We start from the raw sequence: 144,179 nt of genomic DNA on the forward strand, positions 1-144,179 counted from the left end.
AAAGTATAGGACGGCCCTAGCAGTGTGAGGCAAGACGTTGTATCATCACATAACTCATAGTGATGGTTGTCGGTTAGAGAAACTCCCACAGAGATATTTTGTATTCTTATATACACAGAGTTATATTGTATTTTTATATACAAATTGAGTTTTTATTGTATTTTTTTCAATACATTGAGTTACTTTCTACTGTTTTAAAAGCTTTCCATATATTGCATCTTTTATTGTTACTTTATATTGAGTTGAGTATCCAGAGTCGAGTATCTTATTATTGAGTTGAGCCTTCTTTCACTGCGTTGATATCTTATCATTTAGTTGAGCCCTATTTTTCTTTGAGTTGAGTTGAGTGAGTTGAGAAGAGGTAAGAATGTTTATTTTCCACCAGTTCAAGCTTATGTTATGCTTTAAAATTCCCCTTACATGCTCATATATTCCATGTACTGAGCCATTTGGCCTGCATCGTTTCATGAAGCAGATACAGGTAGTCAGGATCATCAACAGGCGCTTCGTTGATACCACATGCTGTCCGAGTTAGCTATGATGAGCCTCCTTGCTTCCAGAGGATGTCATTACTTTTTCTGTTTTGTCAGAATGTCGTGTGTATTGTCCCGACTTCCGTCTTTGTCATTTAGAGACTTCATAGATAGACAGTAGAGTTTGAGAAGTCTGTTTCATTTATTTTGTTAAATGATTTAAAGACTTGAATTGCCTATTTTTGGCTAGTTGAATATTCTATTTATATTCAGAGAAAATCATTTGAGTTAAAATTTGTATTTGAGTTTCATGAATTTCATTCAGTTTTAAGCTTTTGTATGCTTGAGTTAGTCTTCCGCTTGTAGTCAGCCAGGATGAGGTTCGCTTGGGGACCAACAATGGTTCTCGAGTGCCGATCACGTCCAAGGTGTAGGCTTGGGTCGTGACAATATTAAAAATTACTGTTCAACAATAGTTGTCCAGTTTGGAAAATCAAGAGATAATTTTCTTTTTTGTGTCTATTTTATCCTTGCTATTAAATACTATTCAATATCTAATACATTTTCCAAAGAATTGAATTTAATATATTCAAAGGGTAATGTAGTAGTATTAGCCCTATTATTTATTGTTTCTTAAGGTGTGTGTAAGTCAATAGTGGACAACTATTGTTGGACAAATGGAGTAATAGGGGTAAAATAATAAACTCATTATATCAATTATTATTTTCTTAATAGGTGTGCAGAGTCAAAATTTGACAAGTAATTCTGATAAAAAAAAGTACTAGCAAAGGTCATTAATTGTCAATTTTTGTTATGTATTACTCCCTCCGTCCCTTTTTACTTGTCAAATTTTGACTTGAAACACCTGTTAAGAAAACAATGATTGATATATTGAATTTACTATTTTACCCCTATTAATTGATAGAATCTTAAACATATTTACTCACTACATTTTTCAAAGACATTAACTCAATGTTAATAAATTGAGGGTAAAATAGGAAGAATTTTTTTTATCCTTCCTTGATTTGTCAAAAATAATAAATAAAACAGAAAATCAAATTAGAAAATATTTAACAAATAAATAGGAGCGGAGGAAATATAATTGGGTATGAAGATTCCCTAGCAAAGTTGTCCCTCATAAAATACAAAGATTTTTACCTTCTATAGAGCCTAAAAATTATAATCAAAATTAGCCCATATTTTCATACATTATCCTATTTAGTTTATTTTTATATGTAATATGAAATACTAAGTGAAATAAATAATTTCTTAATTTGTGATTATGATTTCATTTTTTTTATGTTAAGAAACTGATTGAAAGTGTAATATTAAATGTTTATCATCATAAATTTAACACATCATTGATTGAATTAAAGTAAAAGATTGAATTGTTTTAAAAAGCTTGAAAACTTAGAGGCGAGCTTTGTGATTTATTTAACTTTTTGACAATTTAAGGATTGAAGTTCGTTGATAATGTCATTTATGAAGTTGTGGTTAAAATGAGAAGTTATTCTATGAAGTTTTGAGCTATTTAGTAATGTTTTTGATCCATTTGAATGAAGTGTTGAAATTTGTAGGAGACGAATTTGTAATTTTTGTATAAGGTTGTATAATATTCTATAAAAGTTTGTATACCCTCTATCTCTTAATAATTGTCAATTCTTATTTATCGAGAGTCAAATTACATAAATTAATGGTGTAATTGTAACACCTCAGATTAAGAAAAAGAAAGAAAAAGGATTTTTGAGTTGTAGTCTGGTTCTTTGGGTCCCATCTACGGACCGTATAAGCTTCTACAGGCTGTAGATGACAACTGTAGGAAGAGGGAAAATAATTTTTCAAAACAATCAAGTCCAGTACCTGTTTTATGGTTCACCAGGACGATCCGTCATTTGATGTACAAGCGGTTGATAGATCTCGTAGGTAGGTCCAGACTAAGTGAAAATCTAAGGGGTCAAGTTGGTTACTACAATTGATGTCTAGGGTCCGTTGGAAGACCTACTAGCCATAGACAGGGTCCGTCAACAAGTTGGTTCAATATATAGTTTCTGAATCTTTTTACGGTTGACCAGTACAGTTCGTAGAAAGACATACATACTGTAGGTCCAAACCGTAGAAAGGGTTCGACAATTATTTTTCAAGGGATTTTCGGTCTTTTCCCTAATTGTTTTAAACCAATACTATGTCGTTTTGTCTACAACCTTATGCCCTATATAAAGCTTTTAAGTCCTACAACTACTCATTTCAACCCCATCCTCCTAAATCCCTAAAACTTAACCAGATTCATAATCCCAAAATTCTCTCAACCTAAGGAAGAAGAAGAAGAGCTAGGGTGCCATTCAAGTCTTCAATCCTCCATTGTTTTTGAGCTCTAAGGATCAAGGTATGTGGGTATTCACCCATGAAGTACTTTCCTCCATGGGGTCCCAAAGATTTTAATTCTCCAATTCAATTTTCAAATTATCAAATTAGGGTTCCAATTTAATAAATGTGGGTTTCATCCAATTATGATTGATTATTATTTATTAAGTCTTCTAATGCATAAATTGATGTTAATCTATGATGTTTAGTTGAAATTACATCTACCCATGCGTAAATTATATTTTTCAACAATGATCCTATGATGAAGCCATGAATTATGAAGACCTGCATGTTTTTATGAAGTTATTATAAATGATTTGGGGATGCTTTGAAAGGAAAGTATCAATGCTATTGTGAAAGAATTTCTCACTTACTATGATGATCATGATTGTGAAAGTTATTTCTCACAAATGAATTCACATTGGTGAAAAGTTTCTCATCCATGCTGAATTATGTTTAAGGAGCTATTCTATGTTTTGATTTTGAAGATGTGGATTGGTATTGATCATTGCCTTTCCTATGTTAAAATGATAATTGACTTTTATCTATTATGTTGGAATTTAGACTTAGCACCGAGATGACTTTGAGGTGGAGGCTCAAATAGAGTAGTCTCTAGTAGCAACCTCTAGTCCCTAACTACGTGCCCCCATAGAATTGTTTTAAATGACCTAGCTCGTGGATCCACTTTAGCACAAATGATGATATGTACGGATTCTACCTTGACAAGTAGATTCCCCTTCTTTCGATATGAGGGATAGACCTGATTCCATGATATAGCTCTCATGGTCTTATTGTCAGTTACAACTAATATCCCACAAAATGACTATGTTTCTTCAAAGTTTTCTTATGTCTCTTATTTCAATGTTTTAACCATATTTCATGATTTACATGTTATTGCTACTTTAAGTTTTTAAATGTTCAAATAATGATCATGCCTACCATGTTTTAAGTCATTCATGCTCTCATGTCTATGTTTATGCATATCCCTCATACTTAGTACATTCCATGTACTAATGCATACTTATGCTTAAATTGTTTAACTAATGTAGGGTTCGACGCTCCCATCCCTCACTCTCGTGGCTATATTGATTCTACCGGATTCCCAGAGTTGGTGAGTCCTCATGTTCTGAGGACCGATATTAATTACTTGTTCATGTCTTTTCTTTAGTTTCGGATGATGTATGAATTACATCCTTATCACTTTTGTTTTTGATGTATTAGATGACTAATTAAGACTTATCTTAGACTTCCACTTTTGTCAAACTCTTTTAAATATGAAAATGTTGTCTTTTGAACTCTTTACTTCTATTATCTTGTATGATGTATACTAAGTGGCTTGTGTAGGGCCACTTGGGGTCCTATACGCCATGTTATGCGTAGGTTGTACCTTGTGTCGTGATAGTAATATAACATAAATACAATAAATTACAGTTGAAAATGAAATAAATAAATAATCATTTAGGCTGAATATCTCGCTCCCTTTAAGGAGATTCAAGTCCATTGCAGCATTATCTACACCGATCCAACAATAATACTCTTGACTTATTCCATCCAGGATACAACAACCAAACAATGTCGTATAACACGGAAACTTCGGACTAGTTGAAGAGTTCAAAATGTAAGAGTAATATCTTACTTATGACCCAAGTTTAATTTTGACCTAAGTAAAACCATAAATAACATTGACTGAAGAATAGATCCCGTTTGTAAATCGGTTACTTGATGGACGTACCAGATTAAGACTTAACCTCTATAAATTGGTCTTCCCTCCATCCATTAGGGTTACCATATATTCTCTACATTATTCCATTGCTGACGGTTGTGGTAACGTAAGGCTAGAGCAAGGAGATAGAAACCAATTTATGACTAACGCTTTTGCTTCTTTCTGTGATGATGACTTCCACATAAGGTATGTGCCCCTAACGATCTCTATTTATGATTATCATGTTCAAGATTATAATGTGCATTACAATATTTAAACTTACATGTGTATACTTTAAGTTTAAATACTTAAAAGTACTTCAAAAAATTCAGGCTCTGATGCCACTTGTAAGTTTAAATACTTTCGTGCACATCAAGATCTTGAACATGCTAACCTTACATAGAGATTGTTAGGGGAACATACCTTATGCGAAAGACATCATCACAAAGAGAAGTAGAAGCGTAAGTCGTAATTGGTTTCTACCTCTTTGTCCTAGTGTTACATTACCACAACCGTCAGCGATGGAAATAATGTAGAGAGTATGTGGTAATCCTAATGGGTGGAGGGAGGATCAATATTTAGAGGTAAAGACTTAATCTGGTACGTCCATCAAGTAACCAATGTATGGACGAGATCTATTCTTCATTAAATGTTATTTATGGTTTTACTTGGGTCGCAAGTTAACTTGGCCATAAGTAAGATATCATTCTTATACTTCGAACTCTTCAAATAATCCGGGGTTATTTGAGTTGTACGACGTTGTTGGGTTGTTGTATTTTTGAAGGGACACGTCAAGAGTTATACTGCTAGATTGGTGTAGATTATGTTTCATTGGACTGGAATCTCCTTAAAGAGAGCGAGATATCCGCCCTTCAACTTGAATACATTTTTATTCATTTTTGTCATTTTATTTTCAACTATAATTTATTATAATTTGTGGTATATACACCAACATAAACTTTGACTAATGTTTAAAATCCACATTTTCACTGTATTGGTATGAAAATAATTGCACCTTGTATTAATTTTTTATAAATATTTTAAATATCTAAATTTTAATTTAAAGTATTAAATTAATATAATTCAATTTTGCTTCAAACTCGCCGAAGGAGAATACACTCACAAGGCAATAATGCTCTTGAGACACTCATTTGGCAGAAGCTTAGGTCCACCTGATTATATCTCAAAATCATACTATCAAAATATTTGTATCTTTCAGAAACTTCATTCCCTAATTATACATAAAAAAAAGTATTTTTAAATGTATACCGTACAATTTTTATATTTATCTGACTATTCTTTCCTGATTATATCTTAACTGTTTTAAGATGAAATACATTAGCAACCTTTGAACTTATCAATAAATTTAATTTAGTCAATCATATTATAATTTTTCCTAGTTGAGCATCTAACCAAAAAAATCTTATTCAATTTTTTGAAAAACGTCTAGGCATTTTCTCAAGCTCTCATTGCATAAATAGATTAATTATGCATGTTAAACACGTCACTCATCAGCCTAATTGGAACATGAATGAGGTTTTACGGCTTATTGAGGCTAATGTATATAATCAAAGAAGATGACATTTTAAGAGGTTAACTTATTTACATAATGGACACTTGAGAGCACACACAAAAGCTTGTTCAATATTTATGTCAGATTTATTTATTATAACTACTTTATTATTTATTCCAATGCAATATAAATTCAGAAGACGAACAATTAAATATAGTGAAGGTGAACAATAGTGTTTAAGTGATATGCACTATGTCTTGAATGAAATTTTTTGAGTGGAAGAATTTTCAGCAGTTTTAGAGGATAAGGCTGATAAAAATGTGACTTCGACAACATCTAGGGTTCCTCGAACCATGTGATATCTCACACCGGGTTAATTTTAATCCTTCCCCTTCTTACTAAGACTACATAATATTCTTGTGAATTATGGATAATACTAGATATATAAATAGTGATTTTAAATTCAGAGGTTAATCGTACTCTGACAACTTCACGTAAGATAAAGTTTGGTTTTTTTGGGGTGATAGTAAAAAAGTTGACAGACAAGTCACCATTATTGTCACTCCACATAATCCTACATGAGATTTTCACCTCAAACGACTCATTATTAAATCCTTTCAGATTCATTCGATCCTCTTTGCGTTTGAGGATCCTCCTTCTTCTACTCTTCCCCGAAGTGTAACTAGGACCAATTCACTCACGTTTTTATGTTCCAATTGAACACTGTCAATTTTTTATTATTTTAAAGTATAAGATTATGTGCTTTACCGAATATATGTAGATCCAATCACAATTTTATATATAAGAAGAACAAAAGATCTTTCTTGATCAATCTATTTGCCCCTCATCTTCAAGAATAGAAAAGATCATTTTCAAGTTTGAATTTGTTCATTTGAAATCTAGGTTCTTCTACTTCATATTTATTTAATGAATAGTTTTTTGCTTAGATGTATGCCCTTTTCTATTGACACTATCTCAATTGGTCACTTGATCGACACTATGTCAATCTTGATTTTTTTGGTCATTTATTTTAGTTTAATGCTTATAGTAGAGATGTACTCTATTAATAATAAAATCATTTCTTAGATAATGTGATTTTGTAAAGATTTTTTCTATAGATGCTTATAACTTAAACTCTATTGTTAACTATTTTAATTGTTCTTCATTTGAATTTCTATTGCATCTAAACAAATGATAAAGTGTTTTGTTAGACATTTTTTATACATATACTGAAAATGCTTCTGCGCATGTTCCCAAGTACCAACTACATAGAGAAATTAACCACTTAAACCGTTACCTTATTTAGTTATATATATATATAGAGAGATATATATATTAGCCTCAATAACCGATCAACCCAATTCATACTCCAATTAAGATTGATGTGTGGCATATTTTATTTGGTTAACTTATTAATGTAATGAGAGTTTTAGAATATGAGCCGAAGCTTTTCAAAAGTTTGATTAAGAAGTTTTTACTAAGATGCTTAATTGGGATAATCTATAATTCAAATGTTTAAATAAAATTTATCGACATATATTTAAAGGTTGTCGATACATTCGTCTTATAAAAATTTGGCTATAAAGGATGATCAGATGAATATAAATATTATATTACATAAACGAATATTACTAGTTATGTACTAAATCTTGAATACTTTTATGATTTTTCTTAAGTTTCCAATGGTGACAACTATGAGACTATATATTATAAACAAATTTCTTAGATTTTTATTAGTTGATGATATACAAAAACAATTATGTTGAAAATATTGTCTTTATGCATAATTAGGAGTGGATTTTATTTAAGATACAAATACCCAACAGTTATATCTCAAAATCAAGCTATAATAAAAGTATATTTGGCAAAGTTAAATAACTACGTTTTTTGAAAATTATACAATGTACTGTCAAGATAGGTTGCTATAATACTTCAGAGGCCTAGTTTCAGAGTCCAAATGAACCAATAGTTTTGTAAATATCAAATTTAGTCGAATATAATTTTCAATTTTAGATAAAATAATATCGATTCCAAATAAAACCTGGTTATTAAAGTAAAATGTTGCTATTGAGAGTGTTTGTCATAGAAATGTCTGACTATATTTCATAATTTAAGTGTTTAAAGTTATCCAAATTGTTGAAACCCTAATGATAATTTAAGCAGAATTTTGAATACTCTATCCTTTTCTACCATCTTTTTTTTTTCTGTGTTGAATATTAAATACTATCTTTTTAATTTTATCACTTACATATTTGATATTGATTCTTTTTACTTTTCACTTGTCGAATTTCTTCATATATGCTTCAGTTATATGGATCGATATAATTGAGTCTACAAAAGTTTAGATGAATCAAGAAATTATGAAATTTATGAGAATAATTTGAAATATATTTAAACAAACATGTGACTTACCTCTTTTGAGAATTATCGTGATCCGCTTGCACTTAACTGGATGGCCAGTTCATGTGTTTGAAAAATACTCAAATCAGTTGTGCAAAAAATGATCTTCTTCAATTGAATCTACATAATCAATTAAGATAAATCATCAAATTGAGTTTATGGCTGCATTAGAGAAATGAAAAAAATCTTAGAGATCACATATAAATCTTTGTTTAATCACAATTTTCATTGGGTAGACAAATTTGTTAACGTGTCTTCACAAAAAGGAACATAGATCTACATTTATCCTCTTATAAGAACACAAAGATGTATAACAAAAAAGAGACAGAGTTATGAGTCTTACTTGTAAAAGGTGATTTCCAATAATACACACCACATATGACCTCGAGTGTTGATCACCTAGAGAATGAGGAAAATCATCTGCCGTTTAGGAATCTTGTCTTCTACATCATCTTAGAAGAACATTAGATGCTACAGCGGAGAACAAGAGGTTTCCTTTTCAAAACCCTTACCAGATAAAGAGAATATATAGATGTACTGATATGGTCCAATCTTGTCCTATTTCCTTTTTTGTTGTTTGTGCTTCTTTTCCATTTTGGGCCCATCTTGGGCCTATACTTGTTTTGTTATTTTTTTTTCATTATTAATGAAATCGAGCCTGACGATCCAACCCACTAGGTCGTGTGGACACCTACTCTAATAACTAGGTAGGAGAACCTTGACCCCCAGTTTAAGTCATGCATAAAGGAAATGAATTATAAATAAACTAAACACCCTATTTAAATACAAAAATACCCCAAATTTGTTACACAAGGTATTTTTGTAAAGAAATATATTGAAACCTCTCAAGGAAATATTCTAAAAAAATACAAGAGCTTCTAAGAGATTACAAGTTTCAAAATAATAATAAGACACAACTCCCACCATAGAAAAAAAGAGGTAGAAGCTGTCAGAGATCATCTCCATCTGTGTCTGAGAATGTCATTGATCTTGCAATTAGACTGTAACATTCCGCCTTAGAAAGAGCTATATTTAGAAAGCACTAAATGGGAAATAGCTAAATTAAATTTTTTGCTAAGTTATGCTAGGATATGAGTTTTGGGTCAACTTCAAAGGACCATAACTTTAAGTACAACATGAGTTAGGTGGCCCATAAGATATCAAATGAAAGGTATTGGAATCCTCTTTCCAACTCCACTGAGTTTGCTAATTTTAGAGTTTGTATGAGGGAGATATGCCCATTTGAAGTTAGCTTGTCCAATTAAGGAAAGTTATCCGAATTAGTGAGGGGTATTTTGGTCTTTTCCTTACCCAATCAGATTAAAATGAATTAGTATTGTCAAATATGATTTAGTTTAGTTTGCATAAATCAAAATACACTTATGGTTTTGAGAGGAGTTCAAGAAGAGGATAAAAGGAGAAAAGTTCAAGGCGTTCGTCAAGATTCGGAAGATTTTCGACGGGTTTTCGCCAAGGATTCAATCCTAAGAGGTATGTGAGTTCTCATAGTGTTGGGTTCGTTTACCTACACGCCAATCATGATTTACATTTCGAATTCGTCCATGAAGATTGAAGGATTTAAATGTTCTTGAAATATTTCTTTCGTTCTTGAATTAGGATGGGTTTGATGATTTCTTGAGATAATTGTATTGAGTTTAAGAGTTGTTTTTGATTAGATTTTTGTTTACTTGTATTGGGTAAATGAATCTAAGAAAAATTTGAGGAATTAATTGATTAAAAGTGTTTTAGGATCAGAAAATGAATTGAAAAATTCGTCGGATCGTTCTAGGGAAGGGCTGGGGCGGCGCCCCAGTAGTGCTCCATAATAGGCTCTCTGAAGTTTAGGGGCTGGCCCCCCGCGCCACCAGTGCTCCAGGGTCGCCTTTCCCCACCTTTTTTCGGTCATTTGCTCCATTGAAGTTCTTCTAAAGTATACCTTTACTCCCTACTGATTTTAATCACTCCAAACTATATGTAAACATTGAACCTTGAATTCATAATTCATATTCAAGGTGGAGTTAAGTTGTCACACCCCGAGTCTACACCCTGGGCGGGACTGGCACTCGAGAACCATTTCTGGCCCCAAGAGAACCCTTGGCCTGGCTTACTTACTCAATAGAAGACTTTAAGCATTAAGAAAAGAATTCAAATGCAAGATAACTCAACTGTCTCAAACTAAACTCATAATGTTTTAGAAATAAACATTTAACTTAGCCAGAGTGGCAACTCAAATCTGAACATAAGCCAATAACAAGATAATGACAAATGAACTAACTAATTGTCTATCTATGAAGCCCTAATAATTGTGATGGATGTCGGGACAAGACCCACGACATTCTAATGAACTAAATACTGAAAGTAATAAAAGGGATCCTCCGAAAGCAAAGAGGATCACCAGCAACTCTGGAGCTCAACTAGAATCAACGATGCGCTGGATGCTGATCCTGGTTACCTGTATCCGCATCATTAAAAGATGCATGCCAAATAACATCAGTACATTGAAAGTACGAGTATGCAAGGGGAATACTAAAACAAAACATAAGCTTAACATAAACTGAAAGAAAAAACCTGGTCTTAACTCAACTCAACTCAACTGGACTGAACTCATTTCAATATTAAACAATAACGTAAATGCAATATAAAGAAAAGCTTTTTAAAACATGGCTAACAACTCTGTGTATTTAGAAATAAAATAGTAACTCTGATATGTATGCAAGTATACAATATAACTCTGAAATGTATATAAAAATACAAAATAATACTGTTGTGGGAGTTTATCTAATCGACAACCATCACTTAAGAGCTATTGTGATGATACAACGTTTTGCCTCACGCTGCCAGGGCCGTCCTATACCTTGCCAAGGGTATAGAACGTGACTACTAAGTGGATCCACTAGTCTATCCTGAAAAGCACTAAGGAATCATCTAAAAAGTATGACCCTTTTCTACCCATGATGGCTACATGGTTTATGGGGTCTGGGAGTTGTCTGAACTCTCTCCCATATCGGTGCTCAATACTACTCCCAAAATATAATACTAGCTCTTATATTTAAAAACATAACTTCTTTCTGTGGTTTGAGATAATTGCTCAAAACTTATCTCAAAGTCTCCTCTTGGAAATCAAAGTTTCCTCTATTGCTTAATTGTGAAAGCATTTACTCTTTATTGAAAACTAGCTCAAAGGCTCTTTGGAAATCAAGGTTTCCTTTCTTGTTTAAATGTGAAAACATTTTACTCTTTGCGAATACATAGTCCCGATATACTCTTTTGAAGAAATGAACTCCAATCCTTACTCTTTACTGAACTCAAAACTCAAGTCTTAAAACAAAGTTAAAACGTTTGTAATAGACTTTTGAAAAACTCTATGAACTTTTCTTGACTTGACTCTTAACTTTCCTTGAATTGAATTATGGATTCAAGGCTCATGATCTCATGTTATTGATGACTTCATGTTGTTTAGACATACCTTAGAGTGTAGGTATCACGACCCGATTTCTCGAGTCATGATGGCACCTACTATACCCTACCAGTAGGTAAGCCAACCCGTAACCCAGAACATCAAGCAATGAGCAAAAGGGCAGAAACTAGCGAAAACAATAATCTAAACAAGGATAACAAAGCGGAAGCAACCCAAAATAAATATATACAGAAATCCCTCCCAGAACCTGGAAGTCACTAGTACAGATCTATCTAATAAAGAGTACAAGTCCCAAAAGTGGACCACAACAGAGCGTGTCTCAAAGGCAACAAGACTAGCTAAAACAAAAGAAGGAGACAGAACAAACCCCAAAACGCCAAGTGCTCGCCCTCGTCTCCGAATCACAACTGCAAAAGAAGGCTGGAACTAATCACCGCTGGTAACTGGTACTGGGACCTGCATCACGAAATAGATGCAGAGCGTAGCATGAGTACCAACACAACAGGTACTCAGTAGGCATCATAGGCCGACTGAGCAAAAAGGGTAAAAACAATAAGAAATGATAGAATCTAGACACAGAGAGGTCAAAGCGGATAAGAAAAGGAAGCACACGAGCATACCAGAAACAAACTAAGTACAACTAGACTAAACCTAACTGGACCCCCATAAGCCCAGAAGGTACACTCGTGCACAAGCTCAAATAAAACCTGAACGAACCCCCATAAGCTCGACAGGTACACGGAAAAGCTAAGTCTACTGAGAAAGAAGAAAATCGGGCTCTCAGCCCAAAGTAACTAAGATAATCCATCAGACTCCACCCAGCCAGCAGTGCACTCCCAGCCCAGCTAGAAAGAGTGACCCTAGGGGGCACCCAACCAAACAGTCCACTCCCAGCCCAGCTAGAAAGAGGGACCCGTGAGTGAGGTAGATATCGCGAGTCGTCCTACCATGCAGTCAGCTCCCAGCCCAGCTAGAAAGAGTGACCCGGGGACACCCAGCCAGCAGCACACTCCCAGCCCAGCTAGAAAGAGAGGCCCGGGGGCGATCGCCGATATCACCGAGTCTACCCAGCCAGCGATACGTTCCCAACCCAGCTAGAAAGAACGACCCCGGGGGTGATGGTATCTCCAATAGGATCCAATCCCACAATAATCACCGTGGAACGCCGTCCACTCTAAGAAATCACAGAAAAGGCTCCAAGCCTATACTATCTCAATCCCACGCCTCTAGTGATGCACCAAACCTTCGAGAATGCGCCGGAGCCGCAGAATGCGAGGGAGAAGATACAGAAGTGCAGCAAGCAGCGATAACGCCTAATCTAAGGCTCAAACTATCAGACTCAAGTCTGCTACTCCAGTCTACAAGGAGGTAAGTCATCCGAACGACGTCGGCAGAAAGTCAAGGCTATCCAGCCCACACAGGTCATAAGTCTAAGGCAATGCTAGCCTAACCTAGACTAAGGCATACAATACAAAGCATACAAGCATACAATAACATTTAGCACATAGACATGCAACTCTACTAAACCGGATAACATGATACTATACCCGAAATATGGCCAATCGATCTTAACATGAGGTATCTAATCAAAGTAAGGTAGTAAACTGGTACCCACCCCCAATTCACTCCAATCAACGTGTTTTTACACAATTAAGCTCAATCTAAAAGAAGGAAAGCCGTAGCCTACTTTAAGGCCAACCGTGCGCTCTCCAAATCACTTTACCGGAGCTTTCCCTTCCGAACAGTCTCAAAACGCTGCCCCGCTATCAAAAATAGAGTCACAACGTTACTATGGTCATTTAGACACCAAAATCACAACAAACAGAGACGGGTAAATTTTGGAGTCAAAACGGGAATCGTGGGACCCGCATCGAACTGTTCGAATTTGACTCCGTCAAGAGACCCTAAACAGCATCCCAAACTTATGTCCCAAAATGGAACACAATTCGAGGCTCAAAACATAGCAAAAACCAACAAGCAAGAAATCACACTTTAATCAACTAAAAGAAACCCTACTGCAGCAGTCCAAAACTCGAAATAAACGAAAATCAAAAGGTGCCCAACACTCTTTGAACAGTCTACAATGAAGCCACGACAATTCTCAACACGTGGGACTTCGAATCACCCAAAACCGAGCTAAAATGAGTGAGATATGGCCAAAATAAAAATACCAAAAACAAGGTCTCGAAAAGGCACTGCAGTCAGGTTTTTTTCGCGAAATTACCTCAAACGGGAACCCCAAACCACTATCCGAGCTCACCAACGCGTTGCCCTCGAAAAATCTCACAACTTTGCCTTTTGAATCGCCCAAATCGATTGAAAGATGAGAGAGTAAAGAGAGTTTGAAGTTTTGGAAATATTGCTGAAAATCTGCATTATATTGCAGATTTTCTGCAATTTTTCCAACAACTAAAAACCCCGACGGGGTACTCCGATCTCGTTCGGAACCCCGTGCACGCAAATGAGATATGCAACCATACTAAATTTGATATTCCAGACTCAACGGCGCAGTCGAAATTTCTATCAGAGGTCATTTCGATAAAAAGTGGGTCCCACTTCCAAAGACCATTTTAAGCCAAAACCCACAAAAGGGCTCGAAAAGATATCGAAAACCTCGGGACACAAAAGAAGGGTCAATCTAGACCAAACTCGACATTCCGGAGCTAACTGCGCTGACGGAATTCTCATCCGAGTGCGTTTACTCAGAATGTTGACCAAAGTCAAACTTAAGCCAAAATTCAAAGGCTAAAACGCCTAATCACACCGATTCACACTGAAAATCTCGGGAGTCAAGTCGACCATGCTACTAGCCTAAAATGACCCTTCCGGAGCTGATGGAATCGTCAGAATTGGATTCCGATGTCATCTTCTTGAACTTTTGATCGAAAATGATCGTTCAAGGTTCATAAGCTCCAAAACACAAAAACTCACACCAAGACCAAACGAACGACCAGGTGACCGAACTGTCAGTCCCAGCAAGTCATAACTGACTTGGGGTCGCAGAAGGCAAGACACAGAAATGACCAAGAGGGTCATTACAGTAGGAATCAACTAGGAAACATAGGTACGTTTCAAGGGAACTAGTACAAAAAGATGTGGGAAGAAGTAGAAAACCTGACGTCCCTGACGCTCTGAGTGGCGCGGGGCGCCATGAGCAAAACTTCAGAATTGAAGTTGGGGTGTGCTGGCTGGCATGGCTCCCCAAGCCTCAAATATTAGAAACACTTATGGGGTACTCTGGCTGGCGCGGCGCCCCAGGCCCCTGCCCATAAATCCCCAATTTTTCTTGGTCGTTTTTCAACTCTAAAATCTCTAGTTTCGATTGGTTCTTTCCCCAAACACTTAGATTCGACTACATAACCAAAATATGCAAGAATTTACTCAAAACGACACCTAATTTCATGAATTTGAACTCAAGAACTTCTTAACAACTCATCAATCAAGATTCAAACGAAACTTTCAACAATATTCATCAAAAACTCAATTCCTCTAATCTCAAGAACGATAATACGCTGAAATAAATCATGATTGGTGCGTGGGTGAACTAACCCAACGCTGTGTGAACTTACATACCTCGTAAGGATCACCCCTTGATGAAATCCACAAGCAATTCTTCAAGAACTTGACGATTTCCTTGCTTCTCCTTCTCTTTTCTCCTCTTCTTTTCTCTTCTCTCAAAACCCTAACTCTAATTTCAAAAGAGTAAACTGAATCCAATCAGTTTAGACCCCACCTTAATTACCAAAAATGAAATTAATTAATTGGGTGGTGAAAAGACCACAATGCCCTTCTAAAATCCGGTTTTGACTTTCCTTATCTAGACAACCCAACTTCAAATGGGTATATCTCCCTCATACGAACTCGAAATTGCACAAACTCGGCGGCGTTGGAAAGATAATTCAAAGATATTTCCTACGGTATCTTGTAGAACACCTAAATCATCATGAGATATGAGTTATGGTTGTTTGAAATTTACCCGAAACTCATACTTAACTTAATTTTGTCAAATTTCCATATTTTTCATTCTTTCCAAAAATGACTCTTTCTAATTTTAGATATTTCTAGGTGCGGGGTGTTACATAAGTAATAAGTCTGAGTGTTCTTTCGAGTCATTTTTAAGAAGTCTTTTACAATCATTTTGAAATTGTTTTAAGACTTGAGTTCTTGAGTATGAGGATGAGAGAGTTAAGTTTATTTTCTTTAAAATGATTATGGGAACTAAGTATTTCCAAGAATAAATGTTTTCACATTTAAAATGAGAGGAAACACCGATTTCCAAAAGAGGTTTTGAGCAAGTTTTGAGTACCATCTCTATTAAAAGAAATATTGAGTAATAATCTCAAACAAGAGAAAGAATTATGTTTTTTAAATATATGATCTTGTTATATTTGGGAGTATTATTTAGCACCGATATAGGGACGAGTTCAGATAACTCAAAGTCCTCATAAACCATGTAGCCAACGTGGGTAGAAAGGGTCATACTTTTTAGATGATTCCTTATTTCTTTTAAGCATAGACTAGTGGATGTACTTAGTTAGTAGGTCCTATACCCCGACAAAGTATAAGATATTTCTGGCAGCGTGGGCTAGACATTGTATCATCACATAACTCATATGGATGGTTGTCGGTTAGAGAATCTCCCACAGAGTTTATTTTGTATTTTCATATACAGTATTTTAGACGACGAGAGGCGACAAAAGGCGACAAGGGCCTGCCTCACCACGCTCGCCGCTCGCCTTTTTGAATCGAGGCGCCAATTAGTACCAAAAATTAAAAATATTTAATTGCATATATAAATATCCAAAATCTCAATAGCAATAACATATATTAGAAAATATTTCAATTCAAAAACTAAAAGTAGATACTAAAAGTCTAGAACTTTAAAGACCCAATAATTCAAAAGGTAATACTAGAACTCTAAAAGTCTATTCTTCTTCAAAACTATCCAACTCTTGAAGATCAACATCCTCTACATCATTATATTGCTCCTCATCTTCTTCCTCCTCGTAGCCTTCATCAATTAGTGTCCGAGTCCTACTTGAAGGGTAACTTGTAGATGTAGTTTCTACTCTTTTGCCCTTGTCAAGTGCACTTGATCTTGAAGAAAGTCCCCTAAGATGATAGATACTCTCATCAGCTCCAATTGCCGTAGCAACACTACCCCAAGTAAGATCATCATCCTCATATACTAGTTCATCTTCTTGATCTTCGGGGCATCCAACTAACCATTCATTTGAATCATCAATGTTATCCAAGCAAATTGGATCAATGAGATCACGAGCATCATAACGACGTTTCAATGTTCTATTGTACTTAATGTACACTAGATCATTGAGACGCGATAGAGCAAGCCTATTCCTCTTTTTGGAATGAATCTGCGCATAAGTTATATATATTAACTAATAGATATTGATAATAATATAATATGGAAATTAAGATATAATTTTTTTACTTACTTGTTCAAACACACTCCAATTTCGCTCACATCCGGATGAGCTACAAGTTAGGCTTAATACTTTCATGGCAAACTTTTGCAAGTTTGGTGTTTCACTACCAAATAGTGACCACCATTCCACTATAATAAAATACATTTAAAGGTTAATGATTATAAATAAGTTGAATAATTTAGGTAAGAGCTAAATCAACTCACTTACCCGGTAACCTTGTGTCTCTAGCTCTTTTAGCCAGACCACAACCAAATAGTCCATTTGCCATTTTGTACCTAGGAAGCTCAGCGACTAGTAAATCTTGTATTGTTGTATCGGGGATCATCTTCTCAACACATGCATAATACTCAGTCCACAGACTCTATAGTAAAGTTCCCTCATCTTGAGCTTTATAATACAATCCTGGGTTCAAAACATGGCCTGCAGTATGCAAAGGCCGATGGAGTTGGTCTGACCACCTTGCATCAATAATTTCAAACACTTTCTCATATTGCTTCTTAATTCCATGAAAACCCCGTTCAATAGTTTCTTTGGCTCTATCCATTGCTTCATAAATATAGCCCATTGGTGGTTTTTTCTCCCCATCCACCAAACAAAGCACTTTTGTCAAAGGGCAGCAAACTGTAAGTGCTCGAACACATCATCCCAAAAGTGGGCAGAAATAATAAGATTGGCAACTTCTTTCCCCAAAGTTTCCTTTGCAAATTTACTTGAAGTCTATTCGGTTGAGAGGACTAAAGTTCTCAAGTTTTTTCTTTGAATGTACATAGCTCTCAAAGTTAAGAAGGCCGTTGCAAATCTTGTCTTGGCCGGTTTGACCAAATTTCTTTCCTTGGTGAATTTTCTCATCAAGTTTAACAACAATGACCTTTGACTAATGTAAGAATGGATTCTGATGGCCTTCTTAAAAACTGTTAAAGTAAGATTATATTAATTAGTAGCTAATAAGTATTAAATATTGACTATAAAGAAAGTTAGAAGATAGGAGAGTGATATTACCGGAAGCATATGGCTTAACCTTGAATATGTCACCAAACATCAAGTTGATGCAATGAGCGGCACATGGAGTCCAATAAATGTGTGGGTACACACCCATCATCATGCTTCCCGCTTTAACATTCTCACTAGCATTATCAGTGACAATTTGTACGACATTTTCCGCTCCAATTCTTTCAATAGTGCTTTCAAACAACTGGTACATTTTGGTGGAATCGGTAGATTCATTGCTAGCATCAACATAACCAAGAAATACACTACCGATTGGAGAATTTACCAAAATATTGATGGTCATTTTACCATTTCCCGCCTTCCATTTGCCCATCATAATGGAACATCCAAACTTTGTCCATTGCACTTTATGCTCATCAACAATTTTTTCCACTTTCTCCACCTCTTTTTTTAGGTGAGTAACTCTAACTTCATGGAATGTAGGAGACTTCATTCCAGGGCCATGCTGTCCTACTGTCTCAATAAATTTATTAAATGATTTGTGATTGACACAATTAAAAGGGAGCCCCACATCATACATTCATATTGCGAAAGCACTTACCGCACGCTCACTTAGAATTTTCTTTGTTTCATCAATTCCTCCTCCTTTTTCAAAGCCTCCTTTTTGTGTTGATTTCTGCGGAAAATAGAGATTCATAGGGCCTTTCCGCGCAGTGGATGATGCACCTCCACTAGAAGGTATCTTTGGAGTTTTGGTGGGAGACATCATTTCTGCATATTCATCCATATCATCAACATCATCAATATCAATATATTCTTCCGGCTGTCTCACTTGAAATTTGGGATTATTAGCTATTTTATTTTGCATATAAGCCCTTACTTCTTTTCTAATTGCCGACGAACAAGCTGTACATTGTTTAACATTCTTGACACCACCCACTAAATGTTGCTTGTGTCGAGTTATTCCACCATTAAAAGTACTCCCACAAAAGTTACAATTAACTGAATCTTTCGTTGCTTCTTGGGTACCATAATTCCATCCAATGTCCCTCTTTTTGCTAGCATCCGCCATTAAATTAAGTCAATTAACTGTTTATGGATAAATGAATAAATAATTATGGAAGAATTTTTTTAAAATTTTTTTATAGACAGCAACTAGTAAAGGTAGTAAGCAGTAATAGCTGAACAATAAAACAGAGGAAAAAAAGAGAGCAGTAAAACAATAAAACAGAGGAGAAAAATAGAGCAGTTTTTTAAAATTATAGACAGCAACCAGTGAAGGCAGTAAGCAGTAACAACTAAACAATAATACCGAGGAACAAACAGAGTAGTGAAAGCAGCAAGCTACTGTATCTCAAAAAGAAAGAAGAAAGAGAAACGAAGAAGAGGACTGAACTTGAAGAGAAGAAATGAAAAAAGAAGAGAAGAAGAAGAAGAAGAATAGAACTCAAGAAGAAGAAGAAGAAAAAAAAGAGTATACCTGGCGGCTGGCAGCAACTCGTGCGATGAAAGAGGAGAAGAGACGCGAGGTAGCGAGGGGAAGAGCCGAAGAGGAGTAGCAACTCATGGAGAAGAGACACGAGGAGAAGAGATCGCAAGGAGAAAAAAAAACGCGACTGATTGATGAAAGTTTGAAAATGGAAAAAAAAATCCTAATTTTGACTAATATTATTAAGTCAAAGTTTTTTAAAAATTTAAAAACAAAATGGCGCCACCATTTACATCACCATATGGTCACCTTAGGTTGCCTTTTTGGGATCGCCGCGCCTCAGTGAAGAATGGCGAGAATGGCTCGCCTCCCCTCGCCATATCGCCTTTGGTGAATGGCGCTCGCCATTCATAACACTGTTCATATACAAACATACTTTATCTTGTATTCTTGCATACAAACTGAGTATATGGTATTTTCTAATACATTGAGTTGTTATCTACTATTTTAAAAGCTTTTATTTATAATGCATCTTTACTACTGCTTTAATTTGAAATGAGTTGAGTATCCTTGAGTGCCTTGAGATGAGGTAAGTTGTTTCTTCAGTTTCAGTTCAAGATTATGTCTTGTTTTAGATTTTCCCTCGCATTCTCGTACATTCCATGTAGTGACGCCATTTGGCCTGGATCTTTTATGATGTAGATACAGGTAGCCATGATCATCAACCAATGCTTCGTTGAACCAGTTGAGTTCCAGAGTTGTTTGGTGATCCTTTTTGCTTCAGGAGGATCCCTCATTTTGTTTTATCATTTCACTTATGTTATTAGGATGATCGGGGGTCTTGTCCCGACATCCCTCATTGTAACACCCTGTATTCTAGACAAACCAAATATGCAGATTTCAGGAGTTGCAGGTGCCACCAACGGGGCCACATACGAACCGTAGGGTGACCCACAGACCGTAGGTGGGGTCTGTAGTTGGCCACTTGCAGCCCCTCCCCAAACACCCAGAAAAATTCAGCTAAGGATCGACCCATGCCAGGACCTACGGACCGTAGGTGGGACCATGGTCTGTGGTCCAGGGCCGTGGTTCAAGACCCCCAAAATCCAGTCTATGAAGCCAAATGACTGTTGACCAGGATGGACCGTAGGTCCATCGGTCAGGTCCGTTATTGGCCATGACAACTTTTAAGTCAAGGGTCATTTGGTCTTTTTCCTATGCGTTGGACACCTAAACTATGTCGTTTAACCCCTAAACTATGTAGTTTTGGTTAGGTTTAGCCTAGTAATTAAATCAGACTTTACCCTAAGAGATTCATTCACCAAAAACTCAGAAAAACATAGAGCAAAAAGGAGAAAAGAGTCGACCAACCCTCTCCAAGAACGCAACAAGGTTTCCTCCCGTTCCAGCCCCAAAATCACAAGATTTCTTCGTGGAATTCGTCACCAGGTATGTGGGATTTCACTAGGGGGTTCCTTTCACCCATTAGGTCCTTAGAATTCAGTCAGATTCTTGATTCCCTTTATTATGTTTAGACCTAGGGTTTCTAGAACTTCAGATTATTGGTGTGATTTAGCTGTTAGATTAATCCTAATCAGAATATTACATTTTCGTAACCATGTTACTTAATTCTTGCATGAAATTTAGAACCCTAGTTGTGTAGATTTGTTTAGTTCATGAATTACACTTGCTAGGTTAGTTTCTACATATATACATGCATCAGTTTTCAAATGTTTCATTATCAGTACTTAATGTTTCATTTTCAGTTAGCATGTCAGAATCTTGAGGTATCTAGTTTATTTTAGTATGTTGTATTTTATACATTTCATTGGGAGTAGGCTTAATACCGAGTTGGACTAGGGCCAGTCACCCTCATTGTCCCAGAACTACGTGTGTAACATTTCGGAAATTTATAGACTAAACTAGTGGCTAACATAAATCTAATAACCATAGCTAAAGCTTGACGTTAGAATTAGAGCCTTGAACGCACCTTCCCGTACCCTAAAAATCATGTATCAGTGTTGGAACATCAAGGTCTAAACTCCAAGGACCCACCTTAGGTCTTTGAGGAAAAGCCTCAAAAAGGCTGCCTACGCAGTGACCCACGAGGGTACCTATGCCCCGTAGGTCCACCCACGACCCGTAGGTGGGGGTCGTGGGTCAAGCCCCTCAAAATAGGTTCCAGTCCCTTGACCAACAGTTCACCAGCACGGACCATGGTCCTACCCACGGTCCGTGGGTCACCAAGTGATGGGTCACACCTGCAATCTGTCCAATTTTGGCCAATGCAAGGGTCTTTAGGTAAATTCCTAATTAAGTTAATTAAATGTAGGGTCATTTTATATGGTTTTTAATAGACATATATAAGACTTTTAAGTCATTAACTAACTACAAACACATAAAAATCTTAACTACCCATATCAAAATCAAACCTCTCCAAAAATCTTCTCTCTAAAAACTCCATTGAAGAAGAAGAAGAAGATCAAGTTAGGGCTTCAAGAAGGGGGCTTTCTGTCACTCCCCAAACTAGAAAAGGCGCGACTAACACTCAACACCTTAAGCAATAGATTTAGCCATATAAACATACCAACAGACTCAACTGAGGGCTTAGAAGGTCAGGCAACATAACATCTAAAATACTATGACTGGACCCTTAAGGTCATAACCTGAATATCGATAAGTCATATAGACGAAGGTAGACAAGCCAAAAACAATAAGGTTCTAGCTAGCTGACAAGGCTACAATGAAGATATACACACATACATTCATATCTATACATGCCAAGCCTATGTAGCTGGAAATTGGAAGCTGCAGAAAGAAACCTAGAATACTGTGTCCACAATAACCTCTATGAGTGACATAAGCACTGGTCGGGACAAGACCCCGATTATACCCAAACAGTACAATAAAAGTAACATACTATGAAAGCTCCAGGAAGAAGTGGAGCTTACCAACTCCCAACTGAACCCCGAATCCTAGCTGAGGGGCTAATCAGAATCCCTACCTAGACCTGCACGCACGAAACAAAAATGTGTCCCAGGCAATGGGACGTTAGTACGAATAAAAATGTACTGGTATGTAAGGCAAAAAATAGAATTATAAATAGTTACTGTAAAAAGGGGAATAAAGATACCACCTGAAACAGAAACTCTGGTAGCCGCCATGGCTGACATCAAACCTTATATAGATTAAATATGCATGGTATGCTCGCATAATCGTATGTCGTGAATATATATATATATATATATATAGATGCAAATGCATGTTATACCCAACCAAGTGCTAGCAATGGTGGTGCCTTCCGGTAGCGAACCGGGATCATATTCGCCTACTTGTGGCCATCTGTGTCTCATACGTACAAATATAGGCAATAGGCCCCATACCTTCCGATTATAGCTTGAAAGTAGAATGCATAGCATGTAATTTCATGGATCTGTAATGCATTTGTTACATGAATCATGTTGCCAATCTTGGCTCATTGGTAAACTTGTGTTCATAATCTCGTAATCATTTTCGTATCACATGTAAATATCTCGTGAAACTTATATACTTGTAGATTAAACTGGAACACTTACTTGGATTTGGAAAGGCAACTTAATCCTTGAGGATGTTTATAAAGAGCTTAAAGTTCCTCACTTAGTACATATATATGTTTCCTTAGGGGTTTGTAAAAGAAAGTATTTTAGAAAAACCCGTAATTTAGTAGTTTAAACCTATGATTTATATTTAGGAGTTTTGGAGATCGATGTTTTATTTTGAAGTTTTCAAAAATATAAATTAGCGAGGAAGGAGGACTGATTTCAAATTCATATTGTTCATCTCTAATCTTTTTAAGTTACTATACCTAAAGAAGAATAAGAATTTGTACACATGGACCTATAGTCAAGCGAATTAACAAAATGACATAAAGACACCAAATACCCTATCTAACCGAACGAGTGGAATAGCAACATAATGGAGTCACAAAAACACACCAGCTGCAATATCAATGCCTTTCACCAAAGGTCTTTCTAGTAATAAAGTTATAAAACAATATTTGATGATTTAGGATTCCAAAATTCGTGCCCAAAGGAAGTACAGTGCTTAGCCTTAACATATCTCAATTTTGGGTCTGTTGTATCAATATGGATTGTACCCCTTCCTTACAGTATGTAATCTACAGAAAATCATGACACAATATGTAATCAAAAGAAAATTATGTCACACAACCATTACATGCAGAACATTAACACAGTAGGGTCAAAGTAGCAATTTAGATCTTACTAGCAGAGTAATTAGCTCGCCAGACCCTTTTTAAATACATGCTTCATTACCTTTTCTTCTCCAAATGATAACCCCAAATTAATGACGTAACATACATTTTTGCAGCAGCTATTAACAAGTTGAGGCCTACACAATAGTCAACAACAACCAAATAGAGTATGCCTGCACAACAATTAAAACTCGGCGTATCACCACACCCATCTTTTCCAACCCAAAATAACCATAACCAAATCCTAACCATGAATCTTCAAACCATTAAAGCCATAAAAAATATGTATAATACAGTCCTATAATTGTTCAATATAACCATAATAACTTGAACTCGCCGCTTCCAATCATCATCCTATATGTTCGTCCAATAATTACATTTGTAGTCATGTCTTTCTCTTCATATTCAATAAGAGCTTAAAAGGACAAAACCTAAACTTAAACTTGATGGAGCTTGCAGTACATTAACATGTCTTGTCAATAACAAACACTCTCCTTAAACGCAAGACGTTGAGCTAAGAAGAAACAATTTGAAAATTGCAATGCTATAATAGAACCAACGTTACACTAATGTATGTTACAATTAAATATCCATCTATACTTCTTCTTCTCTTCCAGACTCATATCAACAAGAACCACACACATACAAAGCATTTACAAAAATATTCCAGCAACAACAATATCAGAAAATACTTCAAAACAGCCAAACATCACATAACTATCAAAGTACGATTTTCTATATAGCATTGCTATAACTTGGAATCACTCAATAAAATGAAGGGTGAAAATTATTACCTCCAAACAGCAGAAACACCACATAAAAACGAGACTTCTTTACCACGAAGAATCCTGTAAATCACAACCAACGAGGAGGAAAGAAGTAACATAATCTCTGTGAACATTTCGAGGGTGAAACCACTTTGAAATCTTGTAGATATTTGTTTGGATGATAGGGGAACCTTTAAAGAGGATTTAGGACTGCTTCCTTCTATTTTTTGGTCGAAAAAAATGAGTTAGAACGAAGGGAAACCAAATCTTATAGAGCTAAACCGACATAGGGGCGAGTGACCCACTTTCACATGCCTGCTTGTGCAGTCTCACTAAAATCTGAATATCTCTCAATTCTGAAGTCGTATGGACAATGATTTAGTGCGTTGGAAAGTAGACTCGTAGACCTTAGATTTCATATATTGGGGTTCTTCTAAAGATTTGTAGATTGGGAGAAAAGCTCCGAGACATTTAACCCAATTTTCAGAAAATTTATCAAAGAAACTTACTCTAACTTTTCCCAACTTTTTATTTCTCAACTTGCTTGACTTCAAAACTTAACCAACAATCATTGGGCGACTATATCACCTTATAAAACATCCCTATTAGCATATAAGATACTCTTTGTCTTATCTCCAAAGGTACCGGTTAACTTAAGCTTTCTGAACGGGCGGGGTGTTTGAATAGACATTCTTTAACTCGAACTTGTTTAAGGGCATCCTTGACCCATAATGTTATTCTAATTCTTTGATTTTTTTTACCTCCTCGTTGCAACCTTATTCTCCTGAAATGATACACCAAGTCATATAAAGCTCATACACTCATGCAATGATAAACATACTATGCGAAAGAACCACGGGGTCTCACACTTTCTTTCAAAAATTTGGTGGATTTATATACCTAAGGTATGGTATTCTTTGATTCATGGAATGATTTCTTGCATGAAGTCCTTAAACTTCCAATTTCAAAGTAGACAATTCTCAAAAACCTAGGGTTTTCACTCCAAGGCATGGATTCTTCCTAAAAACGTTTTCAATTATTTATTTAGCCTATATTATGATTGAATTTCTGTTTTATGATAAAATCACACATGAATCCATGAAATCCCCATAACCCTAATTTATGACTTTGTGATGTGGGTGAATTGAAGTAAGATCAATTGTATGGAATTGTACTTGTTGTAATCTAGTTCTTTTGATCATATTATTATCCATGTTGAATGTAGTAACCCTAAATTGGTTGCAAGAATGTGATCCATGATCCAATATGGGTAAAACATGGAAGTTATGCCAAATTGTGGGCATCATATATATACACTTTATGAACATGATTATAGTCTAATTATTGTGTTAATTGAAAGTTCATCCTCATAAACACATAATGATCACGATGTGCAAGTTCTTCTCACTATATGATGATTCTAAGGTTGAAAGTCCATTCCACCTATTGAATCTATGAGCTATTTTATGAATTGTGTTGGATGGAAGGTTTAGAGACTCCTCCATGTTTGTAAATGCAATTCAAGACTAAACATGTAAAAATGGGAAGAAATTCTTAGCACCGAGTCGATACATTTATGAGATATAGGCTCTCCCATTAAGAAAGACTGGGTTTCTAAGGGTAATCTCATGAGATGGAATCTCCGTCACTAAGTAAGGTTGGGTTTCTAGTAGCAATTTCCTTATCCCTTAACTATGTGCCCCATAGGTCTTCAACTAAAATGTCCCTTTTTGGCATGTTTAAAGGTTTTCTTGAATAACTACCATACTTAGTGCATCTTTGTACTAACCCATATTTCTTCTACATTTTTCTACAAAGTGTAGGTTCTGGCGTTTGAGGTGATTCGTTCTAGCTCAAAGCGTGGATTGACTATTCTCCAAAGTTTGTGGTATGTTCTCATGGATCCGAGGACAAGTGCTATTTTGTTGTTCCTTTCATTTCTTTGTACTTCATTTTAGATTTCCTATTGTAAGGGCTGTGACCCTATTTGTGAGACTTCGATTGTAATAGATGACTAAATGAGACTATGTCTGGACTTCCGCTATGCTTTTATGAAAACTTCTTAAGACTTGTGAAAAATGTCTTTTTACTCTTTATTGTTCTTTACTTATGTGATGATGATGCTAAGTGGCTTACATGGTGCCTTTAGGCGCATTGTGTGCCTTGGTACGTGTAGGAGGTACCCTTGGGTCGTGACAAACTAAGTAATCAGAGCAAAAGGTTTAGAATGATTCTTAGATGATGTCTCATAAGCCACGTCTAGTAGAGTCTTGTTCATAGTGTGAAGCGCGCCAAATTTATGAGTGAGAGGTTATACGATGTTTAGTAAATTTCACTTCTTTCATTATTCTTGAGTCGTGCCTTAGAGTTTAACTCTATAAAAGTCCCTTCCCTAACCCTTCTTTTGTGTCTTCAGGAAATGAATACACGAAAGGCTAGCTCTAGAAGGGCAGAGGGTGACAATGTGAATAAGGAAGCTCTTCAAGGTAATCAATCTCCTCAAGTCAATCAATCTCAGAATGATCCTCCAGTTATGACAAATGTGGAGATTAGGTCGGCTTTGCTAACATTCACCCAAGACACGAAGGTTCAAGCTCAAGCCCAAGCCATGACAGTGCAAGCCAATAAAGATATTGGGGCTCGAGTGAACACTAATGTGAATTCAGTAGCTTCTAGATTGAGGGATTTTTCTAGAATGAACGTTCCCGAGTTTCTTGGTTCCAAGGTGGAAGAGGACCCCCGAAGGATCATTGATGAAGTTTGCAAGATACTTGGTGCTATGAGGGTGTCTTCGGAGGAGAAAGCGCAATTAGCCACCTACCAATGAAAAGATGTAGCTCAAGTTTGGTATGAGCAATGGAAGGGTGAGAGGCCAATATGAGCGGGTCCCATAGATTGGGTGGTATTCAAGGAAGCATTTCTTGATAGGTTCTTTCCTCTAGAGTTGAGGGAGCGAAAAATGCAAGAGTTCATAAACCGTGAAAGAGTATTCTCTCAAGTTCACCCAACTATCCAAGTATGCTCCAACCATGGTGGCGGACTCAAGGGCTAGACTGAATAAGTTTGTGATGGGAGTGTCCGAATTGGTAGTCAACGAATGTCGTTCGGCAATGCTTATCCCAAGAATGAATATTTCAATTCTTATGGTCCACGCCGAACAAATTAAGGAGAAAAAGCTCAAGAAAATGAATAGGGAGGTGAAGAGGGCTAGGACTGGTGATGGGAACTTTTCCAATGCTAAGTCTGATGGGTAAGGTCGACAAAGGTTCAAACCAAGATTTTCCAATCAAGGTTCCTCTAGTGCTTCCCCAATGGTCAACAAGGATAAGGTGCGTAACCCTAAACCTCAAGGAGGGTATGACAAGGGAACTCCTACGGCAAAGCCTACTTGTGCTAAATGTGGTAAGAAACATGATGGGAAATGTCTAGCCAAGTTGGGTGTTTTTTATGGTTGTGGTAAGAGTGGCCATCAATTGAAAAATTGCCCAACACTTACGGCCAAGGGAAGAGAAGATAAACAAACTCCTCCAAGCGGTTCAAACTCCAATGCTCAAAATCAAAACCGCTTTTATGCTCTTCGATCCCGAGAAGACCAAGAGAGCTCCTCGAATGTGGTGACCGGTATGTTACAAGTCTTTTCTATTAATTCATATACTTTGTTAGACCCCGGTGCCACTTTGTCCATTGTGACATCTTTTTTGGCCATGAAATTTGAAATACTCCCCAAAATGTTATTAGAGACTTTTTCGATTTCTACCCTGGTTGGTGAGTCCGTAGTGGCTAAGAAAGTTTATAGAAGTTGTCCCATTTCTTTGTCTCATAAAGTCACTTTGGTAGATTTAGTGGAGTTAGACATGTTAGATTTTGATGTGATTTTGGGTATGGATTGGTTGCATGTATGCTATGCCTCTATAGATTGTAGGATTCGGGTTGTCAAATTTCAATTTCCAAATGAGCCAGTTTTAGAGTGGAAAAGGGGGAATTCTATCCCTAGAGGTCAATTTGTTTCTTGTCTCAAAGCTCGGAAAATGATCTCAAAAGGGTGCATTTACTAGGTCACCGACTGGAGTAGAGACTGAGAAGGGTTCTGAAAGAGTTTTTGGGCTAACAATGAATTGGACTGCTATATAAGTAGTTACAAAAGACAAAGTAGCCCCTGGATCTACATAAAGATGAAAGACTCGTAACGTACAAGTGACTAGATCAGGAGAATCTTCCTGATCTTGACGAGCCTGAAGAGCATAGAGCTTGTTTTGGCACTGTCCGTCACCTGTACCAGAAGAGTTACCTTTTTTAGTCGGGCGACCTGCTGGTGCTGCTGAAGTTGTAGACTGAGTCCTACCATTATTACCTCCTTGACCCTGTCTAGAAGGACAATCCTTCGATTTCTGTTGGGAATACTCGTAGTTACCTGTTCTTGCTTTCTTTGTCTCCTTATCCTGTTCCCTGAGCTTATCACCCTCAACTTGCTGAGCATGAATCATGAGCCTAGAGATGTTCATGTCTTCCAACAACATAGCATTCCTGCACTCTGTTTTCACTAAGTGTGACACTCTATATAGAAACTTATTCATCTGTCCTTGGAATCGACAATTATGTGAGGAGCATACCTGGACAGTTGGTTAAACTTGTGCCTATACTCTTGGATCGTCATGTTACCCTGCCTTATGTTCATAAATTCCTGGGCCCTTGCTTCTCTCAACTCTATGGGGAAAAACCTGTCCATAATGGTTTCGTTGAAACAATTCTAAGTAATAAGAGCTGTATCTGTACCCCTGTTCTCCTTCCACTGAGTATACCAGATATGAGCCACATCCTTAAGTTGGTAAGATGCTAACCCAACCCGATCATTCTCAGTTACCTGCATCACTTCAAAGATCTTCTTGATCTCATCCAAGAAATTCTGGGGATCTTCACCAGTCTGCGATCCTAAGAACTTAGGCGGATTCATCCTAACAAAGTCACAGACTCTCGCTGTTGCTGATCCACCATTTGCATTCACAGGAGCTTGAACCCACTAATATATTTGGTTGGCCATACTCTGAGCCAATATCTGAATGGTGTTCTTGAAATCTGCATTCGACACTTCTTGATCAGGGATTGGAGGAGTTGCGTTTGCATTCCTGGCATTCGTATTTCGGGCGTTAGCTCTATGAGGAGGCATGATCACACTGAAACGTAGAACGTCGAGTTAGAACGGAAATTAGATAATACCTTACACATGATAAAAGTAACAAGAAAAATGAGGATTTTTCCTAAAACACTTTGTAGCCTCCCTCTCATTAGATGTGGTGCGCACTACATACCCATGAAAAAGACTCTACCTAGTGCGGCTTTTCAGACATCCTAGGATACTTAAACCTAGTGTTATGATACCAAGTTTGTCACACCCCGAGCTACCCACGAGATGCGGACACGGGACCTAGGATCACAAGTGACCCCAAGCTAACCTTGCTGGCATAATCATGAGCATACTAAAGATAATAAACTAATGCGGAAGTTAAATCAGAAATAAAAATGAAAAGATGGGGAATACCCATACACTATAACTGAGATAAATGGTAACTGATGAGTTTAATACAAAGAAAATATTAACTCAATACTAAGATGAATCTAACTATGTCTGAAAATGGCCTCTAACAAACTAGAAATGCTGGGACAGGCCCTAGCTAAGTCTAGCAAAACTAAAACTAAAGGACTAAAAATACTGAAAAGAAACTCATGACTATTGTCCTCGGAGAATGAGGACTCACCACTGATTCTGTTGAACTGGAGATCGGGAACCGATCTAAGCTTGATCTGGATGCTAAGAACCTGAACCTATATCATGAGAAGATGTAGAACAGAGTATGAGTCAGTACTTGAAAGGTACTGAGCATGCATGATAGAATACAACTGAAATAATATATAACTGAACAAAGCAAATAAGCAATGATATAATCTGAACATGATACAGATACTGAATGCTGAGATAACTGAATGCAGCGACCAATTTATAACATGCTGAAACTGAATACTGGATATACTAATAAATAGTCAATGCAATAGAATCTGACTAAACTGTGGGAGCTACTAATAACCGATAATAAAACCATACGAGCTAAATGTGGAGTCCGATGTATACGCCCCATTGAGAGGACCCAATATACCCTGCCAAAAGTATAGAGGCATGGTGGCATGTTCACTGAAATGATGCCCACAGAGGGGACTTACAACCTACGTGGCTAGTAGTTCTGGGACTATTTGGGTACGCTGAACCCTAGTCCAACTCGGTATTATGCTACTCCTAATGGATTAAGTAATTAACACATTATGACTGAATTTCTGTAAGTTGTTGAATAGCTCGAACTGAACATGCGAATTGAGAATGCAATAATTAATCTGATGATGATGCATTCATAAACTGAGGCATGTATAACTGAGTACTGAAATATCTGACCTAGCATGTGTAATTCAAGAACTAAATAAATACATAGCTAGGGTTATGGAATTCATGCAATAAACTGAATATTAACATACTAATCTGATTTGGAACATTTAAATACTAATTCATGATGATTTGTTGAAATTCTAGAAACCCTAGGTCTGTTTATAATCATGGAATCAAGAATTTGACTGAATTCTAGGGACCAAATGGGCAAAAGGAACCCACTAGTTAAATCCCACATACATGGTGACGAATTTCACGGAGAAATCCTTTGATTTGTGGGCTGGAACTGAAGAAAACTTGCTGCGTTCTTGAACTAGGGTTCTTGACTTCTCTTCTCCTCTTACGCTCTAATTTTTCTATGTTTTGATTAATGATTTGACTTAGGTAAGCTCTAGTTATGTTTCTAGGCTTAAACAGACTAAAACCTCATAATTTAGGGTCTCAACGACGTAGCTTAGGGGTTAAATGAAATAGGAAAGGACCAAAAGACCCCCGACTTAACTGCTATCGGAGTGACCGACGGACGGGGTCTACGGGCCGTGGATCGAGTGACGGTCCGTGCTGGTCGGTCGTCGTTTGCATCAGAGGCTGGGTAAAGGGGGCCTCGATCCACGGACACAGACCACGAACTGTGGTCTAACCTACAGACCGTGGGTCGAGACTTAGTCATTTTTTTGAGCTGGGTTTGGGGAGGGGTTGCTGCGGTGAACCACGGACCACCAACACGGACTGTGGTCTGACTTATCGTCCGTGGATGGCAACCGTGGGTTGCACCTGCAATTTCTCAAAATCCGTATTTTGGACTATCTAGGATACGGGGTGTTACAAACTAGTAGATTCTCCTAAGGGTGGTTTCACGATTTATAGTGGCTCCGAATCATCCTTTATGATAGATGTGAAGTCTAAACAAGGCCCTGATCCTATATTAATGGATTTGAAAGAGTCGGTACTCAAGAAGTCCGTTGAGGCTTTCTCCCATGGGAGAGATGGGGTACTTAGCTACCAAGGTTGATTATGTGTTCCGGATGTTGATGGGTTGAGGGAGAAAATTTTTGAGGAGGCTCATAGTTTTTGGTATTCTAATTATCCGGGAGCCACCAAGATATACCGTGATTTACGGGAAGTCTATTGGTGGAATGATATGAAAAAGTATATTGAGGGATTTGTAGCCAAATGTCCTAATGGCCAACAAGTAAAGGTTGAGCACCAAAGGCTGGGAGGGTTTGTTGCAAAATATACCAATTCCCACTTGGAAGTGGGAAGAGGTAAATATAGATTTTGTTGTGGGTTTACCTCGTACTCAGAGGCAACATGATTCTATTTGGGTCATTGTTGATAGGATGACAAAATCAGCCCACTTCATTCCGATCAAGGTTTCCCTTTCGGTGGAAGACTATGCTAATTTGTATATAAGGGAGATAGTGAAGTTACATGGAGTTCCTTTGTCCATCATTTCGGATCGGGGTACTCAATTTACTTCACATTTTTGGAAGTCATTTCAAAAGGGGCTAGGTACTAAGGTGAAACTTAGCACCGCTTTTCACCCTCAAACGGATGGCCAAGCGGAGAGCACCATTTAAACTTTAGAGGATATGTTGAGGGCGTGTGTTATCGATTTCAAGGGTAATTGGGACGACCATTTGCCATTAATAGAGTTTGCCTACAATAATAGTCACCACTCTAGTATCGGTATGGCTCCTTTTGAAGCCTTGTATGGTAGAAGATGTAGGTCTCCAATTGGTTGGTTTGAGGTAGGTGATGTTGCTCTTATTGGTCCCTAATTGGTTTATGAAGCTATTGAGAAAGTTTGGCTCGTTAGAGAGAGGTTGAGAATGGCTCAAAGTAGGCAAAAGTTCTATTCCGATGTGAGAAGGAGGGACCTAGAATTTGAAGTAGGTGATTGGGTCTATTTGAAAATCTCACCCATAAAGGGTGTGATGAGGTTTAGCAAAAAAGGGAAACTTAGTCCCCAGTATGTAGGCCCATATCAAATTGTGAAACATATCGGGGAAGTGGCCTATGAATTGGACTTGCCAAATGAGTTGACTTCGGTTCACCTGGTATTTCATGTTTCTATGCTTCAAAAGTGTATTGGGGACCCGTTGTCCATTATTCCTTTAGAAGGGTTGGGAGTTGATGAAAACCTTTTCTATGAAGAGGTTCCTGTAGAGATCCTTGACCAGCAAGTCAAGAAATTGAGAAACAAGGAAGTAGTTTCCGTTAAGGTTCTATGGAGAAATCATCTAGTTGAGGGTGCTACTTGGGAGGCTGAAGCCGATATGAAGTCCCGATACCCTCATCTCTTTCCTTCTACTCCTACTCAAGCTTGAGGTAAATAGATCCTCTAGTATTTCCTAGTTTTGGAGGTCATGTGTAAGTTGTAAGTTTTCCATGGTTTCCTTAAATGATGCATGTTCTTGATGAAATTCATGTTTAATGAGAAAATGAGTTTTCATGATATATGTTCCACATGTTGTTATGCATTTGGTATGAGTTGCCTAATTAACTTCATGAGATGTGTTAATGAACATGCTTTAGTATGCTTTTTGAGAGTAATTGTGTTGAGCATTATTTTAGTTGGAGAAGTGAGTTCCTCCTATGAAAATGAGAATTATTGAGTTTGGTGCATATTGGGTGTTAGATGTAGTTACTATTCCCTTATTATGCATTGATCATGTTTGAGATAGAGTTGAGGTTGCCTCCTTTGAATAGTGCATGTTGTGAATAGTGCATTTGTAAATGTTGCATATTTTGATGTTTCATGCATTATGCGCTGCTAGTCTTGAGTCTTCACTTCCGTAAGGTGTCTAGATCATCATTTGAGGACGAATGTTCCCAAGGGGGAGATAATGTAACATTTCGGAAATTTATAGACTAAACTACTGGCTAACATAAATGTAATAATCACAGCTAAAGCTTGACGTTAGAATTAGATCCTTGAACGTACCTTCCCGTACCCTAAAAATCATATATTAGTGTTGGAACATAAAGGTCGAAACCCCAAGGACCCACCCTAGGTCCTTGAGGAAAAGCCTCAAAAAGGCTGCTTGGGCAGTGACCCACGAGGGCACCTATGCCCCGTAGGTGGGGGTCATGGGTCAAGACCCTCAAAACAAGCTCCAGTCCCTTGACCAATTGTTCACCAGCACGGGCGGTGGTCCCACCCACGGTCTGTGGGTCACCAAGTCGTGGGTCACACTTGTAATCAGTCCAATTTCAGCCAATGCAAGGGTCTTTAGGTAAATTCCTAATTAAGTTAATTAAATGTAGGGTCTTTTTATATGGTTTTTAGTAGACATATATACGACTTTTAGGACCCGTTTGGTAGGAGGTATTAATCAAAATAGTCCATGGATTAAAATTTAGTCCAACAAAAACATTGTTTGGTTACTTTATTTAATCTAATCCATGGATTAGTTATACCTCATACAATGTCTTATTTTATCCCTAGAAAAGGGAGGGATAACTAATCCAAGGTTTAACAATCCTTGGATAAGACCCCTAAATGACTAAACTATCCCCACATCTTTTTTCCTCTTTTTTTTTTTTTTGTTTTTGTAATTTAATGTTCTTTTTTTTATTATTTATATGAGAATATTTATAAATTCTCACAAACTAATATTCTCTTAAATTCACCAAATTCGTTCCATGTGATTTGATGATTTCACAAACTAATATTTTTTTCTTCGTGTTTGATTTGTTATATTCGGCTGATTTTTTTCGTTTTTTTTAAATGTAGTTTATTGATTGACCACTTGAACTATTTGTTTTTTTTAAAAAAAATTAGCTTCGTGTATTTGAACAATTTAAGTAGCCTTAAATCTATGTTAAGTTTGAGGTATATTTGACAATTTTTTTTTTAAAATATACCGTGCTATCAATGATGTCTATAGTGGCATATCACACCTCAATAATAATAATAATATTTTTTTTATATATTTTAGTATTTAACTTGACTAGTTAAATGAAATATAAAATCTCATAATAACTCAAGGGTATAATAGGAAATAAACTATTTCTAGAGTTTTAAACCAAACATAAGATTAGGTGGGAAACAATGAACCAAACACTTGATAAAAACTAATCCATGTATTACTAAACCCTGCATTACTAATCCCTGCATTACTAATCCATGTGTTAGTAATCCCTGCATTATGCATCTTTGTACCAAACGACCCCTTAAGTCATTAACTAACTACAAACACTTCATAAAAATCTCAACTACCCAAATCAAAATCAAACCTCTCCAAAAATCTTCTCTCTAAAAACTCCATTGAAAAAGAAGAAGAAGATCAATTTAGGGCTTCAAGAAGGGGACTTTCTCTCACAAATTTGGTGGATTTCTACACCTAAGGTATGGTAGTCTTTGATTCATGGAATGCCTTCTTCCATGGAGTCCTTAAACTTCTAATTTCAAAGTAGACAATTCTCCAAAACCTAGGGTTTTCACTCCAAGTCATGGATTCTTCCTAAAAACGTTCTCAATGATTTATTTAACCTATATTATGATTGAATTGCTGTTTTATGTTTTCTTTTTTATCATAAAATCACCCATGAATCGATGAAAACCCATAACCCTAATTTATGACTTTGTGATGTGGGTGAATTGAAGTAAGATCAATTGTATGGAATTGTACTTGTTGTAATCTAGTTCTTTTGATCATATTATTATCCATGTTGACTGTAGTAACCCTAAATTGATTGCAAGAATGTGATCCATGATCCAAGATGGGTAAAACATAGAAGTTATGACAAATTGTGGGCATCATGTATATACACTTTATGAACATGATTATAGTCTAATTATTGTGTTAATTGAAAGTTCATCCTCATAAACACATAATGATTATGATGTGAAAGTTCTTCTCACTCTATGATGATTCTAAGGTTGAAAGTCTATTCTCACCTATTGAATCTATGAGCTATTGTATGAATTGTGTTGGATGGAGGGTTTAGACACTCTTTCATGCTTGTGAAAGAAATTTAAGACTAAACATGTCACTATGGGAAGTAATGCTTAGCACCGAGTGGATACATTTATGAGATAGAGGCTCTCCCGTTAAGAAAGGCCGAGTTTCTAAGGTTAATCTCATGAGATGGAAGCTCCCCTGTTTAGTAAGGTTAGATTTCTAGTAGCAATCTCCGTATCCCTTAACTATGTGCCCTCATAGGTCTTTAGCTAGTGGATCCACCTAAAAGCTAATACATTTTGTTCTACCTTAGGCAAGTCGGACACCTCTTTTCGGTGTGGGTCATGACACCGGATTCCATGTTAAGCTCACATGGTCTATGTCGTATAAGTCTTATTCCCAATGTAATTAAAAGATGAATTATTAACTATGGTTGCTCAAGGTGTTTACTTAACATGGGTAGGATTATGGGATCTTACTTATGCATGGCACAAGTAGACTTTGAGGGTATTCATGGTGGGTTCCTATTATGATGTGATGACTTATATATTGAATATGCTCACAAATTATGTTTTCACTCTACTTTTCATGATGATTCTCAAAGTTGATAAAATGCATACATTTCAACTAAAATGTCCCTTTTTGGCATGTTTAAAGGTTTTCTTGAATAGCTATCATACTTAGTGAATCTTTGTACTAACCCATATTTCTTCTACATTTTTCTACAAAGTGTAGGTTCCAGCGTTTGAGGTGATTCCTTCTAGTTCAAAGCTTGGATTGACTATTCTCCAAAGCTTGTGGTATGTCCTCATGGATCCAAGGACAAGTGCTATTTTGTTGTTCCTTTCATTTCTTTGTATTTTATTTCAGATTTCCTATTGTAAGGACTATGACCCTATTTGTGAGACTTCGATTGTAATAGATGGCTAAATGAGACTATGTCTAGACTTCCACTATACTTTTATGAAAATTTCTTAAGACTTTTGAAAAATGTCTGTTTACTCTTTATTGTTCTTTACTTATGTGATGATGATTCTAAGTGGCTTACATGGTGCCTTTAGGGGCATTGTGTGACTTGTTACGTTTAAGGGGTACCCTTGGGTCGTGACAACATGCCCCCGAAAGTTAAGTCCCCTCTGTGGGCATCATATTTAGTGATCACACCAGTCTTGCGTTTATACCCTTGGCAAGGTATATTGGGTCCTTTCGATGAGGCGTATACATCGGACTCCACGTTTAGCTCACGTGGTTTTATGTTGGTTATTAGTAGCTCCCACAGTCAGATTCTACTATTTTGACCAGGTTATCAATTGTATTTCAGTATTCAGTTTCAGTATGTTATGAACTTGGTCATTGCATTCAGTTTAGTTCATGTTTAGTATGTTCATTATATTCTTCATGTTCATCTTACATCATTGATCAGTACACTTTATTTCAGTTATGTATATGTTGTTCAGCTTTATTCTATCCTGCATGCTCAGTACCTTTCAAGTACTGACGCATATTCTGCGCTACATTTTCTCGTGATGTAGGTTCAGGTCCTCAGCACTCAGATCACGCATAGATCGATTCCTGATCTCCAGTTCAGCAATATCAGTGGTGAGTCGTCATTCTTCGAGAACGATAGATATGTTTCCCTTTACTTTCAGTCTTTCAATTTCAGTTTTGCTAGAGTTAGTTGGGGACATGTCCCAGAATCTCTAGTCAGTTAGAGGCTTTCATGCAGACATAGTTAGATTCAGGTTTAGCTTGGAGTTTAATATTTCAGTTGTCATTAAACTCTCAATTTATATATTCAGATAGTATTGGGTATTCCCCCTTTTAGTTTATATCATGTTTTAATCTTCCGCACAGTATTTCTCATTTCAATTTATCTTATTATGCTTATGATATGCCAGTAGGGTTAGCTTGGGGTTGCTCGTGATCCTAAGTTCCGTGTTTATGCCAAGGGGGTAGCCTTGAGGCGTGACACTCATAGTTTTAGAGGCTTCATAGATAAATAGACGGTAGTTCATGAGTCTTTTCATTTTCAGTTGTTTATGTTGAGATTGGATATGCCTCTTTGGCCAGTTGAATGTTTCCTTTAAAAAATTCTGAGTTTATTATATGATTTTTTATTTTGAGACTATTCTATGTTAAGTAAGTCTTCCCCTGAGAGTTGAGCCAGACCAAGGGTTCCCTTGGGGCCAACAATGGTTCTCGAGTGCTAGTCGCACCCAGGGTGTAGGCTCAGGGCGTGACAAACTTGGTATAAGAGCCAGGTTTTAAGAGTCTTAGGGTGTCTATGAAGTTGCGTCTGTAGAGTCCTAGTTATCTGTGTGAAGCACGCTACATCTATGATTAGGAGGTTGCAACATTTAGGAACTATCTCACTTCTTTCATACTTTTTTCATGCGATAGAGTTCATCTCTATAAAGTTTCTCTCGAATTCATGCTTACGCGTGTCTTTCAAATCATGCCTCCATGAAGAGTTGTTCGAGGTTGTCCTGCTAGGAGGAATGTCGATCCACAGGATCAAGGGGTACCCAATGCATCAGAAGTGCAGCCCTAACGAGAGGTCACTAATGCTGAGTTTCGAGATGCAATCCGAATGTTGAGTCAAGTGGTGGCCAACCAAGCTGGGCAACAAGGAGAGGTTCGACAGGATGTGGCCGATACATCCAGAATTCGTGAGTTCTTAAGGATGAATCCTCTAAACTTCACAGGTTCAAGTGTCATTAAGGATCCAAAAAACTTGGTGGAAGAGCTATAAAATGATTTTGAGGTTTTGCATGTTGTTGATGCTGAATGAGTGGAACTAGATGCATACCAACCAAAGGGTGTTGCTAGAATGTGGTTCGATCAATGAAAGAAGAGTAAAGCTGAGGATGCACCAATTGTGAGTTGGGCTGTGTTTGAGAAAGCCTTTTTGGGGCATTTCTTTCCCCGTGAACTGAGAGAGGCCATTGTAAAGTAATTCTTCACTCTTAAGAAGGAGTCTATGAACGTACATAAGTACAACCTTAAGTTCTCCCAACTATCCCGTTATGGTTCGATGATGGTTTATGACAGGAGGAGCATGATGAGTCTATTTGTTGTTGGATTGTCTCGTCTGTCAAGTAAGGAGGGCAAGGCAGCTATGTTGATAGGGGATATGGACATAGCAAGACTGATGGTCTATGTACAGAATGTTGAAAAAGATAAGTTGAGGGATAGAGAAGAGTTTCAAAATAAGAAGGCAAAGACATCGGGAAATGAGTTCGGGCAACAAAAGAGCAATGCGAACCAGTCTTATTTTCAACACAAGCTACATGGACCTGCTCTATCATCTTATAGCGCACATGCACTAAGGAATAAAAGTTAGTTCAAGAATCAGAATTCACAAAATTTCAAAGCTAGACCCACACAATCTCAAGGTAGTGTGGTACAATGAGGTAATGATACTTTTGCATGTGCTAAGTGTGGTAGGACCCACTCATGATTGTGTCGTGATGGCTCCACTGGTTGCTTCTAGTGTGGTTAGAATAGTCATTTCATGAAATAGTGCCCTAAGAACAGGCATGGTGGTGGTAATGGGGGCAATAAAGCCCAATCTTCTTCAGCGGCTCCACCAGATAGAGCTCCACCTAGAGGAGCTACTTTAGGGACAAGCGGAGGAGCAAACCGTCAATATTCTATTACCAGTCGCCAAGAGTAAGAGAATTCTCCAGATGTTGTCACTGGTATGATCAAAGTCTTTACTTTTGATGTATATGTTTTGCTAGATCCAGGAGCGAGTGTATCTTTTGTGACTCTGTATATTACTATGAATTTTGATATTCTTCCTGAGCAACTTCTTAAGCCCTTCAGTGTTTCTACATTTGTTGGTGAGTCTATTCTAGCTGAGAGAGTTTATCGTGATTGTGTCATTTATGTCAATCACAAGAACACCATGGTTGACTTAGTTGAATTAGACATAGTAGGCTTTGATGTTATTTTAGGTATCGACTGGTTTTATACCTGTTATGCCTCAGTTGATTGTAGAACTCAAGTTGTTAAGTTCCACTTTCCTAATGTGCCAGTTATAGAGTGGAGGAGTAGTTCAATAATGCCTAAGGGTCGTTTTATTTCGTACCTTAAGGAGAGAAACTTAGTTTCCAAGGGGTGTGTCTATCACTTAGTCTGAGTTAATACCTCTAGTGTTGAGACACCACATATTTAGTTTGTTCCAGTCATGAGTGAGTTTCCAGAAGTCTTTCCAGATGATCTTGCCGGAGTCCCTCCTAAGAGAGAAATAGACTTCGGTATAGATATTCTTCTTGATACTCATCCTATCTCTATTCCGACATATAGAATGGCTCCAGTTGAGTTGAAAGAGTAGTTGAAAGATCTTCTAGATGAAGGTTTTATTCGACCAAATGTCTCACCTTGGGGTGCTCCGGTCTTGTTTATGAGGAAGAAAAATTGTTCTCTTAGAATGTGTATAGATTACCGTCAGTTGAATAAGGTTACTATCAAGAATAAGTATCCTCTTCCGTGAATTGATGATCTTTTCGATCAACTTCAGGGTGCCACATTTTTTTCTTAGATAGACCTCAGGCTATCATCAGTTGAGAGTAAGAGAAGTGACATCCCTAAGACAATATTCAAAACCCGTTATGGTCATTATGAATTTTTTGTCACGTGGTTTGGTTTGACTAATGCTCCTGCAGTGTTCATGGACTATATAGACATAGTGTTTACACCTTATCTAGATATGTTTGTTATCGTGTTCATTGATGACATTCTACTCTACTCGAGGAATGATGAAGACCATGCTAGTCATCTCAAAGTAGCTCTTCAAACTCTAAAGGATAAGGATTTGTATGCTAAATTCTCTAAGTGTGAGTGTTGGATTAAGTCTGTGGCATTCTTAAGCCACATTGTTTCTGGTGACAGGATTTGAGTTGATACTCAAAAAATAGAGGAAGTGCAGAATTGGCCTAGACCCATATCTCTGGCTGATATTAGGAGTTCCTTAGGGTTGGATGGATATTACAGAAGGTTCATCGAGGGGTTCTCATCTATTTCATCCCCTTTGACCAAGTTGACTCAGAAGACAGTAATGTTTTAATGGTCTGAAGCTTGTGAGAAAAGCTTTCAAGAATTGAAAACTAGGTTGACTATTGCCCCAATGTTGACCTTACTAGAGGGTACACAAGGTTTTGTGGTGTATTGTGATGCGTCCAGAATTGGATTGGGTTGTGTATTAATACAGAATGGCAAATTTATAGCTTATGCCTACAAACAACTTAAGGTTCACGAGAAGAATTACCCAACCCATGATCTAAAGTTGGCTGCGGTAGTGTTCACTTTGAAGATATGGCGTCACTATCGTTATGGTGTTCATGTAGACGTGTTCACCGATCAGAAGAGTCTTCAGTATGTATTCAATTAGAAAGAACTTAATCTCAGATAGATGAGGTGGTTGGAGTTACTGAAGGATTATGACATGAGTATTCTATATCACCCAGGTAAGGATAATGTTGTTGCTGATGCCTTGAGCAGGTTATCTATGGGTAGTACTTCCCATGTTGAGAAAGACACGAAAGATTTAGCCAAAGATGTGCACATACTTGCACGTTTGGGAGTCCATTTGTTGGATTCCAATGAAGGTGAAATAATGGTGATGAATAAGGCTGAATCATCATTAGTGTCAGAATTGAAAGAGAAATAAGACCAAGACCCTATTTTGCTTGAATTGAAGGCAAATATTCATAACCAAAAAGTGATGGCTTTTGAACAAAGGGGAGATGGTGTATTAAGGTATCAAGGTAGATTGTGTGTACCCAAGGTGGATGAACTTCAAGAGAAAATCACGGAGGAAGCTCATAGATCCAGATATTTGATCCATCCTGGTTCTACAAAGATGTATCGCGACTTGAGAGAAGTCTAATGGTGGAGTAGTATGAAGAAGTGTATTGAAGAGTTCATTGCTACATGCCCTGATTGTCAACAAGTTAATGTAGAGAAAAAAGGCCAAATGGTATGACTTAGAATATAGAGATTCCATAATGGAAGTGAGAGATGATCAATATGGACTTTATTACTGGTTTGTTGCGGTCTTGCAGACATCATGATTCTATTCGGATGATTGTAGATAAGATGACTAAATCAGCCCACTTTTTTCTAGTAAAGACTACCCATTCAGCAGAAGACTATGCCAAATTATATATACAAGAAATAGTCATACTTCATGGAGCTCCAATATCCATTATTTCATGGAGTTCCAATTAATTTACTGCACATTTTTGGAAGTCTTTCCATAAAGGTTTGGGTTCCAAGGTTAACTTGAGTACTTCTTTTCATCCTCAGACTGATGGTCAAATAGAGTGTACAATTCATACTTTAGAGGATATGTTGAGGATGTGTGTGATCGATTTCAAGGGAAATTAGGATGATCACTTACCTGTCATAGAGTTTGCCTACAAAAGTAGTTATCACTCTAGCATCTAGATGGCTCCCTATGATCCTCTTTATGGGAGAAGATGCAGATCTCCTATTGAATGGTTTGACGTTTTTCATTTCCATTGATTAAATGTTGAGACTTGAGTTGCCTCTTTTGGCCACTGATTGTTTTTAAACATTATGAGTTATCTCTTTTAAAGACATTGAGTGAAGTTTGCTTTTGAGTTCATCTTAGTCATGAGTAAGTCTTCAGCGGAGAGTTGAGTAAAACCAAGGGTTCACTTGGGGCCAACAATGGTTCTTGAGTGCCGGCCACGTCCAGGGTATAGGCTCGGGGCGTAACAAACTTGGTAATAGAGCACATAGTTCAAGATTTCTAGGGTGTCTATGAAGTCGTGTCTGTAGATTCGTAGTTATTGGTGTGAAGCACACCACATCTATAATTAGGAGGCTGCAACATTTAGGAACTATCTCGCATCTTTCATACTCTTTTCATGTGATATAGTTTAACTCTATAAAGTTTCATTCTAATTCGTACTTGCGCGTATCTTTTTTGATCATGCCTCCACGAAGAGCTATTCGAGGTCATCCGCTAGGAGGAATGTTGATTATCAGGATAAAGGGGTTCCCAATGCACTAAAAGTTCAACCCCACGGAGAGGTCAATAATGTTGAGTTCTGGGATGCTATCCGGATGTTGAGTCAAGTGGTGACAAACCAAGCTGGACAACAAAGAGGGAATTGACAGGATGTGGCTGATACGTCCAGAATCCAAAATTTTTTAAGGATGAATTCTCCAGAATTCACTGGTTCAAGTGTATCAAAAAAACTTTATGCAAGAGTTGCAGAAAGTCTTTGAGGTGATGCATGTTGCGGATACTGAGCGAGTGGAACTATCTGAATACCAATTGAAGGGTGTTGCTAGAGTGTGGTTCTATCGACCAATGGAAGAAGGGTAGAGCTGAAGGTGCACCAACTGTGGGATGGGCTGTGTTTGCGAAGGCTTTCTTGGGTCGTTTCTTTCCCCGTGAAATAAGAGAGGCTAAGGTAAGGGAATTCCTTACTCTTAAGCAGGAATCCATGAGTGTGCACGAGTATAGCCTTAAGTTTACCCAAATGTCCCATTATGCTCCGGAGATGGTTGTTTATATGAGGAGTATGATGAGTTTGTCTGTTTCTGGGTTGTCTCACCTGCAAAGTAAGGAGGGCAGGTGTCACACCCCGAAGCTACACCAAGGACGCGGGCACGGGACCTAGGATCACGAGTGACCCCAAGATAACCCTGTTGGCATATCATAAGCATACTAAATAAATTGATGTAAAAAATATACTGTGTGGAAGCTAAATCATGAGATAAGCTGAAATGATAGGGAATACCCATATACTGTTTGAATATATGAAAATTGAGAGTTTAACAACAACTGAAAAGTCAAACTCAAATACTAAAGCTGAAACTAACTATGTTTGAAATAAGCCTCTAACTGACTAGAAGTGCTGGGACATTCCCCAACTAAATCTAGAAAAATTGAAACTAAAGACTAAAAACAAAAGAAATATGTCCGTTGTCCTCGGAGAATGAGGACTCACCACTGATATTGCTGAGCTGAAGATCGGGAACTGATCTATGCATGATCTGTAAGCTGAGGACCTAAACCTACATCACGAGAAGATGTAGCGTAGAATTTGCATCAGTTATTTTAAAGATACTGAGCATGCTAGATAAAATAAATCTGAATGAAAACATAACGGAACAAGACATATAATTGGGCAATGGCATAAGATAAGCATGATGCTATACTGAAAATAGTGAACATGAAATGAATAAATGCAATGACCAAGCATATAACATGCTGAATTTGAAATCTGACTGTAACTGATAACATGGTCAATGCAATAGAATCTGGCTGTAAGGGAGCTACTAATAACCGACATAAAACCACATGAGCTAAATGTGGAGTCCGATGTATACCCCCATCGAGAGGACCTAATATACCCTACCAGAGGTAAAGACGCATGACTGGCGTGATCACTAAATTAATGTCCACAGAGGGGACTTAACTATGGGGCACGTAGTTTTGGGACTATGAGGGTGACTGAACCTAGTCCACTCGGTATTAAGCTACTCCCAATTGATTATTTAATTAACACATTATGACTGAATTTCTGTAATACTGGATAGCTCAAAATAATGACATGCTAACTGAAATGCAACATTAATATATTGATAATGAATCATTCTTAACTGAGGCATGCATAACTGATATAACTGACCTAGCATATGTAATTCATGAACTAAAAGAACTACATAGCTAGGGCTTTGAATTTCATGTAAGAACTGAGCAATAATCCCTTAAAACATGATAATCTGATTTGGATCATTCTAACAGCTAAAACCCAACAATTTCTAACATTTAAGAAACCCTAGGTCTAGATAATAGTAAGGTAATCAAGAATCTGACTGAATTTTAGGGACCTAATAGGTGAAAGGAACCCACTAGTGAAATACCACATACTTGGTGACGAACTCCACAGAGAAATCTTTCGATTTTGGGGCTAAAACTGATGATAATCTGCTGCATTCTTGGAGAGTGGTTTGGTCGATGCTTTCTCCTCTTATTCTTTAGTTTGATCGAAATCTTGGAGAATGAATTGACTAGGGTAAGTTCTAATTAAGTCACTAGGCTAAAACTGGCAAAAACCACGTAGTTTAGGGGTTAAAAGATGTATTTTTGGTGTCCAATGTATAGGGAAAAGACCAAATGACCCCTGACTTAAAAGCTGTCGGGGGTCACCGACGGACCAGACTTACGGATCGTGGCTTGACCGATGGTCCGTTCTGGTCAACCGTCGATGGAGTTCTGGGAGTTGAAATTTGGGGCCTCGATCCACGGACCAAGACCATGGTCCGTGGCCTGACCTACGGTCCGTGGCCTGAACTACGGTTCGTGGGTTTGGCCGTGGGTCATGCCTTAGAAATTTTGTCTGAGGGTCTGACCTATGGCCCTGGACCACGAACCGTGGTCTTACCTACGGTCCGTAGGTCTTGGTGTAGGTCTAAAATTAGAATAATTTTCCAGGCCTTATCTAGGAGGGGCTGTAGGTGGTGAACCACAGACCACCAGAATGGACCGTGGGTCACCCTACGGTTCGTGGGTGGCAACCGTTGGTTGCACCTGCAGCTTTTGAAAAGTCTATATTTTGGTTTTCGAGGATATGTGGTGTTACATTATCTCCCCCTTGGGAACATTCATCCTCGAATGAAGACTAATCTAACTGGAGATAGAGGGAAAGAGCTGCAAACCCTACCACTAAACACTGGAAACTGATTTTTGACTTAACTAAGTTCCAAGAACATGCAAATACGCCGAAAATGCAAGTACAAAATGAAAGAACATGATACTAAGACTGAAGCTATGCATGAATGACTAAAAAACTGGAGAGGTACTATTGCCTCAAGCTGGAATGGAATCGGAAGGAAAGAGATGAGGACACATGTCCTTCATGGCTGCTTCTGCTTCCCAAGTAGCTCCCTCTACGGACTAACTCCTCCACAAAACCTTCACTGAAGCGACTTCTTTGTTTCTCAACCTTCAAACCTGACGATCAAGAATCTCAACTGGCACATCCTCATTAGTGAGACTATCCTTCACAGCCACACTTTCTAAAGGTACTATAGATGCTGGATCACCCACACAGTTCTTCAACAATGAAATGTGCAAGACCGGATGCACTGTTGCTAGATCTAGTGGCAACTCTAACTCATAAGCCACTTTACCAACTCTTTTCAAGATCTTGTAAGGCCCTACATATTTAGGACTGAGCTTCTATTTCTTGCCATATCTCATCTCCCCCTTCATAGGTGATACTTTCAGAAAAACCCAATCATCAACGTGGAACTCTAATTCCTTTCTCCTTACATCTGGATAGGACTTCAAGCGACTCTGGGCTGTCTTAAGTCTATCTATAATGAGTTGCACTCTCTCCATAGCATCATGAATTGAATCTGTCCTTATCAAGGCTGCTTCACCTACTTCAAACCAACCAACTGGATATATACATCTACGCCCATACAATGCCTCATGAAAGGCCATTTGAATGCTGGAATGGTAGCTATTATTGTAGGCGAACTCTACAAGAGGAAGGTGATCATCCCAACTACCCTTGAAATTGATCACACAAGCTCTCAACATGTCCTCTAAGGTCTGAATGGTACGCTCTGCTTGACCATCCACCTGGGGATAAAATGATGTGCTAAGGTTAACCTGAGTACCAAGACTTTTCTGAAATGACTTCCAGAAATGAGAGGTAAACTGAGGACCTCTATCCGAAATGATAGACAAAGGAACCCCATGCAACCTGGCTATCTCATTAATGTAAATCTTGGCATAGTCCTCCGTTGAATCTGTAGTCTTAACAACCAAAAAGCGCGTAGACTTAGTAACTCTATCAACTATCACCCAAATGGAGTCATGCTGTCTGCGAGTATGAGGTAAACCTGTAATGAAGTCCATGTTGATCACTTACCACATCCAAGTAGGAGTGTTGATCTCTTGAGTCATACCTCCTGGTTTCTGATGTTGTACCTTCACTTTCTGGCAATTAGGGCACTTAGCCACAAAATTCGCTATATCCCTTTTCATACCATTCCACCAAAAGACTTCCCGCAGATCACGGTACATCTTAGTGGTGCCTGGATGAATAGAGTACCTGGAGTTATGGGTTTCTGCAAGAATCTGTTGTCTCAACTCACCCACCTTAGGAACACATAATCGACCAGAATAGAGAAGCACACCATATCCCCATTGGGAGAAAACCTCAACCCTCTGATGATGGAATGCACCCTTTAGTTGAAATAATATAGGATCACTGTCTTGCTTTTCCTTAACCTCCGCTACCAATGAAGATTCTAGCCCATTTTGAACTATTACACCACCATCTGATATGCTCATAAGGCGAACTCCCAATCGAGCAAGCCTGTGAACATCTTTTGCTAGTTCCTTTCTTTCTTCCTCAACATGTGCTACACTACCCATAGATAGTCTACTAAGAGCATCTGCTACTACATTGGCCTTACCCGGATGGTAATGCATACTCATATCATAATCCTTGAGGAACTCAAGCCATTTCCTCCGACGAAGATTCAACTCTTTCTGGGTGAACACATACTGAAGGCTCTTATGGTCTGTGAAAACATCTACATGAATACCATATAAGTAATGTCTCCAAACCTTAAGTGTAAACACCACTACCGCAAGCTCGAGGTCATGAGTTATTTAATTCTTCTCATGCACCTTAAGCTGTCTAGAAGCATATGCTATAACCTAACCTCGCTGCATCAGTACACAACCTCGGCCGACTCTGGATGCATCACAATAGGTAACATAATCGTCTGAACCCTCTAGTAGAGTTAAAACATGACCTGTAGTCAACCTAGTTTTCAGTTCTGTGAAGCTCTTCTCATAATAGTCTGACCACTGAAACTTAACCTTTTTCTGAGTCAACTTAGTCAATGGAGAAGCTATGGATGAAAATCCCTCCACGAACCTTCTGTAGTAATCTGCCAAACCCAAGAAACTTCTGATATCTATAGGAGAGGTAGGTATGGGCCATTGTTTCGCTGCTTTTATTTTCTGAGAATCCACTCAGATTCCTTTGCTAGACACAATATGCCCAAGAAAAGCAACAAATTGCAACCAAACTCACACTTGCTAAACTTAGTAAATAACTGGCGATCTTTGAGAGTTTGCAGAACAACCCTTAAATGAGTCACATGTTCTTCCTCATTCTTAGAGTAAATGAGGATATCATCAATAAAGACGATAACGAACAAGTCCAAATGCTGCTTGAACACTCTGTTCATCAAATCCATGAAAGCTGCAGGAGTATTGGTTAATCTAAATGACATAAATACAAATTCATAATGACCATACCAAGTTCTGAAGGATGTTTTCGGAATGCCACTATCTCTGACTCTGAGCTGATGATAATCGGATCTAAGGTTTATCATTGAGAATGACTAGCACCTTGAAGTTGGTCAAAAAAGTCATCAATCCTGGGGACGGGATACTTATACTTGATTGTGACTTTGTTCAACTGCCGTTAGTCAATGCACATCCTGAGAGAACCATCTTTCTTTTTCACAAACAACACCGGTGCACCCCATGGGGAAATACTAGGTCTGATGAAACCCTTATTTATAAGGTCTTTCAGCTATTCTTTCAATTCCTTAAGCTCAACTAGAACCATTCTCTAAGGAGGAATAGAAATAGGTTGGGTATCCCTTTTGGGAGGAACTCAAGGAAGATCTTCTGGAAACACTTCTGGGAACTCATTCACTACTGGAACTAACTCAAGAGTTGAGGTTTTAGAGCTTGAATCCTTATACCGAACTAGATGATAGAGACAACCCTTAGAGATCATCTTTCTAGACTTAAGGTAAGAAATGAATCGACCCATAGGCTCTAAGCTACTACACTTCCATTCTAAGATTGGTTCGTCTGGGAACTGAAAACGAACTATCCTAGTTCTACAATCGACTGAGGCATAACATGAATGTAACCAATCCATGCCTAAAATAACATCAAAGTCTACCATTTCTAACTCTACAAGATATGCTGAGGTGATTTTTTGAGAGACTGTGACAGGGCAATTTATGAATACCCATCTAGCTATAACTATGTCACCGACTGGAGTAGAGACTGAGAAGGGTTCTAAGAGAGTTTCTGGACTGACACTGAAGTTTACTGCTATATAAGGAGTTACAAAAGACAAAGCAACCCCTGTTATCTTTCCACTGAGTGACCCATATGTGAGCCACATCCTTAAGCTGGTAGGACGCCAATTCCACCCTATCACTACCAGTCACTTGCATCACTCCAAAGATTTTCTTAACCTCATCAATGAAATTCTATGGGTCCTCACCAACTTGCTATCCTAAAAACTTAGGCGGATTCATCCAAACAAAATCTTGAACTGTAACTGCCACTGATCCACCATTTCTATTAGTAGAAACTGTAACTTGCTGATTGTTTTGGTTGGTCATACTCTGAGCCAAAAGCTGAATCGCATTTTGAAATTCTACATTTGAAACCTCATGGTCTGGGACTAGAGGAACTGCGTTAGCATTGCGTGCATTAACATTCCATGCGTAAGCTCTACGATGATGCATGATCTTAAGCGCATAATATTGAGTTAGAAATAAGGAATTAGATCATACCTTACGCACGATGAGAATATCAAAAAAGTGAAGTTTTTCCTATAACACTTCATAGCCTCTCTCTCATTGGATGTGGTGCACTTCACACACATAAAAATGACTCTGCTTAGTGCGACTTTTCAGACATCCTAGGACTCTTAAACCTAGTGCTCTGATACCAAGTTTTTCATGCCTCGAAGCTACCCCAGGACACGGAGATGGGACCTAGGATCACGAGTGACCCCAAGCTAACCCTGTTGCCATATCATAAGCATACTAAATAAACTGATGTAAAGAAAAGACTGTGCAGAAGCTATATCATGAGATAAACTGAAATGATGGGGAATACCCATATACTGTCTGAATATATGAAAACTGAGAGTTTAACAACAACTGAAAAGTCAAACTCAAATACTAAAGCTAAAACTAACTATGTTTGAAATAAACCACTAACTGACTAGAAGTGCTGGGATGTGCCCCCAGCTAAATCTAGCAAAACAATAACTAAAGACTAAAAACAAAATAAACATGTCTGTCGTCCTCAGAGAATGAGGACTCACCACTAATACTCTTGAGTTGAAGATCGGGAACTGATCTATGCATGATCTCGAAGTTGAGGACCTGAACCTAAATCATGAGAAGATGTAGCACATAGTATGCATCAGTACTTAAAAGGTACTGAGCATTCATGATAGGATAAAGCTGAATGAAAACATAACTGAACAAGGAATATATTGGGCAATGACATGAGATAAACATGATGCTATACTGAAAATACTTAACATGAAATGACTGAATGCAATGACCAAGTATATAACATGCTTAGACTAAAATCTGACTGTAACTGATAACATGGTCAATGCAATAGAATATGACTGTAAGGGAGCTACTAATAACCGACATAAAATCACATGAGCTAAATGTGGAGTCCGATGTATACGCCCATAGAGAGGACCCAATATATCCTGCTAGAGATATAGAGGCTCGACTGGCATGATCACTAAATTGATGCCCACAGAGGGGACTTACCTACGGGGCACGTAGTTTTGTGACTATGAGGGTGACTGACCCTAGTCCACTCGGTATTAAACTACTCCCAATTGATTATGTAATTAACACATTTTGATTTAATTTCTGTAATACTGGATAGCTTAAAATACTGACATACTAACTGAAAATGCAACATTAATATATACTGATAATGAAACATTCTTAACTGAGGCATGTATAACTGATATAACTGACCTAGCATGTGTAATTCATGAACTAAAAGAACTACATAGCTAGGGTTCTGAATTTCATGTAAGAACTAAGCAATAATCCCTTAAAAACATGATAATCTGATTTGGATCATTCTAACAGCTAAAACCCAACAATTTCTAAAATTCAAGAAACCGTAGGTCTAGATAATATTATAGGAATCAAGAATCTGACTGAATTCTAGGGACCTAATGAGAGGAACCCACTAGTGAAATCCCACATACTGGTACTCCGTGGATTGAGTACTAGAACTCAACTTCCCAGACTAGGACCTACGACTGACCACCCACGACCCGTCGATGGACCTACGGTCCTTGGGCGGCTCTGTTGGTGGGTATTTCTGCACTTTTCAGCTCCAAATCTTCATCAACCGCCTCCAAGCCTATTTCCTGCAAACATAATACATAAAACATTATTTCTAGTACAATATAGCCTTAGACACACACAAATTCTAAGTGAAATGCATAATAAATATTGTAAACTCACGATATATCAACATCCTCAACTTAAATTTGTTATTTGTCCTCAAGCGACAATCTAAAACTCTAAACGACACATATATAGCAGCGGACATCCAAACTCAAGCAATCACATGGCTTTCTCAATCAATTTCCATCACATTAGTGCAAATCTATTATTCTAGACTCAACAAGCTAACTTATGTGGATCAAACATGACATAGATCGACCAATAGACACCACAACATACACTTTTCACAATCACCAAGGTACAAATTTTCCAACAATGTAACTAGTACCCTCACTTCAAAAGAAATCATTTTTCACTCACAATAGATATGAAATTCAAGTTTAAGGATTCATTCAACACTCACGCTCAGAAGTGACTTCAAGTACAATTAGTGCTCAACACCACAGGCTTGCCTTTATTTTCACTGCTTCGACTCTCCAAACTAGTTGCTAGGATCACTATAGGACTTTATTAGCTTGTAACGTAGGCTCAAGGTCAGGTAGGGCACATTTGGGTATTTTTTAGTGACTTTATGCCCTCCTTGACATTACATTGGCTTTTTACCTCTCTTCTCAACCAATTCTTGACATCTTTTTATTTTTCTGCTCTTTCCCTTGATTCTTTTTTGCACAGATGTGACTTTGATCATGGTGCTTTTTCTCCTTGCGCAAGGCTGCCCCTAACTTCTCCTTACTAGACATTACATAATCTTTTCCCACAATGTGACTCACCAGAGATACTGATTTAAGATCACTTTCCTGCTTTATAGACCTACAAATGTTAAAGGTCACCTCCTCCTTATTTAGTCGAAACTTCATCTGCCCTTTTTCTATATCGACTAAGGCACGCCCAGTAGCGAGAAATGGTCTCCCTAAGATGATGGGAACCTCAAAGTCAACCTCGCAATCAAGTATCACAAAGTCTGCCAGAAAAATGAACGATCCTACTTTAACAAGGACATCTTGGAGCACTCCAATGGGCTTCTTCACAGTTCTATCAGCCATAAGTAATCACATCGCAGTCGGTTTAGGAGCTCTTAAACCCAACTTTTTATAGATTGACAATGGCATCAAATTAATGCTGGCACTCAAATCACACAAGGCCTTCGCAAAGTGCAACTTATCGATGGTGCAAGGAATAGTCAATGCTCTAGGATCCTCTTTATTTTGCACTAGTGAGCTCTTTATTTTGACTGCCTTCTTTTTGGTCACCAAGCCCTTCATGAATTTTGCATACCTAGGCATTTGCTCCAAAGCTTCTATCAACGGGACATTGATGACAAGCTGTTTCAACATAGTTATGAACCTATGGTAATTTCCCTCTTCATTCTTTTACACTAACTTCTGTGGGAAAGGAGGTGGAGGTCTAGGCATGGGGACAACTTTTTGAGTCAACTCAGCCTCCTTTTTCTGTAATATCTTTCGTCCCTCCAGTAACCTCAATCTCATCAAAATCGGATTTTGGAAGGGTATTTTGGTCTTTTCCAAACCCAATTAATTAATTTCACTTGTGGAAGTTTAATTGGGGTATAATCAAAATTAGATCAGTTTGCTCATTTACCAAAACATGCTAGGGCTTGGAGAAAAGAGAAAAGAGAAGAAAAGAGGAGAAAAAATTCAAGATTCGTCAAGTTCTTGCATATTGGGTTGTGGATTTCCCCAAGGATTCAATCCTACGAGGTATGGGAGATCACATAGGGTTGGGTTAGTTCACCCACGCGCTAATCATGATTCAATTCAGCGTAATTGTGTTCTTGAAAGAAAATATTATGAGTTCTTGATGAAATTTGTTTAAGTTCTTGTCGGTTCTTGTTGTTAAAGTTGTTGAGACATTTCTTAAGTTTGATTCATGAAATTAGGTGTATTTTTGAGTAGATTCCTACATATATTGGTGTTATAGTCGAATATAAGTGTTTGGGGGAAAGAACTAATCAAATCTAGAGGGTTTAGAGTTGAAAAATGAGCAAACAATTTTGTCAAAAATCTGGGGAGGGGGCTGTGGCGCCACGCCTCTCAGAGAGCCCCAAAGGGGTTCCTGAAATTTTTCCTTTGGGCACCACGCCAGCCAGAGCTCCCCAAGCCAGTGTCTGAAGTTTCAAGGCTGGCGCCCCGCGCCCCACGCCTCTCAGGGTCGCCAGGCCTTCTACCTTTTCCCACTTTTTTCCGTTTGAGTTCCCTAACAACGCACCTAAGTTTCCTAGTCGTTTCTACACTCTAAGGTACGTCTAAACATCATGAAATCATCCATAAACACGAGATCATGAGCCTTGAATCCATAATTCAATTCAAGGAAAGTTAAGAGTCAAGTTAAGAGAAATTCATAGAGTTTTCTAAAAGTCTTTTACAAATGTTTTAACTTTGTTTTAAGGCTTGAGTTTTGAGTTGAGTAAAGAGTAAGAGTAAAGTTTCATTTCTTCAAAAGATTATATGGGAACTAAGTATTATCCAGAATTGAAATGTTTTCAAATTTAAATAAGAAAGGAAACACCAATTTCCAGGAGAGTGTTTGGGCTAGTTTTTGAGTAATATTAATCTCAAACAATAGAAAGAGTTTTTGTTATTAAAATATATGAGCTGAGTATATTTTGGGAGTAGTATTAAGCACCAATATGGAGTCGAGTTCATAATAACTAAAGTCTCCATAAATTATGTAGCCATCGTGTGTAAGAAAGGGTCATACTTTTAGATGATTCCTTAGTGCTTTTTAGCATAGACTAGTGGATCCACTTAGTTGAGGCGTTCTATATCACGGCAAGGTATAAGACAGTTCTGGCAGTGTGGGTGAAACATTGTATCATTACTTTAGCTCATAGTGATGGTTGTCGGTTAGAGAAACTCCCACTGTATTATATTACTTCATATGTAAAATGTGTTGTTATTGTATTTCTTAAATACATTGAGTTGTCATCTATTGTTTTACATGCTTTGTATAATCTCCAATTTTATTGTTTTTTTACTTCGCATTTGAGTTGAGTATTCATGAGTTGAATAAAGCTAAGGTAAGTGTTCTTTTCAAATTTGTTTCAAGCTTATGTCATGTTTAGTTTTCCCCTCGCATGCTCGTACATTCAATGTACTGATGCCATTTGGCTTGCATCTTTTAGTGATGAAGATACATGTAACCAGGATCAACATCTAGCTCCTCGTTGATCCAGTTGAGCACTCAGAGTCAGTTGGTGAGCCTCCTTGATTTTTGGAGAACTCCTTTTACATTTTTTAGTACTTCAATTGTTAGGATGATCGGGGTCTTGTCCCTACATCCCTCTTTGTTTTAGAGGCTTCATAGATGAATAGTTATAGTTCTTTAGTCTTTCCTTTTTCAGTTGTTGATGTTAAGACTTGAGTTGCCATTTCGGCTAGTCTAATATTTGTTTAAGATATTACATGAGTTGTCCTTTGAGATTGTTTCTTGTTATTTAAGTCTTCTGCTATAAGTTAAGCTAGGCAAAGGGTCCGCTTGGGGCCAACAATGGTTCTCGAGTGCTAGTCCCGCGCAGGGTGTGAACAAATTTGTATCAGAGTACATTTTTCAAAAGTGTCAGGGAGTATATGAAGCCGTATCTATAGAGTTCTAGTTATCGGTGTGAAGTGCGCCACATCTATAACTAGGAGGCTGCAACATTTCAGAAATTCCTTTACTTCTTTCATACTCATTTCGTGAGATAGAGTTAATCTCTATAAAGTTTCTTTCTAACTCGTGCTTGTGTGTGTCTTTTAGTTGATCATGCCTCTATGAAGAGCTGTTCGAGGTTGTCCTGCTAGAAGGAATGTTGAGGAACAAGGGATACTTAATGCACCTGAAGTGCAACTCTAAGGAGAGGTCACAAAAGCTGAATTTTGGGAAGCAATCCGAATGCCAAGTCAAGCTGTGACTAACTAGGTTGGGCAACAAAGAGGGGTTTGACAGGAAGAGGTGGATATTTTGAGGATCCGCGAGTTCCTGAGAATGAATCCTCCACGCTTCATTGGTTAAAGCACCACTGAGGATTCGAAAATTTTTGTTGAGGAACTTCAAAAAGTGTTTGAGGTTATGCACATTGCTGATGCTGAGCGAGTGGAACTAGCTGCATATCAACTGAAGATTGTTGCTAGGATTTGGTTTGACCAGTGGAAGAAGGGTAGGGCTGAGGACGCACCGGTTTTGAGTTGGGCTGTGTTTGAGAGTGCTTTCTTGGGGCGTTTCTTTCCTGAGGAACTGAGAGAAGACAAGGTACGGGAATTCCTCACCCTTAAGCAGGATTCGTTAAGTGTTCATGAGTATAGTTTGAAGTTCACCCAATTTTCCTGATATGCTCCGGAGATGGTTGAGGATATGAGAAACACGATGAGTCTATTTGTTGCTGGATTGTCTCGTCTATCAAGCAAATAGGGCAAGACAGCTATGCTAATTGGGGATATGGATATAGCAAGGGTGTTGGTTTATGTGCAGCAGGTTGAAGTGGAGAAACTGAGGGATAGAGAGGAATTCAGAAACAAGAAAGCTAAGACAGGGAATGAGTTTGGGCAGCAAAGGAATAATGTGAACTGTTCTTCCTTCCATCAGAAGCAAAAGGGACCTGCTCCATCATTTGCTAGTGCACTTGCACCCAAAAACAAAGGTGAGTATAATGGTCACAATTCGCAGAACTTCAGAGCTAGACCAACACAGTCTTACGGTAGTGTGGCACAAAGAGGTAGCTAGGCTCCTGCATGTGCTAAGTGTGGTAGGAACCACCCAGGTAAGTGTCGCGATGAATCCACAGGTTGTTTCAAGTGTGGACAAGAGGGTCACTTCATTAAAGAGTTCCCTAAGAACTGACAACGCAATGGGAATTAGGGCAATAATGCCCGGTCTTCTTTAGTTGCTCCACCATACAGAGCTACATCTAGAGGAGCTACTTCAGGTACAAACAGAGGAGGAAACCGTATTTATGCTATCACCAGTCACCAAGAGAAAGATAATTCTCCATATGTTGTCACTGGTATGCTCAAAGTCTTTACTCTTAGTGTGTATGCTTTGTTAGATCCAGGAGCGAGTATCTTTTGTGACCCCTTATGTTGCAATGAAATTTGATGTTCTTCCTGAGAAACTTTGTGAGCCCTTTTGTGTTTCTACACCTGTTGGGGAGTCTATTCTAGCTGAGAGAGTCTATCGTGATTGTACCATTTCTGTCAATCATAAGAGCACCATATCTGATTTAGTTGAGTTAGAAATGGTAAATTTTGATGTCATTCTAGGTATGGACTGGCTTCATGCCTGTTATGCCTCCATTGATTTTAAAACTCGAGTTGTTAAGTTCTAAGTTCCGAATGAGCTAGTCTTTGAGTGGAGGAGTAGTTCAACAGTGCCTAAGGGTCATTTTATTTCGTACCTTAAGGCGAGAAAGTTAGTTTCCAAGGGTTGTGTCTATCACTTAGTCCGAGTTAATGACTCTAATGTTAAGACACCTCCTATCGAGTCACTTCGAGTTGTGAGTGAGTTTCCAGAACTCTTTCCTGATGATCTACCCGGAGTCCCTCCTGAGAGAGATAGATTTCTGTATAAATATTTTTCCTGATACTCGTCCGATATCTATTCCACCATATAGAATTGCTCCAACATAGTTGAAAGAGCTAAAAGAATAGTTGAAAGATCTCCTTGATAAAGGCTTTATTCGACCAAGTGTCTCACCTTGGGGTGTTCCGGTTTTATTTGTGAGGAAGAAGGATGGTTCCCTTATGATGTGTATAGATTACCATTAGTTGAATAAGGTTACCATCAAGAATAAGTATCCTCTTCTGAGAATTGATGATCTTTTCGATCATCTTCAAGGTGCCACATGTTTCTCTAAGATAGATCTCAGATCGGGCTACTATCAGTTGAGTAAGGGAATGTGATATTCCAAAGACAACATTCAGGACCCGTTTTGGCCATTATGAGTTCTTAGTTATGTCTTTTGGTTTTACCAATGCACCTGCAACATTCGTGGACCTTATGAATAGAGTATTCAAGCCTTATTTAGATATGTTTGTCATCGTGTTCATTGATAACATTCTAATCTATTCGAGGGATGAGGAAGATCACGCTAGCCATCTCAGAATAGTTCTCCAAACTCTAAAGGATAAAAAGTTGTATGCTAAATAATCTCTAAATGTGAGTTTTGGATCGAGTCTAGTGCATTCTTGGGTCACACTATTTCCAGTGATGGGATTAGAGTTGACACTTAGAAAATAGATGCAATGGAGAATTGGCCTAGACCCACATCTTCAATTGATCTTAAGAGTTTCTTGGGATCGGCTGGATATTATATAAGATTCGTAGAGAGGTTCTCATCTATTTCATCCCCTTTGACCAAGTTGACTCAGAAAACAGTGAAGTTTTAATTGTTTGAAGCTTGTGAGAAAAGCTTTCAAGAATTGAAAAAGAAGTTGACTACTGCCCCAGTATTGACCTTACCAGAAGGTACACAAGGCTTTGTTGTATATTGCGATGCGTCTAGAGTTGGTTTGGGTTGTGTGTTGATGCAGAATGGAAATGTTATATCTTATGCCTCCAGACAGTTGAAAGTTCATGAGAAGAATTACCCAACCCATGATCTAGAATTAGCTGTCGTAGTGTTTGCTTTAAAATTATGGCGCCATTATCTTTATGGTGTTCATGTGAATGGTTCACCGATCCCAAGAGTCTTCAGTATGTGTTTAGTCAGAAAGAGCTTAATCTCAAACAATGAATGTGGTTAGAGTTACTCAAAGATTATGCCATGAGTATTCTTTATCACCTAGGTACGGCTAACATTGTTGGTGATGTATTGAGCAGGATGTCTATGGGTAGTACCGCCCATGGTGAGGAAGAAAAGAGTTAGTGAAAGATGTTCACAAACTTGCACGCTTAGGAGTTCAACAAATGGATTCCACAGAAGGAGGAGTAGTGGTGATGAATGGGGCTGAATCATCATTAGTGTCTGAAGTTAAAGAGAAGCAAGACCAAGATCCCATTTTGCTTGAATTGAAGGCAAATGTTTATAAGCAAAAAGTAATAGCTTTTGAACAAGGGGGAGATGGTGTATTGAGGTATCAAGGTAGTTTATGTGTACCAAGGGTGGATGAACTCTAAGAAAGGAGCATGGAGGAAGCTCATAGCTCCAAATATTCTATCCATCTGGGTTCCACAAAGATGTATCGCGATATGAGAGAAGTTTATTAATGGAGTAGTATGAAAAAGGGCATTGCAGAGTTTGTTGCTAAGTATCTGAATTGCCAATAAGTTAAAGTAAAGAACCAAAGGCCCGGTGGTATGGCTCAGAATATAGAACTTCCAAAATAGAAGTAGGAGATGATCAATATGGATTTTATCACAGGTTTACCAAGGTCTCGCAAGTAGCATGATTATATCTGGGTGACTGGATCGAATGACCAAATCAACCCACTTTTCGCCGGTAAAGACTACCCATTCAGTAGAGGATTATACTAAGTTGTATATTCAAGAGGTGGTCAAACTTTATGGGGTTTCAGTATCGATTATTTCAGACAGAGGAGCACAATTTATTGCATAGTTCTCGAAATCTTTTAAAAAAGTCTTGGGTTCAAAGGTGAACTTAAGTACTACTTTTCATCCACAGACAAATGGTCAAGCAGAGCACACTATTCAGACTCTAGAAGATATGTTGAGGGCCTGTGTGATTGATTTTAAGAGAAATTGGGATGATCACCTACCTCTCATTGAGTTTGCTTACAATAATAGTTACCACTTTAGCATCCAGATGGCTCCGTATGAAGCTCTTTATGGGAGAAGATGCAAATCTCCTATTGGATGGTTTGAAGTTGGTGAAGCTGGATTGATAGGACAACACTTAGTTCATCAAGCTATGGAGAAGGTGAAAATTAATCAAGAATGGTTGAAAACAGTGCAAAGTTATCAGAAATCCTACACCGATGTTAGGAGAAGGGAGTTAGAGTTGGAGGTAGGTGATTGGTATACTTGAAAGTTTCACCCATGAAGGGTGTTATGAGATTTGATAAGAAGGGGAAGCTTATCCCCCGGTATATTGACTCTTATAGAATATCCAAGATGGTTTGTAGTGTAGCTTATGAGTTAGAGCTACCCCAAGAGTTAGCAGCGGTTCATATGGTATTTCATGTTTCCATGTTGAAGAAGTTCATGTGAGATCCTTCACTTATCATACCAACTAAATATATTGGTATCAAGGATAGCTTATCTCATGAGGAGATTCCTGTTTAGATTCTATATCGCCAAGTTCGCAAGTTGAGGACTAAGGAAGTAACATCAGTCAAAGTTCTTTGGAGAAATTAGTTTATTGATGAAGATACTTGGGAAGCTGAGGAGGATATGAAGAAGAGATATCCACATCTCTTTGAGCCCAGAGAAATTCCAGATCAAGGTACTAATTCTCTTCTTAGTACTTTTTAAATTGACATGTTTAATGCATTAGATTTGTTTGTTGGGTGTTTTAGCCGAATGTATGTTACACCCTTAGCCTACTTAGAGTAATCTCATTCGAGGATGAATGTTCCCAAGGGGGAAATATTGTAACACCTTGCTATTTGAAAGAACTTGAAAAAGAGCTACAATTAGAAAGAGTCGTTTTTGGAAAGAATGAAAAATCTGGAAAATTGGTTAGGTTATGTTAAATTGAGTTTTGAGTCAACTTCATACGACCATAAATCCTAGATCAGGATGATATAGGTGTCCTAAAGGATACCATAGGAAATATCTTTGAATTATCTTTCCAACGCCGTCGAGTTTGCTCAATTCCGAGTTTGTATGAATGAGATATGTCCATTTGAAGTTGGGCTATCTAGATATGGAAAGTCAAAACCGGATTTGGAAGGGTATTTCGGTCTTTTCCATACCCAATTAATTAATTTAGTTTTTGGAAGTTTAATTGGGGTATAATCAGAATTAGATCAATTTGCACATTTACCAAAACACGCTAGGGCTTGGAGAAAAGAGAAAAGAGGAGAAAGGAGCAGAAAAAGTTCAAGATTCGTCAACTTCTTGCAAATTAGGTTGTGGATTTTGCCAAGGATTCAATCCTACGAGGTATGTGAGATCACATAGCGTTGTGTTAGTTCACTCACACACCAATCATGATTCAATTCAGCGTAATTGTGCTCTAGAAAGAAAAGATTATGAGTTCTTGATGAAATTTGTTTAAGTTCTTGTGGGTTCTTGTTGTTGAAGTTATTGAGACGTTTCTTGAGTTTGATTCATGAAATTAGGTGTTTTTTGAGTATATTGCTACATATATTGGTTTTATAATCGAATTTAAGTGTTTGGGGAAAGAACCAATCAAATCTAGAGGGTTTAGAGTTGAAAAACGAGCAAGAAATTTCATCAAAAATCTTGGGAAGAGGCTGGGCACCGTGCCTCTTAGAGTGCCCCAAAGGGGTTCATGAAATTTGGCCTCTGGGGTGCCGCGCCAGCCAGAGCTCCCCAAGCCAGTGTCTGAAGTTTCAAGGCTGGCGCCCCACGCCTCTCAGAGCACTAGGGTCACCAGGCCTTCTACCTTTTCCCACTTCTTTCCATTTCAGTTCCCTAGCAACGTACCTAAGTTTCCTAGTTGATTTCTATACTCTAAGGTAAATCTAAACATCATGAAACCATCCATAAACATGAGATCATGAGCCTTGAATCCATAATTCAATTCAAGGAAAGTTAAGAGTCATGTCAAGAGAAGTTCATAGATTTTTCTAAAAGTCTTTTACAAATGTTTTAACTTTGTTTCGAGGCTTGAGTTTTGAGTTGAGTAAAGAATAAGAGTAAAGTTTCATTTCTTCAAAATATTATATGGGAACTAAGTATTCCTCAGAGTTGAAATGTTTTCACATTTAAACAAGAAAGGAAACACCGATTTCCAAGAGAGCCTTTGAGCTAATTTTTGAGTAATTATCTCAAACCACAAAAAGAGTTTTTATTATTAAAACATATGAGCTGAGTATATTTTGGGAGTAGTATTGAGCACCGATATGAGGATGAGTTCATAATAACTGAAGTCTCCATAAACCATGTAGCCATCGTGGGTAAGAAAGGGTCTTACTTTTTAGATGATTCCTTAGTGCTTTTTAGCATAGACTAGTGGATCCACTTAGTTGAGGTGTTTTATATCACGGCAAGGTATAAGACAATTTTGGCAGTGTGGGAGAGACACTGTATCATCACTTTAGCTCTTAGTTATGGTTGTCGGTTAGAGAAACTCCCACAATATTATATTACTTTATATGTAAACCGAGTTGTTATTGTATTTCTTAAATACATTGAGTTGTCATCTACTATTTTACATGCTTTGTATAAACTGCACTTTTATTGTTGTTTTTACTTCGCATTTGAGTTGAGTATTCATTAGTTGAGTAAAGCTAAGGTAAGTGTTCTTTTCAGATTCCTTTCAAGCTTATGTCATGTTTAGTTTTTCCCCTCGCATGCTCGTACATTCAATGTACTTATGCCATTTGTCCTGCATCTTTTAATGATGCAGATACAGGTAATCAGGATCAACATCCAACGCCTCATTGATCTAGTTGAGCACGCAGAGTCAGTTGGTGAGCGTCCTTGCTTTCCGGAGGACTCTTTTTACATTGTTTAGTACTTCAATTGTTAGGATGATAAGGGGTCTTGTCCCGACATCTATATTTGTTTAAGAGGCTTCATAGATGAATAGTTATAGTTCTTTAGTCTTTCCATTTTCAGTTGTTGATGTTAAGACTTGAGTTGCCATTTCGGCTAGTCTAATATTTCTTCATGATATTGCAGGAGTTGTCCTTTGAGACTGTTTCTTATTATTTAAGTCTTCCGCTATAAGTTAAGCCAGGCCAATGGTTCGCTTGGGGACAACAATGGTTCTCGAGTGCCAGTCTCGCCCAGGATATAGGCTCAGGGCGTGACACTGTTGCTCAAGTTGCTTGATCGACACTGCATGGGCATCAACTTTCTGACCGATCCTGGACAACTCAGTATGCATCTCTTTCACATTTTCATCAGTAGCATCAAACCTCTTCATCATCTTTTGCATCATATCCTCAATGCATGACATACTACCACCAGCCTCTCTATTACCAGGTTCTCTGCCAGGTGGAACATAGGACCCAACTCGATCGCTCCTGTTGCCATAGTTGTTCCGATTGTATTTCCTATATCGAACATAGTTTCCCTCGCGGTTGTAGTTGCCATAGTTCCGACCTTGGCTTCTGTAACACCCCAGAATTTTTTTGAACTAAGACTCGAACCGTCCTTCGTAGTGAGTGAGATTTTTACAAGGAATTTAAAATTTCTTGAGTATTAAGGTCACTAGATGTAGTACCTTGAGTTCCAACAAGAACTGAAGAGAAAAGCATTCAAGTCATTCCTAGTTTTTCTTAAGTTTTGGGTCAAATTCAAACGACCATAACTCCTAGTACAAGATGATTTAGGCAAGCTATAAGATAGAAAATTAAAGCCCTTCGAGTCCTCTTTCCAGCGCCACCAAGTTTGCTCAATTCTGAGCTCTGAGTAAAAAGTTTTGACGGATTTACTAACGTCGCACAAACATGGCAGCATCTCCGCGATAGCTCCGTGACGCGGAGCCAACACAGACCTCACTGCCTGGTGAAAGATATTTCCAACTCCCAGCTCATTTTAATTATTTATTCAGGTGTATTTTAGTCCTAAAAACCCCTAGGAGGTCATCTAAATTACCCTAAACGTGTAGAAAATCAGTTTTCTTAAATCTAAATCCTCTCATTCACTCCAAAGATTCTACGCTCAAGAAAATCACTAAGGCTAAGTTCATCTTCCCAGATTTTCCTTCAAGTTCTTCAAGAAGATGATTCTTTCAGGTATGTAAGCTTCCATAGCGTTGAGTTTGTTCACCCACATGCCAATCATGTAAATTTCAGCGTTAAGTTCGTTCTAGAAAGTTGAAAATCTGATGTTATTGATATGTGTTCTTGAATTTTCTTTCATTCTTGAATTGGGCTGAGATTTAGGAGTTCTTGAGATTATTGTTTCGATTTATAGAGTAGTTTTGTCACGCCCCAAGCCTACACCCTGGACATGGCCGGCACTCGAAAACCATTGCTGGCCCCCAAGCTAACCTTTGGCCTGGCTTTCTTAACTTAGCGAAATAACTCAATGCAATGCAAGGTTATAAAACAACCTAACTGATAAAAATCAGGCCAAAAAGGCAACTCAACATTTGGAATTACAAAAGATAAACTTGCTCCTGGGTCTAGCAAAGCATACACATCAAAAGCAAAGACTTTAATCATACCAGTGACAACATTTGGAGAGTTCTCTTGCTCATGGCAACTGGTGATTGCATAGAGGCGGTTTGCTCCTCCACCAGTACTAGAAGTAGCTCCTCTAGGTGCCGTCCTATCTGGGTGAGCAACTGATGAAGATTGGGCCCTATTGCCCAGATTTCCACTACCTCACTTGTTCTTTGGGCACTCTTTCATGAAGTGACCCTCTTGTCCACACTTAAAGCAACCCGTCTAGCCTTGACGACACTTCCCTGGATGAACTCTACCACACCTAGCACATAAAAGAACCCGGTTACTTCCTGGTGCCATACTATTATGAGACTGTGCAGGTCCAACTCTGAAGCTCTGTGAATTCTGTCCAGTGTACTCACTTTTATTTCTGGGTGCAGGTGTACTAACAGATGATGAAGCAGGTCCCCTTTGCCTTTGTTGAAAGGACGGACGGTTTGCATGACCTTTTCGCTGCCCAGACTCATTACCGGTCTTAACTCTCTTATATCTGAACTCTTCTCTGTCCCTCAGCTTTTCTTCCTCAACATACTGTACATAGACCATCAACCTTGATATGTCCATGTCCCCGATAAGCATTGCAACCCTACCTTCCTTACTCGATAACCGAGACCGCCCAGCAACAAACAAACTCATTCTATTCCTCATGTCCGCAACCATCTCCGGAGCATAGCGGGATAGTTGTGTGAACTTTAGACTGTACTCATGAACACTCAACGACTCCTGGTTAAGTGTGAGGAACTCACCTACCTTGGCCTCTTTTAATTCTCGGGAAAAGAAACGCCCCAAGAAAATTTCCTCAAAATAGGCCCAACTTGCAGGTGGTGCATTCTCAACTCTGCCCCCTTTCCACTGGTCGAACCAAGTTCTAGCAACATCCTTCAATTGATACGCAACTAGTTCAACCCGCTCAGTATCATTCATATGCATCACATTAAAAATCTTTTTCAACTCCTCAATGAAGTTCTCTGGATCCTCAGTAGTACTCAAACCCATGAAATTCGGAGGATTCATCCTCAAGAACTCATGAATCCTTGACGTGTCAGCTCCTTCATGTCGAGCTCCCCTTTGCTGACCAATCTGATTAGTTACAACTTGACTCAAAATTCTTATTGCCTCTCTGAACTCGGCATTAGAAACTTTCCCTTGTGATTTCATTCCCGGGGCATAAGGTAACTCTTGCTCATCAATATAACGTCTAGGAAGACGCCCTTTGCCAACTCTTCGTAGAGGCATGACTATCTAAAACATGCGCAAGCATGAATTAGAAAGAAACTCTTTAGAAATCAACTCTAACGTACGAGATGAGTGTGAAAGAAGTGAGAAATCTTCCTAAATGTTGTAGCCTCCCAATTATTAATGTGGCGCGCTTCACACCGATAACTAGGACTTTTCAAACACAGCTTCATAGACTCCTTAGGACTCTTGAACTCTGTGCGCTGATACCAAGTTTGTCACGCCCTGAGCCTACACCCTGGACGTGGCCGACACTCGAAGACCATTGTTGGCCCCCAAGCAAACCCTTGGCCTAGCTTTCTTAACTCAGCGAAATAACTCAATTCAATGCAAGGTTATAAAATAACCTAACTGATAAAAATCTGGCAAAAGAGGCAACTCGAGTCTCAAAATAGAATATTTACATATATACATAGATGAGAGACTCCAAACTAACTGACTGACTGTCTATGAAGCCTCTAAAATACTGAGATGGATGTTGGGACAAACCCCGAATATCCTAATAAAAGCAAAACTTAAGAACACAAAATAACCGAGTCCTCCAGAAAGCAAGGAGGCTCACCACAGACTCTGGAGTGATCAGCTGGATCAACATCGTGCTGGAGGCTGATCCGGGGTACCTGTGTCTGCATCATAATAAGATGCAGGCCAACTGGCATCAGTACATTGAATGTACGAGTATGCGAGCTGGAAAGCTAAACCACAACTTAAGCTTGGAAGGAGTACAAAAGAACTCTTACCTTGGCTCTGTTGAACTCATGAATAACTGAACTCAATATAAAACAATAAGACACATGCAATATATAAAGCTTGTAAAATAGTGTAAACAACTTAGTTCGTTAAGGATAAAACGATAACAAACTCAACTTTACTTATATAAAAGTAATATAACTTTAGTGGGAGATTCTTTAACCGACAACCACAACTATGAGCCCTAGTGATGATACAATGTTTTACCTCATGTTTCCCAAGGACCATCCTATACCTTGTCGTGATATAAGAAGCTAACTTTACTAAGTGGATCCACTAGCTTAACTTTACATGATCATCTAAAAAGTATGACCCGTTAAATCCCATGTTGGCTACATGGTTCTTATGAAGAGTTGAGTTGATATGAACTCATGTCCCCAATTCGGTGCTCAAGACTACTCCCAAAAATACTTTAGCTCTTAAGTGTTTTAAACACATCTTTCTTTAGTTGAGATAATTACTCAAAACTTAGCCCAAAGGCTCACTTGGAAACGGTGTTTCTTTTTCTTGAAAACTAGCCCAAAGGCTCTTTTGGAATCATAGTTCCTTTCTTACTCAAATGTAAAAACATTTAGAAACTTCTTTGGGAATACATAGTTCTCTAATAACTTTTGAGAAATGAACTCAACTTTATACTCTTTACTCAACTTGAATCTCTTGACTCTTTACTCTTTACTTGACTTGAAACTTGAGCCTTAAAATGAAGTTAAAACATTCAATAAAGACTCTTGAACAACTTTAAAGACTTTTTTTGACTCACTTCTTTAACTTTAGACTTAACTCTTAACTTCACTTGACTTGGAAACTATCTCTCCTTGAATTGGAATTATGGATTCAAGGTGTTTGATCACATGTTATGGACGAGTTCTTGACGTTTAGACGTACCTTGGAGTGTTGAAAACAACTATAAAACATAGGTACAATACCAAGGAACATGCATGAGAAAGTGTGAAAAGAATGGGGAAACTTGGCGTCCTTGGCGCTCTGCAAGGCGCGGAGCGCCAGCTTTCGAAGCTCAGAAGGACTGCTGGGGCGCAGCTCCCTAAGGGAGAAAGCTCAGAAGCTCCTTTGGGGCGCGCTGGCACGCGCGACGCGCCACCCCTTTCCCTAGAAAACTTGACTTTTCTTTCTCTTTTTCCCAACTCTAAACCACCCTAACTTCAAAGGTTTCAACCCCAAACACTAAGGATCATAAAATCACTCAACATACAAGAGATTCAACTCAAAAACACAACCAAATCTTGTCCCAAATGAACAAGAACTTCAACAACACAATCAACAACTTCAACAACACAATCAATCTTTTCTTGAAAATAAAACGAGTTTGGAGTGTGGGGGAAAGGACCAACCCCAACACTATGAACTCACATACCTAGTAGGGATCACCCCCGACGATATCCACGACGATCCTTGACGAAACCTTGCTTCTTCTTCTCTTTTCTCCTTTTCTTCTCCTCTTCTCTCAAGAACCCTAACTCTCACTCTCACTCTCACTCTTTTAAAATGGGACAAACTGATCTAAAAATCAGTCTAACACAACAATATAACCAAAATAATTGGTTAGGAAAAAGACCAAAATACCCTTAAAATTTCCGAACAGATTTCCCCGCCAACTGCCCAACTTTCAAAGGGCATAACTTAATCATACGAACTCGGAATCGAGCAAACTCGGCAGCATTGGAAAGATCATTCCACGAGCTTTCCAAAAATAACTGGAACTACTCCTAACTCATCCTGAGCTAGGAGTTATGACTGATCAAAGTTGGCCTAAACCTCACTTTTTCCCACACTTAACCAAATTTCCAGATATTTTTTAATTCCTACCAAAAATGACTATTTCCAATTTCCAGCTTCTCTATAGTTATTTCAAATTGTTGGATGTTACAAGTTTTTAGTTAGATTCTTGTGTATATGTGATGGTTATTTGAATCTAAAAAAAAGTTGAGAAAAAGAATCTAATTTAGGCGAATTGAGGATAGAATACGAAGAAGAAATTTTATCTATCGAAATTTGACGTTGGTTGCGCGTCGCAGGGTAGGTTCCCAAATTTGGGAATTTCTGTTTTGCGTCACGGAGCTGACACGAAGTGTTCTACCTCAAAAGCGATTTTCGAAACCAAATTTTAAAAGCCTCTCCGCGTCGCGGACCAACTCTCAAATATTGGTTTTTAGTCTTTTCTCATGTTTAGCTATCTAAAATCATACCTAAACATCATGAGACCTTTCCTATCACAAATCACAACCTTGAATTCATAAATCACATTCAAGGTAGAGTTGAGAGTCAAGTCTTGACAGTTCTTTTGAACATTTTTTAGAAAATCCCTTTTTATCTTTTTGAGGAGTCTTCTACAAATTCTAAGAACTTGTTTCAAGCAAGTGAGTATGAGAGTGAGAATAATGTATTCATGATTCTACCTTGTCATGATGAGATCTTTTTTATCATGAACTATAACTCTTGAATTCACAATTCACATTCAAGAGAGAGTTAAAAGTAGAGTTCAAGAAAGCCTTTGAGTTCAATTGTGAATCCTTTGAGATCAACTATCGATTTGAACTAAATTTTGAGGAAGTAAGTACGAGAATGAGAAGAATTGTATATGCGAGTTCCATAGTGATATTTTGACCCTTGAGTCAAGTCGTTCATGCCCATAACTTCCGCATGAACTCCATCATTTGAGTACCTTTGAGAGGAGTAGTATCTTCAAGTTCTAAGTCTTGATTATTTAGTTCCTAATCCCCTTTAAAATTATATTTCTAATCATGGGACTATTACATGTTACCCATGAAGTCTTTGAGTTGAATCGTTCATGCCCATAATTCTGCATGCACCCTATAAGTCGAGCAGTCTTGAGATGAGAAGTATCTTTGAGTCCTTGAGTTGAGTAGTTCATGCTCATAATTCCGCATGAACCCTCTGAGTTGAGCATTCTTGAAATGAGTAGTATCATTGAAGTTCTGGAGTTCCAACTATTGAGATCTATCTATGGTTATTGAAAATCTTGCATTGAGTCGTTCAGGTCCATAATTCGGCATGAACCATATTTTAAGAAGTCTTTTACAAGTGTTTTAACTTTGTTTGAAGACTTAAGTTTTGAGTTCAGTAAAGAGTAAAGCTGAAGTTCATTTCTTCAAAAGTATACGGGGACTATGTATTCCCAAAAGAGTTTAAAATGTTTTCACATTTAAATAAGAACGGAAAACTGTGATTTTCAAAAGAGCCTTTGAGCTAGTGTTTCAGTAAAGAGCCTTTGAGCTAGTTTTTCAGTAAAAAGCCTTTGGCCTAGGTTTTAGTCAAAGAGTAAATGCTTTCACAATAAAGCAAGAGAGGAAACTTTGATTTCCAAGATAGCCTTTGAGCTAAGTTTTTGAGCACTAATCTCAAATCACAACAAGAAGTATGTTTTTAAAACATAAAGAGGTATTATATTTTGGGAGTAGTATTGAGCACTGATATGGGGGAGAGTTCAGATAACTCATAGCCCCCATAAACCATGTAGCCACCACCACCAATTGAAGTCTGTATTATTCATTTATTTTGTTAAATGTTTTAAAGACTTAAGTTGCCTATTTTATGGTGAGTTGAATATATTATTTTTATTCAAATTTGTTCATTTGAGTTAAAGTTTTGAAAAGTTGAGTTTGTTGAATTTTATTAGTTTAAGCCTTTGCATGCTTAAGTTGGCCTTCCGCTTGTAGTCAGCCAGGATGATGGTTCGCATGGGAACCAGAAATGGTTCTTGAGTGCCGGCCACGTCCAGGGTGTAGACTCGGGTCGTGACAGTTTCCTTGACCTTGGCGCCAATTATCCGAATTGGAACCTTGGGCGTTGGTTTGGAAACCCCCCGTCTGATCATTCACCAAATATGCATCCTCCTTATAGTAACATTCCTCAACTGGTGGTGGTGGAGTTCTTGTTAGGCAGTTTACCGCAGTCACCTTTTCTGCATTTCCACTCACATGTTTTAATACCAAGCCCAGTTATGTTCGTATTTGAGCCATCTCTTCACGCACATCATCATTTACTTGATTTGGTGCAGTTTGGACCATGAACCTGTTCCTTCCTTATTTTAGGAAATCTTCTCCAATTTTTCAACGATCTCCTCAAAAGTGCACTCACCATATGATCCTCCAATAATAGTATCTAGCACAACCTTTCCATTGTCATCCTGTCCTCTGTAAAAGTACTCCTTCAATGACTCATCATCAATGCGGTGATTCAGAACACTTCTGATGAACACAGTGAACCTATCCCACGAACTTCTTACAGACTCGCCAAAAAGTGCTATGAAGTTATTCAGTTTATCCTTGTGATTTAGCTTCTTAGACACCGGAAAGTACTTTGCCATGAATACCTTATGCAATTGGTCCCATGTATGAAACAAATTGTATAAAAGCTCAGCAAACGCCACCACAGCATCCCCAGTCAATGACAGAGGGAAGACTCTCAAACCTATAATATTCATATCCAATTTCAGTCGCCCTACACAACTCTTGCAGAAACTTTTCAATTTAGCCATGTGACCATGTGGATCCTTCGAAGCTAGACCAAAAAACAACCCAAGTGCCGTAAGAATTTGCATCAGACTGCTGGTTACCACAAACGTATGCCCTGGAGGTAGAGGAGGGAGAACAATAGGCCCTTCGAATTCTACTGTATTAAAATCAACCCAATAGTTATCACGAAGCCTCGGTGTTAGCTGATTCTGTACCCTGTCTACATCTCTGAGTAAATTGCCACCATGTACCTGAGCGTTCACATTAACAACCTAAGAGGCTGCAACTCAACTCCATCACCTAGACCTTCTCTGATTGGATTGTTTAGTACCCCTTGGTTATTCATTCTTCTCAAAGTCTTATTCAATTCTGGATCGTAGGTGGTCAAACGTTTGCCTCGAATCTGTGTACTTGGCATACACTAGAGTAGAAACTTGTAGAAAACAAAAAAAAACAAAAGAAAAATGTAAAATCAAGAAATACTTGACTAAAGTTCAATAATGTAGTAAAACTTAATCTAAAAATTGTATTCCCCGGCAGCGGCGCTAAAATTTGATACTATCGTTGTCAAATAAAGAACCCAACTTGTAGGTTGGGGTCGATCCCACAAGGAGTATGGTTCAGACTTAAACTTAGGAGTATGGTTCAGACTTAAACTTAACTCAGTAATATATCCGTTTAGTCAAACTATTTTCGAGGCAAGTAAATAAAAGGGGGGGGGGGGGGCTTTGTAAGCAAGTAACAAATTATTGATTAAGTAATAAGTACGCAAGATTCATTTCCTAGTGTTTTGCAAGCAGAGTTGGTAAGTTAGGTATCCTTAAGTGATTGGTCCTCCAAATAGGGAATTTCACCTCGCACCTTCGTCCGGCTACGTGTGTATGCTTTACTAACCCTTACCTTTACCCCATATTAGATATCACATCAATGTATGGCTTAGTTCTCACCCTCACACCAATTGACATTAAACCATTAGATAGCATCCATTAAATCTATGTTGTTAATTCTTTTCTCATTCATTACCTCCTTGGTCCGACAAGTAGGGACGAGGTGAGTTATAACGTTTGCAACTGTGATCTTAGGCGTATTTATATGCTTAGAAATCTAATAATGCCCATATTTAGGCTAAGTTTGAATTCAATGTGTGTTTGTTTATAGTCATACCGAGTCTTTTGGTTGTATATGAGCTAACCAATATGATTAGTTGTGTAGGTGACCTTAAATGGAGAAACGAGCACTAAAATGGACATTGGGGAACACAAAAGCTCTGAATCGAAAAAAAGTAAGGAAGAAATGAATTCCAAGGCATATCTGTATCCTCTCCGAGTCGCGGAGAGGAATTTTAATAACTGGCTCGTGACATAATTTCTAGACAGAAGGCTTTGTGTACTCTCCGCGTCGCGGAGAGGGATTTCATTTTTTGTTTGCAAAGAGCAATTTGGGACAGAACACTCCGTGGAGTGGTCGCGTCTCAGAGAAGGTTTCTTTGCCTTGAATTTGAATCTGAGAAACACCTCTGCGTTGTGCCAGTGTACACTAAATTTGGTCATTTCGACTTTAGTATAAATAGGTTAATATTTTATTTTTTTATGATATTTTTTTACTTCGTTTTGAAGAACAACGACTTGGAGAGCTATTTCATCATTTTAGGGTTCTTTCCTAAACTCCTTTACTTTCGATCTCTTTATGATTATTCAATATTGCGTGATCGAATCTATTATTATGAGTAGCTAAATACCCTAGTTCTAGGGTTGTGGTTACAAGATGATTGTAATCTATTGAGTCTTCATTGGGTTAATATTGACTATCATATGAATCTTTCTTATGTTCTTGTTTTTCATATTTCATGCCTGATCACCATTGAAATAAACACATTGTCCGAATTGAACTTGGGATAGGAATAATAGGATAGAACGTGGGGTATAAGGAGTATGATTTTCTCTTAATAATTAGGGTTAATTTGTATCTAGGATAGGGATATACCTAGAAACCATGCTTGATCACTATACATGAAGAAATCGTAATGCTCGGTACTTGGTCCAACCTATCCCCGCTCAACGATGTAGTTAGTTTGTCATTTATCGTAGGCGATTAGAGGTTGGGAGACCATGATCATACATTTAACCCTGTGATCACTGATTCGATAATTGATAAACACCCATTTAAATAATATAAATTACATGAATTCTGAGAAAAGCTGCAGCCCTGGAATTCACCCAATCATTGTTTGAAACCTTTAAAATTGAATCGCGCTTGTTAATTCTTTTTAACTCTTAGATTATAAAATAAATCACCCTTGAAATCTTGATAACACTTGTGCTTAGCTGAAAATATTGAAACAATCGAGTTATCCTAATCATAAGTCTTTGTGGGTACGATACCCAACTCTTTATAAGATCCACTTTAATACTTGAACGACCACGTACACTTGCATGTGCGATTTAGGCGCAACAAGTTTTTGGCACCACTGCCGGGGACTTTAGAATTAAGAAGTATTTGATTTTTCTGATTTTTGAAGTTAAAAAGCAAGTGTTGACAACTTGATCTTAGCAATTCATTTTGTAAGTTGTGTTGAAAGTCCAAACTGGACGACGATCAAGGATTGGTAGCGCCTCTAGCTAAATCGAAAAGATTCGTTCACTACTGGAGAAGGCAAAAAAGACTCACTTACCCAGTCCCTCTTATTGCTAGTGAACCAACATATCCAGTAGTAAGAATTAAGCAAGAGGAACCTGCAGTAATGGTTGAGATGAAGGTAAGAGACGTGGCAATCCCACGTACCACTAATGTAACTTCATGAAGTTAGAAACCTGAAGCTGGTGGAAGGTTTGAACTGAAGCAGAGTATGGTGCAACTATTGCACACCAATAGGTAGTTCACTAGTCTGTTGCATGAGGATATAATAGTTCATATACAGAATTTCCTCGAGATCAGTGATGCTTACACTCTCGTTGGAGTGAATATGGAATATGTGAGGCTCACTCTATTCCCCTTTTCTCTGCTTGGGGAAGCAAAAAGATGGATAAATTCTGAGCCCGCTAATTCTATTACCTCCTTGGATGATCTTGCATAGAAGTTCCTTATCAAATTTTTCCCATCTGGGAAAATAGCTAAGTTAAGGAGCGACATCATAAGTTTCACCTAAAAAGGAGGAGAGAACTTGTACCAAGCTTGGAACAGGTTTAAATCGATGTTGATGAGCTGCCCACATCATCATCAGGCTAACGAGGTGTTGGTCCATACTTTTATTGAAAGATTGGAGCCTAACACCAAAATTTTACTTAATTCAGCTGCAGGTGGTCAGGCGTTGGAGAAGACTTATGCTGAGCTATTCACCTTGCTAAACATGATCTCACAGGGTAACCCTGAATGAAACGAAGGAGGAGCAGAACCTGTGATACAAAAAACTGCAGGTATACTGGAAGTAGATGCAGTGACTGCTTTAACTACATATATTGTTGCGATGCAAAACATGATGAACACCCACTTCAACAATCTATCATTGGGACAACATCCCGCTCAGGTGAATGTAGTCCAACAACCACCAACTTGGTGTGAAATCTGCGGAGGTGGTGATCATAGTGCAGAGGTGTGTGGTGTAAACCCGAATTCTGTGAATTTTGTAGGGAATGCACAACGAGGAGGAGTCCATAAGAACTATGGAAATTCTTACAATCCTAGTTCGTGTAACCATCTAATTTCTCATAGGGAGGTAATCAAAATCAGGCCCAAGGCCAAAATCAATATAGACCCCAGGGAAATGCACATGGATATCAACAACAGGTCCAAAGGGATCAACCCAATAATCAACCAAACAATCAACCAGGTAACATGAGTGTGGAGGAAATGCTTTAAAATATTATGGTTGATCATGCTTAGTTAGCTGTTGATTTGAGAATCAACCAATTAGATACTCAAAACTTGGAGAAGTAGTAGTTTGCAAGTGCTCAAAATTCACGACCTCAAGGAAGATTGTCGGGAAACACTGATCCAAATCCCAGGCAAGTAAATGTGGTAGGTACATACAGTGGTTTGCAGTTGGAGGAGTTGGCTCCAAAGAAAAAAAACACTGATTCTGTGAGTAAAGAGAGTGAAACCAAGGAGAGTGAGGTTGTTGCCAATAAGAAAGAGTGCAACCAATAGTGAAACCACCTCTAACATTCCCTTAAAATTTCAAGAAACAGAAGGAGGATGAATGTTTTGGTAAGTTTCTTTCTCTTTGGAAATAAGTTCACATTAACTTGCCATTGGTAGATGTTTTGCAGGGTATACCCAGGTATGCTAAATATGTGAAGGAGATTGTGGCAAACAAAAGGAGGCTAACTGAATATGAGACTGTATCACTTACTGAAGAGTGCAACTCCCGAATCCAAAATAAGTTGCCCACCAAACTGAAAGATCTGGGTAGCTTTATGGTTCAGATCACTATAGGGCAGAGCATTCATGCGCAAGGATTGTGGGATCTAGGAGCTAGTATAAATTTGATGCCAACTTCGTTGTATAAAAAGCTGGGGTTGGGTATTTCTAAACCTACTACCATCATCTTACAATTGGCTGATAGATTTGTTGCTAGGCCAGAGGATGTTGTAGTCTTAGTGCAAGTGGGATTGTTGATATTCCCAGTAGACTTTGTAGTGTTGAATTTGAGCCAGATCCTGAGGTCCCATTTATTTTGGGAAGACCTTTCTTGGCTACTGGGCGTGCTATGATAGATGTAGTAGCTGGGCAACTCACTTTGCGGGCACATGATAAAGTGGAGGTGTTCGATGTGTACAAGGCATTGAAGCTCCCAGCTGTATATGAAGATTTGTCTGCAATAACTATGATAGATCTTGAGGCAGAGGTTCTATATATTACTTCCAAGGACCCTTTAGAGCGAGTGCTAGTAGGAGATGATATTTATGGGGATGCTGAGGCACATGAAATGGTGCAATTTCTTGATGTGGCACTTGTAGGTACATCAGGAGATCGATGTGAGCCTTTAATTATGGTATTGGGTCCTCCACCCAAGCTCTCCATTGAAGAAGCACCCCAGCTAGAGTTGAAAGGATTGCCAGCCCACCTCATGTATGCATTCTTGGTTGAATATAAGACCTTACCAGTTATTTTATCTTCAGCATTATCTGATTCCCAAGTGGAAGCAACATTAATCATCTTGAGGAAGAGAAAAACATCCTTGGGTTGGAAAATGTCCGATATCCATGGAATCAGTCCCGCATTGTGCATGTATAAGATTTATATGGAGAAAGGGAATAAGCCGAGTGCACAACATCAACGAAGACTGAATCCAGTGATGAAGGGTGTGGTGAGAAAATAGGTGATCAAGTGGTTAGATGCAGGGATCGTTTACCCCATATCAAATAGTAAATGGGTGAGTTCGGTACAGAGTGTTCACAAGAAAGGCGGAATGACGGTGGTAACCAATGAGAAGAATGAATTGATCTCCATAAGGACAGTAACTGGGTGGCATATCAGCATGGATTACAAAAAGTTGAATGATGCCACTAGAAAGGACCATTACCCGGTGCCTTTTATTGATCATATGTTGGATAGATTGGCGGGGCAAGAATACTACTGCTTCCTGGATGGCTACTCAGGTTATAATCAGATTGTTATTGCACTAGAGAACTAGGAGAAGACTACATTGACTTGTCCGTATGACACCTATGCATTCAAGCGCATGCCATTCGGATTATGGAATGCACCTGCGACATTTCAGAGATGCATGATGGCAATTTTCCATGATATGGTGGAGGATTTTGTTGAGGTGTTTATGGATGACTTCTTGGTGTTTGGTGAGTTTTTTGAACTTTGTTTGACTAATCTTGACAAAGTCCTTGCTATGTGTGAAGAAACAAAATCTTGTGTTGAATTGGGAGAAGTGACACTTCCTAGTTCGAGAGGGAATTATGTTGGGGCACAAAATCTCCAATAATGGGCTGGAAGTTGACAAAGCCAAAGTAGAGGTTATTGAGAAGTTTCCACCACCCATCACCATAAAGGAAGTTAGAAGCTTTCTGGGGCATGCTGGGTTCTACATAAGATTCATCAAGGACTTTTCTAAGACTACAAGACCCATGTGCATCCTGTTAGAAAAAGAGGTGAAGTTTGTATTTGATGAGAAATATTTGCAGGCATTTGAGTTGTTGAAGAAGAAGTTGATAAAAGCTCCTATTCTGATTGCTCCTAACTGGGAGCTCCCATTCGAGCTTATGTGTGATGCTAGTGATATAACGGTTGGGGTAGCGAAAAGATAAGATGTTTCATTATATCTACTATGCTAGCAAGACACTTGATGTTGCCCAATCAAATTATACTGAGAAAGAGATGCTGGCATTAGTATTGCATTTGATAAGTTCAGGTCATACTTGGTAGGAACCAAGGTTGTAGTGTACACTGATCATGCTGCAGTCCGATATTTGTTTAACAAGAAAGATGCCAAGCCAAGGCTGATTAAGTGGATTCTTTTCTTGCAAGAGTTTGATCTAGAGATAAAAGATAGGAAGGGAACTGAAAACCAGATAGCTGATCATCTGTCCAGATTTGAAGACTCGTCTCATGTGAAGAATGAAGGAAAGATTCGCGACGAGTTCCCCGATGAACAATTTCTTGCCTTGGACCTTGCTCAAGTGCCTTGGTATGCTGACATTGTTAATTTTATGGTGAGTGGTTTATTTCCTCCTGGGGCCTCAACACATCAAAAACAGAGGCTGAAGTATGATGCACGCTTCTATGTATGGGATGAGCCCTTCTTATTCAAGCAGGGACCTGATCAGATTGTGCGAAGATGTGTAGCTGAACAGGAGGCAGCACAAGTGTTGGAGAGTTGTCACTCTTTACCATATTGTGGACACCACGGGGGAAAACACACTGCACACAAGGTATTGCAATCTGGTTTCTTTTGGCCTACTCTTTTTAAAGATGTTGCTATGTTTGTGAAGGGTTGTGATCAATGTCAAATGATGGTCACTATTTCTAGAAGGCATGAGATGCCATTGAGCAATATATTGGAAGTTGAGATCTTTGACGTATGGGGGATAGACTTCATGGGACCATTCCCATCATCCCGTGGTAATCAATGCATCTTAGTGGCAGTGGACTATGTGTTCAAGTAGGTGAAGGCAGTTGCATTACCATCCAATGATGCAAAGGTGGTAGTGAAATTCATTCGGAAACACATCTTCACCAAGTTCAGAACTCCAAGGTCTATGATCAGTGATGGAGGTAAGCACTTTATTAATAGTTCACTGAGAAATTTGTTGGCCAAATATGGGGCGAGACACAAGGTAACTACAACGTATCATCCCCAGACTAGTGGGCAAGTGGAAGTGTCTAATAGAGAAGTCAAGTAGATACTCCAAAAGACTGTGAATGCCCAAAGGAAAGATTGGGTTGACAAGCTAGATGATGCTTTGTGGGCATACCAGACTGCATACAAAACATCGATAGGGACTGCTCCTTATCCAATGGTGTTTGGAAAAACGTTCCACCTCCCAGTTGAATTGGAGCACAAGACATATTGGGCGATCAAAAATTTGAATTTAGATGTTGAATTAGCTGGAAAGAAAAGGATAACGTAAATGCATGAGTTATAAGAACTTAGGCTTCACGCGTATGAGAATGCTAAGCTCTACAAAGAGAAGACTAAAGGGTGGAATGACAAACATATTGTGTCACACACCTTTGAGCCTGGTCAATTCGATATTGAAGTTGTTTTCCGGAAAGCTTCAGTCTAAGTGGAGTGGACCTTTTGAAGTTGTGAGGATGACCCAACATAGTGCGGTGGAGCTAAGAAATAAGGATAAGAGCTCTACTTTCCTTGTGAAGGGGAAACGGGTCAAGCATTAGTTTGGAGATGATGTTGATCGTGAAGCGCTCACATTGAATGACGAGTGAGCCATGAGATAGGTCGTGCTGCGACGTTAAATCAGGTGCTACACGGGAGGCAATTTGTGACCCTTTGTAATAGTTAGGATTTCTTTTCTTTTTGTTTTGTTATTTCTATTCATAAGAATTAGTAAAAAAAATGATATATCTAGAAAAATACAAAAATATGAGTCGTGCCACGACCAAAACTAAGGCACTAGATGAGAGGGAACCCATCGTGTTTGTGCTAATGGGTTTCGAGCATAAAATATGCACGAATCATGATTTAAGCCCAGTCCCACGTCGCGGAGGAAGTCCCAAATTTTGATTTCGACGAGAAGTAGTTTTTACGTCAAGAAAAGGGCCCGACCATGACGTCCCGAATCACGGAGCGAGGGACCAAATTTTCCCTTGCTTGGAATTAATTTTCCAGGATGAGGTAGAGGGGTCCGTACCTCAACCATGTCGCTCCTCTATGTAAGGATTCTCAATTTTCATTAAATGAAATGGGTTCTACCCGTTTAAAATTAGAATACCCCGACCCATAACCCCTTTTTAACCCCTAATTTTTTTGAAAACCCCCATTATTTCACCCTCAACCCACGATTTTTCTCCCGTTCCTTTTCTCCCTTGAGAATTCTAAGGCATCAATCCGTAACGCGGAGTCAATTGAACAATCATTCTTTCCAATTTTCTTTGATTTCACCTCCCTAGGTATGAATTCTCATTGTCTTTGCGCGAGTTGGATGTTATTGGCTGGGATGACTGCTGTTTCAAATATTTGGGTTGGGAAAGTTATGGGTTATTTGTTGGAAGTCTATGGGTTGTGGTAAGAGTGATATATATTGTGTTATCATGGGTGATTTTGAATTCTTGAGTAGAATTATCTGATTGTTGTGTGCATGTGGGTATAGGGAAATTTGGAGGGTTTGGATGCCTACACTTGTGAGGTCTAATAGGTGGTTGAATATGCTGTCCAAATTGGGTGCATATAGTGTCAAATTCTTGAGTAGACATTACTTTAGTGATTAATGCATGAATTGTGGGTATTTTGATTGGTTATGTGCATAAGTGTGCACATTCTTGAGTAGCATGGAGGGGTAAGTCGAAAGTTAAGTAGGAAGTCCATTTCACTGATAATGTGTGTATTTTGATTCTGTAAAGGTTACATGAACATGCTTGGTTCAAATATTGGGGTAGTATTCTGGCCCAAATGGGCAAAAATTCTGCATTGTTGATCAGTCCATGTGTAGTGAGTATAATCTATTTGTCTGAACTTAGTCGTCTGAATTCTTGAGTAACACTACTGGTATATGCTTGAATGAAATTGTTTGCTTCATGTAAACTGTGTGGGATTTCAAAGTCTGAGTAGAAAGTTTCTTTGATTGTGATTGTGTGGTGCTTAGGTCTAAAATTGTTGCATAAGTTGTTTGTTGTGAAGTCTTGAGTAACACCGATAGTTGTATGCGACATTTGGATGTGTAGTTGTTTGTTTTGATGTTTGTGTATGATTGTACGCCTATGGGAATTCTAAGTACCTAGGCTGGAGGCAGTCTTGAAATATGTGTGGGGTGGTGTTTGCAAACACCACCCATTTTTATCACTGTTGTGTAGTCGCGTGGGCTAAACTATATTCTGTTTGCAGGAAATCATGTCGAGTTCCCAAAGACCCGAGAAGGCAGTTGCCACCTATAGCTAAAGGAAGCATATGCGGAGTGGGGGTAATGTCCCACCCGCACCTGCAGTTCCTAAGGGACAAACCAGACAATTCGGGGTGAAAGCTGTGACCAAGGAAGGGAAGGCATGGTGGAAAAATCACATTGAGGTTGAGGCGGATCAGGGAGTTGCATATGGAGTTTATCTTTGCAAAGCCGAATGAGTGCAACTTGCACATGGTCCGTGAATTCTACACCAACTGGGCACTGGACGCAAGATCGCATTTTGTGACTGTGCGGAGAGTTAATGTGCCTATCACTCACGCAGGTATCAATGATATATTAGGTACACCACAGGACACTAATCCACTAGTGCTTACAAGGTTGAACATACGCCCTTCATACCGAGCCATTACACATACTCTGTGCGGTCCACAGTCCATGGTGAAATGGACCAAGCACAGCGGGAAGAGATATCACCAATCTCTTCCCTATGCTCACATGCTTAGGGAGACGCGAGTCTGGCAAAAGATTATCATGGATTGCTTGATATCGGATCTTCACTACACATATATTACTTGGGACAAGGTTTGCTTGGTCTATGCATTGATGATAGCTATAGAGTTGATTATCGAAGCTGTCCTGAAATTGGTGATGCGAAAGGCTCGAGTTCATAAAGAGAACATGTATGCTTTTGGTGGCCTTGTTACCAGAATGCGTCGTGCTGTAGGTGTTCTGAAAGAGAACGTGGATTACATGCCACTGTTATTCCTAGCACCCGTGGATATCACAAGGACAAAGGGGCCCGACATTGAGTTTGGCCCAACTCTCACCACTACAGAGCACCATAGGAGGGATGAGCTGATTATGGCCAGGATGTATGGCCTCGAGATGTTGCGCCACCAGAATGGCTGCCTGGCTTCCACTGACATGTAGTTAGGAGATGTTGAGAGGCGTTATCTGTTGAATGCCCACGCCAAGGCCCTACTTGGCATTGGTCCTGAGTTTCGTGAGCCGGTTGATGATGAAATTTTGACTGATGAGGAGAGATTGTGTACCAGCTCAGATGTCGAGTCCGATTCTGATGAGGAGATAGACCTCACTCAGGCCGGTGATGAGGCCGAAGGGGGTGATGATATGGACGATTGATCAGAGAGTGTTTTCACCTTACTTTTGTACTGTTCTGATTTTTTGTAAAGCACTGGGGACAGTGCTAATGTTTAAGTGTGGGGTGAAGGGTGCAAATCATACCTGGTCTGTATATATTTTTATTGTTAAACATCGTTAGAGTCTGCTTTGTATTTTTTTGTTTTATTTTGGGTTCCTTGGAGGTTGTTTTCGGTTCTTTGGCCAAGGAAAGTCCCTTTGAACCGTGCAAAATACAAAAATATTTTATCTTTTTAGGATAGAGTCAGTAGTCGTAGTTGAGTCACATTGCCCAATGATAGATGGATGACGACCGTCTTAAGGGCAATTTCGTCATTGAGTCTTAGGTTGGTTTGTACTAAAGCTGAAATTCCGAAAGGAAAATGTATGAAAGCATGATTTATAGTTGATATATGAATGTAATTGAACTGTTGTATTTGACTTGAATGTTTGCAACTTAAGCTTACATTGGACCTTATGCATGAACTGATTGTGTGTTGTGATTGATCCATTCTTAAGTAGAACTTGTGACATGAGCGGTGAGTTTTTGTAGTATCCATGTAATGCATCTGAGTCTAGAACTTGCCCGACATGTTATTGAAATGAAATAAAAGTGGCGTTGTGTTTAGAAGATGATAATAGGCTTTCTTTGAATTGTCTTAAATATTAGCCTTTTCAGAAATAATATCCCTAGTATAGCCCAATTGATCCTTTTTAGCCTTGATTTTGTTCTAACCCACAGAAGTAAGCCGAATCCCTTATATTGATACCATTAGTTTTGATCCCAAATCCCTAATGCACTATGTTAAGAGGAGAAGTGAAAACGGCAAAACAAGTAAATAAGGTGGAAATGTTAGTTTGTTGGGGAAAAGAGAAAAGAGGAAGTAAAAGAATGCCCCATAAGTGTTGTAAATCTAGGACTAGCCCTGGTCCTTAGGACATTGTGCACTTTGACTAAGGTGAAAAGCCTAAGTTGAAGGTAGCTAACTTGGAGAATACCTTAATGATGGCCCTAGTCCTTACAAGGACAATGTGCACCTTAACTCGAGAGAAATCTCTAAGTCAAGGGTGGCTATTGTTGAGTGTCAAAAATAAAAAAGCTATAGAAATAAAGAGGCGAGTGAGAAATAAAGACAAGGTTGATAATACTAGTGGAAATCTATGTATAAAGAGGGGGCAAAAGAAAAGAAATAGTTGTGAATGTAACAAGGAAATTAAATTCGGTGCATTAGGGAGGATAAGTCACTAATTATATCTGAATGAATCCTCCCTTACAACCGGAACAAGTCCTATTTGATTTTGAGCATAATACACTTCATTAGTGGAGATGTACATAATGGGCAAGCTTATGGTTCCCAATGCATGCATGTATGATGTCTTTGTTGAGTGAGAGTGTACCTTGTTTGCAAAGTCCTTAAAGTATATTCAAGTTACTGAGTTGAGTGTGTGGACTATTCTTTGGAGTGAGGGGCACTTGTTGTATGAAAAAAGGTGATATGTAATGGTGCCATATTGTTGAATGCGTTGGTTGCTAAAAGTTGTCAAGTAAATTACATGAGTCATGCATATTTTAAATGAAATCATGCTTGTGATAACTAGCTATAGATCCTTGGAAAAAAGTGGCGGATGCACAAATACCATAGTAGAGAGTCTAGGTCTAGGAGTAATAGTAAGTTGTTCAAGGACGAACAAAGCTCTAAGTGTGGGGTAGTGATCTTAGGCATATTTATATGCCTAGAAATCTAATAATGCCCCTAAGTTTGAATTCAATGTGTGTTTGTTTATAGTCTTATCGAGTCTTTTGGTTGTATATGAGATAACCAACATGATTAGTTGTGTACGTGACCTTAAATGGAGAAACGAGCAATAAAATGGACATTGGGGAACACAAAAGATTTGAGTCGAAGAAAAGCAAGGAAGAAATGAATTCCAAGGCATATTTGTATCCTCTCCGCGTCGCGGAGAGGAATTTTAATAATTGGCTCATGAAATAATTTCTAGACACAAGGCTCCGTGTACTCTCTGCGTCGCATAGAGGGATTCCATTTTTTGTTCGCGAAAAGCAAGTTGGGACAAAACACTCCGTGGAGTGGCAGCGTCACGAAGAAGGTTTCTTTGCCTTGAATTGAATCTGAGAAACACCTCCACGTCGCGCCAGTGTATGCCAGATTTGGCCGTTTCGACTTTAGTATAAATAGAATATTTTATTTTATTATGATATTCTTTTTCTGGGTTTTGAAGAACGATGACTTGGAGAGCTATTTCATCATTTTTTAGGGTTCTTTCCTAAACTCTATTATTTTCGATCCCTTTATGATTATTAAAAATTGCGTGATCGAATCTATTGTTATGAGTAACTAAATACCATAGTTCTAGGGCAGTGGCTACAAGATGATTGTAATCTATTGAATTTTCATTGAGTTAATATTGACTATCATATGAATCTTTCTTATGTTCTTGTTTTTCGTATTTCGTGCCTAATCACCATTGAAATAAACACATTGTCCGAATTGAACTCGGGAGAGGAATAAGAGGATAAAACGTGGGGTATAAGTAGCATGATTTTCTCTTAATAATTAGGGTTAATTTGTATCTAGGACAGGGATATACCTAGAAACCATGCTTGATCACTATACTAGAAGAAATCGTAATGCTCGGTACTTGATCCAACCTATCCCTGCTCAACGATGTAGTTAGGTTGTCATTTATCGTAGGTGATTAGAGGTCGGGAGACCATGCTCATACATTTAACCCTGTGATCACTGATTCGATAGTTGATAAACACCCATTTAAATAATATAAATTACATGAATTCAGAGAAAAGCTGCAGCTCTGGAATTCACCCAATCATTGTTTGAAACCTCTGAAATTGAATCGTGCTTGTTAATTATGTTTAACTTTTAGATTATAAAATAAATCACTCTTTAAATCTTGATAACACTTGTGCTTAGCTGAAAATATTTGAACAATCGAGTAATCCCAATCGTAAGTCTATGTGGGTACGATACCCGACTCTTTATAAGAGCCACTTTAATACTTGAACGATCATGTACACTTGCGTGTGCGATTTGAGCGCAACAAACCATTAAAAAGACTTTTAAACAAAAGAATTAGCAATACATGCATCAACACTATTCAAGAATTACTTAGTTATCATTTATACTTTGTTAATTGCTCATGGTTCCCACAACCCTAGTTGTGGATTTAGCTACTCATGCTTGAGAGTTCACAATTCATGTTTAAGAAGAAATAATCCATGAACTTACAATTCGAATAGATGAAATCCGAATTCTTCAATTGAATTGCAAAGTGAAAATCTTATAAAACGAAATTCCGAAATCAAATTACAAAAGTTTGCAAGTTAATTCCCAAAACACCAAAACTAAGAGTTTGCAATAATGTCTAACCCCCCAAAATGAGGTTTATATCTACAATTTATAGTAAACCAATCCTAAATAAAAAGGAAACAAAATAAGGAAATAACAAGCTGGGACGCGGCTCCTGTCGACAACACGACATATGGATCGTGGGTCGACCTACGATCACCCTCCGTGGTTCAACACTTAGAAACTTTTCATCATGTACTAGAACTTTCACTCCCAGATCATTACTGATGGACGTGCAGGACCTTTCGTGGGTCGACCTACGGTCTGTCGTCTTTCTTCGTGGTTCCACACTTATCAGACTTCCCTAATGTTCCACCTACGATGCCTCACCCATGGTCCGTGGACTGGTCTAAGGTCCGTCCTGTAACTCCGTGGATTGAGTACTGGAACCCAACTTCCCAGACCAGGACCTACGACTGACCACCCACTGCCCGTCGATGGACCTACGGTCCGTGGGTGGCTTCGTTGGTGGCTACTTCTGCACTTTTTAGCTTCAAATCTTCATCAACCGCCTCCAAGCCTATTTCCTGCAAACATAATACATAAAACATTATTTCTAATACAATATAGCCCTAGACACATACAAATTCTAAGTGATATGCATAAAAAATAACGTAAACTCATGGTATATCATGTATTGAGGTATCAAGGTAGATTGTGTGTACCAAGGGTGGATGAACTCCAACAGAGGATCATGGAGGAAGCTCATAGATCCAGATATTTGATCCATCTTGGTTCCACAAAGATGTATCGTGACTTGAGAGAAGTCTAATGGTGGAGTAGTATGAAGAAGTGTATTGTAGAGTTCGTTGCTAAGTGCCCGAATTGTCAACAAGTTAAGGTAGAGCACCAAAAGCCTGGTGGTATGGATCAGAACATAGATATTTCAGAATGGAAGTGGTAGATGGTCAATATGGATTTCATTACTGGGCTACCGCGGTCTCATAGGCAGCATGATTCGATTTGGGTGATTGTAGATCGGATGACTAAATCAGCCCACCTTTTACTGGTAAAGACTACCCATTCGGCAAAAAATTATGCCAGGTTGTATATTCAAGAGATAGTTAGACTTCATGGAGTTCCAGTGTCCATCATTTCAGATAGAGGTGCACAATTTTGGAAGTCTTTCCAAAAAGGTTTGGGTTCGAAGGTGAATTTGAGTACTGCTTTCCATCCTCATACTGATGGTCAAGTAGAGCATACTATTCAGACGTTAGAGGATATGTTTAGAGTGTGTGTGATCGATTTCAAGGGTAATTGGGATGATCACTTACCTCTCATTGAGTTCGCTTATAACAATAGGTATAACTCTAGCATCCAGATGACTCCTTACAAAACTCTTTATGAGAGGAGGTGTAGATCTCCTATTGGATGGTTTGAGGTTGGTGAATCTGGGTTGATAGGACCATATTTGGTTCTTCAAGCTATGGAGAAAGTAAATATCATTCAAGAAAAGTTGAGAACCACGTAGAATCATCAGAAATCCTACATTGATGTTAGGAAAAAAGACTTAGGGCCCGTTTGGCCATGCGATATGGTATCATAATATGGAATCATGATATAGTATCATAATATGGAATCATGAGATGAAATTGAAGTTTCGTTTGGACATGCGGTATGGAATTTTTGTGTTATATATTTTCTCATAAGCATAAAAATCACATAAGTTGTAAAACTATTAAAATAGCTTCAATTGTTTATTCAATCTTATCAAATAAACAAATATTTATAAAATCGCATAATAAATTATTACAAAACTATTTGTTCTCCACTTAAGTAATTGTTTCATCTAACTTTAATTTAATAAAAAAAATTGAACATAAATTGTAGTGTACTAGTCTTTAATATAATCCTCCCACATAGTATGAACAATTTCCTCACGTTGAACTTGCATTTCTCGATCATGTGACCGAGAAAACGAACCAACATTGTTACTTTGAGTCATTTGTTGGTCAATATCATCCACAACTATATTTTCATGCCATAGATCATAAATATTTCACCAGTACTTTGGTATTCTCGCAAATAATTTTGTAACACTGCACAATGGTTCATGTCTTGTTTCAGTATTCTAAGTCTATTTTTTCAAGCTCCAAAAGTCCGTTCAATCACATTGTGCAGAGATGAATGCCTATAATTAAACAGTTCTTTGGCATTTTGAGACTTTCTTTCACTTCCTCGGTAATCTTGCAAATGATAGCGTAGTCCTTTGTATGGAGCTAAAAATTCCTTTGTGTTTCAGAAACCAGCATCAACAACATAATATTTATCTACCAACAAACATTTTATAAAGAATTACTAAAATCATATGTGACGTAATGAGACAGCTTTGTGTAAATAAATAATATTTATTCTAAGGATGTAATTTAAAGTTACCATGTGGCGGAAATAGAAATTGTGACGTTGGTTCAACAAGTGCATTCTCAAGTGCTTTACTATCATATGCAGTATCTTGCCAACCAGCAGAAACAAAGGTTAATCACATATCAAAATCACAAGCACATAAGACATTTTGTGATGTTCTTCCTTTGCGATTAAGATATGCTTGTTGCACCACTTTAGAAACCTCCCCTTCTATATATGTTCCATCAATCACATCAACACAATCCTACCAAATAAAAAATACATCATTATTAATTTAGTGAACATAAAATAAATTGGAAGCATTATAGAATGCACTTAATAAAAATAATGTTTGTAAGAGTAATAAAAATAGTGTTTCCAAGACAATGCAAAGTCATAAAACAAATATTATATCTTTAAACAAAGTTGATAGGAAATATGTAACTAAATACTACTTAATAACTTACACATAAAATATAAATGTGCATTTATTAAGGCCATAAAATAAATTTATTACTCAACAATCGGTTGATGTTAGTTAAAGTGAGTATATGTTAGTGAGAATAATAAATTTTATGTCGGTGAGAATAATAAATTTTAAAGTAATGATGTGATTATAAATTTTATTTACATATGAAATAAATGGTTAGTAGATATAAATGTGGGGTTGTTTTAACAAAATATAAACTTGTGGATCAATTTTTGTATTAAAATATCTCAAATCATGATATGAAATTCTCATATAATTCCATATCATGGTTTTGGGAGAATATGGAATCATGAGATGGAATCAACATAAAATCGCATGCCCAAACGTTGATTCCATCTCACGATACCATAATGTGATATGGTATCACATGGCCAAACGCCTACTTAGAGTTTGAGGTGGATGATTGCATTCATTTGAAGGTTTCACCCATGAAGAGCGTTATGAGATTTGGTAAGAAGCGGAAGCTTAGTGCTCGGTATATTGGTCCTTACAGAATATCCAAGAGGACCAACAATGTAGCTTATGAGTTTGAGCTAGCGCAAGAATTAGAAGCAGTCCATCCGGTGTTTCATATGTCAATGTTGAAGAAGTGTATGGACAATCCTTCACTTATAGTATCTACTGAGAATATTGGTATTAAGGACATCCTATCTTATGATGAGGTACCCTTTCAGATTTTAGATCGTCAGGTCCACAAGTTGAGGACCAAGGAGGTAGCATCAGTCAAGGTCTTATGGAGGAATCAGCTTGTTGAAGAAGGTACTTGGGAGGCTGAAGAGGACATGAAGAAGAGGTACCCACATCTCTTTGAGTCTGGAGAAATTCCAAATCAAGGTATTAATTCTTTTCTTAGTACTCTTTATTTGTTATACTGAATGTGTTAGATTAATTGTTGGGTATTAGATGTTACCACCCTTAGTTCTACTTAGAGTGATCTCATTCGAGGACGAATGTTCTCAAGGGGAGATATTGTAAAAGCTCGCCTTAGAAAGAGCTAGATTTAGAAAGCGCTATTTTGGAAATAGCTAAATTGAGAATTTTTCAAGTTATGAGTTTTGGGTCAACTTCAAATGACCATAACTTTCATTACATGATGAGTTAGGTGTCCCATAAGATATCAAATGAAAGGTCTTGGAATCCTCTTTCCAACGCCATCAAGTTTTCTATCTTTCCTGTAACACCCCATATCTGAAAATAGACCAGATTGCAGATTTCTGGTGTTGCAGGTAGCACTCACGGGCACCATCCACGGACCTTAGGAGGACCCATGGTCCGTCCTACATGTCCGTGGTTCGTGTCAGCAACTCCCCCAGAACTCAGCCATAAATTTGGCTAAGTGTTGACCCATGGCCGGACCTACGGTCCGTACGTCAGGTCACAGATCGTGGTTCGTGTCCGTGGATCGATGCCCGTACAGCCCAACTTCAGTACCGATTAACGGTTAATCAGCACAGACCGTCATTTGATCCACGGTCTATAGGTCAAACCGTAAGTGAGGGTTAGCAGCTAGTTAGATGAAAATTGTGATTGGGTCAACTTTAGATGGTCATAACTCTTAGAACAAAATGAATTATCTGTCCCATGACCTATGGTAAGATATATAATTGAATCCTCTTTCCAACGCCACCGAGTTTGCTAAATTCTGACATTCGAGTAAAAACTTATACTCATTTTAGTGAAGCCCTGTCAGGCAGACTCGACCGACGGTTCCAATCGATGGACCGTTGATTGATTGACTGCCCGTCACTCCCGTCCGTCAGTCAGTTCGACAGTATTTAAGTCAGGGATCTTTTGGTCTTTTCCTATTTTGTTTAACCCCTAAGATACGTCATTTAGACCCTAAATCATGTGGTTTTAGTCAGTTTAAGTCTAGAAACATAACTATAATTTACCTTAGTCAAAATCATTAATCAAAACTTAGAAAATTAGAAGCAAGAGAGGAGAAAAAGGTCAAAAACCCTAGTTCAAGAACGCAACAAGTTTTCTTCAGTTCCAGCCCAGAAATCAAAGGATTTCTCCGTGAAATTCGTCACCAGGTATGTGGGATTTCACTAGTGGGTTCCTTTCGCCCATTAGGTCCTAGAATTCAATCAGATTATTGATTCCATGATTATGAACAGACCTAGGATTTCTAGAATTTGAACAGATCATCCTGAATTAGTTATTTAAATGTTCCAAATCATATTATCATGTTATTGCTCAGTTTATTGCATGAATTTCAGAATCCTAGCTATGTATTTCTTTAGTTCTTGAATTACACATGCTAGGTTAGATAATTCAGTATTCAGTTATACATGCCTCAGTTTATGAATGCGTCATTATCAAATTAATGTTGCATTCTCAGTTTGCATGTTCAGTTCGAGCTATCCAGTATTTACAGAAATTCAGTCATAACCAGTAACTACTTAATTCAATTGGAGTAGCATAATACCGACTTGGACTAGGGTTCAGCGTACCCATATAGTCCCAGAACTACGAGCCACGTAGGTGTAAGTCCCCTCTGTGGGCAACATCAGTTTAGTGATCACACCAGTATGCCTCTATACTTCTGGCAGGGTATATTGAGTCCTCTCGATGGGGCGTATACATCGGAATCCACATTTAGCTATGTGGTTTTATGTCGGCTATTAGTAGCTCCCATAGTTCAGTCAAACTCTATTGCATTGACCACATTTCAGTACAATCAGTATTCAGTCTCAGCATGTTATAAATATGGTCATTGCATCAGTTAGCTCAGTATTCAGCATTCAATATCTATATCATGTTCAGATTATTTCATTGCTTTATTGCTTTGTTTAGTTATATGTTATTTCAGCTTTACTCTATCCTAGATGCTCAGTACCTTTCAAGTACTGACACATACGTGCGCTACATCTTCTCGTGATGTAGGTTCAGATTCTCAGCATCCAGATCACGCTTAGATCAGTTCCCGATCTCCAGTTCAACAGAATCAGTGGTGAGTACTTATTCTCCGAGGACAATAGTCATGAGTTTCTTTTCAGTATTTTAGTCCTTTAGTTTCAGTTTTGCTAGACTTAGCTGGGGCCTGTCCCAGCATTTCTAGTCAATTAGAGTCTATTTTCAGACATAGTTAGATTCATCTTAGTATTGAGTTAATAACTTCTTTGTATTAAACTCATCAGTTTTTATTTATCTCAGTTATAGTATATGGGTATTCCCCATCTTTTCAGACTTACTTTATGATTTAGCTTCCGCATCAGTTTATTATCTTTAGTATGCTTATAATCATGCCAGAAGGGTTAACTCAGGATCACTTGTGGTCCTAGGTCTCGTGTCTGCGTCTCGGGGGTAGCTCAGGGCGTGACAAACTTGGTATCAGAGCATTAGGTTTAAGTGTCCTAGGATGTCTAAAAAGCCACACTAGGTAGAGTCCTTTTCATGGATGTGTAGTGCGCACCACATCTAATGAAAAGGAGGCTACAAAGTGTCTTTAGGAAAAAAAATTCATTTTGTTGTTACTCTTATTATGCGTAATGAATGATCTAATTCTATTCTAACTCGACGTTCTATGTTTCAGATCATGCCTCCTCGTAGAGCTAACGCCTGGAATGCGAATGCCAGAAACGCAAATGCAACTCCTCCAGTTCCAGATCAAGAAGTATCGAATGTTGAATTCAGGAATGCCATTCAGATGTTGGCTCAGAGTGTCACTAACCAGAACAATCACCGGGTTCAAGCTCCTGTGAATGCAAATGGTGGATCAGCAGCAGCAAGGGTCCATGACTTTGTTAGGATGAATCCTCCAGAGTTCTTAGGATCGCAGACTAGTGAAGATCCCCAAAATTTCTTGGATGAGATCAAGAAGATCTTTGAGGTGATGCAGGTCACTGGGAATGATCGGGTTGAGTTAGCATCTTACCAACTTAAGGATGTAGCTCATATCTGGTATACTCAGTGGAAGGAGAACAGGGGTACAAATGTTGCTCCTATTACTTGGAAAGGTTTCAACGAAACCTTTCTAGACAGGTTCTTCCCCATAGAGTTGAGAGAAGCAAGGGCCCAGGAATTTATGAACTTAAGGCAGGGTAACATGGCTGTCCAAGAGTATGGGCTCAAGTTTAACCAACTCTCCAGGTATGCTCCTCACATGGTTGCTGATTCCAGGGCTCAGATGAATAAGTTTTTGTATGGAGTGTCAGACTTAGTAAAGACAGAGTGTAGAAATGCTATGTTGTTGGGAGACATGAACATCTCTAGGCTCATAACTCATGCTCAGCAGGTTGAGGGTGATAACCTTAGCGAACAAGCTAAGGAGACTAAGAAAGTAAGAACAGGTAACTACGAGTATTCCCAACAGAAATCAGGTGGTGGAAATCACTCGCAGTTTCAGTAGAAGTCTTCAACTCCAGCCCCTTCATCAACTAGTGTTCTATCCCCCAGGTTTTGTAATGATCAGAGAGGTAGGGCGTCAGGCTCTAAGTCTCAAGGTAGTGGTTCAAGCACCAAAACATACCCAACTTGCCCAAAATGTAGTAAGAACCATCCGGGTGAGTGCCTTGCAGGTAAGGAATGATGTTTTGGGTGTGGTCAGTCTGGTCATAGATTGAAGGATTGTCCTTCTAGACGAAGTCAAGGAGGAAATAATGGTAGAGCTCAGTCTACAACTTCAGCAGCACCAGCAGGTTGCCCGACTCAGCAGGGTAACTCATCTGGTACAGGTGGCGGACAACGCCAAAATAGGCTCTATGCTCTTCAGGCTCGTCAAGATCAGGAAGATTCTCCTGATGTAGTCACTGGTACGTTACGAGTCTTTGATCTTGATGTTTATGCATTGTTAGATACAGGGGCTACTTTGTCATTTGTAACTCATTACATAGCAGTCCAATTCAGTGTTAGCCCAGAAACTCTTTCAGAACCTTTCTCAGTCTCTACTCTAGTCGGTGACCAAGTTATAACTAGACGGGTATACAGAAATTGCCCTGTCACAGTCTCTTAGAAAGTCACTTCAGCTGATCTTGTAGAGTTAGAAATGGTAGACTTTGATGTCATTCTAGGAATGGATTGGTTACATTCATGTTATGCCTCAGTCGATTGTAGAACTAGGATTGTTCGTTTTCAATTTCCAGACGAACCAATCCTAGAATGGAAGGGTAGTAGCTTAGCGCCTATGGGTCAATTCATTTCTTACCTTAAAGCCAGAAAAAAGATCTCTAAAGGTTATCTCTATCATCTAGTTCAGGTTAAGGATTCTAGTTCCGAATCCCCAACTCTTGAGTCAGTTCCTATAGTCAATGAGTTTCCAGAAGTATTTCCAGAAGATCTTCCCGGAGTTCCTCCCGATAGGGAAATCGACTTTGGAATTGATCTCCCTCCAAATACCCAGCCTATCTCTATTCCTCCTTACAGAATGGCTCCAGCTGAGCTTAAGGAATTGAAAGAGCAATTGAAAGACCTTATAGATAAGGGCTTTATCAAACCTAGTATTTCGTCATGGGGTGCACCAGTGTTGTTCGTAAAGAAGAAAGATGGTTCTCTCAGAATGTGCATTGACTATAGGCAGTTGAACAAGGTCACTATCAAGAATAAGTATCCCATCCCTAGGATTGATGACTTGTTCGACCAACTTCAAGGTCCTAGTTATTTCTCAAAGATAGACCTCAGATCAGGTTATCATCAGCTTAAAGTCAGAGATAGTGACATTCCAAAGACAACCTTCAGAACTCGGTCTGGTCATTATGAATTTGTAGTCATGTCATTTGGACTAACCAATACTCCTGCAGCTTTCATGGATTTGATGAACAGAGTGTTCAAGCAGTACTTGGACTTGTTCGTTATCATCTTTATTGATGATATCCTCATTTATTCTAGGAATGAGGAAGAACATGCGAGTCATTTGAGAGTTGTTCTGCAAACTCTCAAAGATCGCCAGTTATTTGCAAAATTTAACAAGTACGAGTTTTGGTTACAATCAGTTGCCTTCCTTGGGCATATTGTGTCAAGTTAAGGAATTCGAGTAGATTCACAGAAGATAAAAGCAGTGAAACAATGGCCTAGACCTACCTCTGCTACAGATATCAGAAGTTTCTTAGGTCTAGCAAGTTATTGCAGAAGGTTTGTGGAAGGATTTTCATCCATAGCCTCACCATTGACTAGGTTGACTCAGAAGATGGTCAAGTTTTAGTGGTCAGATGATTGTGAGAAAAGCTTCGCAGAATTGAAAACTAGGTTGACTACAACTTCTGTCTTGACTCTACCAGAGGGTTCAGATGGTTATTTGATCTATTGTGATGAATCCAGAGTTGGCCTAGGTTGTGTGTTGATGCAGCGAGGTAAGGTTACAACTTATGCTTCTAGACAGCTTAAGGTGCATGAGAAGAACTACCCAACTCATGACCTCGAGCTAGCAGCAGTGGTGTTTGCACTTAAGATTTGGAGACGTTACTTGTATGGTGTTCACGTAGATGTGTTCATAGACCATAAGAGCCTTCAGTATGTGTTCACCCAGAAAAAGTTGAATCTTGCCAGAGAAGATGGCTAGAGTTCCTCAAGGATTATGATACGAGTGTGCATTACCATCCTGGTAAGGAAAATGTAGTAGCAGATGCCCTTAGCAGACTATCTATGGGTAGTGTAGCACATGTTGAGGAAGAAAAAAAAGAGCTAGCAAAGGATGTTCACATACTTGCTTGCCTAGAAGTTCATCTTATAAGCATATCAGATGGTGGTGTAACGGTTCAGAATGGAGCAGAATCTTCTTTAGTAGTAAAAGTTAAGGAAAAGCAAGACAGTGATCCAATCTTGGTTGAACTTAAGGGTGCAGTCCACAATCAGAGTGTGGAGGTTTTCTCCCAAGGGGGAAATGGTGTACTTCGCTATCAGGGTAGATTGTGTGTTCCTAATGTGGGTGAGTTAAGACATCATATTCTTGTAGAAACCCATAATTCCAGATATTCTATTCATCCAGGCGCCACTAAGATGTACCGCGATCTGCGGGAATTCTATTGGTGGAATGGTATGAAAAGAGATATAACAGATTTTGTGGCTGTCCCAATTGCCAGCAAGTCAAGGTAGAACATCAGAAACCAGGAGGTATGACTCAAGAGATTGACATTCCTACTTAGAAGTGGGAAGTGATCAACATGGACTTCATCACAGGTTTACCTCGAACACGCAGACAGCATGACTCCATTTGGGTGATTGTTGATAGGGTTACTAAGTCTTCTCGCTTTTTGGCGGTCAAGACTACAGATTCGGCGGAGGATTACGCCAAGCTTTACATTAATGAGATTGTGAGGTTCCATGGGGTTCTTTGTCTATCATCTCAGATAGAGGTCCTCAGTTTACCTCTCATTTCTGGAAGTCATTTTAGAAAGGTCTTGGTACTCAGGTTAATCTTAGCACAGTGTTTCATCCGTAGACGGATGGTCAGGCAGAGCGTACCATTCAGACCTTAGAGGACATGTTGAGAGCTTGTGTGATCGACTTCAAGGGTAGTTGGAATGATGACCTGTATCTTATTGAATTCACCTACAACAATAGTTACCATTCCAACATTCAGATGGCCCCTTATGGGCATTGTATGGGCGTAGATGTAGATCTCCAGTTGGTTGGTTTAAAGTAGGTGAAGTAGCCTTGATAGGACCAGATTCGATCCTTAATGCTATGGAGAAAGTGCAACTCATTAGAGATAGACTTAAGACTGCTCAGAGTCGCCAGAAGTCTTATATAGATGTGAGAAGAAGGGAACTAGAGTTCCAAGTTGATGATTGGGTTTTCCTGAAAGTGTCACCTACGAAGGGGGTGATGAGATTTGGCAAGAAATGGAGGCTCAGTCCCAGATATGTAGGCCCTTACCAGATCTTGAAAAGGATTGGTAAAGTGGCTTATGAGTTAGAGTTGCCAGCAGACTTAGCATCAGTACATCCAGTCTTTCACATTTCTCTTTTGAAGAAGTGTGTGGGTGATCCAGCATCCATAGTACCATTAAAGAGTGTGGCCGTGAAAGATAGCCTTTCATATGAGGATGTACCAGTTGAGATTCTCGATCGTCAGGTTAGAAGGTTGAGAAACAAAAAAGTCACTTCAGTCAAGGTTTTGTGGAGGAGTCAGTCTGTAGAGGGAGCTACTTGGGAAGCAGAAACAGCCATGAAGTCCAAGTATCCTCACCTCTTTCCTTTCGATTCCATTCCAGCTTGAGGTAATAGGTCCTCTTCAGTTTTTCAGTCATTCATGCAAAAATTCAGTCTTAGAATCATGTTCCTTCAGTTTGTACTTGCATTTTCAGCGTATTTGCATGTTCTTGGAACTCAGTTCAGTTAGAAATTCAGTTCTCAGTGTTTAATGGTAGGGATAACAACCCTCTCCCTCTATTTCAGCTAAATTAGTCTTCATTCAAGGATGAATGGTCCCAAGGGGGAGATAATGTAACACCCCGTATCTGAAAATAGAGCAGATTGCAGATTATTGGTGTTGCAGGTAGCACTCACGGGTACCATACACAGACCGTAGAAGGACCCATGGTCCGTCCCGCAGGTCCGTGGTTCGTGTCAGCAACTTCCCCAGAACTCAGCCAGAAATTCGGCTAAGTGTTGACCCATGTCCGGACCTACGGTCCGTAGGTCAGGTCACGAACCGTGGTTCGTGTCCGTGGATCAATGCCCCTAAAGCCCAGCTTCAGTCCTGATTGATGGTTGACCAGCATGGACCGTCATTCGATCCACGGTTCGTAGGTCAAACCATAGGTGAGTGTTAGCAGCCAGTTAGATGAAAATTGTGATTGGGTCAACTTCAGATGATCATAACTCTTACTACAAAATTAATTATGTGTCCCATGACCTATGGTAAGATATATAATTGAATCCTCTTTCCAACGCCACCGAGTTTGCTAAATTCCGACATTCGAGTAAAACGTTATGCTCATTTTAGTGAAGCCCTATCAGGCAGACTCGACCGACGGTTCCAATCGACGGACCGTTGATTAATTGACGGCCCGTCAGTCCCGTCCGTCAGTCAGCTCGACAATAGTTAAGTCAGGGATCTTTTGGTCTTTTCCTATTACGTTTAACCCCTAAGATATGTCGTTTAGACCCTAAATTATGAGGTTTTAGAAATTACCTTAGTCAAAATTATTAATCAAAACTTAGAAAATTAGAAGCAAGAGAGGAGAAAAAGGTCAAGAACCCTAGTTCAAGAACGCAACAAGTTGTCTTCAGTTCCAGCCCAAAAATCAACAGATTTCTCCATGAAATTTATCACCAGGTATGTGGGATTTCACTAGTGGGTTCCTTTCACCCATTAGGTCCCTAGAATTCAGTCAGATTTTTGATTCCATGATTATGAACAGACCTAGGGTTTCTAGAACAGATCATCATGAATTAGCTATTTAAATGTTCCAAATCATATTATCATGTTATTGCTCAGTTTATTGCATGAATTTCAGAACCCTCTATACCTCTGGCAGGGTATATTGGGTCCTCTCGATGGGGCGTATACATCGGACTCCACATTTAGCTCTGTGGTTTTATGTCGGTTATTAGTAGCTCCCACAGTTCAGTCAGACTCTATTGCATTGACCACATTTCAGTACAATCAGTATTCAGTCTCAGCATGTTATAAATTTGGTCATTGCATCAGTTACCTCAGTATTCAGCATTCAGTATCTATATCATGTTTAGATTATTTCATTGTTTTATTGTTGTGTTCAGTTATATGTTATTTCAGTTTTACTCTATCTTGCATGCTCAGTACCTTTCAAGTACTGACGCATACGTGCGCTACATCTTCTCGTGATGTAGGTTCAGGTTCTCAACATCCAGATCACACTTAGATTGGTTCCCGATTTCCATCTCAGCAGAATCAGTGGTGAGTATTTATTCTCCGAGAACAATAGCCATGAGTTTCTTTTCAGTATTTTGTTCCTTTAGTTTCAGTTTTGCTAGACTTAGCTGGGGCCTGTCCCAGCATTTCTGGTCAGTGAGAGTCTATTTTCAGACATAGTTAGATTCAGGTTAGTATTGAGTTAATAACTTCTTTCTATTAAACTCATCAGTTTTCATTTATCTCAGTTATGGTATATGGGTATTCCCCATCTTTTGAGACTTACTTTATGATTTAGCTTCCGCATCAGTTTATTATCTTTAGTATGCTCATGATCATGCCAGTAGGGTTAGCTTGGGATCACTTGTTGTCCTAGGTCCCGTGTCCGCGTCTCGGGGGTAGCTCGGGGCGTGACATTTCGAGCTAGGATGAGAGAGATATGGCTATTTGAAGTTTGCCTATCCAGTTAAGGAAAGTTACCCAAAAATATGAGGGGTATTTTGGTCATTTCCTTACCACTTTAGATTTAAAACAAATTTAGTATTATTTTGGGGTCAAATCTGATTGGGTCATTTTAAAAATTCCAAATACGCTTAGGGTTTTGAGAAGAGTTCAAGAAGAGGAGGAAAGGATAAAAGTTCAAGGCGTTCGTTAAAATTCGAAAGATTTTTCAAGGGATTTCACTAAATCAAGGTCTGTGAGTTGTCATAGAATTGGGTTCGTTCACCCACACGCCAATCATGATTTACGTATTGAAATTCCATCCATAAGATTGAGTAGATTTGAGTTCTTGAAGTTGTGATCTATTCTTTAAGTATGCGGTTTCGTTAAGTTCTTGTGATGAGGATCTTGTGTTTAAGTATTGTTCTTGAGTAATTTAGGGTAAATTTCATGGTAAGTATGTTGGGTCTATGAATCCATAAGAGTTTGAGGGAAATCGTTTGATTTTAGAGGAGTTAGAGCAAGAAGAAGAACAAGAAAATTCGTCAAAATTTCTGGTAAAAGGGGTGGGGCGCTGTGCCACTCAATGCGTCCCAAGTCAGTTTCTATAGTCTGGGTCCTCGGGCGCCGCACCACTTAGTGCATGCCAACCCAGCTTCAGTAGTTCATGGTCTGGCGCCCCGTGCCACTCAGTGCGCCAGGGTCTCCAGGTCCCCTACTTTTCCGTCCTTCTTTTCGTATGAGTTCCCTCGAATCGTACCTATGCTTTCTACTTGATATCCACATTCTAATTACATATAAATATCGAGAGATCATTCATAACGTGAGTCATAACCTTGAATCCATAATTCAAATTCAAGGTAGAGTTAAGAGTTAGGTCTTGAGAGTTCTTCCGAGTCATTTTAAGAAGTTTTTTACAATCATTTTAAATTTATTTTAAGACTTGAGTTCTTGAGTATGAGGATGAGGAGAGTTAAGTTTCAATTTTTCAAAATGAATATATGGGAACTAAGTACTCCCAAGAGTAAATGTTTTTACATTTAAGATGAGAGGAAACACTGATTTCCAAAAGAGCGTTCATGAGCAGTTTTGAGTACTATCTCTTTTAAGAGAAATATTTTGAGTAATAATCTCAAACCAGAGAAAGAGTTAAGTTTTAAACATTTGAGCTAATTTATATTTTGGGAGTAGTATTGGGCACCGATATGGGGATGAGTTCAGATAACTCAAAGTCCTCATAAACCATGTAGCCAACGTGGGTAGAAAGGGTCATACTTTTTAGATGTTTCCTTATTGATTTTTAAGTATAGCTTAGGGGATCCACTTAGTGAGTAGGTCCTATACCCCAAAAAATATATGACAGTTCTGGTAGCGTGGGCGAGAGACACTATATCATCACATAATTCATAGTGATGGTTGTCGGTTGGAAAATCACCCACACAGAGTTTATTTTGTATTCTTATATACAAACAAAGTTTATTTTGTATTCTTGCATACAAACTGAGTTATATTGTATTTTCTAATACGTTGAGTTGTTATCTACTGTTTTAAAATCATTTCTTTATAATGTAAATTTACTACTTCTTTATATTGTATTGAGTTGAGTAAGTCTGAGTATCCTTGAGGTTGAGTTGAGACGAGACGAGGTAAGTGTTTCTTCAGTTCCAATTCAAGCTTATGTCTTGTTTTAGATTTCCCCTTGCATGCTCGTACATTCCATGTACTGACGCCATTTGTCCTTCATCTTTTATGATGCAGATATAGGGAATCAGGATCATCAACCGATGCTCCATTGATTCGGTCGTGTTCCAGAGTTGTTTGGTAAGCCTCCTTACTTCCGGAGGATCCCTTTGTTATTTCCATTATTTCAGTTTTGTTAGGATGATCAGAGGTCTTGTCCCAACATCCCTCATAGTATTAGAGGCTTCATAGATAGATAGACAATAGTAGTTCATGAGTCTTTTTCATTTCCTTTCATTAAATGTTGAGACTTGAGTTTCCTCTTTTGGCCAGTGATTGTTTTTAAACATTATGGGTTATATCTTTTAAAGACATTGAGTAAAGTTTTCTTTTGAGTTCATCTTAGTCACGAGTAAGTCTTCCGCTGAGAGTTGAGCCATGCTAAGGGTTTGTTTGGGGCCAACAATATTTCTCGAGTGCCGGCCACATCCAGGGTGTAGGTTTGGAGCGTGACATTTCTGAAACAAAATGGGAAATTGGGTAAGGGATTCTTTGGGAAATGTTTGAAAGTCAATTTGTAATAGGAAACGTTCAACAACAACACTTAATTTAGGATGATTATAGAGAATTAACCAGGATTTTGTTCACCAAGACTTCTTGACCATTCGTTGGGTAAATTATAAAACTAGACTCCGCATTATTTAACATACCACTTTATCAACTACAACTATAATTAATGGTTTCTTAACCACATCAACTGCTTTTTACTTTCATTCTTCCGAACTAAAATTATTTATCTCAATTCAATGATAATAACTCAAGTAGTTAATCTTGCTATAATATTAACTATTAACGGGTTCTAATCCCAGAATTTTGTCATTAACTCTTTTCCAAGGTTTACACTCTTTTGCTTGAACAAGTCAAAACTAAGATAGATCCTAACATTTGCAACCATTAGAAATTGATTTAAATGAAAGAGTTAACAAGACATACATTTTAAATGCAGCGTTTATTTCATAAAATCCCTTGTTTTAGGTCAGATCATTATGGATACCACAACCCTTAGTTGTGGGGTTTAGTCACTCATGCTTAATGAAATAAAATTGATAATTTCATTCATTCAATAATTTGAGACTTACAAGAGATGCAAACAACCAACAATATGATTTCAATAATCTGTGAAATTCTCCATCAAAACTTAGCCAAGAGAGATCGTCTTCTTCGATAAAACTTTGATAAAAACTTTGATAAACAAATAAAACTCTACAAAAAAGTATTTATAGTTCCCATATATTCAGATTTCAAAACAAAAAAAAAGCAATTTTCGGGGCACGTCTGATGATGGCCCTGACGCCTGTCATAAAAGTGACAGTCCATCAGTCAGGCTGTCAAGGACTTCTGAAAAATATGATCTGTAACACTCCAAAAATTTCTAATCTAAGACCTGAACCATTCTTCATTTACGTATAAGATCGTATATGCTGACTCTTAATTGTGCTTAGGTGTTAAGGTCAATTATTTAGTGTGGGAATAAATTTGGAGATGAATTAAGGTCATAAGAATCCCCTGGCGCAAAGTTGAGTTGAAAGCTTCCTAACTGCTTAAGTTTTGACATAAGATTCTACTTGAGTCAACTTGAAACAACCATATCTCTTAAAATATGAAGAGTTACATGGCTCATAAGTCATAACATATAAAATTAAAATTATTTGAGTCTTCTTTCCAACGCCATCAAGTTTGCATTAATTGGAGTTTGGAGTAAAACGTTATGCCCATTTTACTAGACATTATCTTGCCACGCGCCGATCACGCGACCGAGGAATTTTTCGTGCGGGCGCGCACCGAGGCAGTAGCTACTGCCTTCCGGCGTGGTTGGCTTCACGCTTGAGGCATTTTCTACGCGGGCGTCTAGGTTTTCTAAAAACCCCCCCAAAGACGTAGTTTGCCTCCATATTTAATAAATTTACCCTATAAAGATCAGTTTTCAAGAAACTACCTTCCTCCAAGGTTCATCCATCATCAAAGGTAAGATTTGACCATAGAATTTCATAGTTTCTTTATCTAAACACCAGTTAATATCTTCTACTCATGGAATCCATAGGTTTTGAAGAAAACTCACCTCTAAGGTTCAAGAAACAATTCTTGTCATATTTTCATCCAAAGATCTCACCTTTCTACAAAATTTGGAGCGTATAAGGTATGTAAGACCATTCATAGTGTTAGACTAGTTGTTCCTCACACGCACCCTTCATCTCAATTCAGTTAGTAGCAAGTTGAATCTAGGGTTCTACCCTCAGTTTTATGAAATTGTTGATATGAGTTATATTCTTGTTCTGAATTCTAAATTCTTATATTATGAGATTGCAGAATTCTAAATTCTTATATTACGAGATTGCAAAAATCATGTGCATTGATATCCTTTAGTTCTTGTTCATACTTATATCTCACATGAACCCTAGTTGATGAGATTTTTATTGAAATCCTTTGTGCATTTGTTTTCATGCATTGGTTTTGAAATTTTAAAGTAAGTTCAAGAGTATTTTTAAAGTATCTTTTGAGAAGAGATTAAGGGAACACAAATGGTTCCAAAAGTACTATTTTCACATTGAGAAAATAATTACTATTTTTAAGAAGAGCATAAACCGTTTTCAAAATTTTTTTTAGCCAGATAAAGAGAAGTTCAGTTACCCACTAAATAAGATATTATTTTTCACATCATCAAAACTACAAACTTCATGTTATTTCATTCCCCAGCAAAAACACATGTTTCTCATCTTTAATTTGGTTTAACAACCCACATAGCTGTGTTTTTCTTTGTTTGATTAAACATAGAAATATTCTATCAAACTAGTATGGATCATTACAGGTTGCCAGACACTAGACATTTTTTTAAAAACAAATTTACCACTAGATAGTGTCTAGCGGTCTTTTATTAAACATAAAAATATCAATAGGGACAAGTACAAGCAAGGAGGGCTAGACCTACCTTACTAATCCTAATGAAGTACCTAACTTCTGCTACCTAACAAGCATGAAGAAAATAAGAGCTAGAGAGAACTAAGTATTTTTTTATCATCACAGAGTTTGTAATACACTCCATGATAATATTACAAATGAGGATGCTTAAATAATGTAAAAATATGTCAATCAAGAAGAAAGTTGAGTTACCAGCCTCAAACTTTATATTACTAAAGCATGAATTAAAAAAGATTGATTCCCCATAAAAAATAACTTGAAGTATTTTTCTATTGTCTTCTTCTTCAAACTTATCCAACAACACTTGATGATCCATACCTTCTTTATGGATTTATTGGATCTAGTTGAACCTATTGATACTGTCAAATGGTTTTGCTTTGCCTGTCACATCGATAGGTGCCTTTGAACAAACTCCTCAGTCATTATTAATGTAACGTTCATGAAGAAAGATATTAAAGAAAGAAAAATGTTTTCTTAAAAATGGTTGGACATACATACCTCTTCCTTACATATTTTCTAATCACCAACAAAATAGTAATTGATCGATCGTCTTTTGTCTACTATTTTAAAAATATATTTTTATCCTTAACATTCATTCTTTATGTTCAATTGGAGATGAAATTTAAGTTCGACATCATTCAATTTATCAATAGTTAAAACTTTTTCTTGACATTTCGCTTAGGTGGATGTCATGTGACATGCCACCTTACCCTAGCACTATTTTACCTTTTATGTTAGTTAGGGTGATATAATTAGACTTCTCCAAATCATCTCACCATCTTGGTTTATCTTCATTATGGTATTTGTACGATTTAATTAATCTTTTTATATATTTTTAAACCATCATGTAGAGTTATCATGTACTAATTCAAGAAGTGAGAACACCAGGTTGAAAAATGTTAGTTTGAGAGAATCCGAATAAAGTTGTAGGCATTGTGCATTCGATCTACTCTTATTCTTGCTTTAATTAGCATCTATTTAAGGGGTAATCAAATCTAATTCAATAGTGCATTATTGTGGATGTGCCAAAGTAATCTATGAGGTCGGTTTTATTAAAAAAAAGTGACCTAAAATCCAACTTCAACCTAAATCGCAAAAAGTCTGGTTGCTTTTCAAAAAGTGACCTTTCTATGATTCTGAATTGAAATCTTATATGAAATTATTAATTAGTGATATAATATGTACATATTATCAAACTATAGAGAGAATAATAAATATGGAAGGAATGTTTGTGTAATGAGATAATTTTTGCATAAAATTATCCAAATCATTGAATTTCAAAGAGAAAAGAAAAATGTTTTCTGAAAAAGACATTTGGAGTGGGGCTAAAGAAAATTAATAATGTGTGTTTAAAGCCATACACATGTATAGTAGAGGTAAAAGAGAGGGGCATAAGCCTATATGTGTCTATTAATCACCAACAACGTAGGGACATAAGCCTAACGTCTTCTGAATTAGATGGAGGATGAACATGTTCATCCCTTTCCAAACATGAAGTATAAAAAACAAAAACAATTTTTTATAAGATTTTAAAATAACTAGGAAGTAATTTAAAGTTGAAATTTTTTCTAATTAATAAGGATGTATGTATAACTATATTAAGATTGATTAAAAAGAAAAATATGACACATAAGTTGATTAAAAAAAAATGTAACAATGCACGCTAAACACAAGTTGAATCAAACCAAAGTAAGTTTTCTAAATTATTGGAACCGAGTCTTAGTGTAGGGGTGTCATTGAGATAGTTCGACATGTTATATTATAAAACATACATCAAACTAATTTTTCAATTATACTATTTTGGGTTAGAATTTTTGACACCGTCCTATCATATCAATTTCTCTTTGTTAGTGATATCAATACAGTTTGATTATTTTTTTATATATATTTTTAAATCGTCATGTTAGAGTCACAAGTAAAAATTTGGTGATAGTTATTATGGTTGGGTGATGTTGGTTGGTTGAAAGGAATGTAGTAGTGGAATAGGAAGTAGGGAAGGGGGTAAAATGGGGTTGAGATGAGGTGGCATGCCACATGACATCCTCCATAACAAATTGCCAGGCCACGTGGAATGGTGTTGTTGTGGCCGAAGCCCTAATGGTGGAGAGGTATTCTTGCACCGGCTTTACAAAGTCGGAGGTAATGGTAAACAGATAGTATAATAGAAAATATAAATAATATTTTGCACATAGTATAGGGATAATTTTATATTCAATTTAACCACATGACGAATGTGTTGGTAACTTTGGATAGTATCGAATTAAGAAGACCATTGGTGGTGTAACTTAGTGTCACGCCCCGAGCCTAACCCCTGGCGAGATCGACACTCGAAGACCATTGTTGGCCCCAAGCGAACCCTTGGCCTGACTTACTAAACTCAGCGGAAAACTTAACTCAACAGAATAACTCCATGCAATGAAAGGTCATAAAACGACCTAACTGATGAAAATTGGCCAAAAAGGCAACTCGTGTATCAAAATAGAATATTTATATATATACATAGATGAGAGACTCAATACTAACTGAATGACTGCCTATGAAGCCTCTATAACACTGAGATGGATGATGGGACAGACCCCGCAACATCCTAATAAAGCAAAACTAAGAACACAAAATAACAGAGTCCTTCGGAAGGCAAGGAGGCTCACCACTGACTCTGGAGTGCTCAACTGGATCAACGGCGTGCTGGAAGCTGATCCTGGGTACCTGTGTCTACATATGCAGGCCAACTGGCATCAGTACATTGAATGTATGAGTATGTGAGCTGGAAAGCTAAACAACGACTTAAGCTTGAAAGGAGTACAAAGGAACTCTTACCTTGGCTCTTTTCGACTCATGAATAACCGAACTCAATATAAAGCAATAAGACACATGCAATATATATAAAGCTTGTAAAACAGTGTAAACAACTTAGTCCGTTAAGGATAAAACAATAACAAACTCAATTTACTTATATAAAAGAAATATAACTTTAGTGGGAGATTCTTTAACCGACAACCACCACTATGAGCACTAGCGATGATACAACGTTTTACCTCACATTGCCCAAGGACCATCCTATACCTTGCCGTGATATAGGACCTTACTTAACTTAGTGGATCCACTAGCTTAACTTACGTGATCATCTAAAAAGTATGACCCGTTAAATCCCATGTTTGGCTACATGGTTCCTATGGAGAGTTGAATTAATATGAACTCGTGTCCCCAATTTGGTGCTCAATACTACTCCCAAAAATATACTTTAGCTCAAAAGTGTTTTAAACACATCTTTCTTTAGTTTGAGATAATTGTTCAAAGCTTAGCACAAAGGCTCTCTTGGAAAAACATAGTTCCTTTCTTACTCAAATGTAAAAACATTTATAAACTTCTTTGCGAATACTTAGTTCCCTAATAACCTTTGAGAAATGAACTCAACTATATACTCTTGGCTTAACTTGAAACTTGAGCCTTAAAACAAAGTTAAAACGTTCAATAAAGACTCTTGAAAAACTTTAAAGACTTGCTTCTTAACTTCTAGACTTGCTCTAACTTCACTTGACTTTAATCCTAACTTTCCTCAAATTGGTTTATGGATTCAAGGGTAATGATCTCATGTTTATGGATGAGTTCGTGATATTTTTGTGTACTTTAGGGTGTTGAAAACAACTAGAAAACATAGGTACATTACCAAGGAACATGTATGAAAAAGTGGGGAAGGAATGAGGAGAACTGGCGTCCTTGGTGGACTGAGAGGCGCGGGGAGCCAGCCCCCAAATTCCAAAAGGCCTGCTGGGCGCACTGCATGGCGCGCCGCCCCAAGGGAGGAACTTCAGAGCCCCTTTTGGGGGGCGCTGGCTGGCGTAACGCCCCAGCCTTTTCCCCAGAAAAATCTGACTTTCTCCCTTAGTTTCTCCAACTCTAAACCCTCTGAACAACAAAGGTTCTTTCCCAAAACACTCATAATCATTAAAACCCTCAATATACAATATATTCAACTCGAAATTCCATCCGGAAACATGTACCAAAACAACAAGAAACTTCAACAACACAACCACAAGAATTCAACAACCACAACCAATCTTTTCTCGGAATTAAAACAAGTATGGCGTGTGGGGGAATGAACCAACCCAACACTATGATCTCACATACCTTATTAGGGACCACCCCCGACGAAAATCACGACGATCTTGATGAACTTTGCTTTTTTTTTTATTCTCTTTCTCCTCTTCTTTCTCTCTTCTGTCACAACCCTAACTCTCACTTTTAAAAGGGAAAAACTGAATTAAAATCAGTCTAGACCCTTAATATAACCAAAAGAAATAGTTAGGGAAAATACCAAAATACCCTTACAAATTCGGACTAAACTGCCATATGCCAACAGTCCAACTTCCAAAGGGCATAACTCACTCATACGAACTCGAAATTGAGCAAACTCGGCGGCGTTGGAAAGATCATTCCAAGGGATTTCCAAACATAATTGGAAATACACTTAAATCATATTTATCTAGGAGTTATGACCATGTAAAGTTGACCAAAAATTCATTTTTTTCCATCCTTAACTAAATTTCCAGATTTTGAATTCTTTCCAAAAATGACTATTTCCAATTACAAGCGTCTTCATAGATATTTCAAATTGCACGATGTTACAATATCTCCCCCTTGGGAACATTCGTCCTCGAATGAGGTTACTCTAACTAGGCTAGGGGTGCAACATCAAACTCAAACACCCCATAACTGTCATGCAAACAACAACAACAACAACATGCTCACTATGATTAAAGAGCACTAAGAAGGAAACTAGTACCTTGATCTGCATTTCATCTAGATTCAAAGAGATGTTGATATCTCTTCTTCATGTCCGCTTCAGCTTCCCAAGTAGCTTCCTCAACAAATTGGTTCCTCCAAAGGACCTTGACTGAGGCTACCTCTTTTGTTCTCAATTTGCGAATTTGGCGATCTAAAATCTGAACAGGAATCTCCTCATAAGATAAGCTATCCTTGATCCTAATACTTTAAGTTGGTAGGATCAAGGAAGGATCGCCTATGCACTTCTTCAACATGGAGATGTGAAATACCGGATGAACCGCTTCTAATTCCTGTGGTAGCTCCAACTCATAAGAAACATTGTCAATCCTCTTGGCTATGCGGTAAGGTCCACTATACCGGGCACTAAGATTCCCCTTCCTACCAAACCTCATAACCCCCTTCATGGGTGAAACTTTCAAATATACCCAATCATCTACTTCAAACTCTAACGCCCTTCTCCTAACATAAATGTAGGATTTTTGACGACTCTGTGCCGTTTTCAACCTCTCTTGAATCACTTTCACTTATTCCATAGCTTGGTGAACTAAATTTGGTCCTATCAACCCTGTTTCACCAAATTCAAACCATCCAATAGGAGATCTCTATCTTCTCCCATAAAGAGCTTCATATGGAGCCATCTAGATGCTAGAGTGATAACTGTTGTTGTAGGCAAACTCAATGAGAGGTAGGTGATCATCCTAACTCCCTTTGAAATCGATCACACATGCCCTCAACATATCTTCTAAAGTCTGAGTAGTGCACTCTGCTTGCCCATTAGTCTGAAGATGAAAGGTAGTACTTAAGTTCACTATGTGCACCTCTATCTGAAATAATGGAGACTGGGACTCCATGAAGTCCACCACCTCTTGAATATATAACCTGGCATAATCTTCTGATTAATGGGTAGTATTTACCGGCAGAAAATGGGCTGATTTTGTCATTCTGTCGACAATTACCCAAATAGAATCATGTTGTCTGCGAGACCTTGGCAACCCTGTGATGAAATCCATATTGATAATCTCCCACTTCCATTCCGGAAGTTCTATATTCTGCGCCAAACCACCGGGCCTTTGGTGTTCAACTTTCACTTGCTGGTAATTTGGACATTTAGCAACAAATTCAGCAATGTCTTTCTTCATGCTATTCCACCAATAAACTTCTCTCAAGTCACGATACATCTTTGTTGAACCCGGATGAATGGAATATCTGGAGCTATGAGCTTCTTCCATAATCTTCTCTTGGAGTCCATCCACCATAGGTACACACAATCTACCTTGAAATCTCAATACACCATCTCCCCCTTGTTCAAAAGCTAATACTTTTTGCTTTTGAACATTTGCCTTCAACTCAAGAAAAATGGGATCTTGGTCTTGTTTCTCTTTCACTTCTGACACTAATGATGACTTGGCCCCGTTCGTCACTGCTATTCCTCCTTCTTTGGAATCCGTAAGTCTGACTCCCAGGCATGCTAGTCTGTGCACATCTTTTGCTAACTCTCTCTCTTCCCTTCTTTAAGTTGGGCGGTGCTACCCATAGACAACCTGCTTAAAGAAGCAGCAACAACATTAGCCTTACCTAGGTGGTAAAGAATACGCAGGTCATAATCCTTGAGTAATTCTAACCACCTCTTCTGTATGAGATTAAGCTCTTTCTGAGTAAGAACATATTGAAGACTCTTGTGATCAGTGAATATATCAACATGCACACCATACAAGTAATTACGCCATATCTTCAAAGCGAATACTACAGCAGCCAACTCTAAGTCATGGGTTGGGTAGTTCTTCTCATGAACCTTCAACTGTCTGGAGGCATAAGCTATAACCTTGCCATTCTGCATTAAGACACAACCCAAACCAACTTTAGATGCATCACAATACACCACAAACCCTTGAGTACCTTTTGGTAAGGTCAAAACTGGAGCAGAAATCAACCTCTTTTTCAATTCCTCAAAGTTTTTCTCACAAGCTTCAGACCATTGAAATTTCATTGTCTTCTGAGGCAACTTGGTCAAAGGAGATGCAATAGATGAGAACCCCTCTACAAACCTTCTATAATAGCCAGCTAAACCCAAGAAACTCCTAATATTAGTTGGAGATGTGGGTCTAGGCCAATTCTGCACTGCCTCAATTTTCCGAGTATCAACTTTAATTCCATCACCAGACACAATGTGGCCTAGGAATGCCACAAACTCAAGCCAAAACTCACACTTGGAGAACTTGGCATACAACTCCTTGTCTTTCAAAGTCTGAAGAACTATTCTGAGATGACTAGCATGATCTTCTTCATTCCTTGAATATATTAGTATGTCATCAATGAAGACGATAACAAACATATCTAAATAAGGTTTGAAGACTCTATTCATAAGGTCCATGAATGTTGCCGGTACATTGGTCAAACCAAAGGACATGACCAAAAACTCATAATGACCGTATCTGGTTCTGAAAGTTGTCTTTGGAATATCACACTCCCTTACTCTTAATTGATGATAGTCCGATCTGAGGTCAATTTTCGAAAAATAGGTGACACCCTAAAACTGATCAAAAAGATCATCAATCCTCCGAAAATGGTACATATTTTTGATGGTAACCTTATTCAACTGGCGGTAGTCTATACACTTCCTAAGGGAATCATCTTTCTTTCTCACAAACAAGACCAGAGCGCCCCAAGGTGAGACATTTGGTCGAATGAAACCCTTATCTAAGAGATATTTCAACTGCTCTTTCAACTCTTTCAGCTCTACTGGTGCCATTATATATGGTAGAATAGAGATAGGACAATTATCTAGAATGAGGTCTATGCCGAAATCTATTTCTCTCTCAGGAGGAATTTCGGGTAGGTCCTCAAGAAAAACTTCTGGAAACTCTCTTACTATAGGAACTGACTGAATATGAGGTATCTCAACACTAGAGTCATTAACTCGGACTAAGTGATAGATACAACCCTTCAAAACTAACATTCTAGCCTTAAGGTACGAAATGAAATGACCCTTAGGCACTGCTGAACTACTACTCCACTCTATGACTGGCTCATTCGGAAACTGAAACTTGACCACTCGAGTTCTACAATCTAATGATGCATAACAGACATGAAGCTAGTCCATACCTAAAATGACATCGAAATCTACCATGTCTAACTCAACCAAATCAGCCATGGTGCTCTTGTGATTGATGGAAACGGGACAATCACGATAGACTCTTTCTGCTAGAATAGACTCCCCAACAGGTGTAGAAACACAAAAGGTTCACAAAGTCTTTCAGGAAGAACATCAAACTTATTTGCAACATAAGGAGTTAAAAAAGATAAACTTGCTCCTGGGTCTAGCAAGGCATACACATCAAAAGAAAAGACTTTGATCATACCAGTGACAACATTTGGAGAATTCTCTTGCTCATGGCGACTGGTGATTGCATAGAGGCGGTTTGCTCCTCCGCCTGTACTAGAAGTAGCTCCTCTAGGTGCCATCCTGTCTGGGGGAGCAACTGATGAAGATTGGGCCCTGTTGCCCAGATTTCCACTACCTTGCCTACTCTTAGGGAACTCTTTCATAAAGTGACCCTCTTGTCCACACTTAAAACAACCTGTCTGACCATCACGACATTTCCCTAGGTGGGTTCTACCACACCTAGCACATCCAGGAATCAAACTATCTCCTTGTGCCATACTACCTGAGGACTGTGCTGGTCTACTCTTGAAGTCCTTTGAATTCTGGCCATCATGTTCACCTCTGTATCTGGGTGTAGGATCCCTAGTAGATGATGGAGCAAGTCCCTTTTGCCTTTGTTTAAAGGACGAACAGTTCGCATTACCTTTCTGCTGCCCGGACTCATTACCGGTCTTAGTTCTCTTATTTCTGAACTCTTCCCTGTCCCTTAGCTTCTCTTCCTCAACCTGCTGCACATAAACCATCAACCTTGATATGTCCATGTCCCCGATAATCATTCCAGCCCTAAATTCCTTACTCAATAGACGAGCCAGCCCAGCAACAAACAAGTTCATTCTACTCCTCATGTCCACAACCATCTTCGGAGCAAAACAGGATAGTTGGGTGAACTTCAACCCATACTTATGAACACTCAAAAAATCCTGCTTAAGTGTGAGGAACTCACATACCTTGGCCTCTTTCAATTCTCGAGGAAAGAAACGCCCCAAGAAAGCTTCCTCAAAACAGGCCCAACTCGCAGGTGGTGCATTCTCAGCTCTGCCCCCTTTCCACTGGTCGAACCAAGTTCTAGCAACATTCTTCAATTGATACGTAGCTAGTTCAACTCGCTCAGTATCTTCCACATGCATCACATCAAAAATCTTATTCAGATCCTCAATGAAGTTCTCTGGATCCTTAGTAGTGCTCGAACCCATGAAACCCGGAGGATTCATCCCCAAGAACTCACGGATCCTGGAAGTGTCAGCTCCTTCATGTCGAGTTCCCATTTGCTGACCAATCTGATTAGTTACATCTTGACTCAGTATCCTAATTGCCTCTCTGAACTCAATATTATTAGTAACTTCACCTTGATGTTGCACTCACGGGGCATAAGGTAACTCTTGTTCCTCAACATAACACCTAGCAGGATGCCCTCTGCCAACTCTTCGTGGAGGCATGATTATCTAAAAACACGCGCAAACATGAATTAGAAAGAAACTTTTTAGAGATAAACTCTAACGCACGAGATGAGTGTGAAAAAAATGAGAAATCTTCCTAAGTGTCAAAGCCTCCAAATTATAGATTTGGCGCGCTTTACACCGATAACTAGGACTCTATAGACACTGCTTCATAGACTCCCTAGGACTCTTGAACTCTGTGCTCTGATACCAAGTTTGTCACGCCCCAAGCCTACACCCTGGGTGGGACCGGCACTCGAAGACCATTGTTGTACCCAAGCGAACCCTTGGCCTAACTTACTAAACTCAGCGGAAAACTTAACTCAACAGAATAACTCCATGCAATGATAGGTCATAAAACCATCTAACTGATGAAAACTAGCCAAAAAGGTAACTCGTGTCTCAAAATAGAATATTTATATATATACATAGATGAGAGACTCAATACTAACTGACTGACTATCTATGAAACCTCTATAACACTGAAATGGATGTTGGGACAGAACCCGCAACATCCTAATAAAGCAAAACTAGGAACACAAAATAACAGAGTCCTTCGAAAGGCAAGGAGGCTCACCACTGACTCTGGAGCGCTCAATTGGATCAACGGAGTGCTGGATGCTGATCCGGGGTACCTGTGTCTGCATCATCATAAGATGCAGGCCAACTGGAATCAGTACATTGAATGTACGAGTATGCGAGCTGGAAAGCTAAACAACAACTTAAGCTTGAAAGGTGTACAAAGGAACTCTTACCTTGGCTCTGTTCGACTTAGGGGTGTGCATTCGGTTTTTCGGTTTGGTTTTACACTATTCGGTTTGGATTTTTGGTTTTTGGTTTTGTAAAAGTGTAACCCAATCCGATCCAAAATAAATTTGGTTTGGTTTGGTTTTCCTCTATTCGGTTCAGCTTTTTTCGATTTGGTTATTTGGTTATGTCAATAATTAATAACATATATAACCAAAGTAATAATATTTAATCCCTTAAATATTTTTTCTAATATAAATCATAAGTAAAACTTAAAACACAATACTTACAAGTATACCTATTATAGATGTAATTCAAACATAAAATATAAATGTAATCATCATGAAAGACAATAACAAAAAATGGACAGAAGTGGTTAACTCCAACTTAATTCTAAACCAAAACATTATATATATATATAATTTGGTTTTTTTCGGTTTTTCGGTTTTTATTTTTTAAAATCCAAAACAAAACCAAAAAACCAAATAAAGTAATTTATTAATCCAAAACCAATCCGAAAAACCAAAAAACCAATCCAAATAAAAATTCGGTTTGATTTGGTTTGGTTATTCGGTTTAATCCGAATAGTGCACACCCCTAGTTCGACTCATGAATAACCGAACTCAATATAAAGCAATGAGACACATGCAATATATATAACACTAGTAAAATAGTGTAAACAACTTAGTTTGTTAAGGATAAAACAATAACAAACTCAACTTTACTTATATAAAAGAAATATAATTTTAGTGGGAGATTCTTTAACCGACAACCACCACTATGAGCCCTAGTGATGATACAACATTTTACCTCTGTTTCCCAAGGACCATCCTATACCTTGCCGTGATATAGGACCTTACTTAACTTAGTGGATCCACTAGATTAACTTACGTGATCATCTAAAAAGTATGACCTGTTAAATCCCATGTTTGGCTACATGGTTCTTATGGAGAGTTGAATTAATATGAACTCGTGTCCCCAATTTGGTGCTCAATAGTACCCCCAAAAATATACTTTAGCTCATAAGTGTTTTAAACACATCTTTCTTTAGTTTGAGATAATTTCTCAAAGCTTAGCCCAAAGGCTCTCTTGGAAAAACATAGTTCCTTTCTTACTTAAATGTAAAAACATTTATAAACTTCTTTGGGAATACTTAGTTCCCTAATAACCTTTGAGAAATGAACTCAACTCTATACTGTTGGCTTAACTTGAAACTTGAGCCTTAAAACGAAGTTAAAACGTTCAATAAAGACTCTTGAAAAAACTTTAAAGACTTGTTTCTTAACTTCTAGACTTGACTCTAACTTCACTTGACTTTAATCCTAACTTTCCTCGAATTGGATTACGGATTCAAGGGTAATGATCTCATGTTTATGGATGAGTTCATGATGTTTAGATGTACCTTAGGGTGTTGAAAACAACTAGAAAACATAGGTATATTACCACGGAAAATGTATGAAAAAGTGGAGAAGGAATGAGGAGAACTGGCGTCCTTGGCGCTCTGAGAGGCGCGGGGCGCCAGCCCTCAAATTCCAGAAGGCCTGTTGGGCGCACTGCATGGCGCGCGGCCCCAAGGGAGGAACTTCAGAGCCCCTTTTGGGGGGCGCTGGCTAGCGCAACGCCCCAGCCATTTGCCCTAAAAAATTTGACTTTCTTCCTTAGTTTCTCCAACTCTAAACCCTCTCAACAACAAAGGTTCTTTCCCAAAACACTCATAATCATTAAAACCCTCAATATACAATAGATTCAACTCGAAATTCCATCCGAAAACATGTACCAAAACAACAAGAAACTTCAACAACACAACCACAAGAATTCAACAACCACAACCAATCTTTTCTCAGAATTAAAACAAGTATGGCGTGTGGGGGAATGAACCAACCCAACAATATGATCTCACATACCTTATTAGGGATCACCCCCGACGAAAACCACAATGATCTTGACGAACTTTGCTTTTTTTTTTCTTCTCTTTCTCCTCTTCTTTCTCTCTTCACTCACAACCCTAACTCTCACTTTTAAAAGGGAAAAACTAAATTAAAATCAGTCTAGACCCTTAATATAACCAAAAGAAATGGTTAGGGAAAAGACCAAAATACCCTTACAAATTCGGACTAAACTGCCATATGCCAACAGTCCAACTTCCAAAGGGCATAACTCACTCATACGAACTCGAAATCGAGCAAACTCGGCGGCGTTGGAAAGATCATTCCAAGGGCTTTCCAAACATAACTGGAAATACACCTAACTCATCCTGAGCTAGGAGTTATGACTGTGTGAAGTTGACCAAAAACTCATTTTTTTTCCATCCTTAACTAAATTTCGCAGATTTTGAATTCTTTCCAAAAATGGCTATTTCCAATTACAAGCTTCTTCATTGCTATTTCAAATTGCACGATGTTACAGTCAGCATGTTACATGATTAAAATGCATGAGATTAATAGATAAAAGACAAAATTAACTTTTCCTCTTGTAAAAATCACTTGTACTTTGTTATCTTTTGGGTTTAATAACCAATGGTAGGGTCAAACTTTTGATGCAATTGACTCTATATAAATCTAATTCCAAATGCTTACAATGACTCTATATGGCTCACACTATGCCAATTTCAATAAATATCACCAAACAAAATTATAGTGCCAACAATAATAACACCTCGTGAGACAAAATATCTTTCTGATATAGATGATCAAGGGAGTACACGTTTTCATAGTCACATATTAATATTTTACAAATACAATTCCTCAATGAAAGGAAAAGATCCTACAAAAATTATAAAAAATGGTTTGTCCAAAACACTTGTGTTTTATTATCCATTAGCTGGTAGGCTCATTGAAGGGCCTAATAGAAAGCTTATGGTTAATTGCAATAGTGAAGGAATGATGTTTATTGAAGCTGATGCTAATGTGGCGCTTGACAAATTAGGCGACTCTATTAAACCACCATGTCCATATTTGGATTTACTACTTCACAATGTTCCAGATTCTGATGGAATTATCGGTTGTCCTCTTTTGTTAGTTCAGGTAAACAATCAACTTGAATATCTATTGTCTTTTTTCTTTCGAAACTTATGTTATATAGGGGATCGATTATTGGTAATTTATTGATCCAAAACTAACACGTATACCTTTATGCATAGGTGACTCGTTTTAGTTGTGGTGGATTAGCTATTGGATTCAGAGTTAATCACACTATGATGGATGCTTATGGCTTCAAAATGTTTCTAAATGCATTAAGTGAATTAATTCAAGGAGCTTATGTGCCTTCTATACTACCTGTATGGCAAAGGGATCTCTTAAGTGCTACATCATCACCAAGTATTACATGTACTCACCATGAGTTTGATGGGAAAATTGAGTAAAAAATTGCATGGGAATCTATTGAATACAAATTAAAAGAAAATTCTTTTTTCTTTGGAAATACAGAGATGGAAGCTATTAAAAATCAAGTTTCTCCAAATTGTAAAAGTACAAAATTCGAGTTGTTAGTAGCGTTTTTATGGAAATGTCGTACCATTTCTCTCGATTTGCACCCTGGAGAAATTGTTCGTTTGACGTTCTTTGTTAGTATATGTGGAAAATCACTAAAATTTGAATTGCCATCTGGATATTACGGTAATGCGCTTATTACTCCAGCTGCAGTATCAAAAGCAGGATTCACTAACATATGCAGTTGAGCTAGTCAAGAAACTTAAAGATCATATGAGTGAAGAGTACATTAAATCAGTGACAGATTTAATGGTGATTAAAGGGCGACCTGAGTTATCAAAATCTTGGAATTTCATTGTCTCAGATAATAGATCTGTTGGATTTGATGAATTTGATTTTGGATGGGGAAAACCCATTTTTGGAGGGGTTTCAGAAGCTATATCTTACATTAGCATTGGAATTCTTGTTAATAATGAAAAGGGAGAAAAGGGTATTTTAGTAGCAATAAGTTTGCCTCCATTGGCAATGGAAAAATTTCAAAAAATTATTTACAAGATGACTTTTAAAAATGTAGAAGGAGCCAACATAATTTCAAAGATGTAAGATAATTTTTTTTTGCCTTTATTTTCAGTTCATCAATGATAAAATCAGAATTATGGAGATGGTACTGTATGCTCAATCATTTTCCTATTAGACTGTACTTGTCCATCATGTGACTATGTTTGATAGTGTACAAAATTCAAAAAAGAAATTAATACTTTAAAACTTGTGATTATCCCCCACCCATACCCCTCCTCCTAAAAAGCACATAATAAAGTTTTGATAAAAGACAGATAATGTGAATTCTACACTAATTGAGCAAAGATCATTAAAGACATGTCCTTCACTTAAGAGACATGTCCTTTACTTAAGCGGAGACCCCTTCGCAAAAGCAAAGCTCGCTTAAGCATGAGCATCGCAAAAGCGAAGACCCCTTCGCAAAAGTGAAGCTCGCTTAAGCGACATTTCCTTCACTTAAGCGGAGGTTGCTTAAACAACAGGACCTTCGCAAAAGCGAGGCCTGCAGCTTCAGAAAACACAACCAACTCCCATAACATCGAAAGGACACTTGGAATTCGTTTGGAACTCCGTACACACAAATCAGATATGCAAATCAATTATACTCGACGTTACAGACTCAATGGCACTCTCAAAACATGATTTCGAGGTTTCCTTGACCTGACATCCGTAAAACCACAAGAAACAAACTCACGCCTAAAAAGGCTAAAACAAGTTCAGAATCTCTCAAAAATCAATCAAGACCTCACCTATGCCTAAAATCATCCCCAAATCCAACGAAACTCTTGAAATTTGGATCCGAGTATTTGAACCCTGAATATTGACTAAAATCAACCAAAAGGCTAAATTTCCACAATTTCACAACTAAAGACCTCAAATCCTTAAAAAGACTCAAAAATTGAAACCGACAACTCCCTCTGCTCAGATTCCATATTTTGTGATTGATAAAATCAACGGAATTCTATTCCGACACTTGAAACTCCAAAAGACCCCCAAAATCACTTCCTTAACAACTTAGCCTTTAAAACTCACAAACCTACCAAATTCTCAATTTTTAACTCAAAGTTCAAAACTAAATTTTCAAACTTAATCATAAAATACTCGGGGTCGATATCGAGAGGGTAAAATGATAGATTCACGAAACTTTCCAAAAATGACCGACTAGGTTCTTCCAACCAACTAGAGGGTTTCGTTATTAAAGAAAAAGATCAAATGGTGTGTAAGCTAAAGAAGCCAACATATAGACTCAAGAAAGCCTCACGATAGTGGTATATATATTTTAATGATACCATAACATCTTTTGAATTTAAGGAGATTACCTATGATCGTTGAATATACCAAAAGACCAGTGGAGTAAGTTTATATTTTTAGTCATGTATGTGGATGACATTTTACTTGTTGCTAATGATTTAGACATATTGTGTGAGACGAAAGATTTTCTCTCTGTGAACTTTGAAATGAAAGATATGGGTGAGACATCATATATTATATGGATAGAAATATTTCGTGAAAGATCACAAGAGTTATTAGGACTGTCTCAAAAAGGCTAGATCGAAAGAGTTCTATAGAGATTTAACATAAACAATTGTTTAGCAGGAATTGCTCCTATTCAAAAGGGGAAAAATTTAATCTCATGCAATGCCCAAAGAATGATGTAGAATGGAAGGAAATAAAATCAATTTCTCACTCTTCTATTGTTGGAAGTTTGATGTATGTTCAAACTTGCACAAGATTGGATATTAGTTTTGCGGTTGGAATGCTAGGAAGATCTCAAAGTAACCCCAAAATTGATCACTGGGAAGCTACAAAGAAAATCTAGAGGTATCTTAAAGGAACAAAGGATTACATGCTCATGTATAGGAGATCCAATCACTTAGAAGTTACTGTACATTCAGATTCAAATTTTGCTAGATGTGCTAACACTAGAAAGTTCACATTTGGTTACTTGTTCTTATAAGCTGAATGATCAGTATCATGGAAGTGTGCTAAAAAATCTATCATTGCTCCATCCACTTTGGAAGCAGAATTTGTGGCATGTTATGAAGCCACAATTCATGCATTATGGTTGTTGAACTTTATTTCAAGACTTGGGGTTGTGGACGCCATTACCAAGCTGCTAAAAATTTATTGTTATAGTATTGCAACAATATTCTTCTCCAAGAACGAAAAGTGCTCTAAAGGTGTCAAACATATGGAATTAAAGTACTTTAGAAGTTCAAAAACAAAGAGTGTTATTTGAGAATATTAGAAGTGATCTTATGATTGCAGATCCTTTAACAAAGGGCTTACACCCAAAGACATTTAAGGAACATGTTCAAAGAATGGGTCTTGGTTGTACTTATGATTGATATATTTAATGTTTTGAGACTCTGAGCTCAAATATGTGTTTCTGATATACATTAATGAATCTCTTGTTTCTCATAATGATGTACACATTATTGTTTTGAGATATTATAAGATAACTTTGTATGAGACATTATTGTGGATCATAATGTTATATGTTTTATAGCTTATGAATCTAGTATGATACGTTGCTTATGTAGTAGTAGTATATGGAGGGAAGTATATAGCATAAAATTATGTACAAACCTCCATAACTTGCATTAGTAGTTTGTCATATTGTGGTATGTATGATGGACATTATAGAAGAGATTTATTGTATGCGTATAACTAATATTATGCAATATTAATGTTATATGGTCATTCCAGATGGAGAAATGTAATAATAATATCTTACTTATGGCCCAAGTTTACTTGTAACCCAAGAAAATCATAAATAACATTAAATGATGAATAGATCTCATCCGTACATCGGTTACTTGATGGATGTACCAGATTAAAATTTTACCTCTATAAATTGGTCCCCCCTCCACCCATTAGGGTTACCACATACTCTCTACATTATTTTCATCCACATCCATCAGCGATGAAAAATAATGTAGAGAATATATGATAACCCTAATGGGTAGAGGTAGAAATCAATTTATAGAGGTTACGACTTAATCTGCTACATCCATCAAGTAACTGATGTACGGACGAGATTTATTCTTCTTTAAATGTTTCTTATGACTTTCTTGGGTCAAAAGTAAACTTGGGCTAAGATATCATTCTTATATTCCCCCACTTGGCCCAATGACCATATAGCATTAATATTTCATAAACATTAGTTATGAATACAATAAATCTCTTCTATAATGCCCATCATACATACAACATGAATACTTTTTATTCATTTTTGTCATTTTATTTTCAACGATAATTTATTGTAATTTATGGTATATACACCAACATAAACTTTGACTAATGTTTAAAATGCGTTTTTTTCACCGTATTGATATGAAAATAATTGCACCTTATATTATTTTTGTATATTTTTTAAATATCTAAATTCTATTTTAAAATATTAAATTAATATAATTCAATTTAGCTTCAAACTCGCCGAAGGAGAATACACTCACAGGTGCAATATTGCTCCTGCGACACTCACTTGCCAGAAGCTGAGGTCCACCTGATTATATCTCAAAAATCATACTATAAAAATATTTTGTATCTTACACAAACTTCTTTCCCTAATTATGCAAAAAAACTATTTTTAATATAATTATTTTGTATATAATTTAACTATTAAAGACTTTAAAAATTATTTATAATATATAGTTTCATAGTTTCTGTTATTGGCAACTCTAGAATTTTGATTAAAGTATTCAAAAGGTTTTAGTATATAAAGAGTAATATTCTATTTAAATGTATACCATACAATATTTATGTTTATCTAACTATCCTTTATTGATTATATCTTAACTGTTATAAGATGAAATATATTAGCAACCTTTAAACTTATCGATAAATTTAATTTAGACAATCGGATTATAGCTTTTCCCGATTGAGCATCTAAACAAAAAATTCTTATTCAAATTTTTGAAAAACGTCAAGGTGTTTTCTCAAGTTCTCATTATATAAATTAGTTAACCACGTTAAACATGTCACTCATCAGCTTAATTGAAACTTGAATGAGGTTTTACGGCTTATTGTGGCTAATGTATATAATTAAAGAAGACAACATTTTAACAGGATAACTTACTTACATAATTGGCACTTGACAACTTCACATAAGACAAAGTTTGTTTTTTTGGGGTGCCAGTGAAAAAGTTGTTAGACAAGTCACCCTTACGCCACTCCACACAATCCTACATGAGATTTTCACGTCAAACAACTCCTTGTTGAATTCTTTTAGATTCATTGGATCCTTTTCGCATTTGAGGATCCTCCTTCTTCTACGCTGCCCCAAAAAGTAACTCGGACCAATTTACTCACGTTTCATGTTCCAATTGAATACTGTCCATTTTTTTTATATAATTTTCAAAGTAGAAGATTATGTGCTTTACCAAATATATGCAGATCCAATTACAATTTTATATATATATAAGAATAACAAAAGATCTTTCTTGGTCAATCTATTTGCCCCTCATTCTTCAAGAATAAGGAAGATCAGTTTAATGTTTGAATTTGTTCATTTGGAATTTAGGTTCTTCTACTTCATATTTATTTAATATGAATATTTTCTTGCTTAGATGTATGTCCTTTTGCTATTGACACTATCTCAATTGGTTACTTGATTGACACTACTATATCAATCTTGATTTTTTTGGTCATTTATTTTATTTTAACGCTTATCGTAGAGATGTACTCTATTAATTATAAACTCTATTGTTAACAATTTTAATTGTTAAACATTTGAATTTCTATACATATGAACAAATGATAAAGTATTTTTGTTTGACATTTTTTATATAAATATTGAAAATGCTTCTGCGCGTGTTCCCAAGTACCAACTACATAGAGACCTTATTTAGTTATATATATTAGTCACAGTAACCAAACAACCCAACTCATGCTCCAATTTAGATTGATGTATGACATATTTTATTTGGTTGATTTATCAACATAATGAGAGTTTGAGAATATGAGCCGAAGCTTTTCAAAAGTTTGAGTAAGAAGTTTTTGTTAAGATGCTTAATCGGGACAATCTATAATTTGAGTGTTTAAATAAAATTTATCGACATGTTTAAAGGTTGTCAATACATTCATCATATAAACATTTGGCTATAAAGGAGAATATAAAATTATATTACATAAACAAATATTACTACTAGTTATGTACTAAATCTTGAATACTTTTATCAAACTTCTTAAGTTGCCAATGGTGGAAACTATGAGACTATATATTATTAACAAATTTCTTAGATTTTTATTAGTTGATGATATACAAAAATATTTATGTTGAAAATATTATCTTTATGCATAATTAGGAGTGGATTTTATTTAAGATACAGATACCCAACAACTATAGCTCAAAATCAAACTATAATAAAAGTATATTTGGCAAAGTTAAATAACTATGTTATTTTGAAAATTATACATTGTACTATCTAGATAAGTTGCTATAGTACTTCGGAGGCCTAGTTTCAGAGTCCAAATGAACCAATAGTTTTGTAAATATCACATTTAGTCGAATATAATTTTCAATTTTAGACCAGAAAATATCGATTCCAAATAAAACTTGGTTGTTAAAGTAAAATGTTGTTGTAGAGTTATTGTCATAGAAAGGTCTAACTATAATTCATAATGTAAGTATTTATAGTTATCCAAATTATTGAAACCCTAATCATAATTTAAGCACAGTTTTGAATACTTTTTCCCCTTCTACCATCTAATTTTTTTTGTGTTGTCTAATATTCAATACTATCTTTTTAATTTTATGACCTACATATTTAATACTGATTTTTCTTATTTTTCACTTGTCGAATTTCTTCATATATGCTTCAATTATATAGATCAATATAATTGAATCTCCAAAAAGTTTAGATCAATCAAGAAATTCTTAAATTTATGAGAATAATTTGAAATATAATTAAATAAACATGTGACTTACCTCTTTTGAGAATTATCATGATCCATTTTCACTTAACTTGATGGTCATTTCATGCGTTTGGAAATACTTAAATCAGTTGTGAAAAAAGATTAACTTCTTCAATTGAATCTACATAATCATATTAAGATAAATCATCCAATCGAGTTCTGGCTGCATCAGAGAAATGACAAAGTCTTTGAGATCACATATAAATCTTCGCTTAATCACAATATTCATTAGGTAAACAAATTTGATAACACATCTTCACAAAAGGAACACAAAGCTACATTTATCCTCTTATAAGAACACAAAGATGTATAACAAAAAGGACACAGAGTTATGAGTCTTACTTCTAAAAGTTGATTGCCAACGATACACACCACATAGGACCTCGAGTGTTGATCACCTAGAGTAAAATAAAAATCATCTGCCATTTAGGAACCTTGTCTTCTTCAACATCTTAGAAGAACACTGGATGCAGCGGCGGAGAACAAGAAGTTTCCTTTTGAAAACCCTTATTAGATAGAGAAAATATATAGATGGACCCATTTAATCCAATCTTGTCCTATTTCCTTTCTTGTTGTTTCTGCTTTCTTTCTGTTTTGGGCCCATTTTGGCCTAGACTTGTTTTGTTATTTTTTTATTATTAATAAAATCGAGCCTGACGATCCAATCCATTGGCCGTGCGGACACCTATGATAATAGGTAGGTAGAAGAACCTTTACCCTTAATTTAAATAATGCAATGCGGAAATGGATCATAATATAACTAAATTCCCTATTTAAATACATAAATACTCCAAATTTGTCACACAAGGTATTTTTGTAAATAAATATACTGAACCCTCCCAAGGAACTATTCTAAATCAATACAAGAGCTTCTAAGAGATTACAAGGTTTAGAATAATAATAAGACACAATCCCACAATACAGAAAGAGAGGTAGAAGTTGTTGGAGATCACCTTCATATGCGTCTAATAAAACCACTGATCGTGCAATCAAACTATGCCAAGTGAAATAACAAGAGTAGTATCAATAAAAACAACACGTACTGATATATGATATCATCGATCGATCAAAATCCACCATATAATAAGATGCACATAATCAAACAAACATTAAGCTTGGGATATAATTAGGATCTTAATCCTTCAATCACCACTCTTCCTGCCAAGTAATATTACCCTTGAGCTCATACACTTTATCTCAAGTCATCCTACCTTATTCCGTTACCAACTCCACCATCCAGGCCATTCCACCCTCCAACCCATTATAGCTTAAACCTTTTATCCTATAAAGACTTTCTGGAACTGCCCATTCTACCAACACCAGAATTCCTCTATTATTTTCATTCCCGTATCCAAAACCATTACCGATTCTATCAACTGGTATTCTCCCTTAAGCTCCTATGCCAATATCCTGGCCCTTGACCAATTTATGGAACCACCTACAATGACTCTTACCAGATAACCTTAACTCCACAACCCATAAGATAGGTCCACAACCCTCACAACGTAAAACAAGTCATACTTTATTTCTCACACCTTTCAAGTACTCGAACCCCATAGATCCCTAAGATGTCATCTACAATGTTTAACATGCAATCTTGGTCTACACAAGAATTATTTCAGCATTTAAACACAAATTTCGACAACTCATGGACCAACAATGTAACAACCATAGTACAATAAGTAAATTTGGATCACTCATGGAACCAACATACAAAAAAATAGTCAAGCATGTACCATATGTGGAACCTGAGCTGACAGTTAATATTTTATATTAGGCGGGTACTCGAGCCAACCAATAGTATCACATACCAAGCGTGGTATTCGAGCCAACCATTAGTAAATATTACCGGTGCGGTATTCAGTTGGGTGCATATTGTTGAGGCGCTGGAGGGTTATAGTCCATACTTGTAATGACCCTCTTGGTCATTTCTGTGTCTTGCTTTCTGTGTATCGTTTTCCTATAGCGACCCCAAGTCATTTATGACTTGCTGGGACTGACAGTTCGGTCACCTGGTCGTTCGTTTGGTCATGGTGTGAGTTTTTGTGTTTTGGAGCTTATGAACCTTGAATGATCATTTTCGATCAAAAGTTCAAGAAGATGACATCGGAATCCAATTCTGACGATTTCATCAGCTTCGGAAGGGTCATTTTAAGCTAGTAGCATGGTCGACATGACTCCCGAGGTTTTCAATATGAGTCGGTGTGATTAGGCGTTTTAGCCTTTGAATTTTGGCTTAAGTTTGACTTTGGTCAACATTCTGAGTAAACGCGCTCGGATGAGAATTCCGTCAGTGCAGTTAGCTTCGAAATGTCGAGTTTGGTCTAGATTGACCCTTTTTTTGTGTCCCGAGGTTTTCGATATCTTTCCGAGCCCTTTTCTGGGTTTTGACTTAAAATGGCCTTTGGAAGTGGGACCCACTTTTTATCGAAATGACCTCTGATGGAAATTTTGACTGCGCCGTTGAGTCTGGAATATCGAATTTGGTATGGTTGTATATCTCGTTTGCGTGCACGGGGTTCCGAATGAGTTCGGAGCACCCCGTCAGAGTTTTAAATTTTGGAATTATTGCAAATTTTCTGCAATAAATTGCAGAAAATCAGCAACATATTCCCAAACTTAAACCCTCATAACTCTCTCATCTCTCAACCGATTTGGGCGATTCAAAAGGCAAAGTTGTGAGATTTTTTGAGGGCAACGCGTTGGTGAGCTCGGATAGTGGTTTGGGGTTCCCGTTTGAGGTAATTTCGCGATAAAACCTGACTGCAGTGCCTTTTCCGAGTCCTTGTTTTTGGAATTTTTGTTTTGGTCATATCTCACTCATTTTAGCTCGGTTTTGGGTGATTCGAAGTCCCACGTGCTGAGAATTGTCGTGGCTTCATCGTAGAGTGTTCAAGGAGTGCTGAGCACCTTTCGATTCTCGTTTATTCTGAGTTTTGACTGCTACAGTAGGGTTTCTTTTAGTTTATTAAAGTGTGGTTTCTTGCTTGTTGGTTTTTGCTGTGTTTTGAGCCTCAGATTGAAATGGAACACAAGTTTGGAGTGCTATTTAGGGTATCTTGACGGAGTCAATTTTGGACAGTTCGGTGCGGGTCCCACGATTTCCGTTTTGACTCCAAAATTGACCCGTCTCTGTTTGTTGTGATTTTGGTGTCTAAATGAACGTAGTAACGTTGTGACTCTATTTTTGATAGCGGGGCAGCGTTTCGAGACTGTTCGAAAAGGGAAAGCTCCGGTAAAGTGATTGGAGAGCGCACGGTTGGCCTTAAGGTAGGCTACGGCTTTCCTTCTTTTAGATTGAGCTTAATTGTGTAAAAACACATTGATTGGAGTGAATTGGGGATGGGTACCAGTTTACTACCTTACTTTGATTAGATACCTCATGTTAGGATCGATTGGCCATATTTCGGGTATAGTATCATGTTATCCGATTTAGTAGAGTTGCATGTCTATGTGCTAAATGATATTGTATGCTTGTATGCTTTGTATTGTATGCCTTAGTCTAGGTTAGGCTAGCATTGCCTTAGACTTATGACCTGTGTGGGCTGGATAACCTTGACTTTCTGCCGACGTCGTTCGGACGACTTAGCTCCTTGTAGACTGGAGTAGCAGACTTGAGTCTGATAGTTTGAGCCTTAGATTAGGCGTTATCACTGCTTGCTGCACTTCTGTATCTTCTAACTCGCATTCTGCGGTTCCGGCGCATTCTCGAAGGTTTGGTGCATCACTAGAGGCGTGGGATTGAGATAGTATAGGCCTGGAGCCTTTTATGTGATTTCTTAGAGTGGACGGCGTTCCACGGTGGTTATTGTGGGATTGGATCCTATTAGAGATACCATCACCCCCGGGGTCGTTCTTTCTAGCTGGGCTGGGAACGTATCGCTGGCTGGGTAGACTCGGTGATATCGGCGATCGCCCCCGGGCCTCTCTTTCTAGCTGGGCTGGGAGTGTGCTGCTGGCTGGGTATCCCCGGGTCGCTCTTTCTAGCTGGGCTGGAAGCTGACTGCATGGTAGGACGACTCGCGATATCTACCTTACTCACGGGTCCCTCTTTCTAGCTGGGCTGGGAGTGGACTGTTTGGTTGGGTGCCCCCTAGGGTCACTCTTTCTAGCTGGGCTGGGAGTGCACTGCTGGCTGGGTGGAGTCTGATGGATTATCTTAGTTACTTTGGGCTGAGAGCCCGATTTTCTTCTTTCTCAGTAGACTTAGCTTTTCCGTGTACCTGTCGAGCTTATGGGGGTTCGTTCAGGTTTTATTTGAGCTTGTGCACGAGTGTACCTTCTGGGCTTATGGGGGTCCAGTTAGGTTTAGTCTAGTTGTACTTAGTTTGTTTCTGGTATGCTCGTGTGCTTTCTTTTCTTATCTGCTTTGACCTCTCTGTGTCTAGATTCTATCCTTTCTTATTGTTTTTACCCCTTTTGCTCAGTCGGCCTATGATGCCTACTGAGTACCTGTTGTGTTGGTACTCATGCTACGCTTTGCATCTATTTCGTGATGCAGGTCCCAGTACCAGTTACCAGCGGTGATTAGTTCCAGCCTTCTTTTGCAGTTGTGATTCGGATACGAGGGCGAGCACTTGGCGTTTTGGGGTTTGTTCTGTCTCCTTCTTTTGTTTTAGCCAGTCTTGTTGTCTTTGAGACACGCTCTGTTGTGGTCCACTTTTGGGACTTGTACTTTTTATTAGATAGCTCTGTACTAGTGACTTCCAGGTTCTGGGAGGGATTTCTGTATATATTTATTTTGGGTTGCTTCCGCCTTGTTATCCTTGTTTAGATTATTGTTTTCGCTAGTTTTTGCCCTTTTGCTCATTGCTTGATGTTCTGGGTTACGAGTTGGCTTACCTACTGGTAGGGTATAGTAGGTGCCATCATGACTCGAGAAATCGGGTCGTGACAATACTATAGTTTCGAAATTGTGAAATGGTTGTCCCCCCCCCATTAATTGGTTGAAATGTAACACATCCCCCGACTCGAGCCTACACCCTGGACATGGTCGGTACTCGAGAACCATTGCTGGGCCCCAAACGAATCCTCATCATGACTGACTACAAGCAGAAGACTAAGTCAAACATACAAAGCTTAAAAATTGAATAAAAATAATATATTCAACTCGCTATAAAATAGGCAACTTAAGTCTTTAAAATATTTAACAAAATAAATGAACAGACTTCTAAAATTCTATTATCTATTTATGAAGCCTCTAACTGACAAAGATGGAAGTTGGGAAAAGACCCACGACATCCTAACAAAGCTGAAAAGTAAATGGAATCCTCTGAAAGTAAAAAGTCTCACCATAGCTAACTCAAACTGCATGTGATATCCATGAAACTCCTGTTGATGATCCTGATTATCTATATCTGCATTATGAAATGATGCAGGCCAAATGGCATCAGTACGTGGAATGTACGAGCATGTAAGGGGAATTCTAAAGCATAACATAAGCCTGAACTTGATAAAAAGGAAATATACTTAACTCTTCTCAACTCACACAACTAACTCAACTCAGGAATAAGATACTCAACTCAAAGATTAAATATTCAACTCAGTGAAATAAGGCTCAACTCAATAATAATATACTCGAATCTTGGTACTCAAACTCTGGATACTCAACTCAATATAAAACAACAATAAGAGATGCAATATATGGAAAGCTTTTAAAACAATAGAAAACAACTCAATGAATTTAAGAATACAATATAGTCAGTTTGTATGCAAGGATACAAAATAAACTCTATTCGTATATGAAAAAAAAAAGTAAACTTTGTGTATATAAAAATACAAATATCTCTGTGGGAGTTTCTCTAACCGACAACCATCACTATGAGCTATGTAATGATATAGCATTCGCTCACGCTGCCAAAACTGCCATATACCTTGCCGAGGGTATAGAACCTCTCAACTAAGTGGATCCACTAGTCTATGCTAAAAAGCATTAAGGAATCATCTAAAAAGTATGACTCTTTCTACCCACATTGGATACATGGTTTATGGGGTTGTGAGTTATCTGAACTCTCCCCCATATCGGTGCTCAATACTACTCCCAAAATATACTAGCTCATAAGTTTAAAAACATAACTCTTTCTGTGGTTTGAGATTATTACTCAAAATCTTTCTCAAAAAAGAGATATTACTAAAACTGCTCAAAACTCTTTTGGAAATCTCAGTTTCCTCCTCTTTAATTGTGAAAACATTTACTCTTGGGAATACTTAGTTCTCATATATCTATTTAAAGAAAATGAACTCAACTCTACTCTTTCTCAAAACATTTCAAAATCATATTATAATATGATCATTGATGACTCGTAAAGTCATATTGCATAAACATTGATGGTATATCTAGATACCATACTGCTCATACATTAATGGCATACTCGATTGTCATACTAATCATGTTTTAGAAAACTCTGTTCTCAAAACTCATCTTTACTTTCTCAAAGCTCAGTTTAAGAACTCAATTGTTGGCTTTAAAAAGCTTTTCAAAATTTATAACTCAAATCATAGGGTTCATTCGAAATTATGGACATGAACGACTCAACTCAAGAATGTTAATGATACATCTCATCTCAAGACTGCTCGACTCATAGGGTTCATGCGGAATTATGGGCATAAACTACTCAACTCAAGGACCTTTATGGGTAACATGTAGTAGCCCCATGATTAGGAATATAATCCCAAAATGATTAAGAACTCAATACTTAAGACTTAGAACTTGAAGATACTACTCCTCTCAAAGATACTCAACTGATGGAGGTCATGCGGAATTTATGGGCATGAACAACTCGACTCAAGGGTCTAAATAACAATATGGAACTCAGGTATACAAATCTTCTCATTCTCCTACTTACTTCCTCAAAACTTAGCTCAAATTGATAGTTGATCTCAAAGGATTCACAATTGAACTCAAAGACTTTCTTGAACTCTACTCTTAACTATTTCTTGAATTTGAATTATGAATTATGAATTAAAGAGTTATGATTCATGATATGAAGGATCTCAATAACAATATAGCAATTCTATAATTAGGAATAGAACTTTTAAAAGAAGCATAAACTCAAGAACTCAAAATCAACTTATCTCAACAATACTCAAACCTAGGGGTAGAATCCTAGATTTCTCTTTTACTGATTTGAAAGTACATGTAGGGCGTGAGGATGAACTAATACCCCACTTTGATAGCCTAACATACCTGGAAGAACATGGTTCTTGAAGAATTTTGAAAGGATCATAAAGAAGAACTTTATTAGAAGTCTCGAAACCCTAGCTTGAAGGTAAGCGATCAAGAAAACCTTTCTTGAGATTCTTGAATTAGTTTCTTGAAATCTCTATGGCCAAGAATTATGATCTTCATTCGTGATTCATAATTGTATGGAGGAATTTGAGTTGAAAAAAAATGGAATTCTTGGAAAAAGACTTACCTTGAAGAAGAATCTTTAAAAAGATTGAAAGAATCTTGAATGGAGTCTTCTACTTTGATTTTTCCTTAGGGGTTTGCCCTAGGGTTTGAGAGAGAAGAGAATGATGGATTAAAAGATGAAAATTTGATTGTTTTGAGCCTTTTATTAGTCAAGAAATTTGTTAAGGGTTTTCTTGGAGGTAAAAAAAAAAACCCTTTTTAATGTGTCGGCTAAATTCATAACATCACTGTATAGGTTACTAAAATAGTCATAACTTTTTACTCAAAAATTGGATTGACGCGAAATTGGTGGAGTTGGAAAGTAAATTCAAATACATTTAATTTAATCGGTTATGACTCACATAACTCTTTATATTCTAAGAGATATGGTCCTTTGAAGTTGACCCAAGTAGAATCTTACATCAATACTTAATCGATAAGGAAACTTCAAGAACACTTATCAAGAACTCATCAAGAAATTAAATTGCTCAATATTTATGGATAGATTTGCAAAAGAAACTCATGATTGGCATGTGGGTGAACGAACCCAACACTATGGAAACTTACATACCTCAAAGAACTGGGTTCTTGGCGAAATCTTGAATTTCTTGAACGAACGATTGTAACTTTGAACTTTTTCTCCTCTTGAATTTCTCTCTAAAACCCTAAACGCTTTTGGGATGAATGAAACTAATTCTCATCAGTTTAGACTACTAAACCGTTACTAAAAACGCTTAAATCCGATTAGGTAAGGAAAATACCAAAATATCCCTCATATTCTTGGGTAACTTTCCTTAATTGGACAACCTGACTTCAAAAGGGCATATCTTACTCATCCAACCTCGAAACTTAGCAAACTCGATGGCGTTGGAAAGATAATTCCAAGACCTTTCATTATCTATCTTGTAGGGATTTATGGTCATTTAAAGTTGACTTAAAACTTATAAGTTAAGCATAACTTGCACAATTTCAAATCTTGTTATTTCCAATTTAGTTCTTTTTGGAACTCAAGTTGCTACATCTAGTGACCTGACCTTAATACTTAAGAAATATTAAATTCCTTGGGTAAAATCCTACTCACAATGAAGAATGGTTTGAGTCTTAGTTCAAAAAAATTCTGGGGTGTTACAACACGGATGGAGTATCTAAGGGTAATCCTGGACCTCCTGGACCCAGCTCAACAACTTTCTGCATAAGGGATCATCTAAGGGATTTGCTTTTCGCTAAAGGCTTCAAAATACAAGATACTACAAATCTAGTGGCTGAAGCTAGGGCTATCAGAGAAGGATTATTGTTTTGTAAGGACAAATTGATTGATCATGTCATTATAGAATCAGACTCTATGTCTATGGTTCAAATTTTGGAAGGGAGGTGGGATACTTCGTAGAGTGTTGCTTTGGAGGTGAGTAAGATTAATGAGTTGAGGGGATGTTTATCAGCAAGAGTTCATCATTCCTTCGGGAAAGGAAATCCTCTTGCGGATTATTTTGCTAATTTGGTTTTTCATGCAGGTAATTTCCAATTCAATCAATATCATGACATCCCAAATGAAGGCAAAGCAATACTAAACATGGAAAAAATAGGCACACCACAAATCATAAGAACCATTTCTAATTGTTAACAATATTTGTACAGGTTATTAGTATCTCAGAAACAACTGTTATGAGTTGAACATATAACATTTTTCATTCATTTCCTATTGTCTGAAGCAATTTCAATTGATGTGTGTAGTTGCACCTGGTGAGAGCTTTGGGGTGTTCGGGGATACCACATCAGGACATATGATTGAAAATATGGTGCTTATCTTTGGCTTTGTAAAAAGGTTGTAGAGTTATTTGCAAAGATTTCACCTTTTAGCTGTTAATAATTGTTGTTGTCATCCAAAATTTAGAGCTCGGATGGTGGTATCAATCTCAATTGAGGTTCAATCCATTGAGTTCTAGATAAGGGATAGCAAGGGCAATTAAGAAAGTTGGGGATAAAATGCTTAGTTGGTAAACAGACAAGGCATATCGAGTCCTTAGTAGCTAGAACTAATAAGATAAGAGTTTTTTTTTAAATAGGGGGAGATGTTGATGTGATTATTCTTGGTAGAATAAGCAACAATACAGATCTCGTCTTACCTGATCGGAGCTTTTTGGGTAGAGGGAAATGAATGTGTTTCTTAGTTGATGAAAGAGCTACGATAATGGTGAAATTTTGCTCAGAGGAGAAGAGTGTCGGAGCTCAAGGAGTGCTAGGTTTCCCCAATCCTTCAAATAATAATAAAAAAAAGTGTGACGACCAGAGCCTACACCCTGGACGGCCGGCATTCGAGAACCATTGCTAGTCCCCAAGAGAACCCTCATCATGGCTGATTATAAGCAGAATACTAACTCAATCATACATAAACTTAAAACTTAATTAAATCCGTTAAACTTAATTACTCAACTCATAAGGTCTGGAAAATACTCAATACAAATACTTATAGTTTGTAAAAGAACTCAAAAGAAAGTAAATACTGAAAGACTCATCAACTATAACTATCTATGAAGCCTCTATTATTAAAAAGGGATATGGAGACAAGACCCACGACATCTTAAAGGTACTAAACTGAAAGTAAATGTGAAGTCCTCTAGAATACAAAGAGGCTCACTAATTGCTAACTGAGTGTATAGTGATCTCAACGAAGCACCTGTTGATAATCTGAACACCTGTATCAGCATCATAATAGGATGCATGTTGAATGACATCAGTATATTGAATGTACGAGTATGCAAGAGGAGCTAAAAACGTAGATAACTGAACTGACATTACTGGAAAAGTACTCAACTCAACTCATTACAAAAGATGTATCAAAATATTTACATGTTTAAAGCTTCATAAATGGCAGATATCAACTCAAGAATGTATATAAAAAATACAATAAAACTAGTATTTACTCTTATTTGGGAGATTTGCTAACCGACAACCATCACTATGAGCTATGAGATGATACAACGTCTCGCCCATGCTGCCAGAATTGTCCTATCCCTTCCCTGGGTATTTAACACCTCAACTAAGTTGATCCACTAAGCTCTACCGGAAGGCACTAATAAATCATCTAAAAAGTATGATCCTTTACCCATGTTGGCATACATAGTTTATGAGGAGTGTGAGTTGTCTGAACTCATCCCCATTGGTTGCTCAATACTACTCCCAAAAATATATACTCATGCTCAAATGTGTAAAATATACTCTTTCTCTGGTTTGAGATAATTCCTCAAACTATCCTCTTAAAAGAGGTAATTGCTCTAAAGTATCTTTGAACTCATAAACTCTTTTAGAAATTAAAGTTCTTTTTTCTCAATGTAAAAATGATACATTTAGGAATACTTAGTTTCCTTAAACTTTACTCAAAATGTCTCTTTAAACTTTCCTCAAAAACTCAGTTTAAAACATAAATATGGCTTTAAAAGATTCTAAAGAATTATAACTCAATATAGAGTTCATGCTGAAATATTGACATGAACGAATCAACTCAAGGATCTCAACGACAATATAGGAAACTGAAGAACTCAAAACTCAACGATACTACTCATCTCAAGAATACTCAATTCATAAGGTTCATGCTGAAATATAGACATGAACAAATCAACTCAATATAATCTCTTGAAATTTTCTCTTAAACTCACTTTAGTTTGGAGTGTAAAATTAAGAAATGTGAATAGGATGTAACACCCCAAAAATATCTAAGTTAACACCCGAACTATTCTTCATTTACTTGTAGGATCATATTGGGTGATTCTTAAATTGATCATATGTGTAAAGGTAATTTCTTTAGTGTGGGAATGATTTTGGATATCAATTAAGGTCACTAGAAACTGCTAGCACAAAATAGAGTTGAAAGTTTCCTTATCGATTAAGTTTTGATGTAAGATTCTCTTTGGGTAAACTCCAAATGACCATATCTCTTAGAATATAAAGAGTTACGTGGCCCATAAACTATCAAATTAAAGGTATTTGAATCTTCTTTCCAACGCCACCAATTTCGCAACAATCCAAGTTTTGGATAAAACTTTATGACCATTTTAGTAACTAGACACAGTATAGTGACGAATTAGCCGACGGGAAAACATTAAAAAGGATCCTTTTTGTCTTTTTACCTCTTAGAAAACCCTAAAAGAATTTGTTGACTAATTATAGACCCAAAACAATCATATTTTCATCTCTTAATCCATCATTCTCTTATCTCTCAAACTCTAAGGTAAAAACCTAAGAAAAAATTAACGTAGAAGACTTCATTCAAGATTCTTTCCTTTTTTTTCAAGATTCTTCTTCAAGGTAAGTCTTTCTCCAAGAATTCTATTCTTTCCAACTCAAATTCCTCCATACAATTATGAATCACTAATGAAAATCATAATTCTTTGTCATAGAGATTTTAAGAAACTAACTCAAGAATGCTCGACTCGGAGGGTTCATGCGAAATTATAGGCATGAACTACTCAACTCAATGGCTCAATGATACTTCTCATCTCAAGACTGCTCGACTCAGAGGGTTCATGCGGAATTATGGGCATGAACTAGTCAACTCAAGTACCTTCATGGTAACATGTAGTAGTCCCATGATTAGGAATATAATCCCAAAAGGGTTAGGAACTCCATGCTCAAGAACTTGGAACTTGAAGAAACTACTATTCTCAAAGATGCTCAATTTATGAAGTTAATGCAAAATATATTGGAATGAACGACTCGACTCAAGGGTCTTCATAAAAATATGGAGCTCATGTATACGACTCTTCTTATTCTCATACATACTTCCTCAAAACTTAGTTCAAATCGATAGTTGATCTTATAGGATTCACAATTGAACTCAAAGACTTTCTTGAACTCTACTATTAACTCTTTCTTGAATTTGAATTATGACTTCAAGAGTTATGATTAATGATGTGAAGGATCTCGTGATGATAAAGTAGACTCATGAATACATTCTTCTCATTCTCATACTCACTTGCTCGAGTCTTGAAGCAAGTTATTTAAAATTGTAGAAGACTCCTCAAAAAGACTAAAAGGGACTTTCTTAAAATGTTCGAAAAAACTCTCAAGACTCAACTCTTAACTCTACCTTGAATTTGAATTATGAATTCAAGGTTATGATTCATGTTACAAATGATTTCTATGTGTTTAGAAGTAGTTTAGAGTAGTTAGAATCAAAAGGAAGTGAAAGTATACTTTAAAGGGACTCAAACGAGACAACCGACGAAAAAATAGTTGGGGCAGGCGACTCTGGCGCATCCCTGGTGTGGGGCGCCAGCCCCAAACTTCAGAGACACTATCCTAGTGCACTGCTGGTGCGCCACGTCAACCTTGATGGCGCATCCATGGTGCATCGCACCACCATTCTCCCTGACAATTCTGACGAATTTTTCTACTCATTTTCTGACCTTAATTCGACTAGAATCGAATGGTTTCTTCCCCACTCACTTAGATTCAATTACTCAAAATAATTACTCGCTAATGTACTTAATATGTAACGACCTGATTTCGTCGTTATAGAAAAGCCAACGGGGAAAATTTTAGGTCGAAAAACCTTTTCGTAGTAATTGGATTTTCCCAACCTAGTCCAGATTAGGACGAAATTGGAGTCTGTGAGGTCTAGAAAAATCTGGTAGCAATTGGGTGATCTAATTATGAATTTGAGCAGATGAATAGATAGATAAGTCGTTAAGAACTCGTACGACTTTACGGAATTGAATTCGGGCGAGTAGAACTCCCAGAATTGAACCTAGCGTGGAGAGTATTTTCTGAGTGTCGTTGGTTGAAGGTGTGTTGTGAAATGGGGGTCTTGGAATTATTAAAATAACTCACTGGTTCCGTGCAAGCCACTGGGGCGGGGTTTCTGCTGCCAGGACGGGGCCACTGTGGCGGGTTGGGTCCCACTATGGCGGGACAGACGCGACTTAAGTCAGAAATAAAACCCCAAAAATGTTTTATTCTGCACTTTTCGACTTTGAGATCTAGGAGACGACCCCAGAAGAGTTCTTGATCATTTTTCACCATTCTTAAGGCTAAAGGTAAGGATTTTACTCCCCAAATCCATGTTTCGATCTGTAGAATGTAAATTCATGAGTAATTATCGATGGGGGAAGGTTCTGATCTGGAATTTATGGTGGAAAAAACCCTAATCTGGGTATGGGGATTAAGGGTTTGGTCTAGGGTTATTGGGTCTGTTATAATTTGGATAATTAGACCTTTGATTGTTGATCCTTGCGTATCAATTGTGGTTGTAGACCTAGAACAAGCGGAAAGAATCCAAAAAGGGAAGATTCAAGTGCCTTAGAGAATTCAAGCTTGGATTCGAGGTAGGTGATGGTTGTGATTTCATGTTGGTGTGATATATATTTGTAATTGCTTCATTATAATTCATATATGTATGCGAATGTTGCATTATTGATCACTTAATCGTAAATGAGGATAATTGAATAATTGTAAGCCATGAATCACCTCTTGTTGTATGATTGTGAGAATATACATTGTGATTGTGATTGTGGTTTTTTGAATGGGCAGGTGTCACGATCCGACACACTAACTGAGATCGGTTGCCACGTTCTGGCATAAATATGGGATCGGTTGCCACGTTTCGGCATAAATATAAGATTGGTTGCCACGTTCCGGCATTAACATTGGATCGGGTACCACGTTCTGGTATGCTAACAGTTTGGGTGTGGGTTTCATGAGAGGACCATTAAATTGGGTTCTGTGAGAGGACCATTGAATTGTGTTGTGTATCTACTTGTGATGATTACGTTCATATCTAATGATGTTTGATATTGGAAGACTGTATGTTGCTCTAAATTGATAACCAATGTGTATTATGAAGAATGTGGGATGCTACATTGATCCTGAAAAGATGACTAATATTGTATATGCTCGGTATATGCCTGTTTTATAATGTTGTGGTTACTTGCATGTGTTTCACTTATTGGGATAGTCGCGTGATCCTACAAGTACACTGTGGTTGTGTACTGATATTGCACTTGCTCTTTATTTGTTGAGTACAGGGCAGCTTCAGGTGGCTATTGAGCGTAATTGGATTCAAGGGTGAACTAGTTCTTTCAGGCTGCTATGAATCTTCTTTGTTTAAGTCCACTCTTTTAGGATTCAGACTATTTCTTAAAGGTGTTGTTTAGTTTTGGGGTTATACCCCTTGTTCTTAGACTTGTCGTTAGTAGAGTTTTGGTACATTGACTTTTAGGCTCTAGGGGTTGTTCTTCTGCATTAGTTTGGTTAGTTGATTGTTAAGACCTTGGAGTTTATGGGACTCCATTTTTATAGTCATTTAAACATGCTTTCGTATCTTTAAATGCCTTCGTTTTCATAAAATTTGTTTATTTGGGTTGTAGTAATAGTTCTCCCACCGGAGGGTTTGTGTGGGTGCCAGTCACGACGGTCTGGGTCGTGACAAAGTTGGTATCAGATCCCTAGGTTCGTTGATCTCATTATACCAAAACGAGTCTAGTAGAGTCTTATGGAACGGTACGATGACATCTGTACTTTTCTTCGAGAAGTTATAAGACTTTAGGAAAAACTCACTTCTTTCTACTCCTTCGTGATATGACTTGAATCCAATTGGTATCTTTCCTCCTTCACTCTATGGTCCGAATTAGAGCAACAAAAGTGGCAACACCATCACTAGCAAGAGAGCATGTGTATAAACTACCAACAGTTGAATAGGGTTACCATTCAGAACAAGTATCCATTACCTCGGACATATGACCTTTTTGACCAATTACAAGGTGCATCGATTTTCTCTAAGATTGATTTAAGGTATGGTTACCATTAGTTAAAGATTGAGACGATTAAGAATTGGGTCAACCAAGTTCTATGATTGAAATTAGCAGTTTTGTGGGGCTCGCTAGCTACTATTGTCTCTTGTGGTATGTATTGAGTCCAATTGGTATCTCTCGATTCTAATTGGTATCTCAACGAAATGAACTAGACGTCGTGGTCACGACTGAGGGGCCACAAGCAAAGCAAATTAGAAACTGAGAAGGATCAAATTTGTATCTGTCCCTAGGGGTGGTGTGAATGCATGGATAATCAGGAATGGTCATTGTTGACACCCAATTTTGGACCTCCACAATATAAATTAATCATCGAGCTTCTTAAATTCCAAACGATTTGAAATAATTGACTTTATAAAATTTTAAATATTTTTCAAGTCATTTTAAGTAATTTTGTCAATTTTATAATTCTTAAAAATTTAAAAATAATTTATATATTCTATTTAATTTTGTATATATTTATTATGTTAATATTTAAAAATCGTCTCAAAAAGATTTTAGTTTTACTTAAATATTTGGTTGATTACTTTAGCTAATTTATAGTTTATATTTTTGAGTTAATTAGTTTACAATTAAACTAATTATTTAATTTTGTTAAGATTAAGAAGCTCATTAATTAATTAACATTAATTTGTCTTATTCAATATTTAACCGGATTCACCAATTAAACTCAAGTTGGCTAAGTTTTAAATTTAAATTGCCTAAGTTTGAATCCCATGTGGCCATTTTACAATTGCAATGCTAGCCACTCTCCCCTTGTCCTAAATTCAGTTTTGAGAAACCAAGCTAGGCGTATTTTTCAACTCAAATGACCCAAGTTCCAATTTCAATTAACGTTCCAGCAGCCCATTCAATTCAATTTCCCAACCCAAACCCTATTACTCTTATTTTCCAACACCAACAATACCAGTACGCGACCCAGTGATACCACCCGACCAGACCGACCCCTATCGCATCTTCTTTTTCTAGTACAATGACCAAATCATTGAAATCTAGCGAAACCCAAACGAGAACAGTTGCTCAGACCGCAAATCTCGCAGCAAATTGCGACCTCGAGCCCAGCGCGTCCAATCGTCCCATCCCCTTTTCCACTTTTTCAGAGATTTCCAAATCTCTTCCACTGTTTGCCTTTGAAAATAGGGAAGAAATTCAAAATACTTTGAATTTTTTCTCAACGGATTTCTCCCCTAAATTGCCCAATTTTCCCCTATAAATAATTATACATGCTCAAGTGATTAGAGAGAGAAAGGATTTCATCCTATAATACATGCCTCAATTGGCTCCAAAAGTTTAAGATCAAGAGTTCAAAAAAATATAATTTTCAATTTCTTGAGTTCAAAAAAATGTAACGACCTAATTCCGTCGTTATAGAAAAGCGAACAGGAAAAGTTTTGGGTCGAAAAACTTTTTCGTAGTAATTGGATTTTCCCAACCTTGTACAGATTTGGACGAAATCGGAGTCTGTGAGGTCTAGGGAAATCTAGTAGCAATTGGGTGAGCTAATTATGAATTTGGTCACATGAGTGGATAGATAAGTCATTAAGGAACCCGTATGACTTTACGAAATTGAATTCGGGCGAGTAGAACTCTCGAAATTAAACTTAGCGTGGAGGGTATTTTCTGAGTGTCGTTGGTTGAAGGTGTGTTGTGAAATCGGGGTCTTGGAATTATTAAAATAGCTTACTGGTTCTGTGCAAGATGCTGGGGCGGGATTTCTGCCGCCAGGACGGGGTCGCTGTGGCTGGTTGGGTCTCGCTGTGGCGGGACAGATGCGACTTAAGAAGGAAATAAAATTCATGAGTAATTATTGATGGGAAAGGGTTTTGATCTGCAATTTATGGTGGAAAAAGCCCTAATCTAGGTATGGGGATCAAGGGTTTGGTCTAGGGTTATTGGGTTGTTATAATCCGGATAATTAGACCTTTGATTGTTGATCCTTGCGTATAAATTGTTGGTTGTAGTCCTAGAACAAGCGGAAAGAATCCAGAAAGGGAAGATTCAAGTGCCTTAGAGGATTCAAGCTTGGATTCGAGGTAGGTGATGGTTATGATTTCATGTTGGTGTGATATATGCTTGTAATTGCTTCATTATAATGCATGTATGTATGCGAATGTTGCAATATTGATCACCCTAATCATAAATAAGGATAATTGAATAATTGTATGCACCTCTTCTTGTATGATTGTGATAATATACATTGTGATTATAATTGTGGTTTGTTGAATGGGCAGGTGTCACGATCCGACAAACTAACTGGATCGATTACCATGTTCCGACATAAATATTGGATCCGGTACCACGTTCTCGTATGCTAATAGTTTGAGTAAGGATTCCATGAAAGGACCATTGAATTGTGTTGTGTATCTACTTGTGTTGATTACGTTCATATCTAATGATGATTGATATTGGAAGACTGTATGTTGCTCTAAATTGATAACCAATGTGTATTATGGAGAATGTGGGATGCTACATTGATCCTGAAAAGATAACTAATATTATATATGTTCGGTATAGCTTGTTTTATAATGTTGTGGTTACTTGCATTTGTTTTACTCATTGGGATAGCCGTGTGATCCTACCAGTACACTGTGGTTGTGTACTGATTTTGCACTTGCTCTTTATAAGTTGAGTACAGGGCATCTTCAGGTGGTTATTGATAGACTTCAGCAAGGTGACTAATGAGCTTGACCGAATTCAAGGATGAGCCCGTTCTTTCAGGCTGCCATGGATCTTCCTTGTTTAAGTCCACTCTTTTCGGACTCAGACTATTTCTTAAAGGTATTGTTTGGTTTCGGGGATATACCCCTTGTTCTTAGACTTGTCGTTAGTAGATTTTTGGTACATTGACTTTCAGGTTCTAGGGGTTGTTCTTCTGCATTAGTTTGGTTAGTTGTTTGTTAAAACCTTGGAGTTTACCGGGACTCCATTTTTATAGTCATTTAAACCTGCCTCCGTATCTTTAAATGTCTTGGTTTTCATAAAATTTGTTTATTTGGGTTGTATTAATGGTTCTCCCACCGGAGGGTTTGTGTGGGTGTCAATCATGACGGTCTGGGTCGTGACATAATACAACCCTCAAAACACTCACTTTCATCTCAAGAATTCATCAAAACCCCAACCAAACAAGATTTAGAATAAAACTTCAAGAACACTCATCAAAAACTTAAATCTTTCAATCTTTATGGACGAATTCGAATATATACATCACGATTGACGTGTAGGTGAACGAACCCAACACTATGGAAACTTACATACCTCTTACAGATCAAAGCCTTGGCAAAAATCCGCAACGAAACTCAAGAATCTCGACGAACGCTTTGATCATTTTCTCTTTTCTCCTCTTTTATCTTCTTGAACTCTCAACTAAAACCCTAGGCGTATAATTGGATTATAAAACTGAACCTAATCAGTTTAGACCCCTATGACCTTACCAAAAATGAATTAAATATGATTGGGTAAGGAAAGGACCAAAATACCCTTCACTATTTTTGGGTAACTTTCCTTAATTAGATAGCCTGACTTCAAAAGGACATATCTCACTCATTCGAACTCTAAACTTAGCAAAATTGGAGGCGGTGGAAAGATAATTCAAATACCTTTCAATTGATTTCTTATGGGCCACCTAACTCATCATGTACTGAAAGTTATGGTCATTTGACATTGACCCAAAACTTAAAAGAACTTCTGAATGACTTGAATGAATTCTCTTTAGTTCTTTTTGGAACTCAAGGTGCTACATCTAGTGACCTTAACACTTAAGAAAATTTTAAATTCCTCGGTAAAATCCTACTCACAATGAAGGATGGTTCGAGTCTTAGATAAAAAAATTTCAGGGGTATTACAATATCTCCACCTTGGGATCATTCGTCCTCGAATGGCGGCTGGACTGGGTATGGAACAAGTCTACTCTTATCATTTCAGCCATACCAGCTAGAATTTCCCGCATTACTCTTCGGAAATAACTAAGGGCTTTCATTTAGCTATTTCTCATAGTAAAACCTCATCCTCCTCTTCCTTCACATTTATAACTTTAGATGGAATAAACACACCATCACTATCACGATAAGATCATTTACCTTCTCTTTCTAACATCACTCCATTACAAAAAGGAACTCTGAAAAGATATCTCCAATACTCTTTGGAACTCATTACTATCTTATTCTCAAACACTTGACTTGATTTCTCATATTGTCATCCCCCCCTTAGGTCCAAAGCTGACACTTGAAAGCTATGGACCTATCCCATCATCTCTAAACTGGTCTACATCCTATTTTACTCTAACACTCGGGAGAAGTTTATCTCATGACTACCAAACTCTCCATAAGCAGGTACTAAGACCTCTTTCTAAGGTGTTTCTCTTAACCTCTTAATGCTCTAGTTACTCTTGTGACTTAGCCACACTTCACTGCCATTATCTAAAGGTTAGAGTCTCTCACTCGTATAACTCATATTTATTGCAGCTAACATCTCAATTTCTCACATGCTCTATGTTAAGTCTTCTAGATCGAATCTCAAGACTAATATCATCACCCATATGTTACCATTCTTTTGGTGATGACACTCGTCTCAAATTCAAGCTAAATGTTTATTACTAAACTCGAATATCAATATGATTGCTCGCCTACTATACTAAACCACCACTACTATGTGCAAATTTTAGAATCACTCCTCCACTAAGAGCTTATGACCAGTAGTCAATCCTTACCTCTTAGTATCCATACTCACAAATTTCCATCACATTCCACTTCACAACTTAAGTACTACTTACTCACTTACTGCGCATTATCTCTCAAATAGTTCTATCATCCTCTGAATACCATGGGGTTCTCCTTTCAAAATTCATAAACCTAGCTTGGGTCTATCACCTCATGAGTACTTTGCTATCTGATTCCACACCTATATTTAGTCTCCTCTAACACGATGACACATCGACATCAACTCTATTCTGGTTAACAATATACTCTAGCTTATCTTAACTAGTAAATATTTCTCTTCCTTCTATCAAGAACTCTTTACAACATTATTATTCTTTTTTCTACTCATAAAGGAACTCATTACTTATAACTAACTAGGTACACGATTGCAATAACATAATCTGCCCCATCACTATCTCATTTCCTTAGATCACTGAACCTCTACATACTTTTCTCTTGACTTAAGGGCACTCTTTACTACTACTGCTCATAATCTCGTAACTCATGCTACCCTTTCGGGCTAAAATACTACCCAAGCTCTAAACATACATCCTCATAAGGACCTCAGCTAAAACAAGGCTTAGGGAAGAGAGTACAACTCGCTTTTAGCTCAAATGCACGATTCATATGAATATGAAGGCATTACTCTGAAACTCAACACTTAACTCACTCATGGGCTTCTCTCAAGCCTCTCTGGAGTCTCGTGACTTCCTCAATACGTTTGCTAAGAATAACTCATCCACAAGGATCTTGGGCTTTACTTTTCAACCACCTCTAGTATGATGGGTAGTCGAATGAATTTGAGAAACGCACGAGTATGAATAAATCTCTATGACATAACTTTATTGTATGATTAAGAGTATGAAAGAAGGAAAACTTTTCTTAAATGTTTGTAGTCCCTCATTTATAGAAGTGGGGCCTTCACAACCATAAACAAGATCCTACTTGACACATCTTCATAGACACCCTAGGACACTTGAGCTCTGTGCTCTACTACCAAGTTTGTCACGACCCGAGCCTACACCCTTGACGTGGCCAACACTCGAGAACCATTGTTGGTCCCTAAGCGAACCATCATCCTGGTTGACTATAAGCGAAAGACTAGCTTAAGCATGCAAAAGCTTAAAACTGAATCAAATTCAATAAACTCAACTTAAAAATAATCTGAACAATACTCAATAGATAACTCAGAGTTTGTAAAAACAATTCAAAGAAGATACATACTGAAAACTACTCAACTTTGTCAATCTATGAAGCCTCTACTATTATAGAAAGATATCGGGACAAGACACACGACATCTCAAAACTACTAACTGTAAGATAAAGGTGAACTCCTCCGGAATATAAGAAGGATCACCAAAGCTGACTAGAACAATATCCCATGACCTCAACGAAACGTCTGTTGATGATACTGAATACCTGTATCAGCATCATGAAATGATGCAGGCCAAATGGCTCAGTACATGAAATGTACAAGCATGTAAAGGGAATTCTAAAGCATAAACATACACTACAAGAAAAACGCTCAATACCAAAGGGAAAATTGGTCCTTAAAAATAAGATTCTAGTCCCTAAAGTTCAATAGCGACTAGAAATTTGGTCGCTACCCCGTCCCTATAGCCTCTGTCACTAAATGTAATTAAGGACGGGATGAAATAGTTAGTCCTTCAATTGATTCTGAGACCGGTATAAAAATGGTCCCTAAGATTGTTTAAGGGACTACATTTCTGGTCCCTATTAGCAAAAATCTAGTCCTAAAAACCACCTTTATGGACTATATTTACTGGTCCTTGAATACAAGATCCACCAGTTCAGTGGGCTTTTTGGAACCAGTAAATTGATCTCTATATATATGTTCTTAGATTTCCAATTTTTGAAATTGTAATACATTTTTCAAAAGCAATAATTAGATGCACATACACAAATTATCATACTCTGCTTTTATACATATATGATATATGTATATGAATACACAATTTAATACATCAATCACTGTCATTATATACACAACTACTTTACACAACTACTTTACAACAAAAAAAACTAACATCCTTTATCAAATAATATAAATGTAGATGTCTTGTTGGTTTATCCTGTTGCCTATGCTTTTTTGAGTTTCAACACTAGTAGTTCCCATCTGAAATTTGTCAGGTCTAACAAGCTATTTCGAGCAATTCTAGGTCCAATTTCTGTTAAGTCCATGCAGGAGAGATGAGCTTCATGCGAATTCTAACCTTCTACGAGTGGAGAGAAGCCCATATTTGTCTAGCAAGTAACAACATTCATGCGGAGTATGATATTGTCTACTATTACACTTATCGTCACTAAGGATGTGTTTGGTATGAAGGAAAACATTTTCTGGAAAATGATTTCCAATTTTCCCATGTTTGGTTGGATAAAATATTTTGGAATATGTT

The 144,179-nt window shown here is 37.7% G+C and overlaps 1 pseudogene; it reads left to right on the forward strand.

Moving 5' to 3' along the window:
- The first annotated feature begins 114,555 nt into the window (after nt 1-114,555).
- LOC125836009 (methanol O-anthraniloyltransferase-like) lies at nt 114,556-116,030 on the forward strand (annotated as a pseudogene).
- Nucleotides 116,031-144,179: the final 28,149 nt, after the last annotated feature.

The sequence above is a fragment of the Solanum verrucosum genome, unplaced genomic scaffold, assembly GCF_900185275.1.
Source record: "Solanum verrucosum unplaced genomic scaffold, falcon-dt-bn FXZP01000208.1, whole genome shotgun sequence".
Classification (NCBI taxonomy): Eukaryota; Viridiplantae; Streptophyta; class Magnoliopsida; order Solanales; family Solanaceae; genus Solanum; species Solanum verrucosum.